Below are 144,179 nucleotides of genomic sequence, written 5' to 3'. Positions count from 1 at the left end.
AAAGATGCCTCTTCTGACTGATATATTATTATTTGAGATTATTAGATGATTAAAACTGATGCGCAAATGTGTTAGCAGCATTGTATTGTTTTAGCTGGTCATGGTGGAGCTAGTTTTAACTACTTTAAGTAAAGTTCAGTGCAGTGGGTTCCCACCCAGGGGTCTGACCCACTTCAGCTGCTCACAACATATATCTGAGAGATCATAAGAAGATTAATAGGGTAAACCAGAGGAAGAAAAAAACGTTCTGCTGCATACATGTGTTTTAATCTTTTGGACCTCTCTCTGATCTTTGCTGTTTTGTGAAATATCAGATAATTTAACTCTTCAGGCCTCAAACTGTTATTTAAATGAAACCATCTGAGAAGGAAGTGCAAACAACTCAGACATCTGAAACATGATAAGGGGGCCCAACACAATGCTGCATTTTTGAAAATGGGGTCACAAGCCAAAAGGTTGTATCTGCTACAAAATAATGTACAAATGTAAGGTATCTGTGGTTTGCAAAACAAAACACAAATTTTTCATTTATTTTTTGGGGTTGCAAAAACACTAATCTGGAAAGTAGCAGTTAACGATCAAATAACTACAGTGGGGTAAAAAGTTAAATACTTCCCAGCTGAAGTTTAGCAGAGCGGAAGTCAGCCCGGTCTCACTCTGAAGTCTTCGAAATTCGGTGCTTGGGCAGTGGCTTGCAGCGTCAGACACCAACAATAAAAGCTGTCCTTCAACATCGGCGTGATTTGCAGCCAGTCACTGTTATAGTTTAACAGCGCCAGCAAACACCGACTTTCACCCAGCAGAGCTGTGTTTGCGACCCGTTAGATTATAAAGCCAATCCCTGTTCTTTTTTCCTAAACCCAAGCACATGCGTTTGTTGTTGAAGGGAAAAAAATATTGGTGTTGTACTGATGTAGTACATTTATTTTGAAAGAGACTGTATGTAAATGTTACATGTCCTGTGAAAATGGAAGCGTATTTTGAAAGAAGACAATGCATGTAACAGGCAGAACTTGAGACGGTGTTGCAGAACATCAGCAACCAACACGCCCACGGTACCTCTCACGTCGTTGTCTGTAGAAGTATAAAGTAACACAACAGGTAAAGTGCAAACATCTCAACATTATGCTTAATGTGCATACTTTAGTAAACGTGCGCCGGTCCACCTGAACCTGGACTTCAATACTGTCTTTTAAATTCTTTACTTACATGTGAGCTCATAGATAGATAGATAGATAGATAGATAGATAGATAGATAGACTCTAAATGATGCAGTTATTAATGGTGCATTTTGGGGCCAAGCTACATTTTGTGTCTAATGAGGTAGACGAGTGACCCTGGCTCTAGAGAAGCTGTGCCACAGAGAGTCACCTTGCCTGTTTTTTTTAATGTTTTTGGAAAAGCTCAAGTGTAATCTGGGTGCAGAGCAGCTCACAGCTGAAGGTAACCCGTTGTTTACAGATTAAGCCCTGTTCCTTCGACGGAACAGGCTGACCCAAATCGTTAAGGTCAGGAGGGAAAAAACTAAAACAAAAACTACATCACACTGAATTGTTACAGTTGTGTTTGTGTGTATTGTGCATGTGAACAATGCACACCTGGTTTGTGCGTAAGGGAAAATGTTCCCGCTAAGACCCTCGCTGCAGTGTCTGCGCCAGTGTCATGTGTGAGTGTTTGAGGATCCTGTGGAGAGAGTAGAGTATTGTGTTTCTATTTTATTTATTAGCCTCTTATGTAAGCAGCAGCAGGGGGAAGGGACATACTGAGACAGGGCTAAAGGGCAGCGAGCTATGAAATACAGCCAGGGTACACAGAGTAACGCTGTTAGATTTGAAGTAGGTGGACAAAAGATTTTGACTAAGTCTGTGAAATTAAACCAGAAACTCAAGAAACAACATTGTAAGTTTAGTACAAAGGGTTGTTTCCAGCAGCAGGAAAATAAACTTAATAACTGCACTGTTTGTTTCTCTTTTATTAATTTTATGGTTGCAAATATGTTCATCAACCCTTTGTCCATCTGAACAATAACTCTGCACTCATGAGTCACTTTCAGTTAACCATTTACTCTCATATGAAGCTCTGCAGAGATTTAAACTTACAACATTTTTATTGTTCTTTGAACAAGTACAACACAGAAAACACAGCCCTGTAAGTGAGAAAATACAAAATATTAAAATGTAATATACAACAAACATTGTACACAAGAAACGGAAGAAGAAAAATAATTTTTTGACGTGGATAAATCCTAAAAAACAAATTTCATGTAGAGGCAGGAGCGTAAATATAGACAGTGCAGGCAGTGCAGTTTCACTGGGGCCCATGGGGTTGGGGGGCCTGTAGAGAGAGTGGTTGGAGGGCCCGCACTCCTGTAGGAAGGGAGAAAACATGAGGCAGCCTTTATAGCCTGGAAGGCCCAGGTGAGCTTAATCAAGGTAACAACCCTTCCATGTCAGCCAACTGTCTGATGAGGTTGGAACATCTTCCAAGACAGTGGGAAGGGCGTCACAGCAGGAATCTCTCCCCTCCAGCATTGAACTTTGACTATAGAGCAATGTTACAGACACTGCCGTAAGGTAGTTACAATGGGTCCCTGTGCATGCTATTATGACAGGCCCTCGTGCGCCCTAGTTAATTATGAAGCACACACATATACACAGAGTTATAGGCGTATATATATATTTTACCAACAGCGTGTCTCACTGCCACTTTTATGTTACACTTGCTCGCAGATGTGCCCAGCTTGTAGGTCTTGAGAGATTTTGTTCCTAAACTAGCTGCTGTAAATCATATCGTCTCATCACATGACTACACAGAGACTTGATACTGGACAACATCAACATACATATTACCCAAAAATCACCATTACACATCTGTATATGACAAAAACTACAAAATAAATATGATGCTATTGATACTATTTCACAAAAACAGAAAACCATGATGGAGATTGATACGTCTTTTTGAGGGTTTATATAGAAAATCGCACCATTTTTGATTGAGCATAAGTTCTTCTTTGAACACAGGTGTATTTCCAGGTTGCAATCAGGCCCCTCCACCCCATTAGCCCCAGCACTGCTTGCACTGTATGTACTTATGCCCCTGGCTACAGATATGATGAATCCTGGAACAAACCAGGGTAAGAGTCAAGGACCCAGAATATTTCCTCAGCATCCAATCAAAGCAGGTATAGACTGAATCACAATATTTGTTTATAATAATTTCTAGGTAGAAAACCTTGTGTTATGTCCACACAATTTAACAGCCCTTAGCAAACAGGGTGAGGAGCAGCTGAGATATCAAGAGGAAATGGATAAGTCTTGCTGGGTAACAGAGAGTGGAGAGAGGGTCTGGTTTTGCAGATTCCCATCTGTGAAGAGCAAACACACTCCAAGACAGCTCTGGACTCAACATATGGTGGCAACATGTTGAATGTTTTTTCCCACAATTTTTTCATCTCATTAATCTAAAATGCATGTTTGATGTTTTCATATCTCATTCATAACAACACTTAACCTACATTAGCTTGCAACTTAATTGACCTTTTGGGCCACTGACTAAAGAAAATGACAGCTTGAGTTTACTCAAAGAGAGCAGTTACTGTTAGTCCCACTGGCAGTGAGGTGTTGTTGCTGAGTGACTGTAGATTTGGTTTCTTAAAGATGCTGGCAAAGCAACACAGTACATAAGATAAGCACAGCAAAACCGTCACATAGGTCAGACCTCTGGTGTTTGACTATATATCTTTAAACTTTATAGTTATGGCTGAAAATAACAACGGAAATAAATAGTAAATCAGAAAGTCTTCTTATCTCACATACAGTAAACTCACTGAGGGCAACAGGCCTATATTTGGGATATGCCTTTAATTCCTTTCACACAAAACTGTTGCTCAGCAAAGATCAGGAAATACAATCAAAGCGTACATACCAATTATGAATCATTCATTTAATCTAGCTCTAACAGACAGCACATCAGATATGGAGAGAGTTACAGCACTCGAGGATTACGGCATCCTGCACACCGACACAACACCACTTTATCCTGTTAAAACAATTCTCACAACTGGGATTCATTTGTATAAAAAAACCCTTTTGATTATTTTGATCTGAGGAGCCTTACGGACTAAACGACTATGAAGAACTTACAGGTTAATCAAGGAATGGACACATAATTTGAGGTAGTTAACAACCTGGTTTTAAACATCTGAAGAACTTCTATTAAAAAAATGAGCTGTTTGGCAACCAGACCAGGCATCTCATTGAAACAGGCGTTTATTTGTCAAACTGTAGCCACACCAAACTAGCAAAAGGGACAGGGCATTTCATCGGGTCTTGGCTTTTAATTGAAGGTTTATGATACGTATCTACGCAATGCAAACGAGTTGCCAGTTGTCAATACGTAACCCAATTTCCAGAATAAATGTTTGCATGTTCTCCCAGTGTCAGTGTGGGTTTTCTCTGAGTACTCCAGCTTCCTCCCACAGTCCAAAGACATGCAGGTTAATTGGTGACTCTAAATTGTCCGTAGGTGTGAATGTGAGTGTGAATGGTTGTGTGTCTCCATGTGTCAGCCCTGTGATAGTCTGGTGACCTGTCAAGGGTGTACCCTGCCTCTTGCCCAATGTCAGCTGGGATAGGCTCCAGCCCCCCCGGGACCTCTAACAGGATAAGCAGTTACGACCAAGGAATTAACGTGATTCACGTGTGGTTAGGTTTAGACACAAAAAACATTTGGTTAGGGTTAGAAAAAGGTCATGTTTTGGTTAAAATATCTGTTTTGGTCACTGCAAATGCAGCTTGAAATGTTCCGACCTGTCTTTAAAAAAATACCTGCTTTTGTGTGCTGGTTTTTGAGTCTTCAACAGTTGTCTGCTGCGGTCTGCTGTTAGGCAGTCATCTCGCCTTGGTGTCACGCCATTCACCATCTTTCCTCCTCATGATGATAAACTCATACACATGTAATCTGAACCACATCATACATACAAAAGATATCACTGTAACATCTCTGTGGTTTGCAGAAATGTACAATGCCAACATTTTACTCTGGAGACGGGGCTGGAATACACTTATAGTGTCTGGATACACATGCTCACTGAGGACAAACAGGGCATCACTTGAGCCAAACAAAGAGGAGGCTGAGACTAATGAAAACACATCTCTGTTTACTTCAGGCAGTACCTGGCCTAATACTGACCTAATACTGGCAGAACGATGGCCAAGTTTCCCCTGAATGACACCAGGGTTTATCCAAGTGGCTCAGCCGTTTTTTGGCGTGCATGCCTGCAAGGCTTTAGGAATAGAAACCATACCCTGTGTGCTTTCTTTACAGAAAATGTGACGTTATGGAGTCCAGGTTCAGGCCGGACGGTGGGAAAATGGGGTGGCTGGGAGAAAGAGGTGATACAGAGAGAAAGACGAGATGAAGGGGAAGGAGGAAACAAAAAAGGGTGAAATGCTGCAGCCCTCCCCTCTGCCTCATCCCCCTCAGTCAGTGCTGACTGTGTATAGCAGTGCCTCCCCCTCTCCTCCTGTCCCCTCCCTTCCCCGCTCCTTACTGTGTGGAATTGGGTTTACATAACCCACTGCAGTCTGAGATAACGCAGCACACCACTCCTGACGACACCTTCTCTTTCAAGGCAGCAAAGACACACAACATTTGCATGAAGCGGCATTAAACATTCACCGCATGCACTATATATAGCTTAGCATGTGCTTCGCTGGGGAGGTCTCTACTCACTGCTGTATACATGCATGTACAAGCATGCGCACACAGATGCAGGCCCGTCCTGAGTGTTGGAAAAGCTGAAGGGTACAAACTCACCCTCAGCAATTTAGTCACACAATAACCTCATTCCAAACAAGCAGCTTCGTTATGACTTTCCGGGGATTTGGTCTGTGATTCCAGACACTCGGAAAACACCACAGGCAGTTTTAAACACTGCTGTCCTCAAAGAACCTCTCTCAAACACAACCCTGCACCGTGTGAATATTACTCAGGAGGTCTTTGATACTTCTGTGGCCACATAAGCATGTGTGTGTGTGTGTGTGAATGTGTGTGTGGCACAGACAGGCCGTTGTCAAGAGAGAGAATGCAGCCAATTTATGCAGCTCTTACTTAATCACTTAGTTAGTGTTTTACCAGTTTTGTATCCTGGGTAGCTACAGCCAGTTCTGTCTGGACAGAGCTGGGGGGAGGGAGCAGATTCGAGGGTTGTTATCTATCTCTGGGAACCCAGCAATGTTCCCATGTGTGTGTGTCTGAGGGAGTGTGTGAGGGAGTGTGTGACACTGTGCGTCATTCTGGCTGATGAACTTGAATCCGTAACTGGGACTGTTGTTCTCTACATTCCCCTCTCACTCTGTGGCTCTTAAGGGATCAAGACACAATACCTCACCAAACTGCTCTTGTTTTCTAACAACTGGAGCACTGACGCACCAAACCGGACTGAAATGCTGTTTGAGTGTACTCCCATTTCTATTTTTAAATTACTCACAATTAAATCACATGGTGTGTTTTGCATCATACTACTGGCTTTTGGATTTGGCTGAATTACACAGAGGCCACGATAATAACACTGACATTTAAAACAACGGTTCCCAACTTGTGGGTCGTGGATCCATTCTGAATGGAATCGCAAGTGACTCGCAAACATGTTAAGTTTGTGAAAAACACACTTTATTTTTAAGTACAATAAATTTCTGGCACAAAGCTTTCACTTTGAAGTGCCGTTTCCTGCTGTAGAGTGAGTGAACAACAATCAGCTACTCGACAGAGACAGCAAACTAACTTGACGACAAACGCAAGTATGACGCTGAATATATTACACTGTGTGGACCTTGAACAATAACTAAGGAAAAATCTGAACCCCCCTGGCTGGACCAGTTGGGAACCAGGCTCAAATATCTCATTAGAAATACTGTATTACCAGGCAATTTTTGACTTAAATTTCTTCATTTGTGAGGTGCTAATTAGCTCATGTTGGCATGCTTCCACATTAAACCAAGACATTGAACATGTTAAGCATTATACCTGCTTAAAAGTTCCTTATACAACATTCAGATCATAAATATAGTAACAGACATCTATCTGCTATGTATAGATATAGTGGTGTAATGGCATCCCAAGCAGTGAATGAAGTCACACAACCTCTGTGTTGTGTAATCTGAGCTTCTCTGTTCTTTGTTTTTGTAGCCATGTCAGTTGTGCGTCGCTCTGAGTACCTTCCTTCATGTCCCACTGGTCTGGGGTCTTATTTATAAAACAGTACATACTAAAAATGTACGTACGGACAAAAGCTAAAAATGGCGTGCGCCAAAAAATATTCGACCATTTCTATAATAAGACTTCCAGCTCAATATCTGCATTGTCAGTTTCGCGTCTCCCAAATGTTCGTAAGCATGGGTCAAAGTTTCTCCCATCAAGTCACAAGTTTTTATAGATCACAACTTTTCCGTGGGAAGAAGCGTACACCTGTTTCAGGCCTCATTTTGTGCGTACGCAATGTTTATAAATGAGACCTCAGGTAACTGCTGCTGCGCTTCACTGTGCCCATACGGCAGTTGTCGCTGTTAACGCCATCCTGACCGCCATTTCGGCTCAGCCACCTCCATGTTTGCTTGTTACATCTGAGGTGAGAGCTGTGTGCAGGCAATCCTGGCCCTGACTGAATGATCTTATATAGCACCTTTAACTTCAACTTGGTTTCTTAAAAAAAGATAGTTATGACAGTCAGTAGGCCCCGGTCAGAAGACGTAAGAGACCTACTGGCTGTCCCGCGCTCTAGACTGAAAACAAAAAGGTTATTGTGCCTTTGAAGTAGTGCCTCTGACATTATGAAACTCTCCTCCACTACGCAAAGTGTCCGCAGTCTCTGAGAAGTCTTTATAAAGCAACTGGGGTCGAGTGCACAAAACACCTGAAATTAAGATTTTGTTTGAAGTCCCAGCTAAGGTTTCCTCCTAATAAAATCGGTTGCACAAAACACCCTTAGGTCCTCTCCTTAAGGTTTCCTTATAATGTTCACTTATGCATTTATGGTTTTCTCCTCTTGGTGTTATACTTAAGGAATCCCTAGACAGTTGCACAAAAGACTTTGGCATCCAAAGCAAGGTCAAAAAATATTAAGGTACCTTAGACTCTATGTTAACTGCAACATGATTGTTTATGGTGATGAATGAAAAAAACTAACACACCCGTGAAGAGTGTTCTTGATATGCTCTTGATGTTACACTATAGATTTGACTGAATTAATTTTCGTTGAAATTTCCTCCTACAATCATTTTCTGTTTTCTGATATTTGGAGATCAAATCTACTTCATGGTTTAGGCTTTCTATGACTGTATTCCTCCAGAACTATAATCTTTTCCTCCTCTGACCAGTATGGCTTTTTTTTTTGTCTTCTTTTCTTCTGCTATTTATTCACTAACTATTAGCCAACTTTATGAGACGATAACAGGCATCACAAGCACGAGTCCAAGCAAATAAACAATCTCCATGGAAACTTTTACCGCTGTAAAATCCCTTTCAACACAGTAAATGAAACATCTTGCCTTTACTAAGAGAGCCTTTGCAACTGTTTACGTCCCTCAACTAAGGAAAAATGGAGCCTTAAGTGTCATACTTATGGAGAAAACGTATGGTGTTTTTTGAAACCAGTCCCTCAAGACTCATATTTTCAAAATGGACTTTGTCCAACCCTATGAAGTCTTGTGCTTGTTCCTTTCTGTTGGGGTCCTTGATTGCCTGTGTCCGTTTTTGTTCTATGTTTTATGTTCTTTTACTTTTATCTTGTGGCTTATGTTGTTATTATTGAATGCTTTTCTTATTGCCTTTGTTTTTATGGTCTTGTTTTGTCAAGCACTTGTGAATTTTACTTAAGTGGAGGGTGCTTTACCAAACAAATATATATATTCAATATATATATTAGTGCTGGATAGATTTGCCAATGATATCAGTACCGGCAACAACTAAAATGCAATTAAATATGTTTAAGATAAAAACACAGTAAAGGCTATTTGGTTATTTCCACTGTGGACCTTTGTTGGATATGTGTTGGACAGTTGACCAATAGATCATAGCAGTGTCTTCAAGTGGTGTATGTTTGGCAGGGGCGATATAATAGTGAGGGGATGAGTGTGGGTACCAGTGTCAACATGTTTCTGTAAGACTCATAATTCCTAGTGAGGCCTCTACTCCGTGCCTTTCCTGCCTGGGCTGGCAGGCAGGTTGAGGAGGATCTTCTCTCACAGTACTACAGCAATTCCTAAATCCCCTGTTGCCTCTCCTGTCGGGAGGGTTTGGCTGGTTCTTTCAGCACCAGTTAAGATTTATCCCCTAACTCTCCTCTCCAGTTTCTACCTCATGACTGGTGAAACTAGTAAAAACTGGTCAATGATGTGTTTTGTTCTGCGAGTGAGCAGCAGGCAGGCGTAGGTGTTTTGCTAATTACTTGATTTAATCTAAAACCAACCTGCAGCACTCATCTCATTAACCTCCTTTCTGTTTGGAAACTGGACTAATGTTTCATAAAGTATCAACAATATGATTCATGCATATGAATCATAACAGTGAAAAAAAAGATAAAGGGTTCTTGGGAAACGCTGGTTACATAAGACATCCATGTATTTATTTCTCACCTCTGCTGTACACAACATAAACAAGCAAACACACAATCACACACACACACATACAAACGCACTCACCCACACACAGGTCCTAAGAAAATATACAAAACAAAATATGGCTGTTTACATGCCATGTGGGCTGAGCACTGATAATACAGTGGAATGATAGATTTTAAAAAAAAGTGAGTTATTCATCATCCTCTTCCTCTTCCTCCTCCTCCTCCTCCTCCTCCTCCTCCTCCTCCTCTTCGTCGCTGATGACATACTTCTTGGCCTTCTTGGTGGCCGTTTCCTCGTCGTCCTCTGCCTTTCTCTTGCCCGATCCCTCGCCCTCCTGTTCAAAACAAGAGCAGGAGAGGTGACGCTGCGATGCTGACAGCAGCAGACATTCTGTACTCAGTACGCACAGTTTGTTGTGCTACAGCTGCATTTTGTTTTCTGGCAGTACCACAACTTTAGTTTTTGCAGAAACAGTCAGAGCAGAATTAAGTGCATGTTCTTCAGAAGAACCAGTAGTTCTTGTCTTGTTCAGTTCACATGAGGGTGACAAGTTTTAAGCTCCACAGTTCACACTGCCCCCTGTCTGTCCAGCAGGATACTACACCTACCTCATCACTGTCTAGCTTCTTGGCCTTCATCAGCCTCTGGGCCTTGTCATCATCGGAGCCCTCATCGCTGTCTGACGAGTAAATCCTCGCTCGCTCCTCTGGGTTGGGTCAAGAGGGGGGAAAGAGAAAGGAGGATGTTCATTAGACCTCTGTGACTTTATGAAAATCTGGTGAGAAATAATGAGAAAGAAAATGTGACTGTATTCGTCCTCACCTCTCAAGCCTCCTCCTCCCTTGTATTTGCTCTTGATGGCTGCCAGGCTGATGGCTTCCTCGCCCTCCTCCTCGTCATCGTAGCGGTCGGGCTCCAGGTAACTGCTGCTCAGGCCTCTCTGGTGCTGCTTCTCCCTCATCCTCCTCTGCTGGGACTCTCGGCGGATAGAAGCTCGCAGCCGCTCCTCCTCTTTCTGCCAGGAGAGACACCGGTGGGAATTACTGTAAGCACTGGCTTTAAAGTTTGACAGTTTGTTTCTAGGTGGTAATTTAAAAGCCTTTTTTGAAACACTGGGGGTGCATAATTTGTGTAATAATAAATTCACTGTGTGGTACTTCTGTGATGTGTGTAGGTAAGAGGGGGTATAGTGGATTAGAGTCATTTCTCTTAACATAAGCTGTAAGGTGGTCTGTTTTTACACATAAAACACCAGGGTTGTCAGTTATTTCTTTATTTAAATGCATATTTCTTTTTCAGATGGCTCATGACTTTATGTTTAGGCTGCTACCATTTTGCGAGTGCCATTTTGATTTGGGGTGTTCAATATTAACCATATACTATCTGCACAATCACTGCGCAGTATATATTCAGACTGTATTTAAAATCTGAGTATGACCCAAGCTTTTCAGTTTCTTGTCTCAGAGTCTGGAACATTACTTATGGTTTTTACTGTACATTGTTTCACATGTAGCTCCTTAAGTGCCTGCATCCTGCTTATTGTTTTGTGATTGATGCAACGTGGCTGCTGTAACAAAGCCACTTCCTACTGGGATTAATAAAGGACTCCATCTTACATGGACAGCTCAAGGCGGAGAAAGAAAAGGAAGAGTGGGGTTAAAGGTCTGAGGCTACAGGCAAACTAAACATGTTGAAAGCATGTGAGGAGCATCGAACTCTAAAAATACACTATACATGTAGTAGAATTTAGCTGCAAGTGTAACTAAACGGCTGCCATGTTCATCACTTTGACATGCGACAATGGGAGCACTAAACCAAAGAGTTCTGTGTCTAAATAAAGGATGTAAGTATGGAGTGTCTGATGATACCGAGTCCCGATCCGATACTTCCATTTTTGTTGATAATACAGCTGCATGGTGCACACTTAAAGTACTCAAAATTAATCTAATGTATACACATGACAGCTGAATAACTCTGCAATACATTAAGAAAATAAAATCCCTCATCCAAGCTGTTCCTTCATTTGTTTTAAACAAAAATATAAAATAACAAACCCTCTCTTTAATCTTGTTCGCTTTGTTGGTGCCTCAGGGGAATTTCTTTCTCCCTTTAAAAGAGTATTACCTAATTTAACTGTATTCACTTGAGTGCTTGACTTTATCATCAGTACTTCTTTATCGTGATTACATTTTTAAAAAATGACTCATATTGGTTTTTTGCTGGCCGGGCTTTTGTCGCAGTTGCAATGGTGTGCTTGATGTGGTTGTAGGTGTCTCTCTTCTAAGCAAAGGCTGAGCTCCACCTGCAGTGAAACATCATGTATTATAGGTAACGGCAAAACGCAAGACTCTCACACTGAACTGAAATGAAACGAGCACTCACAACTTAGGCAAGTAACAGCCTCATACTGATTTTTTTCTGTCTTTCATGATGTGTGATGTTTCATAACGGGTGGGACTCAGACAGGAGCCCAGGGGAGTGGAGGAGAGACAGACAGCGGAGAGCTGGAGAGCTGACAATGGCTGCACTCTCTGTGGATGACAGCTTTGCGACTATAAACACCTCTGTGACAGCTGACGTTTAAGGATTGGCTCTATATAGCTAAATATAGCCAATCCCATCCTATCCATATGCTTATCTGGGGCCGGGTCGTGGGGGCAGCAGGCCAAGCAAAGCACCCAAGACGTCCCTCTAACCAGCGACGCTTTCCAGCTCCTCCTGGGGGACCCCAAGGTGTTTCCAGGCCAGATGAGATATGTAATCCCTCCAGCATGTTCTGGGTCTGCCCCGGGGCCTCCTACCAGTGGGATGTGCCTGGAACACCTCTAACGGGAGGTGGTCCAGGAGGCATCCTGATCAGATGCCTGGACCACCTCAACTGACACCTTTCGACATGAAGGAGCAGTGGCTCTATTCCAAGCTCCCTCCGAAGGTCTGTGCCTTGATCTCTGAGATCGGATCGGGACATATCTCGTTAGAAGCACTAACTGTAACTCTGTTCTGACAGATCTGGTCAGTCATATATTGTCAGAGTATACAGAGGCAGGTGCACTTACTGCATCAACGTTTTCTTCCTCCACCAGTCAACACTGGCTGCCAATCAGCTTGTGCTATTTTGCCAAAACTCCTTTCAAGTCACCCCCACCTGAATAAGCTCTACTTTTCAAGAAAGGAAAAAAGCTGATTTGTTGGCTCTTTTCAATTGTTGTTAAGAAGTTTATTGAAATAAACAAACAAAAAACAATGAATAATTCAACCCTCTTTAGCAGTTCAGTGCCAGTGCAAATGAAACTGGCAAGTAAAATGGCAAATGATGAGGAAATCACGTGTTATTATGTGAGAACACTTGGTATCAGAGTTGTTTCTAAGTTCAACAACCACAGTAGCCCAACACTTGTACAGTCAGACCGCCTGAGATAAGCACTGAGCACAGTGAAACTATAAACTATAACCAGTCCCCCCTCCAGACTTGCTGACACTATTTCCATTTCGCTGACCACTGTGTGACCTCGTTATGTAAGCGCGTCAGGTTATGTCTTTATGTAACCGGGGATGATGCTCGACAACAACTGGCCTCCTGCCACATTTTCTGGTGCCTGTGGTAACACAAGCATTTTCAAACAGGGCTGAGGAAAGACAAGCAGAACAGCACAGAGGTGGTGTTCTCTGGCAGATGGACAGAGGTGGTAGTGAGAGTGCGTTACCTTGATCATCTCATTGCGATGCGACTCGGGATCTCTTCCAGCCATGGGAAGGATTCGGATCTTCTGCGTCTTGGAGCAGCGGTCAGCCAGAGACAGTGTCATCTTCCTGTGGGTGGCGCTGTCTGTGGAGTGGGGCCTGGAAATACAGATGAAACAACACCAGTGTCAGATTCAAAGCATTCCTTCAATCAATAAGTGGGCAGTCTTCACCCTATTCTTTCTCTTTTTTGGTAATTTTGCAAGAAAAGCTTCACAAACCATGAAAACAATACACTTGCATTCCAAACTGGCAAAAAACACGAATCTGTACTGCCAAACCTGTAGTGCTGACTGTGGAAGGATGTTTTTAAGAGTGGACCCTTGCTGTGTTTCTGTCCTGTGCATGTGGGGCCATGTCATGCATATTCCTGCCAATGGTTTCATGTTTTGTTTTGGAAATGAATGTGGTCAAAACAGAAGAACTTATTACACAAACAAAACCAAATGGAAACAGCTGTAGCCTCCCTGTCACACTCAATAACCATCATGTAGAAAAAGTAGCAAACATTTGACTTTTGATGAAAGCTCAGAGAGCATTTTTGCACTATGGTATCTTGTATATCTGTACACTTTTAATTGTGTATTGTGTTGTGTGTTTGGCTTCTCTCATACAAAGCAAAGCTACATACAAAGACAAATGTCTAGGGCTGCCCCCTCATAGTTGACCAAACTTTAGTCGACCAGTCGACTCTATTAGGAGCTGCTCCTTGTCAAGATAAACCAAAACCCTACAGTATATGACTGGACCGTGTGGGAATTTAATTTGAAAGGACAGACACAGGAAGTGGCCATGCTCAGCAGTCAGACAGGAGTCAGGTTAATTTCCAGGGCTGGTATCTGCGGTTATTCCACAGGCTAGTTAATAACATGTTGGGCAGGAAATCCAAAGTGTGGGATCATTTTGAGAAGGTGAAGGACGAACCCAAGGTGATATGTAAACTCATCTTCATTGGTCGACTACAAACATGACGTATCATCTGAAACATGGAAGCAGCTACATGCCCATTAGCCCACAGCGACATTAACAGGCGGCTCGCTCAGTGTGTGACGTGCACTTGTAGATAAAATATAGGCCTATATTAATGAAGGTTCATTAGTACGGTTTTGTATTTTTCTGTAATGTAGCACAGTATTAACAATGTTACTGATACTATTCTTTCTCACACCTTCAACTCAAACCATTGTGTTGCCCCGCCAAAAATATATCATTTAATTATTATATCAACATTTGTGTTTTTGTTCCATTAATTTGTGAAGTTGCCCTTTTCAAAAAGAAAAACATTTTGTCCCTACCCGTTTGATTCCTGAGCAGCTTCAGCTCTAATCCTAATCAAAACTGCGCTCTGATGAGAATACTCAATCAGAACAAATGCTAATGTCCTGTCTGGCATCGTGGAGAGTTGTTGGGCTTTAAAGCAGCTTTGGCCAGTGTCCTACTAGACCCATGTGGTGTAAGGAAACAGAAAATCCAGGTGGACTTGGGGGCCGTTAAGAGGCTTACACACTTCTTATTGGGAGAAACCTGGGCATCTTGCACAAGGTGATCCAGGACTTAGAGCATAGAGTACATTTCTGAATGAAGGCTTCTATTGTTGTGTTTGGAATTAGAGGCAGCGTGGGGCTTATTTAGAGCGTGTACGGCTGTCATGGAGCCAGACAGAGGAGGAGTATCCCTAGCAACACTGTGTTAGGTCTCAAGTGAAGACATGCATCTCTGTATGAGACTCTTAATAGCAGCCTGTCACCAATAACGACAATGGCTGTGTTACCTGAAAGTGAGCTTGGTTTTGAACACAGCCTGTCCCTGCAGTCCAGTACCCTGTCGGATGAACAGGTGGTTATGGTCACCCTGGAGTGGAGCTTTGTAAACATCAAACACTTCGTTCCCCAGGTGGAGGGACATGCTGTGGCAAGAAAAAGACATTTAGAAACATAGAAAGTACAGTGCACTTCCTGTACTGAGTGCAGTAACCCCGCCCCCCACGTCTGGCTTTACATAATACACACCTGCCATCAGACCATTTGACAATGCGTGCGTTGCTCTCTCGTGCTTCATTTCCCTCTTCGTCTCTCTTGACTCTCCATCGAATTGTATTCTCCACCTGTGAAGGAGAAAAAATGAGCTCTTCATATACAAGATTTTTTTAGAAGCTGACACTGCTTTTAATTTGTTTCCACTTCAGTCCACACAGACACTACAAACACATCCACACATTAGGTGGCCTACATACCTTCAGCTTCAGCCTGGTCCGTCCCTCTTCATCCAGCATTTCTTCATCCTCAAATTCATCCTCATAGTACTGAGGATCAAAGGGCCTATGAAGGAGGATTCAGCGACAATCAAAAATAGTAAACCTTTAATGCTACAGCTGGTAACTACAGAGGTACGTGAGGTAGACTAATGGCATTTGCACGAATCAACCATGGTTGAAGGGAATTTGTTGTTCGGTGGCAGGGAAACAAACTCTCTAACTTTACAGCTAAACAGTTCACTAAAATGTGTTTCTGAAAACATTTGAGGCGAGAAATATGTGATGCAGTAACAGAATTTTGATGCATCTTTGATCAGCGCTACCTAGTTTGACAGTTTGACCGCAGTTCAAGAACAGTGATTGAAAGCTGCGTTACAGACTCCTCTGCTCTGATTGGTTGTTTTCCTTCAGCTGTGGTGGATTCTTGTAAATGCCATTAGACGCACTATGAGGAGGAGGAGGAACCAAGTTTTTCTAACAGATTATCAGTCTCACGTACTCCTGTGTGCCTGTTAGGGGTGTGCCAGATCATCTCATTCACGATAATACGGGTGTAATTTTTAATATATGAAAAATTTAGAATGTAAGCGAAATTATTACCGACTTCACGGTGGTTCCAAAAAGAGGAGCAGCTTCAGTAGTGTGGAATAAACTGTGGCGTTCTGAATATTTTATGAACAACCCTGCACTTCTCAGACTCTTAGCGACTTACCACTCAGAGGGAACTCATTCAGCGGCTCCTCTGGCAGCAGCACAGAGTTTCTCCCTCTCCTCTCTGCTGTGCGCACACGTGAGTCAGTGTCATTTTGTCATAAACCTCTGGTAATGCAAACCTACGTGACGCTCATGGCTCAACAAAAAAGGCCACATATGTGATTGTGTAATAGTTGTGGTATCATAACAGCCGGTCACAGGTTACAGCGTTATGAAAGAGAAGGAAATCACCAGTTGATTTATATAAATAGATCCAAGGAAATATGTGTTGTCTTCGAGAGCTATTTAAATGTGTAATTTATGGTAGATTTTATTTTGTTTAACTATTAATGTTGTAACAGAATCTGAATCTCACCCTGAGTTACTATTGTTGTTTACAAACTAAAGAAATGAGAGTAATTTTTGCTTAGTTTTTACTGAATATTTGAAGGTAAACTGTAAAACTATATCTCTTATTTTGTTGCAATTCTGTTTTCTTAAATTAATAAACAAATTCTTTTTTACTAATTTGTCATGTCGTCGAGAATATTGTTATCGCAAAAATACTCTGTAATATCATGATATTATTTTAGGGCCATATCGCCCACCCCTCGTGGCTGTAGTGACAGTTCCTGCAAATATGACCAAAAGTTATTTTCATAAATTACCAACAACAGCTTTAAGTTACACAGACGCTTTGATGCTCATCAAGACCCAACACATTTACCTGAACACTTTAAAGTATAGGCTCTTACAATTCTCCTCCTCACCAGCAGCAGAGCAAATGATCAGAGGCAGAAACTGAAAGTGGCTGAAAATATGCTCTCTTTATCCCTTTTCCTTCTTTTTAATTTTTCTTTAATGTCTTCCCTACACTTTAAAGGGAGGCAAGAGCTCATCAAGTATAATATGTGTTTATATTTTCAGTGCCAAGGCTCTGACCTGGGCTCCACAGACAGGAAGTTGGGCAGCTTGACAAAATAAAGGTCAGATCCCAGGTCGGTGCTGACTTTGGGGATCTCTACTTCGATACGAGTTTCAGGCGCGGGCTCCTCTTCAGCCTGCTCCCCCTCCATCCCATCCTCTGTATCCTGGACACACAAAACACACACACACAGAAAGAGAGGGAGCGGAAGAGAATGTTTCAAAAACACTGTATTATTCAATGACCCATGATAATAGGGATCAGCTCAAAGAGGCTTAGCGAGAGGCTCTGAGAAAAAGAGATTTGGGAACTCTTATAAAAAAAAAAAAGGCTGGGCACAATTAAAGAGGCTTGATGACTGGTGGAGGGAAGAGACAGGGAGCGACAGGACAGACGCGTACCAGGGGCTGTCCCGGGGTCGGAGGCTTCTCGGCATCGCTGTCCGAGGAGATGTCGTCAGCCTCTCCAAACAGGTCGTCTGCTGCCGTCTTCTTCACTGTGGAACAGTATGGAACATGTGTTAGAGCAAAAACAAAGCCAACTTCAGCAGCTAATACAATTAAAAGTCAGATTTTAATTTACTCTGACGGTTTCTCACCTTTCTTGGTTCCGACATCGCTGTCTGAATCTGAATCAGAGGTGGCTTTTGCTTTGGTTTTCTGTCTGAGGAAATCATCTTCACTGTCACTGCCCTTTGCAGACTCTGAAAGATAAAACCAAAACAGGTGATGAAACAGAATAATTTCCACATGACAGTACGGTAACAACGGAAGGCACAGGACACATGAACACATCTTACAGTAAATGTAAAAAGGATCATTATCACATGCAAAAATTAATCTCAGAGTCTGAGATTAATCTCAAAGCTCAGGATAAAATTTTCACATATGGCCCTAATCCTCTTCCACAAAATCCAACGTGTCGAGATTAACACAGACGACTGGCTCATGATCCAGTTTAATAATTCCTCCATCTTTAACACCAGATCCTGGGAGTACCTGACTTCCTGTTCCTCGGGCCCTCATCGTCAGAGTTCTCTCTTTCTTCATCAGAGTAACGGCGTTTCTCCTCCTCGTCCTCCGACTGGTCGCTCTTAGCCCCTCCTCCCCACTTCTCATCATCTGACTGGTTCTCCCTGCCGGAAGCTTCTCCATCAGAGTGAGGGGTGCCCGGCCCTGACTGCGGAGTCCCAGGATCGCTGTGCAAACTGGTTCAACACAAACACATATTCAAAGCAATGACAATCTGGTTCTAAAACTTGTCTCATAATAAAATTATGTTAATAAAGTTAGGTTGTTACTTCTTAAGTCTTCAAAGATGAAAAACACAAGTTGAGCACTGCAGTTTTACATAACGTGAGTAAAGTGTGTATTTGTCAAGGCCCCTCTGGCATCATCTCATGTTTACTGTATTAAACACGAGGCACCTTAGTGTGTGCTGGTGTACCTTCTGTCTGAACGGACACTGCCCCTCTCAGAGCGAGGGCTCCCTGCTCCAGACATGCCGCTGCCAGCTGGGCTTCCTCCATCCGACCTGTGGCCCCGGTCCTCCTCATCTTCATCCTCATCTTGATGGCCGCGCTCCGAGCCGCTGTGCTGCTCTGCATCAGAGTGATCGTTCTCCCCCTGGTCGGAGTGCATGCTGGCATCCGACTGGTTCCCTGACCGTTCAGACTGGTTGTCGCTTCCACTGTGTTGGCTGTGTTGACTGTGTTGCTCATCCTCGCTGTCGTCTCCAAACAGCTCCTGTTAGGGAGGAATGATGAGTAAGTTTATGAGAGATGCGTAAATAATGCAAATAACTCAGTGTCTACAGTGTTACACTTGAAAACGGAGAGAGAGTTGTGTATAAGATGAGTATGGCATTTCTCTGTTTGTGCTGGGTGTCAGTCAAATGCAGGCACTCACCTTGTTAATACTGGGTTTTCCTGCCTCCTGGCCTTCCTCTTCATCATCATCATCCCGTTCCCTCTCACTGTCACTGCCACTGCCTGAGGCATTGCTCGCAGATCTGGGCCTCTCCGGCTCTGAGTCTGAACCGGAGCCAGAGCCAGACTCTGAAACAAATTAAAGCAGACTGTTTATCCTCTGGCACATAATACAGCTTACAGCGGGTGAATGTTGTGGTGGCTTAGTGACACATTTCAGCACATTACAGATTTTCTTTATTTCTCTCACACAGCTCTTGACTGCCAGTCATTGTTCTTTACACACTGCATGACACTGATAGCTCATTTTCTCACCACAGTGTTGCTGGATGTCACTCCTTTCACACAGAGTAAGCCTCAGCGATCAGAAGAGATTACATTGCTTTTCTAGTGAACTACATTTCTCCCAGACTCAGTTATTAATATATGTATTGTGTACATCCTCATATTCAAAATACTACAGTCACTCACGCTAAAATATTTTCACCAGAGTGTTTTGCTATATCTGCGTCTATAAAAATAGATTGTAAAAATATGTCTTTACTGTGCAATGCCAGGTTGGCACCGTGGTAAGTTGTCGCCTCACAGCAAGAGGGGTGGGGATGCCCCTGTGTGCTGAGTTTGTATGTTCTCCCTGTGTCAGTGTGGGTTTTCCCTGGGTCCCACAGTCCAGAGACACGTGGGTTAAGTTAACTGGTGGCTCTGTATTGCCAGTAGCTGTGATTTTGAGCATGAATGGTTGTCTGTCTCTACGTGTCAGCCCTGTGATAGTCTGGCAACGTATCTAGAGTGTACCCCACCTCTCCTGCGACCCCCAATAGGATAAGCGGTTACGGAAAATGAATGAGTAAACAAATAAATGTGCAATGCCAGAGAAGCTTCTGTTCTGTGTTTTGCATTTTCTGTTTTACATTATCGTTACTGACACTTTATACTCATATTAGGGGTGGGCAACACAAAACTGAGCCCATATCCAATTGTCTACAGATGTTACCATACCAGTTAGAGCCTGGTACCTTTCCTTTTAACATCTCTGTCTTAATATATCAGGTCACGTGGGCAATATTGTAAGTCATGGGCTATATGTTTATTATTGAGGGTGTCATTTGCAGTAGTGACTGCATGCAATAAACAAAACCATGGCAAAGTATTACCTCAATAATAAACATACAACATTAGTTAAATTATAACTCTCTGACAGTGCTGATCAAAACTAAACATTATTATCTTTGCAAAATACAGAATTTATGTCAATAGATTTGACAGGTATACATGTGGATGATGCAGGACAACCACTGCTCCACCTAGTTTAGTCTTGGCAAGGTGCTGGAAACATCAGTAGAAACTGCATACATATTGATGTAGAAACTTAATGTATATTAATATCTACAATCACAGACACTGTGATAAAGGATTTTGGTTAGAAAACTCTGAACAAAAAATGTACATTTGAAGCGAGAGATTTGGTTGATATTTTTAGTTGGCTGCAGGGAAAATGTGACTTAATTATTAGATTATTGTCTGTACTGTTATAGTTCAGTGAATCTCTCACACTGACAAGATGCCATTTAGCTTTTTAAAAATGCTTAAGTGATTTTCATGGCTTGGTGGTGTCACATTACGTTATAAATTAAATCTTATTAAATGTTAATAGCCTAAATCTTCAGCATATGAGCGTTAATTTAATTCAAAACGGACAGTTTACACGTTAAATTAATAAAAGCGCAGAGTTGTGCTGCACATTTAGCTGATGAGAGCATGTGCTTGAGAAACACTGATATTGTTGTAGCAGTTGATTGGAGCCTCTTCCAGCTCGGCTAACTACGCTAGCTAGTTTAAACACAGACAAAGCTAGCTCATTAACTAGCTGAAGGACAAAACAAACTTCTACCCATTTCTAATAAAGCTAGCTTTTGGAATTATCGATGCATAACGTTGACTTTGAAGATAAATGAGTGTAACGTAACGTCCAGATTCTCTTCCTCGCGATCACTGTTTAGGCAAAGCTAATTTCCGCTTAGCATCGGGAAACCTCGACACCGCTAATAAGCTAACTTCATCAACAGCTAACACTCTTAACGGCTGAGAGACATTGTTACCTCGCTGCTCATTGTCGCTGTCCCCATCACTCCCGAACAATTCATCCATGTCCGCCATTTCTTCTAAACTGTAGTAAAAATGTGACCTACAGGAAGTGATCGCCGGTGTTTGAGGAAAGGTTTTATTTCCGGTTCAAGCTGCGGTGGACATGTTAGTGTAGTGAGCGGTAACGGCCACAGGGAGGCGATGTACACCACGGTAAAGGCAGGGCCTGAGGCTCTGGTTCAGAAACACAGTAACATAAAATAGTCAAATAAAAAAAACAAAACAATTTCCTGTTTGACTTTTTTCTTGTTTTATATTTTCTTTTTTGTCAAATACATAAATTTGTGTTAGGCCTATTTTGTCCTGCATTTTTCCAGCATATGTTTTTGGAGGGCCTACAAAAATCAGAGAGTAGAGAAAAAGAAAACAAAACTTCTCTTCGGTTTCTCACGCTTTCCTCACACTTTTCTCTCTTTTTACAACTATTTTGAGAATATATTAAGAAAAGATAAGGCTTGTCAACAACACTGAGATGTAAAAAAATTAGAATATATGAATATATAAATATATAAATAAGAGCCAATTTACCTCTAACAAGGAAAGTATACCATGACATTTTTTAATATAAAATAAACAATATACAAAAATTACATAAAATAAAGTAAAAATGTAGAAAATCTATTTATTATTATCATTATTATTATTATTATTAGTTATTTATTTTATTTTAGTTTATTTATTTTTATTAAGACAAATAACATGCACAACCTATAGCAACTCACAGCACAGTACATGTATACATATCTGGGCGTCACACAGTCATGGCTAAGCCTCCCTCTGGCCACCAATTTAGACTTGTCATTAGCATGTTAACTTCTTCCCCCAAACAAATACCATAACATATACACATATACAATACATACACACACCGACGCACATGTCCAGAAATGATGTAATACATAAAACAGGCAAACACATGCCGACACACACACACAAACTCCATGCAGACAAATAAATAGACAAATAATAATGGAAAACGTTTTCCTTTTAATACAAAATAACTTAGATGCCTACAATCCACGTAGCTACTCAGTTTAGGAAGATAAAATTTGATAAAAGCAAGTAGCTCATGGCATTGTATACTACATCTTGCATCATATTTCACACACAGTTTCACATTTTTTATTAAAAGTGTTTACTTACAGGTTGTCTAGATTTGAGCATGTTATTTAAAGTAACATTTATAACCTACAAAACGTTAAGCAAAAACCTAGAGAGCAAACTAATCTAATGCTAACTACTAAATGGTCCCAAGACACTTATTCCATCAGTCTAAACATTGGTGTCATAGGTAATATAACATAAATAGAGACACATGGCAAGTGGAAATAACAGTACAGTGTAAATGGATATGAGTGTAACTGGCCATGATGCAGGCCAAAATAAAAACGAACCAACTATTTAACATTTTTGATTGGTTATTTGTTTTAGCAAAAATCTGAATGACTCTTTCTATGCTTGTAACTGATTATGTGCTGGCACACATATGACGTGCCTTTCAGTAGCAGGATTTTTATGCCAGGCTCTGACTCACAGCAGGGATATTAAAGCAATCATATTGTTGTGTTAGGCTGCGGCTCACAAGAGGACTATTATATCAATATTATTGTGAAGCTATAAAGGAAAACAGAGTGTATGAATGAGTGTCAAAAGGCAGACTTGCAGCTTCCATTGGGTATATTGCATGAAAACTGGGGCTACTGAGACTTTTAACACACATTTTGGCAACAGTAGATTTATTGGATCTGTCGTCTTCTCTTTCCTTGGTAAGGCTATATTCTTACAGTAATTATTTTCATTAGTGGGGCCAATCCCAGCTGACACTATCTGACACAGATTGCCACCCTAGATGAGAGGCAGAGGCAGTATATGAAAAGTTAAAGCCTATCAGATCATTTCTGACACCACAGAAGATAAACCATGCTGACTGCCAAGTGCTCGCTCACCCTGCAGTAAACTCTGTCTTTACCTTCAGCTAATATGTACTGATGTGCTGGTTTTAAATGGCAGTAACTTAGTTTTCCTCCCAGTACATTTCAACCCCTTTAGCTGATTACTATCCTTGATCTCATGTCAGCACCCACATCTCTTCCCAAAGTTTCTGTGTTACATGCAAAGCATCTTGTTACAGTGCACATATTGTGTGAACCCAGAGAGTGCATGAAATTCTATCTCCATTATTGTGTAACACAGTGTAGTTAAAAGGGGGATGAGCTCACCTTGATCTTTGCAATCAAGGGTAAGGCTTTTAGAGTACACACTGTGTGTTTTGTGTGAGAGAGGGAGGGTAGGAAAGACTGACAGAAAGAGTGAGAGAAGGATTTTAGTTTCACATGTGAGTATGAAGTCTGTCTTTACAAGTCTACGCGATATTTTGTTGTCCACTGCTTGGCAGCACCTGGAAGCTGCTTGACATCTATGATCCACAGATTTCACACCAAACACTATTTCATTTTGTCTGAGCCACCCACACTTATTACACTTAACATTTACTCAGTATACCAGCTGTTTAATTACATAATTACCAATTACTATTATTCTATATGTTTTTGTTTCTCATGCTGTAATTCACTGCCACATCTGTGTAGGCTACTCTGTATCTACGTCACCTGTGCATCCTGAAAGAGAGATCCCTGCCCAGGGGGGGTCTCTCTTTTAATCCCTGTCTTAAAGAGATTGTTGTTGTTGTTGTTGTGTAGATGATGTCATGTGTTGTGCAGACTGAAACAAAAATGTGATTTGGGGCTATACACTATTAATCACATTGACTTGCCTTGTCTTATGCCTCAATTTAAGTGTGTTCTGTGGCAGTCTTTTGATCATATAAACAATATATAAGAGTGCTATTTAGGTCACATCCATTGCAGCTTATGAAGGTATAGCAGTGAGTATTGTGGCTAAAACAAATTATTAACTCAAAGTGAACTTACTAGCTTTTTGATGAGCTTTTAACTGCTTCTCATGGTCTCCAACAGCAGTTGGAGTTTGCACAGTAATCTTGGAGATGTGATAAATAGTTAACATATTGATATCTAAATAGCTGGCTGTTATAAGTGCAGTGATAAAATAGTTTTTGTGGGCAATATATTTTTCAGTCCTGGTTAATGGGGTGTAATTAGGATGAGCTATTGCCCAGTATTTTTATTTTATTTTATTTTATTTTATTTTATTATTTCATTCTATTTTATTTTCCTTCTCTATCTCTCCTGTGGTTGGTCCTTCCAGGTAGAAAGAGGCGGGCTGACTCACGCCATTGGTCCACGCCCGGCAGACTCCCTGTTCATTGGTTCAATCTGACGTCACTCAGAGAATGCGCTGGCTCTCCCTTCCTGTGTTACCGCCCTTGGGCTGAGAGTGAGAAATCAGGCAGTGAAGACATCGCATTCATTGGGAAGACAGACGTTATTTGGACATTCCTTAGTTAGGTCCCATTGACGTCAGGTAAGAAAATGAACAGCTCGGGGGTTTGGGAATTAGCATATTAATTCAGTGAACTTGCTAGCCGTACAGTTTAACACACTATCACTTCTAAATGTGCTGCTTTAGCTAAACGGCTAGCAACTTGACTCAACTGTTAGCCTGTTAGCTACTACATGTCATCGGGTTATTTCGCATGGTGGGACTGCATCCGATAAATGTAGCCAAGTTACCAAAGTAAGAGTATCATATACCGCTTTGTCTGGCTTTAACTACTCATAGCAAATGTGTGGTATCTTTTAGTAGGCGACGATAATCATTATCAACGTGTTAACTGTCAGCGTGACAATCATAAACATGTCAAGAGCGAGTTAGCTAACGCCGCTCCGTAGGCACAGGAGATGGATGAAACTATTTCATTGAAGATACCAATCAAAGGGGCACAACTGTTAAAGTACTGCTGTATATAATATCGATAGTGCGATATGGTATGTCACTTTATGGCAGTAGAAAGTGTTTTCTAATGACTCTGGCATCTGGTCATAGTTCTTGTTTTATTGTGTATGGCTGCTGCTAATTGTATTCACAATGTAGGACTAATTTAATCTTAGTTGTCCATCCCTGTCAGCCTGACAATGCATTTTACAGACAGGGCATCAGTACCCCCAGTGTCTGGCTAAGACAAGGATTTCAGTGTTTTTTAGGACATAGTTTCGGTGGGGTGACTCACATCAGTGTGCAGGGTGAGGGCAAGGCTGTGGCTTTAACAGCAGTTTTACTAGTTTGATAGGTGCAAGGTCATTGTGCCTGTGTCACTGAGTGTAATGACACATGCCTTGCTAAAGAGCTCATGTATGGGTTCATGATTGTGTGTTCACAAAAGTCTTTTGACCAGCAGGGCTCAATGGGGAATGAAGGGTGTGGTCCAAGTCTTAAGAGGACGTCTGCTTAGAGAAGTATAGCTTCCCCCTTAAAGCCTGAGGGCAGGTGACCCTTTTGAAGGTGTGGAGCAGGTAACCGAGTGGAATGTCAGGGCGACTGCTGACATGGCATTTTTCGTGCCTACCGAGTACCACCCTCTGCACTGCAGCATTACAGATAAACAGGCTCCTCAGATAGGATTTGTTTAACTTGCATACCTTTCACTGGAGAGTGAAACCTGGCCGTGAGAGCCTAGTTTCACCCCAGGTGTAATGCAGCCACAGTAGCAAAGCGTGACTGTCATTAGTTGTTTTTTACAAAGGCATGAAAAGGCAGCCTTTCTTGGACCTGCATCATTCATGCAAGTCCTTGCTGAGTTGAAAGGCAGGGCACTCCTTGAAATCTGCTCTCATTATATAATAATGGTGTGTGTGTCTGGAGTGTGCTGCTAAAACAGAGGAGTATACAAATCATGTGTGTTTGTTTGAGAAACACCCCACTTCCTGTCTGGCCTTTGCCAGGTCTGTGCAAGAGTTGGGAGGGACAGAACATGCTTGAGTGAATGAACAACATAAGTATTGGTTCTTTTTCCTACACATAGTTTTTGACTGTTAAACTAGAAGAGATAATAATACGCTTTTACTCTCCTGACATCTATATCTTCTCATTCTTTTCACTTTTTCATGTATTGCAGTTAAGTTACCTTAGTGACAGCATGGTCAGACCTGCTGTTGCTATCTCTGTCTCCTTCCATGTTTTCTCTCATTTCTGACACTTCAGGCACCTCAGGAGGTGGATGATAAAAGGGATAAAAGAGAAGTGAGTAACAACAGGGAGTAGAGACATAAGAGTAGAGAATAAAACTGTAGAGGAGTAGGTGGTAGGAGGAAGTGCAGACTCTTGTCCCCTGGGTAGCAGAGCTGGGTCATTCTAACTATAGTCTTTTTGTGTTGTTGGGGCGGTGCTCTATAATAATGTAATAACCAGTCAGTGTTTCCTGTTCAGCTCCAAACCGCAAGTTACTATTCCTCCAGGTTTTGTCTCTGAGATTTAAAATAGTGCAGGCAACCTGGATATTGATTGCAAGAGTTATAAACGTAGTAGGTTTTTTTTTTAGCTGATAAGGGTTATATTGTATTAGCCAGAGACATCTGGGTTGGCGGATATCACATTGCATACTTAATGATCCAAATAATCTTAGAATTGTTGAAAGATGATGAAGCCTCGCCATTTGACCTGAAACTGGTTCAGACATATCATTTAAATACACGGGTAACCATTGTTGGAGGAAGTGATGAAAGACGTAGAAACCATATTTTACATTCTACTTCCCTGTTTTCTATTACTTGATTTTTCAAAGATCATGGTTGGTATGTTGGCCCTGAACAAAACAGAAAGAAAGAAACATAGTACAATGTAACTTTGGTTAATGGGCATAGATGTTATGCATATTTACAACAATAAAATAGCTGTTTGTTTTGTCTTTTACATACACATTCAGTAGATGAATTTTTCTACTAGGGCTCGATTTAACTTTGTGCAGGGTTTCTGTGGGTCCTTAAAAAGTCTTAAGAGGCATTGAATTAATTAATCTAAAAATAAGGCATTAAAAGGTATTAAATCATCGGGGCATCGGTGGCTTAGTGGTAGAGCAGGCGCCCCATGTACAAGACTGTTGCCGCAGCGGCCCGGGTTCGAGTCCAGCCTGTGGCCCTTTGCTGCATGTCATCCCCTCTCTCTCTCTCCCCCTTTCACACTTAACTGTCCTGTCCATTAAAGGCAAAAAAAATGCCCAAAAAATATCTTTAAAAAAAAAAAAGGTATTAAATCAATCTTTCAAAGTCATTAAAAATGCTCAGCTGTTGGAAATAGGATTTTTATGACTCTTTCTTCTTCTGACGTTGCATTGTAAAGTCTCAAAATAATCAGCAATGTTCATTTTTTAAAAATAATTTACTGAATTCATCTTGCATTAAGTTCACTTAGATCCAGATAGCAGAATCAACAACACTCATATTTTGTTTCTGTCTGGGATGCTCAGAACAGAGGATCCACTGTCTGCTAGCTAGCTGTTACTGTACCCTGAATGACACGTGGAAGCACAACGAAAATTGGTTATTTAACTGAGGTTTAGCAGCATGGCTGAAACCGCTACAAGGCACTGCATATGAAGCTTGGTTGCAGACAAACTCCAGATTTTACCCATTTCTCTACTATCTTCATCTCCGCCATATATTATTATGCTACAATAAACATTTGGGCAAAATTGTCCCTAAACCCTAAGTAATTGATGTTGGTTCTTGTTTTGTTTTCTTTGGTTTTTGTTGCTGTAAAATTGGTCTTAAATCCCAAGTGGCATTAAAAGAAAGTCTTAAAAAATCTTAAATCAAACTTGTCTTAAGCTATAGGAACCCTGTTTGTAAACTTTAGCCTTGCCTAAATCAGCCAGGTTTTACCACTTGAACTTTACCCCTAAACCTCCAGCCTGTCAGGTGAACTTAAATTGTGATATTTATGGCTTTGTCCTTGTGCAGTCCTCAATAATATGCTTATGTGGCCCAACAGTAGCCCGAGTGCACAGGTCAGTGTAGGAAAGTGTAAGGTGAGCATAGAGTGCAGACAGGTTGGCAGTATTATTGGCTCGGAGCCATCTGTTGTTGTCTTCAAGGATTAGCAGAGGGGAGAGGGAGAAAGGAATCAGTCAGATTGGACTAATGGATCAGTGTCTCCACTTCGGGCCTGAGCCCACCCATTGCCATCATTATCCCTGTCTGCACGCCCCATTACTTTTCTGTCTGCAGGCTCAAAGCTACTGCACCTTAATGGTAAGGGTGGCTGTTGTTTTTGAATGTGTTGAGTTATACGTCAGTGAAGCGGAAAGTGTTTTTGAGAAAGTAGGATGATATGTTAAATGGTGTTAAATTTGAGCTGCTTGTCATAAGAGCATTATGTGTGTGTTCTGTGTGACATAACACTGGTCCCAGACTGGTGTCTCTGCTTTTCCCAGGTCTTGGTCAGAATTGTTGTCTCATCATCGCCTTTTGCATGTTGTTAGAATTAGTCTGGGTTATTTCAGCAAAATTAGGACCAAGCAAGTCATAAATCAAACTTCATATGATGTAAGATCAATATTTTCATAGGTTGCCTGACTGATGTGGAAGGAAAATGAAAAGAGTTAGGCTGAGATGTGAGGGCCTTTTGGCAGAATGCATCAAAGTCTTCATTCTCACATAATCCCAGTAAAGCTTCCATGTGTTATTGTGTCCCTGGACATCCCAGTGTTGATTATGAAATATGAACAAAACTCCCCTTTCAAAAAAACACGCAAGCAAAGGCTTGTGATGACGTCATGAGAAACAAACCCTGGCGCTGTTCCACGATCGCAGCACAGAGGACTGCTGTTGCGGACACAACAGGCAAAATGATTTTCATATGATTTGGATTCAATGGATATTTTTAATCTGTGAGATGGATGTGTGTTGGTTTTCCTGTGTATGTCATTTTTAGGATTTTCTTCTGTAAGCCTGTCGAAATGAAAGTTTTATTCACATTATTTCACAGCTTGACATTTCAATTTGGGCCACATATTTAAGTCCATTTCTATTGTTTCACCACCTTGCTTGTCTAGCACCATTAGCTTAGCTTCACCTGAGTGGCTGATCTCCTTCTTCCTAGTTAGCTGAGATAATATCCTGCAGTAGTCATTACTCTACTGACACTGTTTTCCAGGAACGGATTAAACTACTCTACGGTGTAACATTAATAGGCTGACATTATTATTGTAGCTCATTATATTCACCCGCTTTGATTAAAGCCATCAGTTCTGACATTTGGGCTCAGCTTTATTTGCTGGCTCTGAGGCTTGCAAATGCCCCTGATATGACTCTCGTAATCGTATCACAAAATAAATGTGTGTAGTTGTAGAGGTCTAATGGAGGAGGTGAGGAGAAGAATTAGTCCAGGACAGAGCTTGGATTGTGGAGAAGTAAACAGTCAGAGAAACACAGGCGGTGTCAGACTCTGAGGGAATGCCTCTGAACTTGAGAAATCACTCAGGCAGCTCCGGGGAAATGGCACTTAATGTTTAAAGAATCTTTGGCGAAAGCAGGGTTGAAGCACAGCCAGGTTATTTTTTTCTGCTTGATGCTGTATTTTACAATTGACATGAATCAGTGAGACTGATGCGATATCCCTGCAAGTGAGTACTTGTTATGCCTAGTTAGTATTTACAGAAACACACACAGCTGTTTTTTTTTTTAACAATAGCATGAGCAAGCAGTTTATGTATCTGTGCAGTTAAGTGTGTGCGAGTGTATGGGACTAAGAGCATCTGTGGAGTCCTGCAGGGAATCTGAAAATCATGAGGTCATTTAGTGTTGGGACTGTGGCGTGGGAGAGGGAACTGAAGGCTGAAGCCTCCTCATTCTGTTTGACAGGGTACACACTCACTCCTTCACACTCACTCATTCATTTATCTGAGCTTTATTTAATCTCAACGTTGGTGTTTTATTCCTATAGGCTACTTCTACGTAGAATTTCCACCAGTGTTTCCTGCCACTGCTACAGATTACTTCATTTTCAGGCCCCTTAGTCGTTAAAAGAAAATTATACACATGGATTTTCATATCCTGTAGGATAAGCTTCTTTTGCTTCGTCTTTTTAGCTGTAAATGTGTTTTTAAGTAGCACAGAGTTGGTGTTCTGATAAAGATGTCCTCGTGGGAGTGGTCAGATGATTTGCCTCAGCCTGAGAAAGTTCTTCCTTTGTTCCAGCTGTGTGTATGTGTTACATCACCGCAAGACCTCGTTATCCAGCCCAGCTGTGATCAACTATTGTTTCACAGGGATGAGATGTTTATTTCAGTTAGGATATATTTACATTACATGGTTTTAATGGGGTAAATTAAGATACATGTAATGCGCCATCATCGTGAATGTTTATTTGTGTGTGTTTGTCTTCAGGTAGCCTCCCCCTGGTCTGAAGCAGTGAGCCTGAGAGGGAACATTGTGGCTGTGGTCTGCTGTTCAGTATTGCGTAGCGAGCTATAGCCGGCACCATGGCTGTGTCGTTCAAGAAGGACATGGACAAGTACAAGGATCTCGACGAAGATGAAATCCTCAACAAGCTGTCGGCGGAGGAGCTGAAACAGCTGGAGACGGCCCTCGAGGAGATGGACCCTGAGGTCAGGACTCAGTGAGGGTTGGAGGGGCTCCAGGGCTCTTTAGTGGGAGGGAGTTGGGTGGCAGAGGGGTTTGTTGGGAAGTTGCCAGTTAAAAAATAAAGAAGTCTTTATGCACTCATAAAAGCAAAAAAATCTTTGCAGCCATTGTTTTTATTTTCAAATAAGGGAAACGACTAAAATCTTAGCCATGCCCCAGTTTTCAGAAGAATATACCTAGTACCAACAAGTTAATGCCTCTTTGTTGGACTTGGTTGAGGCAGAATAAGGTCGAGGGAATCCACAAAAAATATAGTATACCATTATCATAGGTTACTTCCTGGGATGCACTGAATGTCACAAAGTCAAATCCAAGGGTGGATTTTTCCTTCTGCACCTCCTAACTACACCTCCCAGTCCCCAGCGTCCCTGGTTGGGAAAATCATTTGAAGGGAAGTCTCAGCTGCAGCAGCTCTCTCTGCAGGCTGCCAAGTGTTTGTGTGTTTATTTGTGAGTGGAGCTAGAGAGTATAATGAAATCCCTCCAAGCGACTGGGCGTTTTATTTAAATTCCATCTAAACCGAGTGAGATAAATCACCCCACATGGTGAGCATTGAAGGCCCACAGGAAGCAGTCAGCAACAGTGGGAAAATATTAATTTCTGGATCGCATGGCATCAAATAGACAAAGTGGTACTTGGCATGTTCACAAAGAGAAGCACTGCTAGTTTTACTAAACGCAGGCTGGCTAGACAAAGTTCTCTGAATGTTCACACATCCTCTGTCACCTCCTCCAAGTTTTTACTCACCTACAACAAATGGTCCTCAGTTGGTTGCATTTTTACATTGGGTGTTTTTAGCCAAGAAGTTTCAGTTCACATGCATCAAGTTCAACAAGTTCATGGTATGTTTACTTCCTGTTGGAACTTGTAATTCATGTTTCTTTCCCATGTGACTCTCCTACATCTGGCATTGATGCCAGCTACCACAGAGAACACAGATGTAAGGAATATACTGGCTTTTACTGTCAGCGCTGCATCGGACAGAACTTTGAGAACGTACTTAAGTCTGGAGTAGACAGGCAGATGTTAGATGATGGGGGCTTGGGGCTAGATTGGACAGCACAACAGCCATACAATGAAACTATATAAGAATAACAAATGTGGTCCAAAAAAACTGGTCCAAAACACATAATAGTAAATCACGATAGATACAATAAGTAGCACAACATGCTAAGTATAGACAACAATAACCAACATGATTACAGTGTGAAAGGTGTTTACACATTTAGCAAAGATTTAACTTTAGGTATGAAAGATTTTTAGTGTTCAAGGTTTCTGACGCAGCTCTACACAATCTTCCCAAGGGTAATTGTATGAATTCTTTGAAAAGAGGATGAACAGGATTGGCCACAATTTGTGGGGCTTTTTGTTTCACCTGCGTTTTATATACACATCCCTGTAGTTTCTGCTCTTTGCCAGTAATTTTGCTGATCATGTTTGTAACTCTGGACAGTCTGTTCTTATCCCCCAGGTGCCCGTACCATGTACACGTGTTAAAAGTTAAAACACTTTCAACAAAACTTCTGTAAACAGTGTTTAAAAGACTCTTGCTTATGTCATATATAGCTAATGTCCTGATTAGATACAGGCACGGCACTGCTTTTTTAAAAATGTATTTTGTGTTAGCTGTGCAACTTATAGTGCGATCAGAAAAAGGTTCCTAAATATTTGAACTTCACTACTGTTTCACCAGGCTGGTCATTAATCAGAGCAAGTGGAAAACAATGACAGACATTGTGTTGACTCACAATACCCGGCTTCTTAAGGCCAAAATACATGAGACAGGGATGCAGCGCCACACGTCTGCCGCAGCGTCACAGAGCGCCTCCATTTTTTAATCAACTGAAGCTGCTACACTGACCACAGAAGCTGTGTTTGCCAGCATGGACATCTTTGAGCTTCTTTCTATTTTTACGTAGCTGGTTTTGCGCACGGCTCAGTGTCCCTCCAACAGTTAAAAACTATACTGAACTGTGTAAGAAACAAGTACAGTCTGTTTAGAAATAATTGAAATTAAAAACTATTCTATACGCTGCTGGACTTGGGTAACGAATTTCGTTCTTTAACACGTTTGAATGACAAAAAAAAATGAACCTTGAACCTTGAACCTCATTGTATCAGAGGCAATGCTAAGCAGTAGAGCAATTTCAAGGGTGTTTTTACATTTCACGTTAAAATAAATCATTGCATTCTGTTGTTAAAGTGATCCAGGTTATTGATTCATTACCAGTTATTATAGTCTAGACTCTACATGCTTCCAAACCCTGCAAAACCAACTGCATCATCACTTTGCGAAACACTTTCTGTGTAGCAGGGAAAAAACCTGCTCCGCCCTGCCTACGTGATGTGCCTTATCTGTGCTGTGCCCCATGCATTTTGGCATTTAGTCTTTCTTTTGTATTTTGTTTAGAGATACATTTACAGCCTAAAAGCCACAATTTACTGTAGTGTTTACCCTGTACCCAAGTCTGTAATGAATGTTTTGAAGTCTTCATCAGTTGACAAGTCTAATGAGTCTCATTGCCTTCTCTCCTCAGAATGCTCTCCTCCCAGCTGGCTTACGTCAGAAGGACCAGACGTCCAAGAAAGCAACAGGATCATTCAACAGGGACAGCCTTCTGAAATACCTGGAGAAGGAAGCCATGGAGTACAAGGACAGAGAGGATGTAGTGCCCTTCACAGGGGAGAAAAAAGGTGTGTGTGTTTGTTTACAGAGAGTCACTCCAACATGAATATTTACTATTTTAAAACCTGCACATCAGAATCTTTATGTTTAGTTTTTAAGTGCTTACTGGTGTGTCCTACATGTTACATGTTAAGGGCTTTCCAATAGACTGTCTTGAAATGACGACAACAAAACAGACGCCGGTAGGGATATTATACAGTGTCATATAGTGTACCTCGCCTGACTCTCATCAGTAACATCATTAGTGTGTTGCTATCACATGTTAGTAATGTATTTCTCAGGGGGATGGAGAACCAAGGTGTGTTTGTGTGTGTTTGTGTCTGTATCAGCAGTACAGACATACAGCAGTAATTACTGCTCTGCTGTCTTAGGCAGGTATTATTAATGGATGTCTGCTCTTATGCAACATACAGCAGTGTGGGGGAGGTGTGTTTGCACGAGGGGATAGCAGGTAGGGAGTGTCAAAGGAGGAGGCAGGGTTAGGATGAAATGTCTCGAATCCATCTGTTTGCTGACGTTAGTTCAGCTTTGTTTGTGTTATGTCTGTATACAGTATATTTACCTGAACATATTAGCATATTCAATTGTGTTTATTGTTTATTTAAAATCAGAAAATGAAAATTAGCTGTTATTAAGGTGTACAAGGATAAACAAACAAAACAGAAAAAGGTTGTAGGCACCCATGGAAAAAGAAAGGACAGGAGCACACTGATTGATTTGCAGCGTTTAAATCTGCGCACTAACGTTTCAACACTACCATCTCCTTATCAGTGTCTCTGTCTGTTTCAAAGGTTTCATGCATTTTAAAGGTGCATGTGGATCTACTGTTGTGCATACTCTCTGATGTGGGAAGGGTTGTTTACATTGACGAGGCAATTGTCGAGGAGTCAGCAAACAAGACTGAATAGCTTCATGCATGAGAGTTTATTCTCTATAGAGAGGCTCATAGTTTGTGCCCAGAACAGTGAATACAGGACATCTTTATACCAACACTCAGACGACAAGATGATGAGAAATCAACTGTAGCTTTCTTGAGCTTTCCTGATTTAATTGTTCTCTTGATTACATCAGAGGAGCATACCTGTTGCAGTCTAGTATATAACATGTTAGGTAATCGGCTGTATCTGTTAGACAGTCAATGGGCTGTCTTTGAAGGCGAGATTATAGTGAATGTAAATCACCTTACCATGAAAGTAATGACAGATGTTTACAAAAAGGGAAGAAGACAAAATTTCCACCACAACATGTAAACCAGAGATGAGCGAGCCAGGTCGGTGATCACACATATATGATATTGGGACAGTGCAGTACCACAGTGAGTGTGCTATGAGACAGTGATGGATACCTGTCTTTCACAAGCAGCCGAAGGCGGTGCGTTAAGCTGTTAGCTTAGTAGTGTTGAGTGTAATTTGAATTTTGTTACCAGGCTGGGTTTCAGTTGTCACAACATTTTTTGAGCTTCGTTAACTGTGTCAGATCTTCCATACTCAGTTATTATTTTTCTGGCTGCTGAGCTCTTGGAAAACTCCCAAACTAGAAAGCGTGTTGTGTTACTATGACAACGGACAACTGTGATGTCATTAGCTGGAGCGTAACTGCACGTTAAACTGCGTTTTTAATTATGTGATTTTGATATTGCTTTATCCTCTGTTTCCATGTGTTTGAAAATGTAACATAAGGGCCCTGACACACCAAGTCGATGGTCAGCCGTTAGTCAGTGTCGGGCTGTCGGTGAGTGTCTCTCGCCCTAGTTTTTGAGGCGTGTCCTGCACCATTGGCGCTAGTCAGCCCCCTTTATTTAGCAATAGTGCACTGTAAATATAATGAGTGTATAATGTGTTCTTCCAACATCGGGTTTTGTTGCCCACTGGCATATTAAGTCTTGAATCTGTCCGGTTGGTCTTCCGGTTTCCATTTTTAAATAACAAATATAGACAGTAGCCACCAGATGGTACAGAGTTATTTCCTCTCACGCAGGTACAGAACGTGTATGGTAATGGTAAATGGACTGCACTTGTATAGCACCTTTCTAGTCTTCAGACCACCGCGCTTTTACACTGTGAGTCACATTGTAAAGTGACACCTGCTATTCAGTAACCACACGCACTCACACATGGATGGAACAGCCACCGGGAACAATTATGAGTTGAGTATGTTGCCTAGGGATACTTCGACATGCGCTGATCTTCCGACTAAGACGACCTGCTCTGCCTCTGAGCCACAGCCTCCCCTGTATGCTTGTTGGCCATTGGCTGTAGACTTTGCGGTGTTTTCAAGTGCAACTTCTTGGCTGAGACACAGACGATATGAGGCAACACAACAGTTGGCCTTCATTGTCACTAATTCTTTGATGTCGGTTTGGTGTGTCAGGGCCTTAAAGTGTAGTTAGAGTAAATGCTGCAGACTTTTTGATGTGGTAAAAGGGTAATAAAAACCCTTGAATAAATGAACAATGATAGGATAAATCTTTCGGCACCCTTGGCCCGTCGTCAAAGAACCCTAGAGTGTCTTGTCATCCACTTTCCAACCACCATTGATAGTTATTAGTAAACCATAACTTGATGTGCTCAAGACTGAGGCTCAGGCTGAGGTATTCCTCAGACAAAACTATGCAAATCTGAGCCTAAAACCTTATTTGAATATGAGTGATTTCTCTAGTTGACCTAGATTATTTTTGTTTGATTATTTGTTTGCTCATTGATTGACATGTCAATCAACAAATATCTTGGGGGCTCACTGGTTAAAGGTGTTTTGAGTCCAGCTGTGGAGTTAGTCTCATATCAGAACTATACAATGAAGTCCAACTGCCATAAAAAATATTTTACAGCCTTTGAGTGTGATTGTATGTGATACTCACACAGTTATATAATCAGGCCTATAGTATTGGCATTGAGAGAGTGAAAAGACACAAGGCCTTGAATGTGGGATGCATCATCATTACAACAGTATGCGATACCACAGAGTTGTTTACCCAGAGGGGAATAAAATTGTCGGAGGATTTCTGGAGTTTTGTCAGATGTTTGTGACAGATTTTTTTTCCCTCACAGACATAAACACACACTGCTGATCCAGAATTAATGTTGCTGTAAAAACTGAAATAACCTGATCTCCTAGAGGAAGAAACCAGTTCTGTCCAAACAGGTTTTAAGACATACTTGTGTTAATCCATGACACTTTAGAAGAGGGAAAAAGAAGATGCTTTATGTGACAGCAAACAAAGTGAGCAGAGCAGAAACATTACTGGGTGGAAATTCTTGTGAAGAGGAGTTCCTTTTGTTGGGATCTCCAGAGACCTGAACACTACTCCCTCACTGGAGAGTAAATATGGAGCTGACATCTTCCCCCTAACCCAACCCTGGCCTGTTAGAAATTATACTCCCGCTGTGTGAATGTGTGTGTGTGCATGAGTGTGTGGAGTCCCTGTGACAACATGGAAAACTGAAATCACTGTGGTGGTTCTGTGGAATGTTGCTGATTCTCTTCCCCTTGTTAAACCCACCCCCTGCTGATAAATAATGTGGTCATGAGTTTGTGTTCGTCTCCTTTCAATAATGCACATAATTTCAGAGAAAAACAGCCTGCTTAAATGCCATGGCAACCATTGTAGCCTTTTAACCACTTAAATGATATTATATTGGGTCAGTTCTTCATATTGCTTTTCTAAAAAAAAAACCCCATTGTTTTTAACTTTTGTTTTCCTCTGGGTTTGGAAGCACTTAACGTGAAGAAGTTTGGGCTAGATAGTGGTTTAGATTGTTAAAGGAAGATGTTTAGTATGATTGTATTTTTCAGTTGAGGTTTAAAATGGCCACAGCTGACGTAAACATCATCATGTGTCAGTGCAATGGAATACTTATTCCTTCTTACACTAATTGAAGCATTAAAGGCACGCTTCTTTGCAAGTATGATAAACATCATGTTCGTTGAGGTCACACTGGAGGGTGTGGCTGTTCAACCAATGACAACACACAAACACACAGGAGCTCTATACCACACGCCTCCAGTGTTCACTTTGTTATGAATTGCTGTCATAGTTGAAGCATTTGCCATTAAAGGAGACCTGTCCATATTTTGTGTCTTATATATAATCTTACAATAAGGGATGTTGATATTAAAGTTGGCCAGAGTTACAAATAATGAGGTAACTCTACGTACAAGTAATCTATGTAAGCAAAAACCTCAGGCTTCACATTGTTCTGAACACTCTGTTTGCATCGTTTTTCTACTCTCATCTACAGTATGACATCTTAGTCTGCCAGATTTCTTTATGGTAATCTGCTCCAGGTGGTTTACATTATATAGCATGCACTGCTATATGTCGCTACATGCTAACGACAGGGAACCATGTGATTTTGGATGCCGATGTTGATCATTTCCCCCTGATTTCTAATCATATTTCTGCTGGAACATGTCTGGTTGTGTTTAGACGCTTTATAAAGTGAATTTTCACGGGAGAAAATGCTGCTATTCCTCATTACAGTCATTCCCCAGCTGCAGTGACGGTGCAGAGATGCTGAGATATGGAAGGCCCAGAAATATCGACCAATCAGAGCTGACCAGGTTTTTGGCTAGGCGAATTTGCATTTCTGAGGATAGCAAAGGCATGGCCTGCCCTACCCTAACCTGCCTCACTCATCTTGCCTAAACCTAACCAACCCCTCCAATGAAGGCAACAAGTACTGGCCAGTCAGAGGGAGAGTAGGGGGAGTCATAACCTTTAAATACAAGTATGAACCTGAAAATGAGCGTAATAGGTCCTCTTTAAGCAGCCATGTGTAACAGAGAACTGGTACAGCAAAAGCATTAAATCTGTTACTGCTAAATTGACTGCTCAAGTTGTAATAAAAGTTCAGTTTATTAGGGATTACTCTCGTTGGTTACATCATATTTTTATCGTTTTGGGCTCATATCTATGTGGTCAACAAACCAATAGGTTAGCCAGACTTAATTTGAGAATACCAAAGCGAACAGTTTGTGTAAACATCAGTTTACAGAGAAATTTCTGAGGTCAAGTGATCTGGCTAAACTGTTTGTGTGTTCATGTCTGATTTTCTTGATAGTTTCAATTACTTCAAGACTGTTTACAGAGATGTCACTGTGTTACCAGACCTTAGCAGTTACTTTGTCAGGTAAAATATTATCATAACCTATAGAAATATTTTCCCAAACTACAAAAGTAAGACCCAAATCAGAAGTTTTGTACTGTTCATGTTAATCTGTTTAAGAATCAACTTTACAGCATCTCTATCACCATGCACAACACCAAGATGATGTATTATGTGTTGCGTCACATGAAAGGGAGTGATGAATGACTCGTCACATCGAATTAAAGAACGCTTTAGGCATTACTTGCTTGACTGACAAAATCTGTTGCTCTGACTGGAAAGAATCTGAGTCTCCAGTTACAGACAGACACGTTATTATTGACGTGCCTATTTTTCCATTTGCACAATGTTGTACCATGATGTGCTTTCCTCATTCAGTCTGTGATATATGCTCCCGTTGGATCATACACATGACAAAGCTTTGGGACTGTCAGTCTCTTGGCAATGTCTACTTGTTGCCTCTGAGTGGCTAAATGTCGCTCCAGAGGGACTGGCACAGGATGCTGCCTGATGACTGTATTTTACTGTTTACTGGCTTTCAGGAAGTGCCAGAGCCCCCACTTGGGACTAGTTTGAACAATTTGACTGGCTTGACTGACTTAGAGGGAGGGAAAGAGGGAGGGCCTGTTGTCGGGGTGTTTTTGTTTAAGGAGACAGGCATATAGAAGCAAATGGCGCCCGCTGGATGGTCTCTCCATCCAGTGCAAGTGTTGCCCCAGCAGTGCAGTTTTAGATTAGACTCCAGTCATTGTTCCATGACTTCCTGCGCTCTTTCCGTTTCTTCCTTCAGATAGGTTACCGTGGCAATACCATAGCTGTCATGTCATGGCTGGATGGAGTTCAGCTGGTCTGAACCACTGACAGTTGGGGAATGTTGTGTAAAACAGCAGGGGGCCCAGACTTATTTACATAGCACATTTCTGTTGTTCAGACTTCACCTCCTTGTCAGAAGTACAACCATTATTATAACTGTCCAAAACAAGAATTTTAATCAGTTATTAGTTAATATTTTCAGCAACATTCACTCAGTGGCTGTAATTAGGCTTTTGTAAAACTTACTAACAGACTCAAATGTCAAAGTGAAAGTAAGTATGCCTATGAGCAACTTGATCTTTGCCACTTCCCTGTGCATTGCAAGAAAGCAATGTACAAGGAAGTAATATTTAATTACTTCAGAATGAGTCGTTTATATCCATATGTGAAGCTGGAGCAAGAGGGTTCCTGATTCAAACCCATGATGAACCCATTTAACACCCTCACAAAGTTATTCTGAGTATGATTGTCTTGACCAAGGACAACTGCAGTGGGCTACTCCACGAATGAATTCACCATGTAACGTCTGCTGCAACAGTTGTATGGGTAGTCCACTCTATATTACATTAGCTAAAGTTACTTGCGGTTATTTCATCAGAATGAAGTAACAAAGTTTGAATAAGGTGAATAAACATAATGTGAATAAAATCATAAGAGACATGATTTCTGCAGAAGTCACGTCAAATAGATTTTCATCAGCAATGGTGGTTCTTTAACTCCCATGACCCAATGCTTACACCAAAGTCCATCTTGTGTTACAGCTTTGATTAAGAGATCCCTAGAGGCAGAAATTAAATACTGTACGTTTAAGTAAACGGGCCAAGAAACACACGGTGTAGAAATAAAGCTAAAGAGCGAAAGAGAGAGATTACCATTTCAAGGTCCGGCTGTCTGATGTGTGCTGTTCGATGTCAAAGGAAAAAAAGTACAATGTGCGGAGATTCATTGAAGAGCTGATTAGTGTCGGTGTCGATTCCTATGCGTGTATATTAATTATACAGTTGCTTTATCTGGGAATTATCTTGCTCATGGGCACACACATTCGCACACACAGCACCTGGCAGTCATGCAGTCTTATGATTGTGGCACAAGGTAAGAGGATAGGAATGGCTGGAGGAGAATGACGAGTCACATTAACCGCCAGTTAACAGTTGAACATTTTTTATAGAGATTGGAGGTTGTGCAATGTCTCATAAAACCCTCACCTGGCCTGCATGTACCCATTTCTTCTGTTTGGGTTGACGATGTTTAAGTAATTTACTGCCTGCTCATTTTTAATGAGGGCTGAATCATCTCCTTTGAGTCAAGAATCTGTACGATATTCTCCTTTCCTCACTGTCCGTACCTTCTTTCTTTTCAGGTAAAGTATTTGTCCCCAAGCAGAAACCCATAGACACACGCAAAGAGGAAGTAACAACCCTGGATCCAGAATTAGAGGAGGCCCTGTCCAGCGCCACAGATACAGAGCTGTGTGATCTAGCAGGTAAGAATAAACAAATACCTTTGAGAAAGTCATTGTTTAAAAAGCTTTGAAAAGATCACTCTGTTGGGGGTGTCTTTAAAATGGAGGCTGTTGTGGTTGTGAGAAACTTTCAGTGTGCCTGAGCCCAGTCTGCTGGGACTGTAAAACACAAGCTCCTTTCACTCTTACTGTCTCTCCCAGGGCTCCGTCCTTAACTGTGTGTGTTGATGGGGGAATAAAAAAGGGCTTACTGAGCAAAGTAACACCACTTGTCTGCCATGGCCTCTAGATTTGGTTACCTTTTATTCACTTACTGGTGCATTTTTGAACCCTGGAGAACACATGTGAACACAGTGATTCCTCTCCACAGCTGCTGAGTCTATGGTTTGCTTTTGTTTTGCAGCGATCCTTGGTGTTCACACACTGGTCACCAGTAGTCAGACATATGATGGGACTTCATCTAAAGAGGGTTACAACAGTAAGTACAACCACAGAATTTACTTGTGTTAATTCAGTCATGCCTAAAGGATCAATATCTTGACTGCTGCCTGTGTCTCTTTAGATGTAATTAAGGGGGAGAAGATGAACCCAGTGTTTGATGAGCCTCCCAATCCCACTAATGTAGAAGACACTCTGCAGAGGATAAAAAGCAATGACAGCTCCTTAACAGAGGTCAACCTCAACAACATTAAGGTACACAAAAACACAAGCTTTCAGAGTGTCACAGTGTGTACATGCTTGTCTATCCCTGGACTGATGGCAGTGTGTCTTTGTTTGGTGTTCCAGAACATCCCAATTCCCACGCTGAAGGACTTTGCCAAAGCCATGGAGAAGAACACGCAAGTCAAGAAGTTCAGCCTGGCAGCGACACGGAGTAACGACCCAATTGCTGTGGTGAGAGGGAGTGGCTTATATGGGCTTTTAATGGCTTTGTTGACACTTGACAATTCTGCATTTTCATCTTTGCCTTATCTCCTCCCCCCAGGCGTTCAGCGACATGCTGCGAGAGAACAAGACGTTGCGAAGTTTGAACTTGGAGTCCAACTTCATCACTGGGGCAGGGGTGCAGGCTTTGGTTGATGCATTGCGAGACAACGACACACTCACAGAGATCAAGATAGACAACCAGGTACCAGATGCTTTGTGACACACACATACATGCATCAGCACACCAGGAGTTAAAATGATAAGAGGCTTCTTAGATAAGCGGCAACCTCTGGGGCGGAAAAATTAAGTCAACATGCCTGGAATAGCCACTTGAGGTTGGCTCCAGAAGCCAGTCAATCCCCATAGACGCCCAACTTTACAGCAGAAATAAACATTTTTACAGCCTCGTACGAAAACTGTTTGGGTCTGTTTTATGACAACTGTACAGAGGGTTATTTTTTGTATAACTTCATTGTTTAAATGTTGTCAGGTTTAAAGTTATGCATAATTAAGGGCATTGGTGCTTTGTGTGAAGGACTGTCTGTGACGCGTCACGACAGTCTATAGCCCCTTTTACACTGCCTCTTAAAGGCAGGAATGTTGTTTTATTATTCTGCCTCTCCATTCTTTATAAACGACACAGTCACAGAATGGGGGGATGGAGTTGTCTCGCCTTTACGCCTTTAAGGTAGCGGAGGTAGTAAAGCCGCCAAATCAACTTCTGCGTAAAAGGGACAGCCAGTAGGACGGGAACATGGACAAGACAGGTGTGACGTTGTGACAATGTGTTAATATGTGCAACCCACTGCTGGGAGATTTAAAAAGCAGCTGATAGCAGTTAGCAGCTAGCTCAGAGAGGAAAAACAGCAGCCTAAAATGTCCACAGACTGGGGGAGACGAGGTCCTGGAGCACTTTACCCTCCAAGCAGAGGACGAGATTAGCCGCCATATAACAGGGATGGTAAATGATTGTTATTGCCATGTTATGCCATTATAATCGCCCAGAAAGTGCTGTCAACCCATATGTTACATGTCACATCAGAGGCTTACACTGTTGAGTTATATGCCAGCATGCTATCTAAAATCACACGCGGGGGTGGCATGATGCCACTGTTGTTTGGTTCTGTGTTAAAAGCAAAGGCAGCTTAATTAAGGGACTTCGTAGCAGCTCCATTGCACAACCTCTATGTTAAAAGGGCTTTTGACTCAGATGCCCATGTTGCTCATCCACAGCTCAGCTTTCTTGTCTAAGTATGGTCACTTCTGGCTCCAAATATTCAAGATGGTAACGACCAAAAAACCAAAATGTAGGCTTCAAAAGTCAACAAAAGAGTCAACAAAAGGGTGACGTCACAGTGGCTACGTCCAATTATTTTTATACAGTCTGTGTTTATAGATCATAAAACTCTTTATAAGGTTAAAAAACTCCTGTTGCTTTTTTCTATATTTCATTCTTTTATTGCTGTCATCATTCAGGGTGGCTGTAGGTGATTACAGGGAACTTGTGACTAATGTCTTTGCGCTTTTTTAAATAAAGTGGTTTCACGCAGCCGAAAGTAGTGGAGAATGTTTGTGTTAAGCAGCGTGCAGTCGAAGAAAATGCCAACCAACACAAACCACTGCCTGAATAAAACACCAGATGAGAGTCTCCAGTAGTGGAAACGAAGTCAAACCATATCCCTTATAGTAATTTCAGCTATAAACCAAAGTGAAGTCTCAACTGTGATGTTCAGATCTTGACCACTGTATATTTTCTGTGTGTTTCAGAGGCAGCAGCTGGGCACTTCAGTAGAGATGGAGATAGCTAAAATGTTGGAAGAGAACAACAGCATAGTGAAGTTTGGCTACCACTTCACCCAGCAAGGACCTCGCTCCAGAGCTGCTGCAGCTATCACCAAGAACAACGATCTTGGTATGACACACACACACACACACACACACACACACACACACACACATATACGCACACAAGAATTTGAGATTTGTTTAAACTTGCAAAACCTGGATGAGTTATAGCCCATTACGTTATCTCTCCACCTGGTTTCTCTCTCCTTAATACGTCAAAACAATTTCAACATCTCTGCAGTTCATCTGCTTTTACAGTGTTTTTTCTTCTTCTGTAAGACGTCAGTCCTTAGTGACGACCTCTGCTCTCTTTTAGCTCCTCCTCCTGTCAGAGTCGTGGTAGCGCAGGTCTGATGCATGGGTGTGACTCAGAGTGTATCAGTGCATCAAAGTGTTTGAATGAATTAACAGTATGGACATTGACACAGTGTGATCACACAGCTTTGAGAGTGATGACATCTCACTTCCTGTTTTCTGCACACACTGTTGAAATGGGTTTAAAACTTTGATCGCTGAGCTCATGATGACTTGCTTAGAGATGAACTAACAGGCCTGTGTAGGTTGAAGATCGTGTAGCATGTTTGCAGCTGTTCACTATCATATATTTTTAACTTGACTTTGGGAAAAAGTCATGTCTGTGGCTCTTTCTCACCCTACTTTTCATGTTTAGTCCGCAGGAAGCGAGTGGAAGGGGACCTGTAGGGACGGAGCCCACGCTGTCTCCCAGCCAATCCTGTCGTTTCATCTCACCATGTGGAATAATTTCAGCCAATGCCCTGGTCTCATCTCACTGTGTGGAAACTTTAGTCTTGTGCCAAACTGTGGGGCAAGGCGCGCTAAACCAGAACATACATCTGAGAAGAAGGGAAATAACTGGAATTGCCCCCTCCCCATTTACATGTTCATACTTATGTTTATTATTATGTTGTTATTGAAGGTGTAAATCTGATTAGTTTTTAGTCATTTCATTTCAGCTGCTCCTTTTTTTCGCCTTTATATGATCTGTTCAGACTTTTTACTTGCTTTTTCTCCCTTTTATATTACACTATAATCACGTGAAATAAACATGAATATTACCAAGTAACAGAAACAACAATAACAGCTTGTAAAACAGTAACTAACATTGAGAAAGCCCTGTATCCAAGATAGTTTATAGCCTAAGCTCCCAGTCAAAATCCTGTAATGAACCAGGAGAATTTGTCCCTAGAATGGTAGGGATAGCTCTGAAGTTGATGCTTGCGTCTATCAAGTGTTGCAGTCAAGACTGAGACCAGAGTGTATCAAGACAGAGTAGAGACCAAGCGTGAGTCCTTCACTGCAGGAATCATGATAAACTGTGGAGTACGCAAACAATCCACATTCCCATAAAAACATCCTCCGAAAACAAATGAAGATTTCACTTCATTCACCTCTTTTATTGCCAGACTGTACCATTAGAAATGTCTTGATGAAATAATCTAAAGGCATTGCAGAGGTGAATTTAATGTGAGCAAATTTTCTTTGTTTTCTATTAGCAAGCAAATACTAAGGAGCTGAAATAAACTTAGCCAACACTCCTTTATTGCTCTGGCAGTTCAGTGATATCCAAGCAGTTGTGGTCTTGACTGGTCTTGAAATAAAATCCTAAGTCTTTGGTTAACACCAAGAAGAGACTGAGTAAAAATGCAGTTGAGTTTGAGACGAGTCCTTCAAAAAGCGGTCTTGAGACTAGAGTGATTTTGAGCACTACAACACTGTGTCTGTCTAGACTTAAGCATTCAATAGTGACATAACATAAAGTCAGACCAGTCTGTTAGAACCAGTAGTAGATTTCAGGGGTGACGCAATATTTGGAACATGTAAAATGTAAATTTGACAAAATTAAAGACATTTCTACCATAAATTGATGCAGAAAAGGGACAAATCGGTGCTTAAAAATTCACCAAAAAGCAGGAAATAAGTGTTTAATTAAAGATTTCTGGCGGGGGACACCCCTCATGTTTCATATGTGTCGCCCCCGATGTTGAAACGAAACCTTCACGCTTGGTTAGAACCGTATCTTACTGGCTGAATGGTCATAGCTTAGCCATAACCACTGCAAACCTTGTCTGACTGTACAGCTGTAAGATAACACAAGTTAACATAAGGTAACGCAAGATCTCTGTTTTACATTACATCTGCATGGTGGTGTGCAGGTGTTCATTTGGAGTTGCCTTGTAAAGCCAGCTCGACTGTCTGGCTGGAGTGTGTAACAGTTAAGTTTGTGCCGGCCTCAGAGTAGATGCTGAATTTAACACTGTACGTATCAATGCATAATGTTTAATAATACATGACTGTTCTATTCTAACTGAAGACCTTGTTTTCGTACGGTTCACATTCTGATGTTGGTTTTTCTGATCGCTCATATCCCTCAACAGGAAATTATAACTCGGATATTTTGAATCATGTAAAAGTGGGATTGTACTGTAAAAGAAACAGGATATGAACTCCAGTCTAGACTGAAGAGGCTTTGGCCTGCGCTTACAGACGATGCTGTAAATGTCTGCTCAACACACTGGGTTTCTCCGATGCTTAATCATGCCAAAGACTAACACATGCAGTGCTTAAACTATCAGTGCGTAACATAACGGTTATTGGTTCAGGTTTTGGCTTTGCATCTACAGTCACTTCCTTGCAGTACACGTTTGGGGAAAAGAGTCTGCGGTTAAATAATAATGATTTAGATCACATCATGCCATTATATTTTATTTTTTGGGCCATTTATAGTTCAGCAAGTAGTTCCCTGAGATGTGAGGAGGAGTTGGCAAACACTTTCACTTCTCAGGTTATAGCTAGCAAAATGTTTCTATGAGCAACATCTCCCAGATAGAAAGTCTTGTACAGATCTTAAATTTCACTTTTCCTGCCTCCTCTTTCACACGTTCACTCAGCTCTCCGCAGCATCTCAGCAGTAGCATGTCATTCATTGTGTAACCGATAACAACATGCTACTGTATGTGTGCCTCACACTGAACTTCCTGAGGCACACAGACGTGCTCGAGATGGGTCTAACAGGACTAATTCAGGATTACTTGAAACTTGTACATACTGTTAATGTGTAATAGGAACAATATGCTGGCATGAACATTACTCGTGAACATCATGTTTCTATTGACCAAAAATGTTCTTTCATCCTAACCGCCTCACATTCCTTGGACACGAGTTGTATGGCTGAGTTCAGTACTTTGGGTTTTATATCTGTGTACTTCTTCCGCAGTCATATCTGATAGTATTTCTTCTTGGACCTCTTTTTTTTTTTTTTTTTTTTTTTTAACATTACTGTGCTTTGCTGGTGGACGGTTAGCTTCAGTGGAAAATTGCTTCTTTGCCTGGGCTTGTGATTCATTGTATGTATATTAATTGTAAAATGCCATCTCAAATTAAAACTGCACACACGCTCACACACACAGACTTTAATGTGTGTACCACATAAATCCACACAACTCGTTGCTGAGATTTTTTTGTACTCTAAATCAAAACCCAGGTGTAGATTCAATGTAAGGAATATGTACTATTGTAAAACCACAAGACTGGTAAAACGCACTGCTGAATATAAGACATCCTCAACAATAAATGTTTTTACATACACTGCCAGTTTTCTTGCATTTTTTTAATCTTTAAATGTATTTATATGTCACATTATCAGCCCAGTTTGCAGTTGCATAAGCAGTAGAAACATGAAATAATATTCCAGATTGATTTGACGAATTCATTCTCAGCACAAGCTCCACTCCACTCCACAAATATCCCAAGCTTTTAGCTTCATCCATTTGGTTTCGTCAGCAGATTGAGTTTCCTCAGTTGTCATGGAGATGCTCAGTTGTTGACAAAGGAGCAAACTCCATTCACAGCAAATGTGGCTGAAAGCTACACAGAATCTCATGTAAGTTTCAAGTTTTAGATAAGGTCAGTAATGAAACTTTAATTTCAACTACATTGTAGATATCTTGTGCATATTCATGGATAGAGATAGGTGGAGGTGGTGTTGCTATGGATGCATGCTAACATTTTCTGTTCAGTACTAAACACAACGTACAAAGTCAAGACTGATGAGAATGTCAAAAGTTTAGAAAGCAGTTTTTTGGTCATAAACCAAAGAATTGGACATAGAGCTTCAACTAACAACCGTTTTCATTATTGATCTGCTAATTGTGTTCTCGATTAATCATTTTGTCATAATGTCAAATAGTATGCTTTATCAAACACTCAAAAAATCCCAAACTTTATTATTGTGTATGACAAAGAAGAGTATGAAATTCTTAGATTTTCAAGGTGAGGGCAGATGGTGACAGGGCAGCACCCCGGTGGTGCAGTGGTTAGCATTTTTGCCTCACAGCAAGAGGGTTCCTGGCTCGAACCAGGGGTGGAGGGGCCTTCTGTGCAGAGTTTACATGTTCGGGTTTTCTCTGGGTACTCCGGCTTCCTCCCACAGTCCAAAGACATGCAGGTTAATTAGTGAATCTAAATTGTCTGTAGGTGTGAATGTGAGTGTGAATGGTTGTCTGTCTCTATGTGTCAGCCCTGTGATAGTCTGGTGACCTGTCCAGGGTGTACCCGCCTCTCGCCCAATGTCAGCTGGGATAGGCTCCCGAAAGGATAAGTGATTACAGAAAATGTGTGAATAAATGTTTTCGTTACCTTAGAATGACAACAATGTACCTTGATGGCAGTGGCCCCCCAAGTAGAGCAATGTACCATGCCTCACTGCAAAAACTGGTCAGGAGTGGCCCGAAGAATGTGACTGAAAGCTCAATGCAATGCTCCCATCTGATTAAGTATTCGTGGGACGTGCCAATACCCCAGAGGTACCCACAGTGGGGCCTTTTTAAGTCGGACTTGGCTCTGACATGTCAAGGCATGGACACAGGACCTCTGGGGGGGGTTGCTTTAGAGTCTGGCACTGGGGCGTTGGCAGTGGATCCTTTGAGACCTGTGGACTGTGAGGTGGGGTACTAGCACGTCCCACGGATGCTCCATCAGATTGGGATCTGGGAAATTTGGCGTCCAGGTTGATGCCTTGCACTCTTTGTCATGTTCCTCGGGCAATTTCTGAGCACTGTTTGTGGTGAAAGGTCAAATGATCGCCAGTCGGCAGGTCTCATCCTCTGGGGACCATGAATATCTGTACCACACACACTGGGATATTTCGTTCTGGATCAAAGTGTTCCACAGACCAACAAACAGCCTGAGCCATGCTGCTAGCATGAGTGAAAAACTGCCTGTGTGTGTAACTGCTGAAGTGCAGCATTAAAGCTGGTTGTGGCCAAATCTCAAATACAAACAGCATTGTTCATGCTTGATAAACTTTTGCTTTGGGAGGTATTCTAGGAGGTGAACGTATGCAACCTTTAATCAGATCCAGTTTTTGAGATTTTTTGCACATGCCTGAGAAATGATGTAATGCATATGACTCCATCCCTCTCTGGGTTTCCTGTGCCAGAGCGCTGCGGTGAGCTGCTGTCAGAGGAAACTCTGCACTGCTGGCAGTCAACTGTGCGGCAGGAGGGGGAAAGTGAATGACTCAAGAATTTCCACTCTGTGAGAATAGAGAGAGAGAGAGAACAGCAGGCTTGTGTCATATCTGTTAATAACACCAAGAAGCATCATTTCAAAGGAACAATCCAAACCCAGAATCTGACAGAGAGATATACAGTTGTGTGCTTATGTAAGTACAGTACAACTGTTCCCTCGGGCTATTAATATCACTGCTCCTCCGCATGTGGAAAAAATAGACAGTTTCTAGTCCATGTCTTTATTTGAGGTTGATGTCCAGAGAGCGCTGTCATAAAAGGGATGCTATACTTAGTTTCATGTAAAAGGGGGAGTCTCTGGCAATGCATGAAGGTGAAGCCTTAAAGGTCCAGTGTGTAGGACTTAGGGGGATATACTGACATACATGGAATATGGTATAATAATAAGCCATTTACATCTACATAGGGAGCAGGTCCTCATCCACGGAGATCGCTGTGTTTCTATCATAGCCCAGAACGGACAAACCAAACACTGGCCACTCTAGATAGAGTCATTTGTGTTTTCACGTCAGCCACCGTAGTTAGAAGCCCCTGATTAGCAGCTTAAATTCTTAAACATGAAACTCCTTTTTTCAGTGTTCTTACTGGTTTAAATCATCATAAATCATTTATTTATCCATCCATACTAAAATTGTACGTATGGACAAAAGCCAAACATCCCTTTGTCCAAAATGTTTGTAAACATGGGTCAGAGTTTCTCCCATCAAGTCTGTTTTCATAGATGACAACTTCTGCGTAAGAAGTGGCGTACACCTCTTTCAGGCCTCATTTCCTGTGTACGCAATGTTTATAAAAGAGACCCCAGGTCCATTTGCATTGGAGAGAAAAGACCTCCGTGGATAATTCAGCACTCGCTTAAATCTTCCTGAAAAAATGTGGAAACACGTTACCTGGTGCTAGGCTAACGGCCTGTTTTTGACGTGCCAAACACTGCTGCAGAAACACTGATTTGTAACGTAAAACTGCCTTATTGTGTGTTTTTACTGGCTTAAATCACAGTGCCTGTTTGTTTCAGAGAGGAGGAAACCTCTGCGGATAATTCTGGTAAAAATCACATGAGCGTGTGGATCAAAAAAAAAGTGAGCAAACATAGTAGCCCATCTGTGACATGCCAAACAGCGTAGAAAAAACATAAATTTGTAATGTAAAACTGCTCTATTCAGTGTTTATACTGGTTGTAATCACCTGGTCCATTTGTTTTGGAGAGGAGGAAACCTATGTGGATAATTTGGCTCCTGGTAAAAACCTCCTGAACAATGAACACTGAAGGAAATTTAAACAGGAGAAGTTTCAGCTGGCTGCCACCTGCAGTCTTCACCACTAGACGCCACAAAAACTCCATAAATCTTACACATTGTTTCTTTAAAGAAGATACATGGGTCATCCAAAACCAAGCTTGCATGCTGATTGTACAGCCCACATTATTAAAAATGAAATAGAAATTGAGACTAGTTAACATCAAACAGTAAGGCATCAGCTGATAATAAAAAAGAACCTACAAGAATCGGTAGCTGAACATGAAATTGATGCGATTCTCCTTGGCTTGGTCAGTCTAATTAGATGTGATATTAATGCAGCTGTTGGTCATGAGGTTGGATCAGGTGTAGCCCAGGCTTGGATGCTGACAAGGATTAAAAATCACTGGACTGGACCGACTCCAACACACACACAACACCAGGGTTGCTCCCACATGAACTTGAGTGATGCAGACAGACAGCAGATGTTGTGCATTGACAGATATGAACTTGTGTGTTCTCATCCTCTCCCAAAATGTTTGTGCTGAAATCTTTATGTGAGGACACTTCAAGTCACCATCAGTTATTTAAAAATGCTGCCTCTCGGCCCTCCCCCTCCTCCTCCTCCTTCTGCCAGCTCTCACACAGGGGCTTTGTTCTGAAACAGGTATGTTCACCTGCAGTGGATTTTCCATTAGAACGAGTGCTGTAGTGAGTCAGTCCTAAACAAAGCCCTCAGCATTCCCTCTCTATCATGACCTCATGTGCTTGGTAAACAAAGGCCCGCAGATTACAAGGGACAGGAGAGAATGGGAAGGGCGCTCGTATTGTACTCTGTTCACAAATAGCACAAAGCATAAAAGGTGTGAGTGAGTCACTCATTGAATAAAGTACTGTAGCACTGGTAAAGTGTTTGTATTAGAGGAAATAACTCTCATTTTAGGTTGGAAAGGATTAAGAAATAACCAGCAAAAATTCTGCTGAACTCACTGTGCTCCTATCTGGTTTCATTGCTGACGCCCCTCGAGGTGCGAGCTGACATGTTATCAAGACAAAAGAGCAACAACGGTGTCATCCAAACACTGCATCATGCGAGCAGCATCTGGGAGTGTGTGTTTTATCTAACCCTTCTGAACCTGAACCTATGCAGCTGTTTGGCTGAGTGTGCAGTTGGTCTATTATGAAAAACAGACAGGCTGTTTATATGAGAAGTGACGGTGGATTTGAAGATGTATTATGAGCCATGAATAGCCCTAATAATAAAAAGTGCATCCTGCCCTAAACGTCAGCAGTGATTCTCATTACAAGGCAGCCAAAGCAAAGCTGTAGTTTTATATTTCCTTTCCTTTTTGGTTAAAAATAGTAAGTTAACTCAGCCTCATAATGTCAGACACATTCTTTGAAGAGAAACTTCCGGTGCAGTCCCTGTTTGGAGTGGGAAAATAATAAACATCAGTGATGGAAAACTTGAAATCTTCTCTGTGTGCTTGAATTTAATAAAAAAAAGTTTATAATTTTAAGAATTAATTGGACGACTATACCATTCCTTTTATATGAAGGAGTTAATCCCTCTTGCATTTTATTGCTTATCCAGATAAAAAAAGTACTTTACTATGATGACAGGATCTATGGTTTTCAGCCTTTTATAATAGCTCAAGCCATTCGTTATTTTTGGATAAACAACCCTCCAAAAACAGAGTTTATATGTAACCAAAACAAGGCTGTAGCCATGGAGTCAACACTGAGGGGACCAAATCTGCCTGGGGGTCCCACACAGAAAAGAATAAAACTCAGCTCATTTCCTATTATATTATTTATTATGCTATTTATCATACGCTTCCGCTTCTGCTGAGCATATTTGAATATAGACAGAGATATGTCCCAAATAACTGCTGCCTTAAACCAAAGCAAGAACCAGAGCAGAACCAAATCAAGTCAAACAGGTCCCTTCAACATAGATACAGTGTGTGTGGACACTCCTAAAGGTAGAAATATTACAATGTAGATCAATAAATGAATGAACGAATGAATTTATGAATGAATATTTTTTATTTTGGTTACATACATTTAGAAAAAACAAACATTATTTAAAAAAATTATAAAAAAAAAAAAAAAAATACCAAAGACAAGAAGTAAAGAAATGAATAATTAAATACATTATACTCTAAACTATAATCCATAATTCTTCTTCTTAGATATTTAAGTATGAATACTAGATACTTTTACAGCATTACAATGAATGACAGCCACATTTCACTTGAACAAGTTGCAGGAATGACTGATGATTGAATGGCGCCATCTGGTGGTTATAAACTTCAGGGATTTAGCATAGAAGCAATACCAACAAATGTCCAGTAGGGGTCAGAAATATACAAGGAATTTGACTCCAGTCTTTTGTTGCTGGTTGCACATACACATAATAGACACATAGTTTTAATCAAGGATAACAAGCTGAGCAGAGTAAACACCAACACTTGACTACTATAAACATTTGACTATACATGTACATATAAATACATACATAAAGAACACCAAGACCTTGAAGTTTGTAACCAGTTGGACAATAGTGCAACAGAGTGTAAATGGTGCTGGAATAAATATACTGTGTTTCTTATAGGTAGCTTCTTTAAATATATTGTATACTAGTTCATTTTTGCTGGACTAAAATGACCTGTGACAGATTAATAAAGTTAAATGAGAGATGATCTAGTCTTCACGCTCACGTTAGTCCATTAGTATTGCAACATTTTGGATAACACTGATGCTGACAGCAGACAGGGGGATATACATTTCGGATTTCCTTCTTGCATAATAGAAGGAGCACAAATATATTTATGTGTTGTTTTAGGGCTAAACTTTTTGTGTCTAGGGGCTCCTGAGAGTGGATGTGAACCACAACACACTGTCAACAGCACGGCTGAGCATGCTTCTCAACTTCACTGGTTTGGTGTTGCATTCAATAAAACACTCAGACATCTAAAGTGACACTATATATTGTGAAATGTATTGTAACTTCAGTGATGTTGAGTTAAAGTGAAGCTTTTCAAGCAGTGAATCGATTGCAGGTGTCATTGTGGCCAAATTGCTACAACAGCTTTGCCACCAGGAGTCTCTTTCAGCAAGCTGAGTCAGCTGGATTACTTTGTAGAACCTGGAACAGATCTTCAGTATACAGGTTAAAGGATATATATATATATATATATATATATATATATATCCTAAAGCTCTGAGAAACCATCAAAGATCAGAGAAGTAAGAAGATAACAATCTTGCTCATATATCCCAGTCTGTCCCGTGAAATTTGAAGTAAAAAGAAGTAGACCGATGTAATTTTGAATGTAGCTGTTACCACTATTACACTTAAAGTGTGTAGGATTCAGTGGCATCTTACGAACTGAAACTTTTCTCATTCGTGTCTTGGCCTTTTGGCTAAAATCAAATGTAGTATCTGTCCTTATCAGTTTAATATTTAATATGTCCTCTGTAAGGGGATGATATTTTGCAAATGTCCCCGCTGTGGGGCGAATAAAGGACTATCTTATCTCTCTTACTTTATGTGCCTCATGCAAAAACACGAAAATGGAGTTGACCCGAGTTTGAGCCAGAGTTTGATTTGTCCATTCAGGGCCACTGTTTAAACAACATGGAGGACTCCGTGGAAGAGGATGTATGTAGATATAGACAGCTCATTCTTTTTTTAAAGATTATTTTTATTGTTTTTTTTGCCAGGACAGAAGGTGAAATGGGGAGACAGAGAGAGTGGGCACTGACATGCAGCAAAGGGCCACAAGCCGGATTCGAACCCGCGGCAGCTGCAGCCAGGCAATGCCTCTTTACATGGGGCTCTGACACTATCCACTACGCTACCGACGCCCCGACAGCTCATTCTAAGGTAAAGAAAAAGCAACAATTATTATTTTCAGTGGTTATGAACTTAGATGCCACATAGTTATAAATATTATATACAATTTCTACCAATAGATGCACCTAAATCCTACACACTGGACCTTTAAGGTTACCTTGGAGATGCAACAAAATGTCATCAAGAGCTGTGCTGTTGTTCATAATTGATTGATTGACTGATAGTCATTGTGGCTTCCATCACCTGTCAGTGAGAATCTGTCATTTGTTTGCGGCTCAGTCAATGTGATGAACCTTCCGCTGCACAGGATTGTGGGTCAGGACAGCCAGAAAAGCATGCTGGCTTGCACACTGCACATTGTGACCAGATGCAGTAAGACATCCTGGTATTTTTTGACATACCATATATTGGGACATTTTTTTGTCTGCCATTCTAAATAGTTTGGTAGTATGGGTGTTGGAACATATCAATAGTCCCAGTGGTCCACAGGAAGGGGAGGGACATGTAGCTCACTGCCTCCTCAAAGATGGTGAACTGATGGTGAGAGTCATATTGCACTGATTGCAATATCTTCTCTTCCAAGACCTGTGGGTGCAGTTGTATAGGGAGGCGGCTGGAGAGATTGCTGTCATGGTAACATTGTGACATATGATTCACAGCGTTGTTGCTTCTCCTTCCTCTTTTCATCCTTCCTTTGCTACTTTTATTTTAGAGACAGAGAGAGGTCAGTCTGCTAGTGTACTCTCCTGTTGTTGCCTTGACCCCTAATAAATCCTAGTAGTTCACCGTAGATAGACATTTTAAAAAATAATGAACTTCACTAGGAAAAAAAATGGATCACTTTAATTTTTTATGCCTTTATTTTCACAAAAAGCAGTGAGCTCTGCTTCTCCTCCAACAAATACACCATGAATAATAGACTGATTTGCAGTTCAATCTAAAAAGTGACATCTCACATTGAGAACATCATGTATAATTAATGCATCAAGCTCTCTCTGTTAGATCTGTCTTTGTACTCTTACATAAGTTTAATGACCTGATTTCCATTAGAAAATGCCAGACAGTGAGATCATCTATAACCTTGAGAGTCTCATTGAATAAATTAATCATTCAGATTTTATGAATGCACTTGTTGCTTCGCAGTGTGTGTTTGAAAGCGAGTTAGATTTCATGGCGGTACATCCTGTGCGTCCCCAAGCAGCACCTGCAGTCTTTGTGCTCCTGCTAAATTACATATTACTACCTTTCACCAGCACTACATTAAAATTACTTTGGCCTATTCGTACAATTATGGATTTCCACTGCCAGCACTTTGCTTTTACATGTGTGAGTAACTAATAACACAGCTTTAACTCCCTAGCACAGTGATTCACAATGGAGGAAACAAACTCAGGTAATTCAGCACCATTCAGGGATCTGAATAATCAGGAGCCATACCGACTGCACAGACGACAGGGACAAGGGGCAGTGAAAATTTCCACCAGCTGCTGTCCGGGACTGATATTTGGAGGAATACTGTCCGAGTTCATACATAGGCTGTTAGGTTACTAGGTTACTAGATTTAGCTAGGCTGTATCCTGTTGTTCCTTTATGGCCTTTCATTTTCCATACAACAATCAATGATTAACTAACCTGGCTGTCACAGGCTGCAGGTTGATATCTCATAATGATAAAAGATATTCTGGTTTTAACCTAACTTTGAATATGGACTTTAAATAACAGACTGTGATTACAAATTTACACTGGAATTAACTCAATACCTTCACTCAATATACTGCAGATGGAGTGTGAGAGTTTTACAATATATATTTTCTACAGAATTTATGAGGTTCTTACTGTAACTGTATCACCTCCTGTCTGTTCTAAAAATAAAAGGGTTTTGTTGTGTGACTGGTGTCAATATGATTGCAAGGAATACGGGAAAATTCTGTTTAGTGTATAAACAGTTAGATCCTCATTTGGCAGACTTTATGACACAGATATCCCATCTTGGGAAAATCCCTTGTAATCTTTTTAATAGCTTTTCCATGTGGTAATAATATAAAAAAAACACCCTATTTTTATGCATGGTTGGTCATGGGACTGCTAAGCAGGTTCCTCTCATGGACGCCATCCTGCAAATAACAGCATTGGCTCCAGATGTCACATGCAGTAGTTAGTGGTCACAGAGACCTGCTAAATGTTTCCACCCAATGTGAAAGGATCTCTCTCGTCCTACTTCTTTATGTGTTACACAAGAAGAGTGAGGTGACCAGCTCAGTCTTGAATCTAAGGATCTTTGATTGTAGCAATCTAACAAGGGACTATTTTTACTGCTGTTTACAAGGTCAATTTACAGCAGGTAGCTATTTGATAAAAGGGACAACCAGAAAAACTGAGTCCACACTCTTGAGCCAGTTTTGTATTAGTTTGTAGAACTATTTGGTTTGTGCTAACTCAATTACTCACAACTCTGCTTGTTAAAATACACCATGTAAGCACATTACATAGTATACTGAGACAAAAGGCCCTTAAAACTAGATTTGAACTAAAGGCCTGTCTACAACATGGGGCCTCAAGATTAGGTGTTGGCAGATGTTGCCTTCAAGTGGAACTGCCCATTTTCAGTCCAAAAATATTAGTAAATATCAATCCAAATCCAAAAACAAGAGTGCTAAAACCATAGACTGTAAAAATAATGGACGTAGTAACCGTGACGTCACCCATTAGTTCATGGACTTGGGGGTCCAGGTGTCACCATATTTGGGTGAGAGGCTGATGCTGTGGAGGATGGATCTAACTGAGAAGCCAAGGACACTATCCAAGGACACCTGCCACTCAAAGCAGTTGCCCTCAATTATGCATAACTTTAAGCCCTGATAAAATGTAAACGGTTGAGTTCTATAAAATTCATCCCCCGTATCGTTTTTGTAACAGGCTATAAACATGTTTATTTCTGCTGTACAGTTGGGCATTTTGTGTCTATGGGGATTGACTGGCTTCCGGAGCCAGCCTCAAGTGGCCAGGCACTTCCATGTTCATACTTCATTTTCCAGTCCTGGAGGTTACAATTTGACTAAAACCCAAATTTGTGATGTCATAGGGTATGAAGTCTGGAACTGCTCCATTGACAATGACTTTGGGAAAGATCTTATAGATGATGCTGACTGCATCCACAGCAATATTCTAAATATATGGGTACATTTTCAGTTTCAAAACTGAGAACACTATAATAGAACAAAGCTCATTTGGGTATAAAATGAAAATAAAAGAAAACAAACATTTTGTGGGTCCAAGAAATCAGGCATCCATTAATTGTCAACAGAGCAGCTCCAGACCTTATATCCTATATCCTATAGGCCTATAGTTTTGAGAGACAGTAGCTCATGTTCACAGAAATTGATTGAACTTTCCTCAGTCATGGAAATAATCTACTGGAATTTTTTATTGTAGGTGGTGTTCCCCTTTAAGGTCCCATGTTAGTGTACATGGTCATTATGAAAAAATGCAGTTAGTTAAATAGACAGTATCTTCATTTCCTCTGTACATGATTGCACTTTGTCATACCTTTAGTGTAATGAACAGACAGATATATTTTAGTTTAACTTTTAAGAGAATATGTTGCTTTTTGGATTAGTTGCACCTACACCTGAGAAGGTGCCAATTCTTAAACCTCTATTTCCTTGTGATTGTTAACACCTAAGTTTGTTGCCAGTCACAGGTTTTTATTTTATTTTATTGAGAATGAATCATTTACAAAACATATAGACATACAAACCACAATGAACACCTCTCAACCTACAAGGCACATTTAACATAAAGTAAATAACATAAATGATAGTGAAAATAAAATAATTAAAATAAATAGGCTAAAGCTAATTAATAGTTCTGCACAATTTCTCTAGGGTCCTCAAATATTTTCAGTTTTTCATATGCTTTGAGGAGAGACTTTGTATGTTTTTTTTCCCATTAGTCTCAAAGCACTAAGGTGATTGTCCATACGAGTCTTTTTAAAAACAGAGAAAAGGGGCTTTGTGTTGTAGCAGCAACTTAGGGCTGGAGCCTTATACAGTCTATGGCTGGAGCCAGCTAATCTTGGGAACGTAAACTTAAAATGCAGCTAATTTATTATCACAACAAATCATCATACAGTTTAGCTTATGTGCATTTTCCATTTTATGTCCCAGTAATTAAGTCATTACTGTTCTGTTGCAGATGCTAACAGGAAGCTAAGCTACCGGAAGTTAGCAACTGTGCTGGGAAACTGAATGACTGGCATTAGCTCTGTTTTGTCTTCAGCTGAAGCATTTCTTTTTTTGTTGTTGTTTATCCTAGTTTACTTCAAATACTTGCACTCCATAGCTAGTTTGTGATTCAAAACATTTCAATCAAGGTTCGTAATTATCATTTTAGTCGATGGTGTTGTTAATTATTTTGAAAGTCTAACCGGAAACAGTATTATTGTTGTTCCTCCTGGACGTTCTGGACGTTTTTACGTCAACGTAATGGATCTATGACAAAGCTACCCGTGAGGTAGTGGCCCCCGAAACATGTCTCTTATCCCCTGGGTTGACATACCGAGTATGACCGGGGATGGGAACCTCCCTGCCGCCTAAAGCAACCGTTTACTTCACTGCAGCGAGTCAACGGGAGCGTTAAAACAAACAGAGGTAACCGCGCTGTTTATTCAAGAGAAGATGGCGGAGTTTTCGCCTGTCCTGCCGATGCGGGATGGAGGAGGACGATTTGGTCAGCCCATCTTCCCTCGGTCCAGATCCGGCTCCGAGTCAGAGAGCGAACTGTCCCAGAGTCTGGCCCGGACCAAGATCCGCTCGTACGGAAGCACAGCCAGCGTCACGGCCTCTCTGGGGGAGAAATACATAGAGCATCGGGTTACAGACAGTGATACCCTCCAAGGGATTGCTCTCAAATACGGTGTTACGGTAAGGTTGCCACACAACCACTGCAATGTTAGCTCGTGCTTTGATGTTCACCTTGACAAGAGGATCTGATGGAATATGAAATCAGTGTTAATGCATTTGATCAGTCCTCTCTGACAGATGAGGGAAGCCAAACACAACATCATCTGTTTTCTCTATCATGTGGGCATCACGTTCACTCCTGAATTCATTGATCTGTCACGACACTGATGTTTGATTTCACTTTAAAGTTAAATCTGACCCCAAAATATCACAGTAACGCCTTTGAGCACTCAGGGTTATATTGATGCTTTTCAGAAATGTTGCTGCAGCATCCTTTAGGCCTAGTGAAGGAGGATGTGACCTAACACTTGAAAGGGGAACTCTTCATGAATTAAGCATCCCAGTACTTCCCAATGTACTCATACACCCAGAACATTCCCCTGGATGCCCCTTATGTCATCAGACATCTTTCCCAATTAATTGTCCTTGGAGCAGTTTCAGACTGTGTACTTTATGATATCAAAAATTTGAGTTTTAGCCGTCTAGTTTTTGGATTTGGGAGAGATTTGTTCATGTTTACTGATATAATTGGACAGTCTTAGACCATAGGAATGACATGTGTGAAATGTGAAAGTGGGTGTAGTCCTCATCTAAAACTATTTCTGTATTTCACTTCACCTTGTGGGAATAGTGCTCACTTCCTGATTCTACTCTCATTTTCACAAAGTGTCAACATCACTGAGGTGAAAGGCGTGACAGTTCTAAGAGCACACAATAAATATAGTAGGAGTATGATAGGTGGAGAATGGGGGCAGACAGTATTCATTACAGCTAATTGAAAGTGAAAGTATTGTCAAGTTTGTATGCATACTTCAGCCAAGGCTGGACTGCCCCAGAGCCCAAGTCACCCTGACTCATTGGCCCAAAAGCCCAAGGTTCACTGGGTGTTATTAGTTGTCTAGAATTTAATTAAAAGAGCAGTGTGTAAGACTTAGGGGGATTAATAGGCATCTAGCAGTGAGGACTGCATACTGCAACCATCTGAAACTTCAACAGGTTAGAATTCAGTTTTCACTTGTACAGGGAGTTTTACTGGGAGCCGAATTATTCAGAGGTCTCTTCCTCTCCAAAACAAATGGACCTGGTGATTTACACAGGTAAAAACACCAATTTACCAATGCTCTCATCGTGGAGTGTCTGCCAACTGCGATGACCGGCACAAAAACGAGAATGGGATTGGGGGGGGGGGATCTATACAGCATAGCAGTGTGATATTTTTGTGTGGCATCACATAGTGCAAAGTATCGATTGTTTAATGATATAAATTATTAATGTGACAAATACAAATTAAACTCTTGGTAGCCTACTAGAATAATATAATCAATAGCTTTTTTAGTCTACCAGATACATTTTGCATTTGCAAAAACTGGCTGAATGAACAGACTGAAAACTTAATCTTGTTAGATAAAACAGATGGTGACAAAGTTTTGGTTTAGGGACATAATTTACAGTTGGAAAAAGGGAATAAATCTCAGCATATCGCAACATATTTAAAGTCGCAGCAATATTGTGTTACGACTTAAGTATCGTGATAATATCGTATCGTGGATCCTCTGGTGATTCACACCTCTACGATCTAGTGCCCGTGTCTGGTTTGCCCATTCAGGGCTACTGTAGAAACATGCGGCACAAAGGGCGATCTCTGTAGATGAAGACCTGCTCCCTATAGTATATAACAGCTCATTCTAAGGTAATGAAGGCACAACTTATTATATTCAGTTTCTGCCAATATATCCCTTGAGATCTACACACTGGACCTTTAAATGCACACTTTTATTTGCAACAGTATTTGTTGAAATTGGTCCTACATTACATTCCAAAACATCAGAAGATTGCCCCAGGGACCGCTAACTCATTAATCAAGCCATCTTCGGATACTGTCTAGGAATCGATTTCATTTTAGAAAATCGTCTAAATTCTACTTTATTCTTATTTTGAAAGAAGTATTGCATATCCACCTGCCCTGAGCCATCAGCTGCTGATTTGAGGGGAGAGTCGACCCTGAACACAACATCTTGTGAAATGTTATTTTCTTTTTACTGTTTTTTTAAAATGTAATATTAATTAGTGTTGATCAGAAGCTAAATTTAAAGACAGATTTGCATAGTATTCCAAGTTCATTGAATTTTGCGTGCTCAAACAGCTGCTAACTAACTTAATCTCTAACTCTAATCCCAGAGTAGAGAGTTTTAATGCAGAGTTTGTGTCCTAAGAGGGTTTCAGTGCTGTGTAGACAATTTCTCTGTAGTTAAAAATGCACGTATGATCTCATCCTTTTGGCTCACTTGCAAGGAAAAAGATTTTAAGACTGACTGTTGTGGACAAATAAGCAAGTTCATATGTTTATATCAGTGACACCGCATATTTATAGAAGGTGTTATAAGATGATTCGGTCTGCAGGTCTCAGCTTAAGTGCAAAGGATCAAAACAGGGAGGGTGGTAGCTTAGTCATGGACATGATACTATTTTAACACTGTCATTTATTTCTGTCAACCTGATATGCCAGATGGAGCAGATCAAGAGAGCCAACAAGCTGTTCAGCAACGACTGCATTTTTCTGAAGAACAGCCTCAACATCCCCGTGGTGTCGGAGAAGCGCTACATATTTAACGGACTGTCTCTGGAGTCTCCCGACGGGGACGGCGACGCAGCCTGCCAGGAGTCAGATACACCTTGTGTTATGTTGCAGGATATCGAGGGACCCTCGCCGCCCCCTTCCCCGCCCCCCGAGGACTCCAAACCCCCCCAGCCAGAGGAGCTGTCAGCCAAAGACTTCTTACACAGACTGGACTTGCAAATTAAACAATCAAAGCAGGCAGCACGCAGGCTGAAAGAGGAGGAAGTCAGGTGAGGTGGCAGAAAACCCACAACCAAACTGCTGCTGCTTTTATTTCCTGTTGATGAGTACAAACTTTCAGACCAGGCTGTGAATGCTCATCGTTTTTTTTGTTTGACAAAGCCAACATCCACACTAATATGTTTTTGTTGAAAGCGCATAACTTTTGCTACGTTTATGCCTAGCTCCCACACTACGCTCACGTTTCCGACCCCTTAAAGAGACCTTTGGAAATGTTGCTGACACCGTTTTAGTTTGAAAACTCTATGATTGTGTTTTCTGGACAGGCGGTAACAGAGACTTTTGAAAGTGATGATATAAACACCCATCTTTGTTTTCTGATTGGGTCTTATCAGTCACAATGTGTCAAGCTAAAACATTACAGCTAAGCCTATATACCTTTCGTGATTTCATCCTTTTTGTGTGGGTAACATTATCCTTCCTCCAGGGATGGATAATGTTCCTGATTTAGCTCTAATACTGTACGTTTACATACTAGCTGTGCACCAACTACCAATCTATGTTTTCTGCCCTCTTACTGCCTCATGTGTTGCTTTCAGTAATAGTTTCACTCTTTCGCCAGTCCAAGCAAAAAAATCCCTGTTTTTACTTTTCGCCATTGCCGTTCTTCCTCCATACTATTTTCTGTAGCTGAGCAACCAGCCGCAGAGTATACAACCTGCTTCCTGTTTACACCGGCAAGCGCAGGCCCATTGTCTGTGCATGGTCATGTGAAATGCCTTTTCAGGAGTGTTAGCAAGTGGGCAGGAAAGTAACAAGGATGGAGGTTATTTCGGAAATGGTGCTAAAATGCTTGTGTGTATGGAGGTTGGAGATGTTTTAGAATGAAAATGTATTAGTACGGATGTAGCCTAAATTAAAGTAACAGTCAGTTTTATAAATATTAGGCTTTAACAGTCATTAAATAGTCTTAAGTTTGAATATGTGAGGTCAAAAATGCAGTCAACATTTTGTCTAATGTCATCTATCCATCTTTAACTTTCTTTTTGTCAAAATTAATCAAGCTCTTTTGTGTGAAAGTCAACATTTATGGCATTACAAATCTTTGAATGCACCACTTAACTTAATACTTAATACCTGCACTTACCTGTTGGCAAACGGTCGATGAACCTAACTCACTCTAATAATCATAAAACCTACCCCTGCACAGGACCACATATATGTAATACTTACCTCTATACTTAGATTTAATGATTTAATAAGAAAAAGGTAATTTGTCCAAAAATCAGTCTTAAATTTCTTCTCAAAAAAGGTCTTAAAAAGCATTAAATGTAAGTGTCTGGCATCTGCAGACACCTTGAATAAGTCCCCCGGACCAGTCATTCCCTAAGGGTCCACTCAGGCCTGTGTTTGCTCAACATGTCAACCAATCAGATGGTGTGTTTTGTAGGTTTTAGATCTGCCTGTTGCCCTTTACAAATGATGGATACCTGCAAAAGGTGCTTCTTTTTCTTGGTTAAGATAATGTTAAGATAAAAGCTGAGTAATTTCTGGGTTTAATAGAAAGGACATTGTCGGACGTCCCAGTCAGCAGGAACAGAGACAGGGAAGTGCAAATTTTCCCACAGAAGGAGGATCGAAGATAGGAATCAGGGCTTCACAGACCTGCTGTACTAGTCAGATGCCACATTATGCAACAGTCAAGTATTTAGCGGCCAATTTGGCTCGCTGAATCAGGCCTGAGCATGTCTTCCTGACACTGCATGTTGAGGACACAGAAAATTGGTACATCTGCTCAGTAGTGAGGTAGTAATGGACGCCTGGCATGCTCCCATTCGTAGACAAACAGCCGTTGTTGGTACTATCAGTTTAGTCAGGACTGAGTCACACTGCAGCAGTTTCCTCTACAGACAAGAGCATAAATTGTTTTTCCACTTCAGGCTCTCGAAACATGTTTTGCTCATGCTACAGTGGAAACAGGTGCTACTGCAGCAGCCATTATGTTAATTTACTTCCCGTTGACCTCGGGATGACATTACCTGACTGACTTGGCAGCTGCTCTGACATCAGCTGTCCTTTGTCTCTGATTTCTGTCATACACTGGTGGTCTGAAACCAGGTTATAGCTCTCTAATTACTCCTGAAAGAATACAACTAAATGGTTCATACCATATTAGATCAATATAAGGCAACCACAGAAGAATATGTTTCTTACATCCTGTTGATTTGATTTTGATTTGGTATTATATTATGATCTAGTATTTGACATCAAAGTGCCAGAAAGAAACTCACAAGGCAATGCATTGTGCTGTCTTATTTATGAATAAAAAAAATCATGACAGAATTAAAACTATTTTAACATCATGTGATAAACAGTTAATACTTGCTTGGTGTTTAAATTATAAATGCTGTCTGTCAGATAATACTGTTGCAAGTATTTCATTATTATATGACCCTCCGATTGCACCGCATTTCCTGTTCATTTTCTCATGATGTGCCAGTAAATCCAGACCTGCGTTTTGTTTTCACAAAGGCGCACGAGCCTTGAGTACATGCGTGAGACGAAGTTTTTAATTTCTCAATAAATGTTTACCTACCAGCTGAGGTAAAGCCCAGCTTTGTGTTAGGCTCCGACTCCAAGCCACGTCAAAGGTTGGCCCGTGGAGCTGCTATGTGTTCAGACAAACAGAGGCTCACTCCGTTGTTTCCACACGGTCTCAGAGCAAACACAGACTGCATGCCTGTTTGGCCTCATCCCTTAAATGGAACAAACCACAAACCTCATACACCAAACTATAGGGGAAAGTGGACTGGTCGATATATTACCTTAAGCAGACCATAGAGTATATCTATATATCCCGTATATCTGATATCACTTTATGGATTTATGTTATGAAGGTTTTAGCCTGAAAACTTGATCAGATTATTCCACAAACTCAGTCAGTACTGCACAATCTGCTAATTGTTGTCACTTACATTTTTCAAAGCAAAAGTAAAAAAAAGATTATAAAGGATGATAAAAGGAAAAGATTATATGGATAATAAGGTTAAAAAAAAGAAGAAACAGCTCCTTACTCCTTGTAATCTTTGTTATGCCGAATTATATGCAGGAAAGAAGTTAAGATTTTTGAGTTGGATCAAGAACCAAAAAGTCTTAATGTAACAGAGGATAGACAGATTATGGAAAATCCTTCTGTTTCCACAAGTAATCTAAAACAAAAGAGTTTGCCAGCTTCAACTCATCAAGCAGGTCACTCCAAAATCTGGAGGCCCTCGAAGGAAACACTCAGTTACTTCTGACTCTGTAAACAAACCCTTATTCAGCTGCTAAAGAAGATTTAATGACAGAATTTCCAGACCCAAATCACCAGCAAAAATCAACCGGTTGCTCCTTAAACCTTGCTCTCTACCAAACATCATGTAAATTTTGATGTAGATAGAGAGAGAAATATCCCATTGAGAGACAGACCAACTTAAAGAAGGAGTTAGGGTGAATTATTTTCTTAAAGATGGCTATAAACAGCAGAAATATGAGGGATTACACAAGTTTGCACTAGATCCATGCAAGAAATGAGTGAATTTGCAGTCTGTTGGAACAACTCCCAGTTTCCATAAATGGTCTCTTGAAGAGCAAACAGCATCGAGCACTTAATAGCTGATTCTTCTTAGTTTAAAAGATTGATCCGGTCATCCCTCTGGATGTTCTCTAGTCAAAGAAAACCTATAGCTCTGTAGCAACATTAGTTTAGCCTCCTAACTTTACTGTTCTCTCTTCAATTTTTCCTGCAGACTCATGGTTTAAAACTTTCCTCTCTGTCTTCTATTGATTTTGATCTTTTGATAAATCTCCTCCTGCTTAATTGTAATCCTTTGCAGCTGGACTGTTCTCTCAACCCTGGTGAAAAGTTTGAACAGTAGCGCTAAAGAAAAAGCTTTTGTAAAAGAGTGGCCACTTAACAGCAAAAGTTAAACTTCATGGTTAAGCTCAAGACAGTGTATTGTACTGAGAGGCCAGATGAGCCTTCAGTTGTGACGGAGAAGAATACGGCTGTTTGGTTAGCCTCATCCATTATTCACACACACTGCGCTTACCTAGACGCTGCGGTGGAGGGTAAACGAGTTAAGCGTGTGTGTGTTTGCTATCATATGAAACTGTTTTTCCACTGTGGAAAATTCCATGAAACTAAAGGTTGTTTATCTTTTTCTCATTTGCAGAAACAAAGAGGAGGACTACACGGCCCCCACATCGTCATATCAGGAGATCTAAAGGACTAGTCCGTTTACAACACACACACACACACACACACACACACACACACGCTCAAGCACTACCACAACCCCATGTCTTTTGTTTTCTCTTTACCTTTTTGCTTTCACCAAACCTCGTTGAACAAAAGCGTCATGTTTGCCTTTTATTTATTGATATGCAATTATTACGATGTATATGATTGTCATTGTTGCGTACAGTTCTACTCGGAGACTTAATGGTGCGGGGGAGCATCTGATGTAAATAGCATCCGAGCACATGTGCCCGTCCACTCGTCATACGCTTCTGAAGCTGCTGTACAGAACCCACCTGCTGCATATGTTCACACACATACTCTCTCACACACACAGCGCTCAGCAATTCCAGAGGGATTAGCCTGTTAGACTCGCTAACCGCTTCGGATGTACTAAATCCCCTCCTAGAATAGTATCATTGGAAAGTATATTCAGGCCTTCCTCATCAGTGTTTACCCTGTATGAGCACACTCCACACAGAAGCGGTGGATGGACTCAAGCCTTTGAACATTTGCCTCATAGAAGCTGTTTTCTTTGGGAAAAAGAAGGGACTGCTCTATTTTTGAAGTGTGAATGCATTATTTATGTGTGGAGAACTGTCTGTAACAGCTGTTTTATTGTGCTTTTAAATTCTGTGGGTTTTATTTGGGGAGAATAAATATGTAATTAAAACAGATGTGAAGTGTTTTGATGGCAGTGCGGGTTCTTGTGGCAGAGGTGGATGAAGTACTCAGATCTTTTAGTTGAGTAAAAGTAATACTACAGTGTAAAAAATACTCTGATACAATTTAAAGTCCTGGAAAGTAGTAGCATAAAAATATACTTAAAGCACCAACAGTAAAAGTACTCATCATGTACAATGGCCAATTTCAGACTCATATATTCTATAACTGAATTATACAAAATACTCAAAAATGAAGTGACTAGTGACTAAAGCCTTAAATAAATGGAGTAGAAGTTGATTGTAGCATAAAATGGAAATACTCATTAAAAGTACCGGTACATCCAAACTGCACTTAAGTACATTAATTAAGTCAATGTACTTAGTTACACTCCCCCACCGGGCAGAGGCAGGACCAAGTCATTGTTTTGCAAGTCACAAATAAGTCTCTCCATTCAAGTCACAAGTCAAGTCCCAAAATCAAGACAGATCTCCACTCAAGTCATGTCATACAGTGGAAATGGTATATATGATATATGTTTTCAGTAGAAATGGTAAATTTTACATTTCATTTTTACTGAAAAAAATGTTTTAAAGATAATGATGATGATGTAAAGCATGTTCCCTTCCATCTGGAATATGATGGGGCATCTCTGTAACACCACAGTGCTTCACTTAAAAAAAGTTTGTTATGACACATTTCACCAAAAACTGCAGCTCCTGCAATTTGATACTGCACTTGGCCATACTGCAATTGTGCAGCCCCAGCCACGAGTCATTGGTGTTGAAAGTCGAGTTGGAATTCTTTTTGGATTTTGTTGAGTTGAGTCTAAAGCAGGAGTGTCAAACTCGTTTTAGTTCATGGGCCACGTACAGCCCAATTTGATCTCAAGAGGGCCGGACCAGTAAAACCACTGCATAATAACCTATAAACAACAATCTGTTAAGATCTTTCAGTTTATAGTGTAAAAACGTCCATTGTGAAAACGTTCATCCATTTAAAAAACAAATGATGAACAGCCTGAGATATCCTCAGAAAAATATTCAGGGTTCCACGCATATAATTTTAAGATCTAAGTCTGATACAGATTATTTTGTACTGAAGCTGCTACTTTACAATATGTTGCACAATGTTCAATATCTGCAAACATGACCACAGTAAGTATGCATTGTTTTATTCAGAGAACTGTATTCTGGTCAGTGTGGAAAAGCCTCTGAGGCAGCATTTTAGATTTAGTATCTGCTCACTGTTTAAATTGCTCATTAAACCTGGCACATTTTAGCCTTCACAAGTGCATCAATATTGTGTGTGCAAAGTCATCTAGTGGGCCAGATTGGACCCTTTGGCGGACCAGTTCTGCCCCCCTGGCCATATGTTTGACATCCCTGGTCTAAAGTCATCAAACTCATGACTTGACTTGATTCCACAGCTCTGGCCTGTGGATGTCTGTTAGAGGTGTTTTTTTTCTCCCAGTGCTGCATCATCGTCACATTTCAGTACACAGATAAAGAAAAGGCAATGTTTTAATTGCTTTTAAACTTTAGGAAAAAATCACAAATATTTACATTTAAAAATACTTATCCGGAGTCTCTACAGAGATGGAAATGTTGAACTCACAGAGACATGCAGAGAGAGTTGATGATACAAACACGGCCCCCTAGTGGGCCCCCAGAAGAATTACAACAGAACATAGCAGGAGTACGGAGGGCACTGACATGATGCACGACAAATATATTTTTGGTAAAATAAAAAGCAAGAATACATTAAGATCTCACATATACACTGGAAAATAAAGAAATATAATAGGCTATGACAGGTTACACAGAATGAGTACAACTTGATATATGTGCATTTTGTTGCAAAAAAAAAAAAAGTTGGAACCAGTTGATGACAAAGCTACAGCATCATACTCTCATAACATTCATTTCCCACAGGAGTCAGGTTGGAGTAAATGCTAGCATGTAGTTGGACGTGTGAGTTGGTTACATAAAATACTTTGATTTCTCTCTCAATAATATTCTAGTGATTATTACTCTGCGATCTTGGCGTGCAAATATAATCAGTTAGGTAGCTGTAAAGAATCATTTGACTGTTTTGTTGGTAGTATTATTAAATCCCTTCTCTTGATACGTTTTGGGAATGTCTAAGAGGGTAAACAAGATCCCCTAAGCAGGTAGTTTTGAATACACAGTATATATTTTACCATGCCATGGGAAGTAACTGTAAATAGTCGGGGTTTTGATTGAGATGTTAATGTCAGATTCAGTCCTGTGTTTTAGGCCAGAGGTCGGTTGGAGGATGGGTGACAGCGTTACAGGCTGCTGTAGATCCTCTTGATGGTGTCGCCCTCGTCCTTGGCGATGATGCCCTTCTCGATGTAGGAGTCAACCTGCTGATCCATGAAGTCCTTCAGTTTGGACAGATCATAATCTGAAAGGAGAAAACAAAAGAGGGTTTTTTTTAATCTGAGATTCAAAGAGAAAAGATCGTGAAGCCATGGTGGCTGGCAGGAAAGATCAGACATTAAACGTCTTAAGGCGGCACACCCAAACAAGCCATAATCTGGTGCGGTAGTTCATTATCAAGGAGGATTAAGGTCAGAGTTAACATGTTTGTCTGAGGTTAAGAGCACACCACATATGTAATAAGAAGGCCAGAACATCAGAGTGATACATCTTTTCAAAATTATACTTCTTACAATGAAATGATTCTTAGAATTCAGTCGGCTGTTGGTGAGCACCTGTCACTCTAGTTGTTGCAGTATGTTGTTTTGGCAGGTTCCACATGTTGAACAGCGTCAGAAACGTTGGAGCCCATTGGTTAATTAAATCACTCTGATTGGCAGTTCAGCTAAGCGCACCAGAAGAGAAACCAAGGACAGGAAAGCAAACAAGCGGCTAAAGTCAAGAGGGCATAAGATGGAATCAAACTTGAAAAAATCCCCTGCAGCCCAAAACGCGTTTTCTCCACAGGCCTCCATTGTCAAAGAGATGTCTGTGAAACTGTTGACAGGACACCTCTAACTGCAGACAAGCTCAATGATGACTCTTGCTATTATGATTTTTTTTTTATCCATGGAAGTTTTATATTTGTAAAACTTTCCTTAAGCCCAGAAAAGTGATGTTAAAATCCTTGATGTCATCACATTATAAAGTCTGTAAGATGAGCAGGAATTTGAGGGCAGGCTAGGGAGAAACACTACTGCGCATATTCAGTGGGCCGGATACCATGGAAATAAACCCAGAAACTAGAAACTCTTTTTGGTGTATGTGCCAGGCGAGCAATTCCATTGGACTGGATCCAGTCATTATCATACATGTGGGGAGCATATCTATGTTTCCCGGGTTCTATGTTCCCCACTCAACCCTGCAAAAAAGGTTTCTATGTTCCCCACTCAACCAAGTGGAAACACCCTTTTTGTGTAAGCGGGGAACATAGCACCTTTTTTGCAGGGTTAAGTGGGGAACATAGAACCCGGGAAACACAGAACCTGGGAAACATAGGGATGACCCCCATGTATGGCGCTAACCGGCTAACTAGCATCTTAAATCTGTCCTGTCATTCTTCCGGTTTCACTTTTTCAATGATGAATACTGCTGGGTTATTTCCTCTCGCGCAGATGCCGAATGTACATGCTAGTTGGTTGTTGGTTGTTGTTTTTGCGGTGTGTCCAAGTACAACTTCTGGCAAGGCACAGATGACGCAACAGGCCGTCTATGTCAGCACTAGTTCTTTAAAGTTGGTTTGATGTGTCTAGGCTTGCTAAGGGAGTTATGTCAAACAAACCAGGTTCTCTCAAATACTAAAAGAGCCTGATGCACCTTTAATTTTTTTTTGTTTTTTACCCTTTTTTTGGAGAACCATTTGTATTATTCACCTTGCTCCAGACAGCTCATTGTCACTTAACAAAGCACCATAAGGCAGCAGCAGGATGTGGCTATATTTAGAGATGACCACAGCCTAACTCTGTATTATCCATCATGGTAACAAATGAGTTTCATAGAGCAGGCAAACAGCTGCTGCTGCTGCTGCACCACTCCTCCCTGCTCTATCTGACTCTGACTGACTCTGAGTAAAGAGAGAAAAATAAGGACAGAGAGGACGGCCAAAAAGTCACAAAAAAAAACTTCTTGAAGACGTTTCTAACAGCAGTCATTTATTATTGCATCGCCTCAGGATACTGTTGCTTTGCAAGATGACACACATGACGTGTGTGAGGGATTAACTGAATGTGATTAGAGACAGCAGCACTGCTTCCCTCAATCTTGGCTGTGAGGAGCCAGGCGAGACGAAACCAGGATGTCGCTTCACGTCCATCTGCTCCTCAAGCTAATCTGTGTAGTGTGTAGGCGTACACACACATGTATGCACACATTTAAACGCACACAGAGCGTCCACTGAGATTGTCCTAATGTGTGCTTCTGGTAAACACAATATATGGCCCGTCGCCCACTCTGTTACTATGACACTGCTTTTTGGTTGAAAAGGCTTTTGTTCTCCTCCAGCTGTACTTTTCTCCGAGGAGAGGGAAGGAAATATAGTGAAAACAGGGATGAGGTTTAATGTGGTACAAAGTGTGTTAGAGAATTGGTGCAACACTGTCGCCACCGAGAGTGCCACTATGGGAAAATTGGGTGATTTTGGGAGCACATTTTGACTCTGTGTGTGCATTCAGTCTGAGCCTGTCTGCTCTGACACCATTATCTGTCTGTCTCCTCTGCCCAGATCACTGACAGGCAGGCGGGGAGGCCCCTGTTGTCCCAGACAACCACTCCACGCACCAGAATGCTAATGAAGTGTCCTATATAGAGCCAGGTTGGAGATGAGCACCAAACAAAACTTCCCTGCTGATTCGTGGCCCCTCTGCTCCGCACTCAGCAGCACTTTAAGCTCAGTGTGTCGGCCCTTAATTTTCTCCCGTGTTTAAGATGCACATGAGAAACTAGGTCAAACTTTGTTTTTAAGTGTCATTTATATTGTCTTTCAAGAGTGACTCTGACTCACCAGCGGCTGAATCAGCCATTGATCGACTCAGATTAGCTCAGCCCACTGAACATGAGCAGGAAATATAAATCTCACTGAGCTAGAAGTTTTTGTGTTTTTTGTCTGACATGTCCTGCTGTGATGATCAACAGTTGACGCAGACCAGTGGCCTGAATAGTGAGAACTCATTAACATTTCATTCTCTGCTGCTTAATGAAGCACCACTGGGCATTGATTTTACACTGTGGAGAGCCCGACAGCAGGCTTCTCCTGTTAGACGGGTGGACTGTTTTCACAGCTCTGCAGACTGGTGCAGTTTCTGGGTCACATGCTGCTTCTTTATGAATGCTGACAGTTACACTATGCATAAGGCAGTCCATATAAGTGCACACTTACCGCCACTATAGGTCCAGAGACATGATAACAAAGATGTGATGGTCTTTTCATGGCTTTTTTGTGTTGTTGTGTGAGAAGTGCTAATTATGAACCAGGTCCGACATCACTGACTACATGTCCTTTTCACTCACACTCAATTGCACACATGTACACCATAAATGCTGAGGAACAGGTAGGAGGGATTAAATGAATAGACCTTTGTCTCCAAACAAGGAAGCTGTATCACAAATAATTAGGATGGACTTGTCAAGAATTATCCATATTCATGAGATCTGGAGTGAAGCATCTATCCCGGTATCCCACACTCATTTTAATTGCAAATCAAGGCAAACAAAAGATGCTTCAAATTTTCTGTCCTTCAGTGCGTCGCCTTGGACCTGTCTGTGACCCACCACTGTTTAGCGAGGAGACAACAACTTGCAAATGAGGATGTTTTCTTGGTCTGGCTTTTAAAGCTCAGCAAAGATTGGAGCAGTGAGAGCAGTTTAGACTGACTGGTTCAACCAGAAATATTTGATCAAGCGAGTGTGTCTCACCATCTTTGCCTTCTTCTTTGCTGTGTTTCTTCAACCACTCGATGTTCTTCCTGATGGCCTCCAGGAAAGTCTCTGACTTGCCAGGCTGATCTGGTAAGAAGAGGAGAAAAAGAAATGTTAAAATCTGCCTCTTGATTGATTCAGAAAATAAAAAATAAGTGTTCTTCTTTTGCCTTTACTACTTCTGTGGTACTTCTGTGGTACTTCCACTCAGCAAGCCTTGAACTTATCAATTATTTATACCACAAAATTGTCCTAAAGCAAGATTTTATGCTTTAACTTTGAAATTTCTGTAGCAATGGGAGCACGCTGACAGCAAGGATATTTCTTTCATATTGACTTCGCAGCACAATAAAACACTATTTTCTGGCCGTGGTTTAAAAAGACCCACTCAGTGTGGAAAAGTAGGGGCTACAGTTAGTGTATAAAATCTCCAGGTTTGAGATTTAAGTTGATATTAACCACCAATTAAAATCAGACTATCATTTAACCACAGATTAAATCTAGATTAAAACACATGCCCCTGATTTTTTTGATAAATATCATATTATGCAACTCATTGCAGCCTGTTTATGTACAGATTACTGAGAGTTTAATTGCCATTGCTCAGGATTTACGTCATTTCTAACTGAAATGACTGCCTGGTGGTAATCCTGCTCTGTGTTTCGTTTTGTTTTTCCTTTTTGTATGCGTGCCTGTCTGTGTGTTTGTGTGGATTAGATTGATGAGCGGAGAGAAAATAATGACAGCTGTGACAAGCTTTCCTGTGAGGGTTATTGGACTGGCCTAGTTCAGGCACAAGCAGGGACTTAACTATGATTGGCCCTGGACTACACGGTGTTGTTCCTGTCAGCCCCGCTGAGCGAAAACAAAAGGTCGGAAATGGTCACGGCCATTACATTCAGGCTCATTTTGAAAACCTTTTACTGAGGTGGAGTGAAGAGCATTTTTTGCTTCATTGAGCTGATGTGGTGGGAATCTGAGATATGTGAGAATTCTGTGTTTATTTGGGACGTTTGACACAAAACAAAACAAAACAAAACAATGAAATCATAATGCAAAAAACAAACTAAAACAAAAAAACGAGTCATGCAATTTACACGGCACAGAGAATCAAATTGTATCAAATTATTTGGTCAAATTATCAAATCACTACACAAAAAGCTATTCATGTTTCCTCTGGTCATCAGGATTGGGGAGTGGACTGACTGGTCTCAGTTGATGGCTGCTCCTCCTTGGTTGAGTCTTTCAGGTTCTCATACTCCTTCTGCATCTTGGCGGCCTCAGCCTTCGTGTTGTCGTCCTCATCCAAGATTTTTCCTACAGCAAAGAAAAAACACATGGAGCATTAAAAATCGCTGCTACTTATAGCGGCAGTTCAACATTTTGGGAAATATGCTTACTCAGTTTCTGGCAGAGAGTAATTCACACGTTGAATTCTGTTTGTTTTATCTGTACAAAGTGTAAAAATGACAATCTGCTGTTTTATGGAGGGCTGTGAGCGGCGACTTCCTGGAGACTCTATATTTATGCTTTATAAGGATTAAACAAACAAGATAATATGTTTTTTTTGTTGAGCTTTAGAGGTGCTGGTAGGCTGATTTCATTTTCTTCTGACAGAGCCAGGGTAGCTGTTTCCCCTTCTCTTCAGTCATTATGCTAAGACAAGCTAACTGGCTGTAGCCTTATGTTTAACAGACAGATCTGATAGTGGTGTTGATGTTCTCATCTAACTATCCACCAGATTGAGTATGCCTCAATACATAGTCAGTCAAATGCAGTATGCCAAAAATACCAGGATGTTCTACAACATCCTGTCTGATTTTGCTGTATGAAAGCCAGCATGCTTTTCTGGCTATTCTGACCCACAATCCTCCACACAGCGGAAGATATGTCACATCAACCGAGCCACAAACCGATGAAAGCTTGACAGCCGATTGACAGTTCCCAGAAGTCTCAGTGATGGATGACAGCACATTCAAGTAACTGAAGATCATTCCAATAGTAATAATAGGAATATTGATTGTTTAAGTGAATAAGAGAGAGAACAGAGAACTGTAGATGTGATTTCACTGTCACAAATATAATGTTAGAATCTACAATCTGCGTAGTAATTACTTTAAAGTTTAACAGCAAAGAGGTTGATCTTTGTCTCTGGTGAGCTCAATAAGTGGCGTTTGTTTATCTCCAAGGTAACAGATATAAAAGCAAGAGGGTCAAAGTTCAGGGATTGTGTGCTTTACTGTGTATTTTTTAAGGACAGCTGCAGTACCTGCTAAAAGTATAAAGAAAAAATATGCAATTCGGAACGCACCCAATATGTTTTTGTCCTAGTCAGTGATGAAGGAAGAATTCAGATCCTTTACTGAGGTAAAAGTACTCATGCCAACCTGTAAAAGTACTCAGTTACAAGTAAAAGTCCTGCATTGAAAATGTTATTTAAGCTAATAGTTTTAGCTGCACTTGTACATTTTCATATGTTTTCTGTGCAAAAACCTTTGTAAAGTTAAGATAATTGTAGTGGAGAAAAAGGCACAATAAATCCCTCTGAAGTGTAGTGGGGTAGAAGTAGAGAGTTGCATGGGATTAAAATACTCAACTCAAGTACTCAAGTGTCTCAAATTTGTACTTCAGTACAATTCTTGAGTAAGTTGGTTTGTATATCCGAAAAGGTTTTAAAACACTTAAAGGTATGCTGTTGGTTACCAAGTGGTTTTGTCAATTAAATTATTCCCATAGGTAATAACATGATCAAACCATATTTTAAACCATATTTAACAAACCTTTTTATTCCTATACTTGCGTTACGCCCATGTATCTCCACAAAGCCTAATATACTTAATACATATGGTCACACAGAATTAAATTATATGCTGTTATAGATGTTGGCTAACTCGTGAGGCTGTTTACCGTTGGGTCCAATGAAGTCCGGAGGCCCCAGAGACTTTCCCAGCTTGTTCTTGGTCTGCATGGCTATCATAGCATCCAGGTTCTCTGCATGGGGGCGAAACAAGCCAAACATTTACTTCAGATTTGATCAGCATTATGACGTCAGTTCACTCTGCAGACAATGAATGAAAACCTCTTATCTGTTTGAAAGCCCCAGGCTGTGCCTGTGTGACTCAGTGGGTGATTATCATTAGAAAAGGGTTCCATCTAATTAATGGGAGGGAGATTCAAGAGTATGACGACAGCAAAAAACAAAATCTCTTGCACTATAATTTTCAATAATTCATGAATGCATTGTGGACTGAATATTGGGAAAGAAAATCTCTCTATTACAGAGCAGCAGTAATAGAGATAATTTATCAGCAACTACATTTATTACAGTGGGCTACGCTTTCACAACGAGATTAGAGAACATAAAAGACCCTAAATCAGCTGAGTGACACAAACAGATCATATAGTTCTCAGAGACTCAAGTCAAATGACAACTGATCCTCTCTGGATTAACAAAGGGGTAAACATTATGTCCAGAAATAGAGAGAGCAGATGTTCTGAAGATACACACACATCCCAGATAGCAGCTGAAATTTCATCCCGTATATCAAGTTACAGTTACACTTTACTTTAAGTCCCTGTGTTTAGCATGTGCAAGCCCTATTTGAACATTCAATGCATGGTTTCTAACACACTATGATGTAGTTGTGGGCAGCTATCATCACTGTTTCTCCTATAAATACATATTTTATATATACAACTGTGTTTTACTAACACTATCTGTGTCTGTTTTCACAAAGAGCTTTAGACAGCAGCTAAAGCTAATATATTGGAGCTTGAATACCATAAACAGCTAGTCACTTCTTATCTCGTTACTCCTACATCCATTTAAAGTGTACTGTTCGTTCCACTTGCCATATGTCCGTATTTATTGTACTTTACCTATTTAACCAATGTTTAGACTGATGGAATAAATGTCTTGGGACCATTTAGTAGTTAGGGTGAGGGTAGTTTAGCTTTTAGGTTCTTGGTCAGTCTTTGGTTCCTGCTTGATACATGCACGTCTTTATCTTAAATCTAGACAACGTTTTAGTAAACACAATTTAGATACTATCTGCTCAGTGTCTTAGCCCCTATTCTCAAGGTCTAGATAGTTAACCAGGGTGTCCCCTTTCACATCTCCACCATGTCTTATAAATTATACTTTTAGTGTTAGTTAGTTTTTAATGTTGCTGCTGGTAAAGGTGGAGCTCATTTAAATTGCTCTGCTGAGTGGCTCAACCTATATTATCATCTTGGGCTCAGATTGAAGCTCATGAACTTGGGGAATTTTCTATATACAAGTGAGGAAGTGACATTTAGCATAAAGTGCTGTCATTTTTAATGAGAATGTGTCAGTCAAGCTTACAGTATTTTTTTTTGTTGCCTTTTTTGGGGTGTCGCAGGCAGTATTTTAAAGTAGAATGGCAGGGTTTTTGGCCCCTTGATACCAAAAGGTCTGGAGTTGGGGATGTTCGTTTTCAACTTGTGATGGCTCAAGGTTTAGGTTGACAGGAAATAATAGTGAAAAAAAGGTATTAGAAAACATCCTGACAGCTGGTCCTGGCTCCTAGACTATATATTATAACCTATTTGCAAATGTAGATTATTGATACAAAACATAAATAAACAAAGTCACTAGTAACTGAAGCTTTAACATAAATGTGGCGAAGTAAAACTAGAAAGATTAGCATAAAATGGAAATAGCCTACTCAAGTGTAGAACAAGTACCCTTTAGAATTGTACTTCAGTGCAGTGTGTAAATGTACTTAGTTACATCCACCACTGCAGGAAGCTTATTTCAGTATAAACGTGGGCCTGTAATACTGAATAGGGGGACTAAAAGTAAAGTGCGACCCAAGCTCTTAAGAAGCACCTCTCCAATATTTAGAGTTAGAGACATTCTGGTCATTTACTTTGAGTACACCACCGTGCAAAGAGAAGAAAATATGTCTACAGGTTAGAGCAGCTGAATCAGGTCCAGATCTTTCGGGACTCTTGCACGGTGACAGGATATTAGATATCTGGATGTTAGGACACAAAGAAAACAAAGCGATAAGACGAACAGAAATGTTTGATTTCAGCGCTGTGACCGAACATCAAGGATCCAAAATGATTTCCCCTCTCATTTGCCTTCACTCGCTTTCATTTCTTATTATCTAAGCATCTCACTTGCACTTTCTGTGTATCTAAGCTGCCTCCTCCCACCTGTAGCGCTGTGGAAGCCCATTATTTCACTCTGCCCACACACACACATCAACACCATCTTTCTTCCTCCCCCATTCTCTTCCTCTACATCTCCATCTATCTTGGGGCCTGTATCACCCGATTAGCGTTGACTGACAGCCCTGTGTATTCAGTTGTGTACCTGGGTGAGTCACTGGAGCCTCACAGCCTAGGTGGGGGGAGTGAAGGTGGGGAGTGGGGGGCATTAGCTTGTTGCTAGGCGATGGCGGGATTCCGTCCTGTTATCTCCTCACAACCTATACTACATAATGCCAGGGGGGTTGCCTAGGAAACCCTAGGCTTTTGTAATGGTATACGCCTGTTTTGTTCTGGTGTGATCATTTGTTCCGCTGTAAGAGACAACACGCTGCTGGAGGTCATTTCAAAGAGCACTAATTAATCCTTCTGCAGCCTACGTAAGGTCAGCCTTAGTTTTAATACTTGATCACAGCTTTTATAGTGGCATTTACACTTTGTAAATGTGTTCCAATTGGCCAGAAATTGTATTTCTGATCCGATTAGCTGATGAATTGATTACTCAATAGACAGAGAATTTTTGATTTATCAGTTTAATTAAACGCCAAACTTTTTTTGTTGTTGTTCTAAGCTTCTCTAATTTGAAGACTGGCTGCTTATCTATGTGTTACATGACTGTAAACTGAATATCTTTCCATGTTGGATTGCTGGATAGAGAAAACAAGCAAATTGAAGACATCGCACTCGGCTCTGGAAATTTATGATGCCCATTTTTTACAGTTTAAACATTAAGTTATCGGAAAATAATCGACATATTTAGCTATAATGAACATGATTTCGCTGCCCCATGTTTTAAAGCACAACTATGTTATAAAAGAGCACATCATTTCTATTTTCTTCATGCTGGGACTGATTTGAGCAGAGAGAGAGTGAGTGCTGTTGTCTTGGGTTTCCTGAGGCTCACACAGAGAGATGACAGCTGTCCCTTACAGGTGGCTGACCTTTCCACTGGCCACTGATGTGATGGCCAGCCATAAAAACTAGCCTGGTTATACAGGGTGCCCCTGACACTAATCTGTCCGTGCAGGCTTTACACTCCACTGCACCAGCTGATAGGGAACATTAGCTCGGCTGAACACACAGAGAACACGAGGAAAAAGCACATACATAAAACACAGAGGCAGAGAAGTGCGTGTGCGCTGGCGGCTAATGCAGTGGACGGATTCAGACTTAGATTTGAAACCTTTTATCCACACATATACCACACATACTGTTCAACATGGTTGGAACCAATATCACATTACTATGAATATGTCAGCCATGTTTAACTGTAATGCTTTAAATCAGCGATACTCTCAGTAAATGTAAAACAAAACCTCCTTTTTGTTAGTTTAGGTAACATTAGTTGGGAATTATTACTTTAGACAACATCATTTTGTTGATATGATCATATGATCATGATTCCACAGAGAGCAGATATATAATAGTTTGACAAAATAATCTCAGTAGCCCAGAACGGACAAACACTGGGTCTAGATAGGGCCGTTTGTGTTTTCATTACAGGACCTGTAGTTTGCAGCCTCTTCGCAACAAGCTAACCAGCGTCGGGAAAAAAAGCACAGCGTACGTAACCAGGTCCATTTGTTTTGGAGAGGTTGAGGCCCTTGCAGATAATTTGGCTCCTGTTAAAAACCTCCTGAATGTCTGGATCTTAAGTTATCAAAGAAAAAAGTTAAGCACACATCAGCAGGCACTGGGCTAGCAGCTGTCTCCAACATGTTGAGCAGTGTCAGAGAGACACTGATTTGTAATGCGAAGCTGCTTTATTCAGTGTTTTTCACTGGTTTAAATGACCTGGTCCAGTTGTTTCTGAGAGGAAGTGACCTCTGAGGATAATTCGGCTCCCAATAAAAATCTCCTGAACAATTAACACTTAAAGAATAAAGAATTCTAACCAGGAGTTCACGTTTGACACAGGGGAGAAGTTTCAGCTGGTTGGAAGTTGCAATCCTAACAGCTAGATGCCACTAAATCCTGCGTACTGCTCCTTTAAATCAAGGTCTACAGTACTAGCTTTTATGGGAGATTTTATTGGACTCTTTCCTGGACTTTTCAACCACATCATGAGCGTTATATTTGGGTTGAAAGGTTCAGAGGAAGCTAATAAATGGAACTATTTCCAGGGTCAAGAATGAACTGTTACATGAAAAATACACAATATCATTAAGTCAGCACCCTGCCCTATGTATACTGTGCATTAAGTTATTTACCACGAATGCAGCAAGGTCTTCGATGACTGTGGCATGTGTCATACAATTCTATGCTTGCTGCTCTGGCACTGAATGTACCAGACTACAGATAAACAGTGCTGTTATTGTGTTATGTCTTACCCAGATAGGACACTCCCTCCTCTGGCGTGATGGTGCCGTACTTCACCATCATCCTCACAAAGTCTATCAGTGTCTTCATGATGGTGATCAATGTCTCTCTTTCTTGAGTGTCTTGATCTGCAGCGGCAAACCAGGGAGCAAATCCAGCATTAATGCTCAGCTAATGGTAATTGGCTACCGTGGCGTTAATGTTACCACATGGTGTTTGACTGTGGGGGTCATGATGAAGGGATTATAAATAATTAGTGATGTGTGTGTGTGTGTTTTATCCACACTTCCTAGGAAGATGCGTCAGGGAAACAAAGGCGGACAAAACAAGCACTGACTCATCCTTGAGAACAATATTGCCATGACAACAACGGCTCTCTAGCCCTGTTCTTGATCTGGAGAACTTCTATCTTTGGATGAAGGATGCTGTGAAGCGATGATGTTTGTGTCTTTGATCTAAACTGTCAAACGAACCTCGGGGTGTGTGTGTGTGTGTTTTTACCTGAGTCGAGGCTCCTGAGCAGACGGTAGAAGTTGGGGAAGTACTGCAGGTCCTTGAGCCCGTCTTCGGGACTCACCTCGTTGCCCTCTTCTTTGTCCCAGTTGTTGTCGGCTGTGTCACCTCCCTCTTCTTCTGCATCCCTGTCCACCTCGTCCTCAGTGTCGTCATCATTTTCTTCCTCATCCTCTTCGTCTTCATTGTAGCGGCGTCTGGGTGGCCCCCACGAATCCTGGAGAAGCCAGAGTTTTTTGTTGTATTATTGTCATCCTTATTGTTATCATCATTATCACTTCTTTGCAGGTTTTTACCCTGTTCGCGTCCGAACCCTGGTCGTCCTGCTGTCCTCTGGTTTCTTGGTTGTTGCTTTCAACATCTTCAATCTCATTGTTCTTGGCGTTTTCGGTGATGAGATCCTGGAGTGCCTCAGCCACCTGGTACTCCAGAGTATCCGCCTGGCTGTCTGTGATCTACAGAAAGACAAAAAGACTGAGAACAATTGTTTGTAATAACAAATGTGCTGTCAGACGTGTTAGAACAGAACAGCGTGCACTGACTATAAACCTCTTTGTATCACATATCGATCACTGTCACTGAGAGAACCATCTCAGGGAGCAATTTGGACTCCGCCAAACTACTTATTGAGTGTCAAAAAAAAGTAATTTACAGCGGAAATCATGGAACAAAGTACAATTCACACATCTCTTCCTCTGCTGGTGAGGAGACAGGGAGTGCAATGAGAGAGACAGTTCCTGTTGAGTAAATGTAACGCTACACGCTGTGTCGAATCGAGCGGCACACAAGCTAACAACCTACCAGCCCCAGTTTGAGCAGTTTTGAGACGATCCTGTCGAACACCCCTCTGTCGTCCTCCTCGTAAATCTTGTTTGCGATCTTCTGGACAATGTCCTCTGCTGTCAGCGGAGTGCCGTCGACCTGGCGGAAGCTTTCTGGGTCATCTGAAAGGAAACAACACATATGTCATCATTTGTAACTTCCTAAACATGCTTATTAGCCACAGAAAGCAGGTGTTTGTGCTTTAATGCTTAATCTGTTTGACTGTTTATTCTCTCCTCCTTCCTCTTCTCTCTATTGTTGAAAAAAATGTGTTAAACCTGGAACTAAAAATGAAGTCTCTCTCTCACTATGTGGCAAAGATAATTTTGTCTTCTCCTCCTCATATTCAACATATCTTTATCCACATGACTGAGTAAGAAATGTGCAATTGTTACAGCTTGACTCTTACATAACAGTCCCTGCTGCTCCTCAAGGTCCACGCACAATAAAAATAAGCAGTGCTGGAATACTTTTGCCCATATTGGCAGGTTGACTCATCGGTGATGTACTTTACCTTCAAACAACGGGCCTATTTCTGTGTCACTAAAGGAAATAAGAAATGAAATCCAGACTGCGCTTGCCAAATTTAGATGTAGCGTAACCTGACGAGCTGCTTGTCATTGCCGGGCCGACCGCATGAATCGATGAAGTGTAGCACTCAGCGCTTTGTGCCTGAGTCACCTCACCTCAGAGACTCTGCTTTATGCTGATGACTGGACTGGATATCAAATTACATGCGTGTACAGTGAAATGTGTGCTGAGCTGATGAAATCTATTGAGACTCAAAATCTGTGTCAGCATGATTGGATTTTGAGTGAACTATGAAATATGGATTCAACATTAATGGTCCCTGTCTTTCAGAAAAAATCCCAGCCATGCATTAAAGAGTCTCCTGTGAAGACAGCGAGCTGGTACCGCAGCATAAGCTTTCACAACAGTGTCTGTGAGGAAGAGGATAATCTCTCCCTCTTGCATTCACGTGTCCTGTCTTTGACTCTTTCTATCTGTCTCTGCTTATCCCCATCACACACACGTGTTTCCTCTGCCTATTCTGTCTCAAAATGTCTGCCTGGTGGCCTGCCAGCGACAGTCAGAAGCATCTTGCATGAGGCCTGCCCTTGGCATTGGGGGGCAAAGGTCACACAAGCAGAAGGAGTCAGACCCAAACAGTGGCCTATATGGGCAAGATGCATGGTGACAGGTGTGCGTACCCTGGTACTTGCCGTAGTCCATCCCATTCTTGGTGGAGTCGTAGTCCTCAGCCAGGCGCCGGCTCTTGGTGGAGTCTGACTCATCTGGGACGTACTGGTCCTCCTTCTTGAGCGGCACCTCAGTGGTTTCCTTTGATTTCTGGCCATCAGCCAGTGACTTCAGCACGGTGAAGTCATCAAGGTCCTGCTCTGACTCTGCGTCCTTGGAGGCAGAGGGACGCTTGCTCTCTGAAAAGGCAGCAGACACGACATGATCAAACTGGAAAAATACAACTGCAGATGAACACATTAATATGCTTCTAATAGTTTTTTTTTCTCGATACAGACGATGCCTGTTTTACTGGAAGTGCTGCAACATGAACCCATCCAGCAGGCGGAAATAAAGTCATTAATTGATTGGCAGTAAGGTTTCCTCTTACCAGCTGACTGCACCGCAGCCTTCACGCTGTCTGCCTCAGCAATCTGGAGGAAATGATGAACATTAAAGAAATAATTTCCACTCAGGATATAAGATCTGATTAATAATGTTTGCTGGGCTAATACCAAGGTTGTTTGACAAGTGACCATAAAGCTCATTTGACTGGATATTGGATGAGGAAATTAGCTTTGGGGCATGGAGGAAGAGAGCTTACCTGCTCTTGTAGGGGCCTCTCTTCTGTCAGCTGTCTGTTGTACACAGTTTTATCTGCAACATAAAAAAACATGTACTTACTAAACTGGTGGCTGAAAGCAGACTCGGGTTTTACATGTTACAAATGTGAACTGCACATAAATAAAAACGTTTTAACAAATCCATGATGAGATCATTTACTTCCATTAAAAGTGTCACAATTTTTAAAACCGTGAATTATGTGTTTCTTGTCATTTGAATACATTTGTATCTGTCAGATGTGTGTGTCCATTTCTGCTCTCCTAGCTCACCATGCACCACAGAGGCAGAGCTTAACCGGATTATCAAACAAAAGATTAAACTGCGTCGAAAATAGACCACAAGCGGCCATAACATGCGAGCAGGAGTCATTAAAAACCCCGCCAGTCACTGCTGAGCTGGAGCTGAACTTTAAAGGCACTGCTTTGTGCTCTATTTTTTCTTAATCAACAGGTTTATGGATGAATAAAATAATGTAGCTCCCAAACAGTACAGGCAACAAAACATTATAAAACCTATGTACAAGGATAAACAGTAACTGCTCAGTAATTTCCAATAAACATCCCTTTAACTGCTCATATGACCTGAACAAGATGTACAAGTGTGATGGTAACATTTTGTGTCTCTGCAGATATTTTAATGCTTTTAAAGGATTAGATTATCAATATTTTTTTATGATACACTTTAGGTATTTTGAATATAGGGAGCCATGTGTGCTGAACAAAGAGTGCTGTGACCTTATTGCACTTTGTGGTGCTTTTAAAATCTCCTGCGTAATCTCCTGCCTCCAGCAGCAGTTCTCAATACTATTTTTACATTAATAAACATAGTATTCCACAAACAAATGCTTTACATTACATGACTATAATCTCATGGTTAGAGGCGATGGCCAACTCACCATCCGTTGAGGCTGTAGGTGTGGGGAAGGCAGATATCTGGCTCACTACATTCAGTGCTAGAAGCTGGAAAAGGACGAAAAGGCCAAAGTATTTTGACGCCATCCTGAAATCAGCTGTCTCGGAGTGTCCAGGAGGAAGATATATCCCGGCTGCCTTACTGTCCGTGGTCCGGTTCCCTCCTCCAAAGTGCTGAATGTGTGGACAGCTCCGCTCTGCTCCGGCCGGCCGCTGGTGCTGAAACTGCCGTGGAGGCTGCGCCTTGGAGTACCCGCTCTGTGAGACGCACCGGGCGGGGAGGGGCTGGCCAAATCTCCGGCGTGCACTGGAGCTGTTGACGAGGCGCGGTGCTGAAACCAGGTCACCTCTCTATTATTATAACCAGATAAGCAGGGAGGCTCTTCAAGCCCCGTGTGAGCTCCTGCATCACCTGCCAAGGCAGTAATAGAGCCCACTACAACAGGACCTGCCCCCTCTGTCCTTACAGAGGAGGAGGAGGAGGAGGAGAGGGAGGAGGAAGAGGAGGTGAACACTGCAAAAAGTGTCCATCCTGCCAAGACATTTCAGCTAGTGTTTAGTCCTGAAAATAATTTTTGTTCATTGTTTATCAGGGGGAATAATATATAAAAGCAATTGGATGATGATGATCTGACACATTTCTGGTGCCAAAAAAAAATCAGAATTAATTAAGATTTATTTTGAAATAACTAGTGAAGAAAATCTTTTTTTGCAGAAACATCCTAAGAAAGTGAGGCTGCTCTGAAGTAAGCACCATCATTGTCTGATTAATGTTTGACCCAGAGTAGGAACAAAACGCTGAGTTGATTATTTTTCGCAGCGTTTGAGGAGAAAATCCGCCCATCCCGTGCGTCACACACAACCTGCGTCATGGTTGTAGATCTTCCACTGGCCGGTCAATAGCAACCGTTATTAAAAAGGCAAACAATTAGACACGTAAACAAAAGGAGGGGAGATATATTAGTCCAGTTTTATGGTCGCCTTGCTTTCACAGGATCAGAGTATCGCTAATTAGATGCAGGCTGACGTCTCTCATGGATGATTCAAGTGTTATTGGGTTCAGTTTCCAGCGGCCTATTCAGTTCCCAAAAGTGAAGCTTCCAACAAAACCAAGTGGTTTAATTTCCCACTTCTTTTATTAGACTTTAGCAGGAGGAGAGCAGAAGAATAATTTGCTCCCAACTCACGACACTGCACTTATTATAATAGCAATAGAGATGACTTCAAATAGGAGTTCCTTGAAATCTGTAATGTGAAAAGAAAGCATCAGATATGAGGTAAAATCATGAAAAAGCTTGTCATACAGAACATTAACAACTCATTTCATTTGTCAGGATGAAAGGAAGTGTGGGACTCTCACAGCAGGCTGCATGGATGCAACGTGGAAGTCATTAGTAGCATCAGGACATATGATTTGGATGATGTGGTGTGTCACTGTTAATCCTCTGGTTTATGAAAGCCTCATGTCTGAGAATAAAATGCATTTGTGACAGGATATTCCGCTCTCAGAGGAGTCATTTCGCTTCACAGCATACATTTGCCAGTCATAATGACAAGTAAACTGAGATGAACTTATGTTACTTTCCTTACTTCCTTACTTATGTTACTACCTTACTACATATCAAGGGGAAACACTGGACCTTTAACTCACTTTTTGACACTTATAGTTACTGTTTATGTTTTAAAAAGTTACCATAAAACTTCAATTAATAGCCCAGACTATTATTCGCTTAAATCACTGAAATCAGCAGGCCTATATTTGGGACAGGCCTTTGATTCCTTTCACACAAAAACTGTTAATCAGCAAAGGTGGGAAATATAATTAAATTGTTTATTTAAACCATCCATCCATCCATTTTTGTAACCGCTTGTCCTCTTGAGGGTCGCGGGGGAGCTGGAGCCTATCCCAGCTGACATTGGGTGAGAGGCAGGGTACACCCTGGACAGGTCACCAGACTATCACAGGGCTGACACATAGAGACAGACAACCATTCACACTCACTTTCACACCTACAGACAATTTAGAGTCACCAATTAACCTGTATGTCTTTGGACTGTGGGAGGAAGCTGGAGTACCTGTAGAAAACCCACGCTGACACAGAGAGAACATACAAACTCTGCACAGAAGGGCTCCCACCTGGGATCAAACCAGGAACCCTCTTGCTGTGAGGCAACAATGCCACCCTCCACACCACCGTGCTGCCCTAATTTAAACCAGTATTGACCAATATTTAAATGAAGTAGCACCCATGATTAAATGAATCGGCCTAATGAACAAAAAACAACTGTTCACTCCTGGAATTATTTTATGATTTCATACCTTGCAGTAATTTCCTCAATGAATGTTTCATTTTACTTTTTTATAATCATTCATTGGAGGGCATTTTTTCAGCCAAGGACACACAAGTGACTACCTCTGCTTTTCAAAATAAGAAAACAAGGTCTTAACAGTAGATACAAGTACAAGTAGATACAAAATACATGTGGAAATATGATTCATTGGATTATATATTGCAGGATGTATAAAAATAGGTGTGGATAGTGGCCCACTTTTGAAAATGTTGTCCCCTGAATGTAAACTAACGGCTGGCCTGTTCATCAGTTTTCTGTTTTATCAGTGTCCCTTGATTTGTTTGTGTTTGTACAGTATGAGCCATATGGTCGCTGCTCAAATCAGCAGTGGATCCGGCTGATATCCTGGCTATGATACCCGTCAAATGGTGTGCAGACTCCACCTAGTTGGTGCACCGCAGGTGTATGCCACCCTGGTGCAAAACAACTGTCTTAGAGTCCTTGTCTCTGATTGGATGTTTTCGTACAGGGGTAGTTGATTCTTGCAAATGCCATTAGCAACACAGGAGCAGCCATATGAACATGATTTTTTCACAGACTATCTGTCTCATGAAGAACTGTCAGGATATATTGACAGTTAAAAAGTAAAAGTTACCTCCTGTAGCTTCAAGTAACATTTTGAATTCATGACTTTTACTTGTAAGGACGTATGTTTAAACTATGCTTTTCTACTGTTGCTGAAGTGAAGGATCTGAGTTCTTTGTCCACCACTGAGCAGAGTAAATGTAGCTGTGATTTAATGCTGTTTACTGTCAGTTGTTCTTTTCCCTACACAGAATGTAGGAGGTTTGTTAGCTTTGACCCTGTTAAGATTTAGTACCACTGTTGGCTGGCTGTGTGCCATTAGTGGCTTAAGTGTGTGTGTGTATTTGTGTGTATCTTTGTTTGTGTATGTGTCCTATCTGTTACTGCTCCTTGCTTCTATAGACTATAATACAACAGGATGATGCCAAGAGCAGACATATTGTCCTGTCATAGTAGGGAAAGCACAAGTGTTACTAACAACCTCTATTCAAAGCAGCATCCACAGCACCAGGACCCTGACATTTCATTCACATCTGTGCATCTGTGTTCCCACCATAGAAGGTCTACACAACACAAAAGGCCCCATGTCTTGCAGGTGTTTTCAATCACTCTGCCTGATTAGACCTTCAGTCAGGTTGAAGCTGCGAGAGGTGCAGCAGCACTAACAGGACAGTGAGGAAGAAGTCGATTAAGCTCAGTTTGTTCACGCCCACACAGTGCTGAGAAGAGGTCTAATCAAGCAACATAAGTGAATACAGCTGTGCAGATACCTCCACCACACAGAAAAGAGTACACAGTATTGATGAAAACGTATTGATGCCATTTTTTAAAACATAGAATTGGGAAGGATTGTGATTGCTGTGTAATGTTGCTGTTGTTCAAAGGAAGGTTTCAGTGAATGAAGTACAGTGCTTTATTCACTACAGGTATAATAATAACAGAATACACAATGAAATTCAACACATGAAATGAAACATGTTCAACAGTGGACAACATGCAGAGCAGTTGTGATGTGATATGGTGTAGCTTAACTGATCACATTAGTCACAATGAGCTGCTGTGACCGTGAGCAGTATGTGTTACTGGGACTCACACACAAGGGTTTCTGGGTAATGTAGTATGTGCGAAAATAAGCTAAGAGAAACAAAACCGAGAAGCTGCATGCTGGTCAGTTTATGTTAGACTGTGATCATGTTCAATAAATGGTTGAGTTCAAGAGCATGAGTCAGTGAACTTCATGATAACAGTAATTAAAGGCTTATACGGGGGTGGACAAAATAACAGGAACACCTAAAATTAAAGGAGATGTATGCAACATTCATACACACCACAATTTGGTATGTTAACATATTGTGGAGTAATGGCGTCCTGAGAAGAGAATTAAGTCTATCTCTGTGTGTGGTGTAATCTGAGCTTCTCTGCTCTTTGTTGTGATAGACAGTGGGTGCGGTTACATGATGGCTTCTCATTCAGAATGAAATAAATCTGAATGAAATCATTCGGAATTAAAGTTTTTCCAGGTAGTTTACATGGGAAATATTCATTCCGAATGAGGGTTTACACGGGAGATCAGTTTAATTGCCTTTTAATCACCTGTCCGCGCAAGGTTTGGGGCAGGGAAGGTTTCTGATTGGATAGGGGGCGGGGCGGATGTTACGTGTTTACGTTTACCGAAAGAAAACACTGTAGTCCTCGTTCAGGACAACAAGATGCTTGAAGACGCTGTTCTTAGTGCCTTTTTCAGGCTTGTTTTGCTTATATTCTTGAAGCAGCAGTACAACAACAACCTTGTTCTACTAATACTTCGTCTGTTGAGGAGGAGAAGGGAGGAAGAAGATCAAAGAAGGGAGACAGATGACCGTGCTTTGGCGAATGGAAACCGGTTAGTGCAATGAGTCTGACGGCTCTATCTCAGCCCGTTGCTATGCGCGCTGTATACGTCATCGCGGCAGAAGGGCAAGGAAACGAGCATGCACAGAAAGACCGGAATTAACTTCAGTCGCATTGGTCATGTTCATTCCGAATTAGGTGTTTACAAGATCACTTTTAATAGGAATGAACTTTCATTCTGAATGAAAAAGGAATTAAACTGTCCATGTAAACCCACTCAGTATGGTGCATGCTAGTGCATGTGTGTGTGTGTATCCCACAGGCTATAGCAAACTCTGCACTGTGCTCAGTTGCCTCTAACATAGTCCAGACCCACCCTCCAATTCCCTCCTGTTACCACCGTTAGCTCTTTCAACACTGTTGTCACTGTTAGCACTGTTAGCTGCTCAGCCGCCTCCATGTTGAGAGCCGTGTGCAGGCAATCTAGGCTAGAGGTGTAGTGCTATTTGTTTAAGCACCACAGTGCACCTATGACATGCGCACAAGCACATGGTTAAATTGTGGTTTGTTTCAAAGGTTGTGTAACTATGGTTTCACATATGCTAGCCTACATTAATCAACTACAAAATGAAAGGATGTTTTCCTGCTTTTTCAGCTTTACTTGTAACAGTTAGGGAGATATAGACTGAGACAAAATAATGTAGCTCACTGTGCTGCTCAACTGCTCTACCACCACCAGCTACTTTTAAGCAAGCAAGCAACTTTTAAGGCAGAGGGTTTTCTTGCATGTTACTCAGTGCATGAGTAAACACTGTGAATCAATCAGCACACCTTAAATGCCAATTATGACAACTTTGACCACTCCATTTGTTTTTATCGTCTCTCATGACCTACGCTTCAGTGATGACTCAGTGCAGATCAGATCTTAGAATTAATTCTGCCCTATCATGGTGCCCTGTGCAGCACAGGGTGGGATGTTTGCCACCTCCTGTGGGATGACTGTACTTCCTGTCCTCTGCCTGGCTCAGCAGTCTCAGAACGGGAGTATTGCCAAGAGGAAGGCCAGTCAGATACTTAGTACAGTAAGAACACCAAAAACACCTACGAGGTAATCATCCAAAGCAATGACAATCATTCTGGAAAATGGGACAGCTTGTTGATTCAGCTTTACATTGTTTCTCTAAATTTACCAATCCACCATAAATGATCTTTTCTGTCACTCAGTTTGTCACCATGTGCAAAATGCACTACTCTACTGACATCTTGTGTGTGGTTGCTGTCATTACACCCACTCTTCTGTTGCTTGTTTTCCTCAGAAGCACCTTGACAAAATGCCAACGTGTAAACAAACCCCCCACCCCACCCCCAAAACAAACACTACTTATCTGTCAGCCTCCACCCTGAGAGAGAGAACATTCACAGGGACTTCCTGACCTCCGATTCCAAAAAAACTCCATCTCTTGTAAACTACTGGTCGCCTCTAATTGCACTTGGCTTATTCACATACTTTTTTTCCCTTATAAACGCTGCACCATTTCACTCCATTCCTTCCTTTATTATTTTTTTTTACCCCTTGTTGTTCTGAACTGTTTTTCTGAGTAATTTATTTATTTTTCTGTTTTTCGTGGTAATATTTTCTGTTTATCTGAGTAATTTTTCCCTGTTTTTCTGAGTAATATTTTCTATATTTCTGAGTATTTTTTTCCCCTGTTTTTCGTGGCAATTTTTTTCTGTTTTTTTGTGGCAATTTTTTTTTGGATCAATAAAGGTAAGGCACGTAATTAGTTACACACAGGGTATGATAATCTAGCTATGATTTTGACTGCATCCTTCTAGTGTAGGCCTATCACACAATGTACAGTACAGGCCAAAAGTTTGGACACACCTTCTCATTCAATGCGTTTTCTTTATTTTCATGACTATTTACATTGTAGATTCTCACTGAAGGCATCAAAACTATGAATGAACACATGTGGAGTTATGTACTTAACAAAAAAAGGTGAAATAACTGAAAACATGTTTTATATTCTAGTTTCTTCAAAATAGCCACCCTTTGCTCTGATTACTGCTTTGCACACTCTTGGCATTCTCTCCATGAGCTTCAAGAGGTAGTCACCTGAAATGGTTTCCACTTCACAGGTGTGCCTTATCAGGGTTAATTAGTGGAATTTCTTGCTTTATCAATGGGGTTGGGACCATCAGTTGTGTTGTGCAGAAGTCAGGTTAATACACAGCCGACAGCCCTATTGGACAACTGTTAAAATTCATATTATGGCAAGAACCAATCAGCTAACTAAAGAAAAACCAGTGGCCATCATTACTTTAAGAAATGAAGGTCAGTCAGTCCGGAAAATTGCAAAAACTTTAAATGTGTCCCCAAGTGGAGTCGCAAAAACCATCAAGCGCTTCAACGAAACTGGCATACATGAGGACCGACCCAGGAAAGGAAGACCAAGAGTCACCTCTGCTTCTGAGGATAAGTTCATCTGAGTCACCAGACCCCGGAAATGGCAAGTTAACAGCAGCTCAGATCAGAGACCAGATGAATGCCACACAGAGTTCTAGCAGCAGACCCATCTCTAGAACAACTGTTAAGAGGAGACTGCGCCAATCAGGCCTTCATGGTCAAATAGCTGCTAGGAAACCACTGCTAAGGAGAGGCAACAAGCAGAAGAGATTTGTTTGGGCCAAGAAACACAAGGAATGGACATTAGACCAGTGGAAATCTGTGCTTTGGTCTGATGAGTCCAAATTTGAGATCTTTGGTTCCAACCGCCGTGTCTTTGTGAGACGCAGAAAAGGTGAACGGATGGATTCCACATGCCTGGTTCCCACTGTGAAGCATGGAGGAGGAGGTGTGATGGTGTGGGGGTGTTTTGCTGGTGACACTGTTGGGGATTTATTCAAAATTGAAGGCACACTGAACCAGCATGGCTACCACAGCATCCTGCAGCGACATGCCATCCCATGCGGTTTGCGTTTAGTTGGACGATCATTTATTTTTCAACAGGACAATGACCCCAAACACACCTCCAGGCTGTGTAAGGGCTATTTGACCAAGAAGGAGAGTGATGGAGTGCTGCGGCAGATGACCTGGCCTCCACAGTCACCGGACCTGAACCCAATCGAGATGGTTTGGGGTGAGCTGGACCGCAGAGTGAAGGCAAAGGGGCCAACAAGTGCTAAACACCTCTGGGAACTCCTTCAAGACTGTTGGAAAACCATTTCAGGTGACTACCTCTTGAAGCTCATCAAGAGAATGCCAAGAGTGTGCAAAGCAGTAATCAGAGCAAAGGGTGGCTATTTTGAAGAAACTAGAATATAAAACATGTTTTCAGTTATTTCACCTTTTTTTGTTAAGTACATAACTCCACATGTGTTCATTCATAGTTTTGATGCCTTCAGTGAGAATCTACAATGTAAATAGTCATGAAAATAAAGAAAACGCATTGAATGAGAAGGTGTGTCCAAACTTTTGGCCTGTACTGTAACAGGTTGTAAAATCATGCCCATACACGTTTGTCAGCTAACGTTGTTACAACCTGTTACTAACCTAACCTGTTACACTGAGCGATAGGCCTACACTAGAAGAATGCAGTCGAAAACATAGCTAGATTATCATACCCTGTGTGTAACTAATTACGTGCCTTATTGATCCCGTAGTTGAAATTGTCTAGGAGCAGGAGCACAGATGCAAAATACATCCATGAGGAGGAGTCACCATGGACGCAGGGGTCACTTGCAGGTGCCAGGTCCCTAGTGTGCCCCCCCCCCCCCCCCCCCAGTTAATTTTTATTCTTGCCCTCATTCCTTCTGTATCCTATCCAGTCCAAATGCTGTATGGAATTATGGCAATTGTCTGTAAAGGCCACGGGTAGGCAACCTGTGGCTCTGGAGCTAAGTGTGGCTCCAGAGCTGTCTGTCTGTAACTTTGATTAATAAATATATGAAATGAATAATGGTTGTTTTTTAACATTAATTTCATTTTATCAATGTCGTAGGCCTAAAGAATTTTTTACATTCTGCAGCTGTAAAAATGTCAGGTCTATATACTGAATAAAAACAATGTGTTAACATTTCAACAACTGAAACTGGCACCTGGTCCTTGAAATGTTGTCCAACCTCGATAGCAGTGGCTTGTCTTGGTATAAAATAGAGACTTTAGTAGTTTGTGGACAGATTTGTTTGCTTTCACTGCCAGCCCTGCAAAGCTGAAGATCCAAATAATCATAAATAGTGCCCTGCACAGTAGCCACCCTGTGGTAAAACATGCTCATTTAGACTATTAGTACAGGCTAATTTAGACTTAATAGGCTTTAGTACCTTCATTCTAAGGCTCAAATATGTTTTGCAGCTCCACACAGATTTTTTTTTTTTTAGTCAGAAATGACTCTTTTGATAGTAAAGGTTTCTGACCCCTGGAGATTATTACCAGATCAAGTGTGTGTTTATAGTGGATATACTGCCATCATGTGTTCACTGAATCTACCACAGTCTGCCTGTTAAAACTGTAATAGGTAATGAAGTACTTCAATTACTACATCAAAGCCATGTAACGCATTGCATTTGATTACGTTTTGATGAGTTTTCTAACAAATGATTTAAACTGGGCAATAAAACTTAAAATCTGGTAACAGGTTGTGCCAAAGGAAGGCGTTCCTGCATAGTGGCAAGATGCAAAGCAACAGAATGAAAGTTATATTTTAGATATAAACTATTAACTGAAAAGAACAAGTCCAGATGTAACATGTTTTCAATCACAAACATCTTGATAAGTAACTGTAATTTAACCACATCATTTCTCACTAACTGTAACTGAATACGATTATATTTTGTAATGCACATGTAACTAGCTCTTCCCCAACACTAATACTGCTGTTAAATTAGGGTACAAAATAAATTTCCATAAATGTCAAGGTACATACTAGAGGAACAACATGAACCAATATGACCACCTATGTCCAAACATTTGTCATACAACTGACTATCCATGATAAATATACAACCTTCCTCAGTGTAGCCTCACTAGAGTTAACCAGTAAAGAAACAATTGAACAAAAATAACCAACTATAACTAAAAAGAGCTTTGAAGGCATAGGCGAGTGCAACAAGCAATATTAGGCTATAGAAATCAGCAGCTGAATAAAACATCACCAAGGCAGACAATACAGAGATGCATAAACAATATAAAGTCTACAGCTGCACAGTTTTACACACTGCTTACTGCACACTGTGTCATTGTACTCACCTGTCTGAGTGTCATTCTATGAGTCTCCTGAACCATGAGTTCTCCTTAATTTGCTCTTGGTACAACTTCTTTGCTCATTCATTATTAAAGCTGATATAACCAGTCTGAGTCTCTCTGTCCCACTGCACTGCTCAGAGTTTGCAAACACTTTGAGCTGAATGAGGCTCTGCAGACACATCTGGGATTAACAGTCACAAACAGCAGAAATACCTCCAACTCCCCAGTGAAGGTAGAAGGTCTCGAGTGAATGCCAAACTCATGGCTGGAGGATCCACTGTGAGCATGTTAGCATTTAGCATGTTAGCTCCACTATAGTGCACCTGTTCGTGATGCAAAATTGTGGTGTTCGATTTGAGTCACCTGCTGTGCTGGCCCAGTGTTGCATTAAATCAGTGATGAATTAAGGTTTTTTTTTTTGTTTTTGTTTTTTTTTTTTTAAACTATGGTGAGGTACAACAACAATGCTTTTGTCTAACCGTACCTCACAAGGACCTGATCTGTAATTGAATTATGTTGTGTACTGTCCACCAAATGTTAGCCCTGAGAGGCTACCTCACTTTTGTCCAACTCCACAACTTCATCCTTAAATTTGTTGCCATAAGTCTTTACCCCCGACAGACGCTGACTCAAGTGACATCTCTTAAGGCAATTTATCAAAATGTTTTATACAACTTTTTTGTCACATATAGTCTTTTGCCCCAAGACTTGCAAACAGAATCTAATGTTTCAAATCAGTATATCATTTAAGGCCTCTCTGTGGATGATTGAGGTTTCTCAATATTTGTGACAACCACCTGATCTGACTGGAGTTAGTCAAAATATGAGAATCACAGAGTGTGTGTTTGGGAGGAGATGTAATATTGTGCACTGCTGACATGGTATTTATTTGACTTCTTCTGTTGTTTGTAAAAGCCCTTTGACTCAGTTTTGGGAAGGTCTAAACAAAGGCTGTCTCCAGAGAACGAGTCAGATAATAAGGACAAGAATTCCCTCTTCATATCAGACCCGGGGCAAACTGTAGGAGTTCAAAGACTGAAAGTGGTGATTTATGGAGCGAGGAAGCTTTGATATGTCGTCTATTTCCAGCCTTTTTTCAAACACTACGCAGAGTACATTTTATTTGCTCAGTGATTTCCAAGAAATCCTGTGGGTATTTGGGACAAACGACCCTTTGTTTAGACACATCGATTCATTTTCTTCAATTCAGATTGCTATCTGTGGTCACCAGGTCTGTATAAATAGGTTGCATTTGAAGCATGGTCTTTGTTCCATTTGAGCAGTAGAAAAAGCCCCGGCTGTAACACAATAAAATCACTTTTATGAGGTTTGAGATGATATTTTTGATTAGTTACACTGGTTTTTTGTGACTGAATGTCAGCTTGAGTGCATCAGTCTCACTGAAGATAGTGATCTGTGTGAGGAGTCACTTCACCACTAGAGGTCTATGCTTTCCTCTTAAACACAGAATGAAGACACTCAAAATCAGAAAAGAGGAATGAGGTTAAAGAATGTATAAAACAGACAAAAAAGCGCAAAAATCTTAACCACCCTTTTATTTGTTTTCATGCACATCGGTTTTTATGCAACTTAATTGTGGGTGAAATGCCACAGCACACCTGTCACACTGCCAGATCCTGGTTTGTAATTACCTTTTCTTTTTCAGTTTTAGAAGCTGTGCTATTTTTACCAGCTTCAGGCAGATTACAGTGAAAGAGGCAGTATGTTCTCTGTGCTCCTCAAGGACATTTTCAAAAGGTCACATGTCCAGCAGCGGGGATCAAACATGTGACCTCCCAGCACTGTTATCAACAGTTGTGCCTCTCTTTCAGCAGCTGTGTGTGTTGTGTGTGTGGTCTCGTTAAAACTGCACGTCTGAGAACTCTTTTGAGTTTAACACCTTCTAGTGAAGGAAATATTTAATATGTTTTGTTCATATTTAAAGGAGAATTCTACAGTTTTTACTCTGACTAGGTCATTTTGTGAGTAACGAGCACAATTCAGCCTGTGAAAACAGTTGTATAATGTCATCATTAAGGGGTCATTTTCTCAGACTTGATGTCTTGGGAGTTATTTTTACTTGGGCTTGGGGACTGTATTTCAAACTTGGTGCATGGACAGTGAAAAATGTGCGTTGATGGCAGGCAGTTAAAAGAAAAGATGCTATGGATGCATTATGGGAATTGCAGTATTCAGTGTTTTTAGAGCTTCACCCACACTAGGGACGAAAAGTTAGCATATCTTGGGCCATGCTGCTTTAATCTCTTTTTTTATCAGTCTCTTGTGCAATACTAATGTGGTGAAATACCCTTTTAAGATTGTGATTAGGTTCAGGGTGTGGTGATATTAGGGTTAAATGAAAAAAAAATCCACTTTGGAAAATATGCATAGTCACTGTTTTGCAGAGAGGATTGGTACATCTCTGTGATCTAATATACAAATAGAATTACTCACTGACCAAAACTACATGCGACTAGCTGCTACTTAATTCACTAATGCTTCTGAATGTGTATGTGCTGTATCAAATTACTACAGTGTTGAGTTTCCCTGCAGAATTTTGGAGGTTAGATAACAAAAAAGGCAAAAAAAATCCCAGTCAAATCCAGGACCACATTAAAAGATATGTGTGTGTGCATGTGTGGTCTCCTCCTGCTGTTACAGTTCTCTTATCAGAGTTTATCTACATTATAAATTATGTGTGTGACACACTTATGGCTGGAGATCTTATCCAAAAAAAGAACGAAGGGCAATAAAAGTAAATGAGGGGCATGGTTATTGACACAAATGCCCTCTTACTGTTAATGTGCAATCACATTTAATAGACTACGACTTCATAGCTTGATACATACGCGTCTGGCTGACAGCGAGTACGTGAGTGCAAACAGAGGATCATCGGGTGGGTGGTCTGTTTTGTGTTTCTACAAAGAGACAGAGGCATAAAACTGGACTTCTTCTCAACTGGCTGCCAAAATAATTCAGCTGGAGTCACACCAAGCCACCAGTAATATGTTTTCCTGGACTGCAGAGCGGAGTAGACCAGAGGGCATCTAATGAACCAGAAATGACAAATCACTGATTTTCCTGCTCATTTCAAAATGAGTGTTGGCAAATTTATGCCTGGCGTGCATGTGGGTGAAATGGACGGGAAAGTAGTAGCTTAATGCACCATTTGTGGCTTAGTTTCCAGATCTGATCCACCCATGCATTTTCTGTCATGGTAGCTGTTTCCCCTCAAAAATAGGCAGCAAAAAGTTTAGTTATTTTAGTAAATATGAGGCAATATTCTGAGAGGAACTGGTTAGCAGGCAAGCAAATCATTGTTTTCCTTCACACGTTCTCTAAGAAATGAGTCATAGGAAGAAATTGTCAATGTAACTGCCAACTCGAAGGAACAAACCCATCTTCCCTGAAACTTTTTTACCAGCTTAACATCGAGGTATTGTGTCAGAAGAACTGCAAAAATAATGTTTACAAGAAATCTTTAATAAAAGACAAGTGTTACACCCTTGTAGAGAAGATTGACACAGATACATAATACACACACCATGTCATAGTTGGTCTTATGTACAAACACATTATTCAAGCGAATCCCATACAAACACATGTGCACACACACACACACGCACACACATACGCACAAAGAGAGAAAGAGACCGATTACTACTACTGATTATCTTCCATATCCAACTATACCTAATGTATATTTTTTGGCCATTGGTACAGTACACTTTTGCACACAGAGAGGATGACTGGGACTGCTATAATGCATACAACGTGATACAGGCTGTCCCATGGTGCAGCAATGATCCACTGAGCGGAAAAACAGTCTGAAAAAGTTCCCTCAATGAACCACAGCAGCGGGATGTTACAGCTAGCTTCGTGGAAATGGGTGAAGAAGAAGAAACGGGAAGACAAGAGCAAAAAGGAGGAAGAGAAAGTGAGCGGTCAGGGGTGAGCGATTGGAAAGGAAATAGAAGGAGGCAGGAGAGACCAGCAAGAGAAGGAGCAAGAGGGGAAGAGCTAGAGGTGAGAGAGGTCAGGTGTGTGAGGTTAAAGCGTTCCTTCGTCCAGCAGTTTGTTGATGCCATTGCAGATCTTCCTCAGGGAGAGTCTGTACTCCTCTCTGTCCCCGTACAGCTCGGCCAGGAACTCCCCGTGGGCAAAATGGTTGAAAACGTGATCGATGCGTGCGTGTGAGCGCGCCGTCAGGTGCTGCTCGACCAGGGTGTGAAGCAGGTCCCTGCACTCCAGCAGGAGCTCCGACAGAATATTCCTGTCAAAGGTGTACTCCACCTCGTAGAACGACACCGCTGTCATGGCCGCCTGGTTCATCTTCTTCTTGAAGCGCTCTACTGTATCCAGCTCGTCTGGGCTGAACTGGTGGTTGCGGTACAAGATGCCGATCTTCAGGGCGATCTTGATGACGTCCTTGATGATCTTGTGGGCCTCCTTTTTGCTCTTGGTGTACTCCCGGCTCGTCTTGTAGAGCTCGTCCAGGATCTCGCTGCTGGTGTCATCCGTCAGCATGTTGGCTACCACCATGGTTGCCATCTTGCTGAGGATCTTTTTCTGGGCCTGCAGGGCCAGAGAGCGAGAGTTGAAGCTCTCCTGTCCTGAGGGGAAAGAAAAAGAAAGACAAGTGGTTTGGGGTTAGATCAAGGGGTCAGAAATCCTCATCACCATAAATATTTAAAGGAGCAGTGGAGAGACAGAACAAACAAAACAGAAAAATGATCCCACTGAAGTAGCTTGCCATGTTCTCATACTTTAAAGCAATATTAATAAATTGTTTTGGCCACTTGGGAGCAGCAGAGCAAGCTGGAAACACGGCACTGACCTATTACCACGTATCCTCGTTCAGTATTATACAAATTTGCGCCCCTACAGGTTTGGTTAGGATTAAGAGAAGAATCATGATTGGGCATTGTCATGTTACACACTTAATGTAATGTAATGTGACATGACATTACATACGTGGGTACATAACTAAAAATACCTCAGTGCTGACTCTTCATTTCAGATGGGACACAAACAGTGGTCTCCTGAGTCACAGTCCTGTGTTTGTTTGACCCATCCATCATTACAACCTAAGCAGATTTTGTTGCTCTTTATATTACATCAACTGACTACTTTCTTTGCTCCCAACAACCTGCAGTGCATAGGTCACATGATCATAGCCTCCTGGCTCAAGATTACAGGGGTTATATATATGAATTGTAGTGCATTAGTTTTCATAGGTACAAGTACGAACAGCAAATAAGAACAACCTGGTGACCTTATAGAATTGATATGGCTTATGTGACAGCAGACTTTTTGCCTATTGACAGATTCAGCAGACACAGAATAACATTAGCCTTACTTTGGAGTCTTGTTTGTGTCCAGCTGATGAATGAAAGCTCAATATTCATTCTCCTTTTAGCTCTATTTTGATTTCAACCAACTGCCTAGGGACACTTCACCCCCAAATCAAAAATACATGACTTTCTTCTTATCTTTCAGTGTAGATTGCTTTGGTGTAAGTTGCAGAGTTTTTGAGATATTGACCGTAGAGATGTCCACCTTCTCTCTAATGTAATGGAGCTAGATGTCACTCAGCTCAAAGCACCAAAAATACATTTGAAAAAGTCAGCAGAAATGTCTCTTTCCAGAGGTCATGGCATGATAATCCACAGACCTTGCTGTGAGCAGCTTCATGTAGGAACTATTTTCTTTCTACAGGCTTACACCTGCCAACTGTATCACCGCGCAGACGGAAGCATGCATCTACTCATGGACGAGAGACTTGTGCCAGGTGAGTTAGCAGTAGATGCACGCTTCCCTCTGTGCAGTGATGTGATTGGTGGGTGTAGTCTGGTAGAAAGAAAATAGTTCCTACATGAACCTGCACATAACAAGGTCTGTGAATCATCTTGAGTAACTGAGTCATTATTTCTGGAAAGAGACATGGCTGTTAGGTTTTTCCAAATGTTTTTGTTTTGGGCGCTTTGAGCATCACAAACCGAGTGCCATCTAGTTCCATCTCTACAGCTAATATCTCCAACACTCTGCAACTCACACCAAAACAAACTAGACTGATAAGAAGCACCACAGGTAAGATAAAAAATGATGTATTTTTTATTTGAGGATGAACTGTCCCTTTAACAGCCAAATATTCCACTATGTTCTCAATAGATTTTGAAAAAATAAATGGTGTTGAGAACATTGCACTGATTGAGAAAGCTAATCTAAATCTGGCCGAAAGCAAATATGTAATTAGGACATTAGGTTAATTAACAGATTAACACAGTCTGCTGTGCCTTTAAGAGACCGATATTAGATGGATAAACTCAAGTATTACTTTATAAATACAGAAGACTGAACACTGGAAGAAGATAGAGCACTGACTACAGTACATTTTGGTGCATGTTGTTATTATAGTCTTTAACCACCGCCCTTAAATTTCAGTGTGTTTACACGTAACAGCTGACTTCCATCTGGACAAACAGGCTTTTGCAACTGTGTTCACCCATTGTAATACAAATACGGGTCCTTCCTTTCCACTGTTTTCACTGACATTACTTTGTCCTTGCTTAAAGAACTCTGTGTGCTAAAAAAAAAAAGTTGGATTTTAAGTACAGATTTTTTAGTTATTCAGAGAAAGACTTTTTTCTATCTTTGTTACACAATTTGCGGTTGTATAACAAGCTAATTGGTAGCAGTATTTTAATGTGATCTCACTATGAAGGCACAGCACTGATGCAAACTGCTCTTGGATGATTCAGTTTATTTTGGCATGAACAAAAGTCTCATCCTCCAGTCCACTCCAAACTTGGATATACAAAACTGTTGTCGACTAAAAGTTTATTTTACAAAAAACAAAACTGTACTTTGATTTAGAAAAAAAGTTAACAGAAGTAACTCCGCACAGAACACAGCCTAAGAAGAGAGGGCTGAGGAGTAGATGAAACGCACTGCGGCCACATTCAACACAGGGCGGCGTCCTTCCTGGAGCTGCCTGTGGTGTGGTTGGCTGACTATGGGAGGAATGATTATCTGCTCTGGATAACATCAAACAGCTGTGCACCGATAAGAACCTCTTTGCACACGGTCTCTACTCAGACCGATCATGGTTTTATGCCGTGTCCCAATGCAGTCGCAATTTATCATAGAGGAGAACATCAAAAGGCTGACTGTGTCATCATACACCGATTCCAGCAACTTAACATGTGTCTGTGTAAATGTGAGGAGTGGGAGGATGGCGAGGGGTTTTATTTAGGTGCCACCCAGCTACAAATTACACACCAGATAACTCCTATTATGATTAAAGCCAGGAAAGAGGCCTCACTTTTTTCCTCCTGTTCCCTGGGCACATTGTCAGCCTCGTCCTCCTCCACATGTATGTCCAGAGAGAGAGAGACAGAGACAACGAGAAAGAGAGTGTGGACGGGGGCGTCATTGCCCAGCAAGCTCAGCACAGAACAACAGATGAGCCAAAATTCAAAGACACCTGCTTTTTTGTAATTATGATTTTTTATCAAAACAGACAGCTATGCAGAATTCATCACCACATAATCTGCGTGTGTGTCTTTACACAGTATGTGTGTCACTTAAACACATGCATACACAAGAGGTCGAATGCTGCACAACAATTGTTGGAAATCTGATCCGTGGCATTTCGTGTGAATGTACAGAAGTGACATTTCACGTGTTGGTCTGAAGCTAAATGGCATTTCATGTACATATAATTAGCCCGCTGTGACATTTACAGCTAATAAGGCAGATGTCCTTGTCTACAGTCATTTCCCAAAACAAGAGATCTGAAGTACTGCTTCTTTGTGCAGCTTCATGAGAGTGGGGTGAGACCTATTGTATGTTAGACAAAAGTGGAGTGGGTGAGTATGAAGATGTCAAACCTGCAGAAAGAAGTTTTATTAAAACCTTTGTTGTGAGGTTAAAAAGGAAACTGAAGGTAAAAAGACTAAAAGATTATTTCTACTTCTTCAGATTTGTATTTGATTTTTGTTTTTATGGGCCACTTGGGGGCAGCAGAACAAACTGGAAACATGTTATCACCGACATATTAGCAAACATTTACCAATTCACACATTGCAGACATTATTTTATTGTTTTATACTCTTCTTCTAGCTCTGTTTTGGTCTCCACCATCTTCTGAAGAAAATATCCGGCTCTTTAGTTGCCAAATGATTCATTTTCTTGTCCACCTGCCCTTTAGTGCTGGGAAAGTAGCTAAAAGTGGGTTTATCCAACCCAGCCTCCAGGAAAATGTTCTCAGTGTACATTTCTGCAAACCACAGATACCACAGATAATGTACATTTAGACATTATTTTGTAGTGATATGTTAAAACTTTACATTTCCCAACAATGCTGTGGTGAAGGTGTCTTTAGGTTTAGGCACAAAAACCATTTGATTATGGTCAGTCCGTTCTCATTCCCAACTCATCTAATGCTAATGCTTTGTCTGTGATTTTGGCAGCAGACATCGAGGCATAAAGGCATTTTTGCGACGATGTGATATGCTGCTAGGCGCCGTCGATTTCTAACAACACAGGACGGCGTCAGTTTGAAACGCCGCTGGTAACAACATAATATAAGGAGCTGGAAGAATTCCTAGAGAGTGGGTGGGTCCGGGAGGCCACTGTTCACGTCGCATGTGAATGTTGAGTCAAACCAAGATGTTTTTTTCTAAACCTAACCATGTGCTTTTCTTGCACAAGGAAATAAACGTAAATACGGGATGTTTTACAGACATTGTAAGTTCATTTGAAAAAGACTGTATGCATCAAATGAGCAGAAACTGTACATTATTTTATACACACAAGTGTATTTTGAAAAGACAGAATGCATGTAACAAGCGTGAATTGACACGCCAATCTGGAACATCAACAACAGATGCAAGAGGATACCTAGTGCTTCATATGTAGACGTGAAGTCAACTTACACAAAACGGAAAAATTTGACATGTTGGGATGAGAACGTGTTGTCATGAAAAGAAAAAAATCATGTTTTGACTTAAAACAACCACTCTGACACAAACGCAACTGGAAAAACAGGGATGGATAGGTAAAAGGCAACCATGCTCGGTTGCTCAAACACAGCTGAAAAATGCTGTGATGTGTCAGCGAAATATGCCCAGGTCTGGTGGCTCAAATGCTGCTGGGAAACACAATGATGTGCCGCTATAAACACCCAGGTTCGGTGCCACTAACACCAGTGGAAACACCTCAAATGATTGCAAAAAAAAAACCCCACTTTGTTGGTCTCACAGTGGTATGCACCTTGGCACTCACCTCAACTAGGTGTCACACCATCCACCATCCCCTCCAATGTACCTGTATTTTGCAGAAATGTTCAAAGCCAGTATTTTCTAATGGTGATTGGGCTGGTTTATAAAAGCTTTTCCACTGCAGCACATGACAACAACATTAAGTGGCGAGACTGAACCAAAACTTTTTAAATTGTGGGCCACAAAACCAAAACAATAAGCTGAAAGATGCTAAAACTCAGTATAGAGCTGATAAAAATATTGATAAGTGCAGCTTTATGTGAACTGGAATCACTGATTGAAGATAGTAATCAAAAAGTTAATGTGCAATAAAAAACAAGCAGATTAGTGGACAGTTTATAAATAAGTGTTATGTGCTGTTTGGTGTGTGAAAGGATCCATTTATGATGGCTGTTATGATACACTGTGACCACAAAATACAGTACTAGGAACCAACTTCAATGACTCTAAACAAATTCTTGACGTTCTACAGTAAACATCAGTCTGTTGCAAATGAGATAGTGTCTGTTTCCTGCAGGCTGCTGTTCACAGACTTCTCTGAAATGTAAACTATATGGCCTGAGGTGATGCATCGATGCATAAAAACACTACAACGGCAACACGGTAGTTTCCATGATATTTGTATAGCAACACCAAGACATATAACTACGGCTCTCATTAGGCAGATCTGTGGCTCTCATCAACAGGCTCTCTTTGTCACTGTTATTTCCTGTTTCTCTGAAGCAGCTCTTTGTTCCAGTGTCCCTCTGATATTCAGAAACCCAACTGGATAGATTTCTGAAACCCTGGCACACTGATAAAGGTGACAGCTTGCGCCATATAAAGACGGCCTTGTCAGACCAATGGTCGTGCAGGCGATTTGGATTTGGATCCTACCAGTATGTGTGACCAGTGGCTTTCTAAGTGAATTTCTTTTCTGTGCAAGAGACGATCTGTGACTCGCAAGGCAAAGATCAGTTTCATATAACTTAAGACAGTGCTGCATGAAAAGGAAGTGTTCGGATCTTTTCTGTTTTTAGCGGCGAGCTAAAAGTGGACTAATTATTCTCCTGCCACCCCCCACCACACAGCCTGAAGCCTGTTTCTAAGGACCAGCAGGTGGCTATCGACTCACTTGCCATGACCCCTGTCTCAAGTCTGTTTGCACATCCCAGAGTGGCGAAGAATGTAAGCAAAAATGAAGGAGTGTGGGGGAAAAAACACAGTGAAGAATGGACACGAGGCTGCTTGAGGTGTGAGTCAGAGTGCTGGGGAAGGAGGTGGGTGATTCAGAGTCTGGCTGGAGATTTTAGCACATACAGTTAGTGAGCGTAGATGATTATAAGCATGCACATGGAGACACTGAGAAGTCCGCTCTCTCATGCACTCACATACAGCCTGTCACCCAGAGGCTGCGATGAGTGACATGCATGAGCCAGAGTGTCAGAAAGAGTTAGAGAGGAGTACAAGCTGTCAGCAGAGAGATGGCCAGAAAACTGTCTCTCCTGCTACTTATCTCTCTCCTGCTTTCACACTTTACCTCCTGCCTGCTCATTATTTTCGCACTCGTCCCCAAGTGTAAAGTTTTCACAACATAAAGTGAGTATTCTGCATAGCATGTGGGAATACGTTACTGAAAACAAACCAGAAGCAGAGTCCTCCACCAATGCCGGGCCAGTCGTAGGAGCCATCGGCCCATCAAAGTGGTTACATAAGAGTGTTTTGGGAGTTGGTGGAGTTTACTTTTAACATCAGATTAGTAAGGTGCTTGCTGCTCTCTGGCCACGGCTGTTGACTAGACAGTCTCTCTTTGTTCCGCCTGATGTTTTTAGAGTGCTGAGTCAACAGTTTCTGCTGCGCTGCATCAGAACATACAGTGTGGAACATGGAGAGCAGCCAAACCTGCCCCGCTAAAAGGTGGTACCCTGCAAAAAATGTCATCTGGATTCATTTATTTTCATTTCAGTCCGAGACACGTACATCAATGAAGTGGCCATTTATGGCAAATACAGCAGAGCTATCCAAAAGCATCACTCCTCTCCCTTTGAAGTAATCATTTGAGATTATGGTAAATATCTTATTTGTTTCCTAGTGGAGAGTTATGGCGTATTCACACAATCACAAACTGTGCATGCACCTTGCCATTACTGAGGAGTGAGCATAGGAGAGTTCAAGTTGGTGAACATTGACCAGAGCTGCACTGACTTTATAGGTGCAGCCAATCGCTGTGTTGCACTAAAGATGAATGAAAAAACAATTAATTAAGTTGCTGAATTTTCAAAACGGTACAAAACCAAACTGGCTTTACATCAAGACCAGACAGGAAGAGATATTTTTCATCATTTTTTAAATCAACTACTTCAGTCAGCACACCATGGACATTTACAAGCGCTGTCAGCAGAGACTTTCGGCCATCTGTAAATCAAATCACCTGCCAGTACAACCCCATCTTTGTCTTCTTCTGTCCGTCTGTTTTTTCCATATGCTCTCAGTCACCAGTTAAAATAAACTCTTAAAGATAACTCCTTTAGCCAGCAAACTTTTCTAACTTTTCTATTCCTACTCCGAGCCTATCTGATTGTGTCACCTCATCTGTGGTACGCAAAACGCTCACAATCACTCAAGATCATCCAGTCCATCAGTACTTTATCTCGCTGTCTTCTGGATGCAGGTATACTCATGTACAGAGGGGCCTGTTTCAGTAAGAGTTTCATTCCCACAGCCATATGAACTCTAAATAAATAACCATCCTTTTGATTTGATTCAGTCTGTGGTGTGTCAAATGCCTTTGTCTCTTTTGTGCCTTACGTGTCTGTGATATGCATTCTGTGTGTCTTGTAGCTATGCACTTGCTGTAGAAAAGTGCTGCCATCTGTTTGTTACAAAGACACTGTTTGAGTCTTAGGATTGTGGCTAAGGTGGTGGCATTTAGTTATGTTAAAGCACCACTTTATACACCTTCAGAGGAGAAGATTTATACAGATATTTTAAGTGTACAGTGAGGCTACACCCAGCATCCTTTTAGCTCAGCTTAGATTAGCACAGAGGCTAGAAACAAGTGGAAGCTAGTCTAGCACTGTCCAAAGGTAACAAAATCCAAAGCTAAAAAAATAAGTAATCTGTCTTTAAAGGTTAAGTGAGCTGATCCTGGCCCCTTAGCACATTTATTATCTGTGTAAAGCGATATAACTCTAAATGAAATGATTGCTAATCTGGACACTTTGTGCAGCGTGCTGCAGCTGGGCTGTGAGACGTGGTCCTGAGGCTTGTGTTGGTCTCGTTCCAGAGTAACCAGAGGAATGAGCCATTAGCAGGACCAGCAGCTAACACTGATGAGGGCCGACTGGCCTTTACCGAGTCAACGCTGGAGGCACTTGTGTACTTATCAGCTGGACCGCTGCAGAACACACACGTCTGAATGAGGCTACTGAGTAAGTGTGTATGAATGTCTGTGTGTCTGTCAGCGGCTGCTTTTCGTGTGTCGGTTTTCACGTCTTGACCGCAGAAAAGCAACTTCAGGTAAATAGAGCACAGTCAGCCATCATCACAGTTTATAAGAAGGACTACTTATTTAGTGCTGATCAAAGATATTAATAGCAATTACTCAGCTGGTCTGTGTTCAGCCACTAACCAGTCAAGTTAATTATCAAAACAAAGACAAAAGCCGAGAAAATTTAAAAGAAAAATCCTATAAAATAAAGTCAGTGATGTTCACAAGTAAAAATATACCCACGTCACTTATACATGTGTAAATGGGCACGTATTTATGTGTATACATGTGAAGATAAAGTAGTGAACAACATAAGTGTTGCACTATTAAATGGTACCAAAACCTGAACATTATTCATCAGACATATGTACCAGGTCTGTGGAAACTTACTCACCCATTGGTTTGTGGACTCCAGTTTTAAAAGCATGGAGTTTGGCATTGGTCGTCATCATCTTGGTTTTTTGGAGCCAGAAGTGACTATATTTGGTGCTGCGGAGGAGTGAGGGGTGAAAAGCCGAGGACACTATCGCACACAGCCTGTCACTTACAGTGGCCTGCCCTTAGTTATGTGTAAGCCTTAATAAAATGTGAACAGGGGAGTTATATGAAGATTCACCCATGTACAGCTGTCATGATAGGAGTAAATAAGCTTTAGACACCAAAATCGTTTTGTACCAAGTTGTTAACATGTTTATTTCTGCTGTAAAGTTGGGAATTTTAACACGGGGGTCTATGGGGGTGAAGTGGCTGTTCGAGGAGCTGCTGTTTTTGGCACCTCCGTGTTGGCTTCATTTTCAGCCCCGGAGGTTGTCGCTAGGTTGAGTTTCAACAATTCGTTCTGCTTTGTTTGTAAGTGTTATATGTGACAATTCGTGTACATATCTACATATCCTTCAAATCACTCAGCCGAACTTAAACTATTAACTCCACCTATACTGCATAGATTGTGTAAATCTGTCAAGCATCAAGTGAAACAGTCGAATTGTTGAAACTAATATGCTCTTGAAATGTTACAAATCTCTCTCTCAAAGCAGACTCTAACTGTCCCTGCTTGACATTTTACTGATTCTTCCTGTTCCGAACTGTGAGTCCTTTACTTCTGCAGCCACTAATGACACAATGTTTGTGCTTTGAACCATTCAGAGCTCCTGCAGTGCTCAAGATCCTGACAGTATCAGGTATCTGACACACACACACACACACACACACACACACACACACATGCATAAGGAAACACAATGCCCGATCAGTGCTTCCCTGTTTGGGGTTGCTAATGACAACATGCTCATGTTTTGTATTCACTCACTGTACAGGTGCATGGCATGTTTTTTTTTCTTTTTCTTTTTCAGACAGGCACAGATACGTCTGTTCACCACCTGCTTGTATGCGCTCCCACAACAGAAAAAGGCGTCCTCACACAATCATCTTGTTAGGGTTGGATATTAGCACAGGATGAACATGTCGCATGTGACATCGTTTTATCACTCTTCGCACCGGACACTCCCTCCTCTAAACATTATTAGTTCAAACATTAAAGGTTGCTGACAGACAACATGGCTCAGAGATGCAGAAAGGTAAGAGAGGTTAGGAGTGTTTTCGGTGAGTGACGAACAAAAACGCCATTAAGCTCTGCAAAACCTCCGTCCAGTTGTAGACTGTCACCAAAATCCCCTGGTGTGCATTTTATTTCCATGCGACACCTATTTTCCATTCATGGGCAGTCATGTATTTGTACGTGAATAGCCAACACATCCCTCTCTGAAATAAAATGGCTGCCAGGTCATTCTTTGCACCCTTTAAGTGCTAAAACAGCAATAATTTTCCAGACATGTTCCTTTTCAGATATTTTCTTTTATAAGGGAAACAGCAGTGCTGTGCCAGTACGCTTTTGCCTCATCTGTACTGGACCTCTGTAGTAGTTGCACACATTCATATTTCATATACAAGAGACAGACTTTAAAGTCTGTCAGCTTGTGTGCTCATGCTGTGGCAACAAGTCTAGGAAAAGCCCTCAGTAATAAAATGTGTCATCCATCAGCAGCCATTTCACAGAGGAACGCAACATTAACAACATATCAATACCAAGGAAATGTCACGGAAAAAGAGAAGTAAGAGACATAAGCATGTGTGACAGCTTGACTTCCTCTTCTTTTGCCTTGGCCTTTTTGTCTCCTTTTGGTGTCCAATGAGAGAGTCGCAGCAGACTCTCTGGCTGCGTTTACAAGGCTTGAGGAAAACAATGGAGCAGGTCATTCAGCAGCAGTAAAGAGGTTTTAATAGCCTGCAGGGTTGGTGTTAAGCAAGCTTGAGAGGCCAATGGACTGGAGTGGGGAGGTGAGGGATGGTGAGCTGTGCCAGCTGGTACCAGAGCTCCACTAGCAGTGGTGGAAGAAATGTTTAGACACTTAACTAAAGTAAAAGCAGCAAAATCACACTGTAAAAATATTGTCTTTAAGAATACTTCACCTGCAAATTACTCACTGCATGCTGTGTTAAGTTTGTGAAGAAAACTTTTTTTTCTTGCATGCCTCCATGGTAAACGAAGAATCCAAAAAAGGCAATCATTCTACATTAACTGAAGTAGATTGGGACCACATTTAAGAGCAGCAAAACTATATTAAAATATTAATTTACAAACTTTCACACAACTCAAGCAGTCTAATCTAAGTCTCATTTATCCAGTTGTTTGCTCAGTACTTCCTAAACACATGCAATTTCTCTAAAACATTGGGATTTAAAACACTTCCATGTAGGAGTAGCGTGCCCTTAGCATGCATGTGTGTATAAGCTCTGCTCGAGTAGAATTCTAACACACACACATGCCCATTGTTCCCACTCAGCCATAAGTGAGACTGTTTGTACTTATGTGTTTTAAATCAAAATGTTTTAGCAATAATGCATGTGTTTGGGAGGTACTGGATCAAGCAGCAACCTCCAGGGCTGAAAAATGAAGCCAACACTTAAGTGCCAAAAACTGCAGTGCTTTGAGTGACCACTTGAGGCAGGCTCCTGAAACCAGTCAATCTCCAAAGACACCTGAGTTACAGTGCCCAACTTCAAAGTGGAGTTGAAATATGTTTACAGCCTGGGGCAACACACTGTTTTGGTCTCTATGGCTAATTTATGACAACTGTACAGATGTGAATCTTTTTATATCTCACCTGTTTACATTTTATTACGGCTTAAAGTTACGCATAATTAAGGGCTGGAGGCTTTGAGTGATAAGTGTCCTTGGCTTCTCAGTTAGATCCACCCCTCGCTCCTCCACAGCAGCAGCCTCTCGCCCAAATATGGGGACATCTGGCTCCACAAAACCAAACTGGCGACCACAGAAATGTCGAACTTGATGCCTCACAACTGGAGTCCACAAACCAAAGGGTGACGTCACCATAGCTACATCCATTATTTTTACAGTCTATGGACTGGATAAATTAAACTTGGATAATACTGCACAGGTTGTGTGTCAGTCTGTCAAGTGATGTTTTGATATAGTTTAGCTGTTGTTAAACATGGTCCCCGTTTATTCAAATTCATGAAGAATGCTTACCTTTTTTGTATTCTCGGTTCACAGTGGAGACATGAGAGACAAAGTTTTCTCCACAAGTTCAATGTAACACGCAGTGAATAATTGATATACAAATAGTCTTTTTGTGGGTAAAGTATTGAGTTACAAATAAAAGTCCTGCATTAAAAAATGTATCTAATGTATGTAAAAGTGTAAAAGCTTTAGCAATTAAAAGTATTGAAAGTATCAAAAGTAAAAGTATCCATGCTTTATACACATTAGTATTTGGTTGATGAATCCTAATGTATCATTTTTAAAACCAATTATAAGTTTTCTGAAAAAACTAGTAGCTAAAGATGTCAGGTAAGTGTGAAGTAGTAAAAAGCAAAATATTCTCCTGTGACTTGTTGTGGACTACAAGTATAAAGTATATACTCAAGTACAAGGACATTCAATTGTATTTATGTACAGTGCTTGAGTAAATGTACTTAGTTACTTTCCACCACTGTCTATAAATGGAGCTGGAGATGAGATGCATATATTTTCCAGTGTCCCTCTCTGCAGGCTTTGTGTTTATCAGTTCACCTCCACATGCACACAGCCATATATTAAATTTTAGTATTAAATACAGTGTGTAAAGATACATCACAATGCAGGCCTTCGTACACAGGAGTGAGCTACAGAGGCATACAGGCAGTGGAGCAAATTGAGGCTTTTTTGTCTTTTCATGTCTCTCTTCCGTTTACTCCTGACCAGCAAAGGCTCCGTTCTGGTGTATTTTTGACTCCCACAGTGCTCCAATCAGAAGATGACTCAAACACACCACCCCTGCTCACTCTCTGTCTGCTGCAAATGCATGTGTGTGTGTGTGTGTGTGTGTGTGTGTGTGTGTGTGTGCTTCCACTAAGAGAAAGAGAGCCAGACTCAGTACGGTGTCGTGCATTGATGTGCATTATTCATGACATGTAAAATCTGAGTCTGAGCCAGTTTCCAAAGGGCACTCTGGCGCTGAACGAGGTCATTCACAGTGCCATTATCAGCTGCTCAGGATGTAGAGGGGCATTCGCACCTTTAGGGTTAATAAATAACTCCCTTTTAATACCTTAATGACACTCATTTTGTGTGAAGTGGGGTTACAGAGTTTAAAGTTCAGTTCCTTATGTGGATGTGGGTCATTTAGTGTCTCTGGTTGAAACTGGAATGCACAGGTTACAGCCAGCTTGTGTTTTACTGGAAGAAAGTGCAATAGCAGGAAACACAGATTTATCTCCCTCATAGATCCCCGAGGCTCGTAAAAAGGCACACTGCCAACTTTGTGTAAAACACATGACAAACTCATGCAAGAATATTTGTCTGATAATGGCTTGTGCAGGTGTAATCTGTCTCTGCTGGAACCAATCGTATTCGTCCCGAATGGGGAACATGAATAAGGTGAGACACAAAAGGTGCATCACACTTGAGAAACACAAATATAGATGGAATAAATACAGGTTGAGGCATCATAAAAGTCAGCAGGTAAACAAATGGCTGTCAGTAAAAATCATGTTGATAAAGTGCTGCATTCACCTCGCTGTTGGCCTGATACTGTGAGTCGCATTTTATGATCTTTATGTTTGAGGTTGGTGTGAATTTTATCCTGATAAGAGGAGAATAAACAGCAACTGAGCTGCAGTGGTTTCCTTTGATAGCCTCGCCACCAGCGCAGAAATCCAACACAACTTTGTACTTGACTTGATAAATCTGTTGTGCTGAAATATCAGCCAATGTAAGCTCTTTTTGGATACGTTTGTATCGTGATATTATTGAAATTTACCAGAGCTCAGTATAGGAAAATATGAGAAGATACAGTACATTTGAGGTAGGTTAGAAACAGAGACGCCTTTATATAGCTTATGTTGTTTGTGTGTCATCTGTTAAACGTCCCACTCAGTGCATATGTTGGTGAAAATGTTTGAATTAGCAAAATTATTGGATTTTAATTTATGTTTTTATGCTATAAATGTTCAGATCTATTAAAAGCTTTCACACACTGATGTCGGTATTTGTTCTAATAATGCACTATCAGTCAGGCTCTATTTATAAGAGCTGCTTATACACATGTTAATTGTTCATCTCAATTATTATGTTGTTTGTGTGTTGTGATGACATTACATAACATGATGGCTGTGTATATTTGATCTGCTCATTATAAGTGAATTATGCTATAACAACGATTATTATGCTTTTCCGTGTGCTAAAAAAACAAGCCCATAATATTTTATATACTGAGGTCAGGTGCACAGATTATATATAGAGATTCAGCTGATGTTTGCATGTTTAAATCTGTAAGAAGACAACTTACCTAAAACAAGCAGAGTGCTTGGATGATTAAACAGCATGTCTCACACCCCCTTAAAGAAGTATTTCACTGCTGGAAAGATGGCCTTTTAATAAAACTAGGATGTCTATGCAGTAGAAGGATGCAAATACTTTTGAAACTGGTGCTACAGAACCAGAGAAAACACAGAAAAAGGACGCTTTTGCTCAAGAGGGAGAAAACCTAAACTACCAGAATGTAGTGCGCTGCGCCAGACCAATAAATCTTATTTTAGAGTTAAACTGTGAGATAAAATTTGAGTCAGAAAATATTGGAGGCCAAAAATAGGCAACTCAGTGACAGACTCTTGGTTTATATTTGGTCAGCGCTATCTACTTCGACCTCAGTTTTTTCAGCCTCCATTTTCACTGTGCAGGAAACAGTATGGCACCCACTTCCTGTTCACAACTCTCGCTATTACAGCTAAACACAGCATGAAAATATGTTTCTTAAAACATTGTTGGTGAGAAATAGGCAATACAGTAACACAATCTTGATATGTATTCGATCAGTACTGCCTAGGTTTATTGTTTGATCCAATTTCTGTGCAAGTTTAAGAGAATGACAGAGGGATGGGTTTGTCTCTTTATCTGCTTCTATACTCTTTGTGTCTGCATTGGCAGCATGGGTGGTGGGCAATTCGAAAATTCAGAAGTGCAGCCTGTAGTTCAGGCAACAGCCTGAAAGTCAGCAAAACTCTGCTGGATGACAAAAGTTTCGCCAGAGTTTTGCCGGGGGATGAGGAGGAATATCTCGGCACTAGTTAGATGGAGGGAAATTTACCACAGTTCATTCATACAGACTACCGACATTGTTTTGAAAGCTGGTTGAAGTATCACTTTAAGCCTCAGTTATGGTAAATGAACTTGCACTTATCTTCTGACCACTCAAAAATTCACACGCACTCACACACTGAGGGTGGGGTTCAGTCACTTGCCTAAGGATACCTAGTCATGCGGACTGGAGGAGCTGGGGACCAAATCACTGATCCTTCAATTAGTGGACAACCCAGTCTAATTCCTGAGCCCCATTGTGTTTGCCAGAAAGATGGTCACATGGAGCTGAGCTGACTCTGAATCCTGAAGAGGAAATGTTTGGAGTGTATAGAAAACTCACGTCTAAAGCATGTTTCTTCAAATTTATCTGCCCATCTGCATCTGCGTAGTGGGAAAATGTGGGATGTGCATGGACAGAGGGGAACCCTGCGGCACAGGAACCCCGCAAAGGGATGGGTCTGATGGTTGTCACTTTGGCTGTGCAGATGCGTCAAACCTAAGTCAAGCATTATCCCACAACTTTCCATTGTTAGAATTGTGGTGTCTGTGGTTACCAACTTCAGAAATGGACCATTTGACATTTGCCTCTCAAGTATGATTTGAACTTCCATCTCTATTCACATGATCTCTGACTGTGGCTGTTTGGAACAACCACATTTTGCTTTCAGGTGCTTTTGGATGACATGTTGTACTTGTTGCTTCAAGTATACTGAATCCTTCAGAGATAGTCAAAACAAAGACATAACAAGCAGAAATGAAGATGGTCCACTTCAGGATCCTCTCCATGTATTAATCAGAATACATGCCAATGGGCAGCAGAGCAATGTTTGATTCAGCATTACTGGCAAAAGCATAATGGATGCAAATTACAGCAACCTGTTGGGAGTATTTCTCAATAAAAGCAAATTGATGTATATTAATGTAGCCGTGATGAAGAGGTCTTATACACAGACCGAGACAGTGTTTGAACCTACAAGTGTGTTTATGCTGGGACTGGTCTAAGTGTCTCTACTGTGACTAACAGTCCAGGGAAAAGCACTTAGGAGCCTCTCTGAGTCAGGAGGGACACAAGAACAGATTGCCTTTGGCCGCGGCACAGCCTTATTTAATGCTCCATCCCTCATCTCTTTCTTTGCCTCTCTCTGTCTCTTAGTTTTAATGGCCATGTCCCTGTAGAGCTGAACCAGAGAGATGAGGCGAAATGAGGCAGTGGCAGGAGACGTCTGATTGATTAATGCGTCGCTAGCTTGATCGCCTGTCACAGGGAACGGGAGAAGGGGAAAGGGCGAGGGAGAGGGAGATATCAGCGATTTGACCCCCACCTTTAGCGCTGGCCTTGGCTTTCATCACAGTCACTCCTCGTTATAAGGTCCAGAGAGGCAGCTGGTCCACAGAGACTGAGAAGTGGTATCCAGGACATCCTGTTAGGACATAGCGTGGACTGCAAGGGCCCTGTGAGATCTCTACCCTTTGACCTCTCCTCTGCTGTAAAGCTAATGTCTTCACCAGCTGTGGTTCGCTCATGTCTGCCATTGTTTAGCTAGTAAAAACACCAGGCCACAGTTAGCTGGTTAGCCGGGCATGGGAACTGGCTGCAGGCTGTCTCCCCTCTCTGCTTCCCTCCTCTGGGAGCCTCTCTGGAAAAGTACTCTGCCACGATCATCAGCTGTCAGGTGGGCGGTGGTTGAAATACTGAACATTTCCACATGAATAAATAAATGTCTACTGGTGATTTATACAAAACAACAATAATTCAGACTGTAGCTAGATTTTGCTTCAAACAACCGCTGTTAGGTGAGTCTCTGAAACTGTCTTGACTCACAGGAAGTGATGCTTTTTACATTTTTGCCAGTGACTAAAGTGGTTAAGTATGTTTGGAAGACAGTAACGACAAAGTGGGCAGATAACCACAGTAACTGGACAAACACAGACAAGAGCTGCAGCTACAGTCAAACTTCACTGTTTGTGGTGCAGGGACATTTAATGAGCGATTGTTTTCTGTTAGCATGCTAATCATATCTTCATGTTTTCCAAATGAGACTACAAGAAAAGATGACCTATATAATATGGTTCATACATTATAATGAAATTCATGCATGGTAAAAAATATTGTTTTTCCTGGGAACTCTTCCTTTTAATACACATGTAATCTGTGTATGGAAACATACAAATGTGAATGTGTAGTATTATGTAAATACTTGCCCACTGCCCACTTAACGTACACGTACAGTTATGTAGGTGAGGTTTAGGAAAAAAATCATGGCTGGGCGTCGTTACGTTCTTGTGAAATGTAAAGTTATATTATGTACTCAACATAAGGTTGCATAGATTAGGTTTAGGAAAAGAATCATGGTTGGGTATTGTCACGTGAAGTACTTACTGTAAAGTGACGTGAGCTTGGTTTAGGAAAGTAAAGTTAATTAGGAAAAGAATCATTGTTGGGTATCGTCATGTGATGTATTTATTGTAAAGTTATGTACTCAACGTTAAGTTATGTAGATTAGGCTTAGGTTAAGAATCACGGATGGGTGTTGTCATGTTACATACTTAATGCAAAAGTAAAGTTACGTAGGTTAGGTTTAGAAAAGTAAAGTAAATTAGGAAATGTATCATGGTTGGGCATCGTCATGTGATGTATTTATAAATAAAGTTATGTAGGTTACGTTTAGGAAAAGAATCATGGTTCGGCATTGTCACGTGACATAATTTTTGTAAAGTTATGTAGGCTAGGTAAACAGAACTCCCTCTGCACAGCCAGGCTCAAGGATCAGGTGCTGGTCGGCTGCAGGAACATCTCAGATAAAATCATCAACATAAACCACTGCACACTGAACTGAATTACCGTGATTTTATTAAGAGCAAACAACGTGTTTTGTTTCGCTTCTTCTAGACTCACAAGTCAGTCTTTAGACACTTTGCTTAACTAAAGACTGATGTCTTTCTCCCTGATTTTGTGTTTAGATGGGCCGATACAATTTCAGAGTTTAAAAAAACTCCCTACGTTGCAGAACCAATAGCAGAGATGGAACTTGTTTTTTAATTTATTTGCTAACATTAACCCCAGAAAACGTGAGCGAACATTCTTACCGGTTCACCACAAGACCGACTGTACGTTTTATGAATGAGCAACACAGGGTTAAATGAGCTAAATGGGTGATTTTGGCCGCTGCCTTGGTTAGTGTGTGTGTGTGTGTGTGTGTGTGTGTGTGTGCGCGCGCATGGGGGTCGTCCCTGCAAAGTAAACATTGCAGCGATGAAGTCAATGTTTACTGACAGTTACTTATATCTTGTCTTTTCACTTCATTAAGATCAGATTCTGCAGGTAAAATTACAATAATAAGGTGACTTGACTTGACCTATTACAGGACTTGACTTGACTTGACTTGACATAACCTGTGACTTGACTTGACTTGCCCAAGAAAAAATGACTTGGGACTTACTTGAGACTTGAAGGTTAAGACTTGAGACTTACTTGAGACTTGCACATGTGTGACTTGGTCCCATCTCTGACCAATAGTAAATCCACAGGGTGGTCCTTCGGTGGCTCGCTGAACTCTTGTGCTCGTAAATATAGTCCGACTGCCTTAAAAGTTTTAAACAAAGTCGCTGTAAGTCCTTCATTTCCACAATCTTGTGGACTGAGCACATGTTTGATAAAACAGAGTTAAATCTCTCGGCATCCATTTTCAAGCTCTCTGTGTGTTTGTTTCCTTGCGGACGAGAAAAGGGGGAGCGCACGCTTCCGGGAGGGCGTGTCCTTTTAAAAAATGCAAGAGGCATTGCTTTGTTGGCAGCCGTTTTCTCCGGTGTGTTAAACACACTTTAGAAAGGAGTGTCCCCAGGCTATCAGAAGGAGAAGATCTCTGATTGTCTGGTGGCGAGACTAGGCTTCTTCAGGTTTGCATGACTAACTATCACAGTTATTTCACTTTTCTTTTCCAATATTTTTCTTTCACATTCTTCAAAAATGTACACAAAACTACATAGATAAAAAAAAGCAAGATTCATAAAGAGCACAAGAGTTACAAGAACAATATGTGATTTAACCTCATCCCATTACATACTTTTGTGGACTTTAATTCTTCATACTACTTCCTAGGTTAGGTTTAGGAAAGTAAAGTTAAGTAGTTTAGGTTCAGGAAAAGTATCATGATTGGGCGTTGTCATGTTTTGTACTTAATTTAAATTTATGTAGGTTAGGTAAATAGGTAAGGTTTATGAAAATGAACATAGTGATGACATGCTTTAGAATAATTCCAAGTTCAAAAGCACCAGTGTTAAAGTTTTGTTCACTGAGGAGAAAAGAAAGGTGGTACACTAATAACTTTGTTCACATCAGAAATGGAGGGGAAGCGAGAGGGGTCAATTTGTTTTAGTTCATTTTGACGTGTAAATATCAGGTCCTGAACACTAGTCTCCTGTGTTTATTTGACCATCTATGACCTGAACCTTACACAGATACTAATTCGTCCTTACACCTGTCAACAAACTCGTCACATGCATGAATTACCGGAAATTGTGGTGCATTACTTTACTTTACTGTGCATGAGAACAGTGGAAAGTGAATATGACTGAAAATACAAGGAAATGTCAGACAGCACAGTTAGATTGATACGATCACTGGGAAATGCAGCTGAGCAGGAAAAACTCCTGCAGATAACCATTTAAAGAAAATATTTGACTCATAGAACAGTGGCGCTCTATTTATAGGAGGTTGGGTAGAAATGTGTGGGTGTGCGTGTTTGTGTGTGAACCATAATGATAGACTGTGTGAGTGACGCCTAATAAAAGACAGAGGAGGGTAAAATATTGGGGCTTTCCTGACTTTGTCTGAGCTGGAACACAGGCAGAAAGTTCCTTTAACTTTTTCCATCTGACACAAAGAAGCTAAGCTATTTCCAGAGAAAGGAAGAGGGCGAGGAGAGGCAGGGGGTGGCAGGAGCTGGCAATATGTACATTTTCATTTCACACCATTCAGTCAACATTAATAGAAGTGAGCATGAGAGAGGAGGAAAAAAATGAGATGGAGGAGGACATGTTTGCTGGAAAAATGCTCTGAATTAGCACAGAAGAAGAAAATATAAATAAATACATAATCACAGCTATTCTGAAGGCCTGCAGATGTGTCACTTCATTTAAAAGGAGCATGGAGGAGTGATGGGAAGGATGGAGGAGGTGGGGGTGGTAGGAAAGAGAGGTTAAATCATATGGCCATATTTTGATTGTTCTGCTCCTGTCAAAGTGCCTTTATGTCAGACACAGACCCACACAGCATCATAAACCTCCTCACCCTCCTTCCCTTCTACATCATCTGCAGCTGTATCAGGAGTGGATATATCATGTGTCTTTGTCTCACGTTCACGAAGCTCCCGTCTCATTTTGTTTATCTCTTCCTCTCTGTTCATTTCGCACCAGATCTACACTGAGATGAGCGTGAGTGGCAAGGAAGTAAGTGTTTTCCGGCCCGGGGTGAGTCGCTCCTCTCATAGACCTCAGCCAAGTCTCAGCATGCCGTGGCATCGTTTACAAAGAGACACACACACGCGCACGCACACACACACAAATACTCGCGTGCACAATCATCCAGGCCTTGCCAGCTTTCCCCATAACTTTGGCCTCCTGGTTTGTTTACTAGTTCACCCACTATAACTGAGTTTACATAAAAGTGAGGCAATAGGAAGCTTCAAATCACTCGAGGCCCAGTCTGTTAGTCCCCTTATAGAGCTGAAGCCCCGCCCCCTGCCCTCGATACCCTCTCTACCACTAGCATCCTTAACTGGATGGTAAGACGAGAAGACCCCTCCACTTTATAGGTAGGTATATTATCATTTAGAGCTGGTGCCTTAACTTTTGCGATCTGTTGATAAGTTTCATACTTTTGTATTTTAACATCGTTGAACATGGTGCAACTAATGTGTATTACACTGACATGTGGTAGAATATGTAGTGGCTGTTGTCATTTGTTTCGATGACATTTTGGTGAGGCCTTCAAAATTGTTTCTTTGCTCAGTCTAATGCAATGGCATGATTATCTAACCACTGTCAGCTATGTGACTGTGATTTGCTCAATCTACTGGTGCAGCATGATCACCTAATCATCATCAGCTGTGTGACAAAGGTGTGGTCCATATAACAGATCAGTGTGCCTGTGTCTCAGTAAGCTTGTTGATCCTGAAGAAGGCCCAAAGGCCGACACGCCATCAAAATAAAAGAAATGCATATGGAGCCAGAGGGTGCGACACTTGTTTTCTACAATCTAGCCCCTCGTCAATAACACCACTCAGGGGTTTATAAAAAAGTAGTGATCAGGTGCCCGACTGAAGGCAAAAACAAATTTAGCAAAGTGAAATGTCAAGCAGACAAAGCTCATTACGAAATGAGAGTGAATCTGGGGTTGGCTTTTACTATCACTTTTGCTGCCAAGCACTGAAGTACAGGATGGGGATGAAGAGTGACGCAGAGCTGGCCTGTTTCTTTAGGAAAAACTTTTTTTTTAATCACATAATGTAGTTACTGGCAGACATCACGTGACACATGACGTAGTCGTCAAGTGTCATACTCATTAAGTTACTTGAAAAATGTAATCATTTTAAACCAAACAATGATAATTTTTCTAAACTATCATGGTTTGGTGCCTAAACCTAAAGTAGTTTGATGGCAAAACCAAAGTTTATTTTAGCATATAATGAGTGGAATTTAACACAAAAACCGACACATCCAAAGCTGCCGCTAGAGGGATACCTAGAGCATCATAAGCCCTTTTTAGATAGGAGTAGTGCAAATTTGCAGGAAAGCCCAATCAGTCTTTTTTCAGCATTGGCAGTATAAAAACAAAATCGGGGAGCGCAGCAAAATGCCGCCTACCTACTTTTGTTCATACAGAATATGCCTTTTTCTGGGCAATGGGGGGCGTGAGCAAGTAACAAAACGTGTAGCTCAGCGTATGACGTAAACATTGACGTGGGAGGGAAGCCGTGGCTGGTCAGTCCTTCGGTGATTCTCTCATAAGTCTGCCCATCCTTCACCGCTCCTATCTTCTGACGGTTAATGGCCTCTTCGTTTGCGAGGGCAAGGAGGGCACACAATTCCTTGTCTCCCCAGTTGCTCATCTTTACAGTGTCTGTCAGGTTTGTGTTTCCCTCTTGCTACTAGCTGCTCGCTAATTCCTGCTATCAGCTGTTTCCTGTTAATCCACCGCCAGTGGGTCATACATGCAGCGTCATCAACAGCTCCTCACACAAGTCTTCAACAGCCCCTCCCGTGGCGGAAGGCCGCCTCGGTCTGTTTAAACTAAAAGGGTTCCGCCAATATGACTACCCTCCGAGGCGGAAAATTGGGCACCTCGGATCAACTCACCAATCCGGCTCTGTGTGTCCAAACGCTCGCAGCTTTCCGGCAAAACAGCCCAACATTTTCCGAAAATCTGGCAGTGTAAAAGGGGCTATAGTTTGAAGCATGGGGCCACTGACCAAACTGCCAGATTAAACGAGTTGGGAGTGAAAACGTGTTGATAGTATACCTTTAAGAAAGATAAATTAATGACTTTGTTAGCACATCACAACTACGGTTCACATTTGACAGATTGCCAGTGGCTAATGAAATGTTCAGGGACTTACAGGGACATTTGTAACGAGCAGTATCAACTAATGTAACACTAAATACCCTGTTACAAGTAAAAATCCAGCATTCAAATGTTTAATAAAGTAAAAGTATGTAAGTATTAGCAACAAACAGACATGGCTGTAACAACAGGAGGGAGCTGGACAGTGTTTTTTTAGACAGCTGAGATTAAATTACAATTTAAATGTTGGTAAATTAAGAAAAGAGCATTACTGAATGTCTGGAAGGAAGAAACCAAGTTGTCATGACGTATAAGTTACCCAGTTTAGTAGTATGTTTTTGTGTGCTAACAAATTATAATTGATGTCATCTTTTTTAAGATAGTTTAAATAGTGACTTCAGCTCTTTGGCTGCACAACCTTGTGTTACATTTAGCATTTGACAACTGCAGCTCCCATGAGTGAGGCGAATACGGTGCCCTGGTGGCATCTGTTGTTGTTTTATTTTTAAATGATGAGGTGTTAGAATTCGACTAGCCACTACAGCTGAGGATGTCACAGCTTTTCAAGAAGACAGATGACATAAACCCTCAATGAGAAAATAACACGGTGTTATAAATGTTAGAGGAGCAAAGGTTAGCCAGGAGAAGGGGCGGGGCTTCAGATGTCTATCCCGCTTCAATTAAAAGGTTGCTCTCCGTTTGACTGGAGTGATAAAATCAGATATATTTTGGGCTTTGGAGGCCCTAACTGTGCATGACACGCTTTAGTGTAAAGCCAAAGTGCTGCTGTGCTTTTGGCTGCCAACCCACCACTAACTAATGACCAGGAAATAACTGTGGTTCACACACACTCACATAAACACACACACATTTGTAGATTTGTTTCTGACTTCTAGTGAATACATTCCTTCTTTCAGCTTAACCCTCTCCGCTACCAGCCGGAACCAAATCCTTCTATGAGTTAATTCAAATCCAAGTTAAAGGATGACAGTGTGGAATCTGAGTTTCTCTTTGTTGCCCATAAAATGTCTGAACGCACAAATGTAATGGCCACATTTGCTTCTTCTGTCTGTTCTGCTGCCGTCTACCTCCCACAGGCAAATTCTAAATGTACACTAAAAGCAGCTTAATGTGACATACTGCCACACACTAGCTGTTGTGATATACTATGCTGAACATAGGTGCTGTACTTTTTCCTCTTATAAAACTATAATCAGCACAGTTAGTTCAGTTGTGCCAGAGTTAAGTGTGAAAAGCTTTGTGTGTAATTGCCTCCCACTCTGCCTCGTTTTCTGTTGCCTTAATCGGTAAGTGGGAGAGAAAAACTTTCCATTTAACTCAGTATAATCTGCATACCAAGGTTATATTAGGGGATGGTAGGTAAGACAAACCCAGACTGAAGTGGCTTTTACTGAACCATAACGTCTAATGCTGTCTCAAATCAGATACTTCCGTTAGCACACTCACATGTAGCACACAGTGTACATTATGTACTTACTTGTGTAGTGCGCAGATTTTGACAGGGTAATGTTGTCTCAAATCAAACACAGCTGTTGCACACTTTAGGCTCATTTATACACCCTTTGTGTATGAGAATAGATACGTTGCAAATGTCACTGCCCTAATACGTCAATGTGTCCTTTATGTTGAAACAGATAAAGCCAATAGATGGCACGAGAGGGCAGCGTCAAAGGTTATAGACAACAACAAATGAGGCAAAGGTGCAGGAGACTGGAATAATGTATCTGTTAACGGAGGCAGTGTTGTAGATGATGGTGGACTGCGAGGTCATAAATACATTGTGACGTGTGGATGGAGAATTCTTTGCACTGCATTACCAATTGGTCTCCTTCCGACATTTTTTAAATGTCATCCTCGTGTCCTAGGGTCATATCTTGCTTGAATTACGCTACACTGCCCCCATGATCTCCAGTGGTACTGCATCATTTCGTCCTTATCCATAAGCTTTAAGCAAACTAGCACAAATGCAAACAAAATGAACAAAGAGTACGGATGGAAGGCTCCATATGTGTCTGTAAATATGTCTAACATTAAGCACAAATATGCCCATACGGGAAATGACAGTCTCAAGAGTTGACAGCTTTTCTTCTTCTGCTCTGCAAATGGCAAGCAGGCAGAGCATTATCTCCAACATTTGAGAACAACTGGCATGCTTGCTATATCTGCTTGTTTGCTCACTTGTCTCTTTCTGTTTTATTTATTTATTGGATTAAAAAAAACATGCTTACATGGCACATTATGAATGTCCGTGGCTGATACTGGCGGGCTTTATCACAAGCAGATTTACGAAGTTAATGATAGCTGCCACATTCTGCAAATATTTACAACTTGTCAAGCATCTGTTCATGAATTTAACTGAAATCTTTTACAGAGGAGTCGACAATATAACATGCACAAACACGTAATGTAACTAATGTAACCCCTAGATTGTATAGCTTATGCCACAACACATAACATTTACCTGATGATAAATTTTGCTGCTGTAAGGTAGCTAGAAAGCTAACGTTAGCATTCGTATTATTGCTTGCAGTACTTAAAAACTTAAATCTAACAACAATATAATGGTAGTGGAATGTTTTGGTGTTTACCGGGTGTTTAGCTGACATTTTACATTTGTGTAAACAGCATGGTGATCATTGAGGGTGAGAAGTGTCCAACGTTTGACGCTCAACTTTTTGACTGTTATGAGTGCACCATTTGAGTACTTATAGTGTTCATGCTAGACTTTTTTTGACGGCCAATATGACCTATTATATCCCAGAATTCCAGCCCCAAAGAACAACTACCAGACACATGTTTTAAATAGCCATATAAACACCTACAATTTAACAGCAATAAAACACCTCAAATTAAATTACTTGAAAATAAGCTAAATGAATAAGCGGCCTTTTGTCTCTGCCGCTAATGACAAGTTTAGCGGCAGAGGCAAAGGAGGAAAAGAACTTGGTGCAGCATGTGTCACCGTAAAGTCCTCCATGGACACATCCAGGAAATCGCGAAGCCCTGCTATCCACTGTCTGGCTTGCTGTGGTGGAGCAAAGCATATCTCTGGTATGTTAGAACACCCACCGTGTGTTAAAAGCCTTCCTGAAGAGCTCGATCGAACAACGACAATGCCAAAAGGAAGATTGTGACTGCCATGGATGTGGCGTATACTGGATAAACAGATCTGTCCATAATTAAAATCCTAAAAACTGGTCTGCATAATTTATATTTAAGCTGTCTTGGCAACATATCTTATAGATCACATAATTTAGGCTATTTATCATAATATTAATGTATTTATTTATTCATTTGGCAAATTTTCCACAAGACATCTTGGCCATTGATATTTTCATCCGCCAGACACGTGATACCAGCAAAAAGCCAGCATATGCCGGCTAACATAAACCCTGCTCATAGTGCACTGCATTTTGCCATACTTCTCAGTGTGAACACTCATAATAGAGAGTAAAAGTACAGAAGTATCCGATTGGAGACAAGTTGAAACCAGAAACTGTACCTCAAAAAAACAAACTGTTTCCTAAAATTCTCTATCAGTGACGGTGACTTAAGCCAACACAAGTGAAGAAATAAAAAAACACAGATACTGGTTCCTGCATCACAGCTCTAGATACCTGTACAGGCTCAATGGTCCACTGACGCAAATCCAGCCTCCCCTTAATACACACTGCCCTCCCTCAAATAGCTCGCCTCTCACACCAGGCGCCACCAGTGACTGTTTGCTTTGCTCCGACTGGCCCTCCAGCGAAACCACAGCCTTCTCCTCCTCCTGAGTGTGTGTCTATGAGGCCTTGTCAAAATGCCTCTGCGGTCTAATTTCATGTTTCAGTAATGGCTCAGCCGTGGGGGGAACAATTCTCCTTCCAAATGTCCCGCAAACACTATGAAACGCCACAGTTTTATTATTGTGTCAACGCATGCATGCGTATACAGGGGAAAATGCACTCACACACCGGGGTCAGGGACCTGGGAGCTTTAGGGTTTGTCTTTCGCTGCTGCTAGAGGAAAAAAAACTTTCTCCTGAGTCGTCTTTTCCACTTACGACTTCACTCCTGTTTTTTTTTTTTCTCAGTTCATGTTACAATTTTCCAGAACCAGCTCCTGGTGTCTCAAGTGTGTGTGTGTGTGTGTATGTGTGTGTGTGTGTGTTTGTGTAGAGGGCTGGGGTGTAGTAAGCACTCTCCATCTGTGGGCCAGATTAAAGGCATGGGGGAAAAAATCCGGGATGCATGTGTTAGGAGACCAGGGGAATGAGCAAGAAGAGTGCGGGCATTTTTTCAGCGTGTGTGTGTGGATGGGAGTGTTACAGTGTATGCCGGGCTGGCCCACTCTGCCTGTCTCTCATGTGTAAAGCATGTGGCCAGTCTGCCAACATAGCAATCATGAGGCAGAAGCTCTCCTCTGATTGCTGGGTGCTCCTGGCTTGCTCTAATGCAGCAGCGGCGGTGTTTTATTTTTTTTCTAAGATCTTTGAAGTGTTTGTGGAAGTGTGGATTAGTGGCAATTAACGTGGGCAATAGAGCTGTAGAGTTTGTTAGTATGTGAAAGTGTGAATACTTGAAACGATCACCTGGCCGAAGACTAAATTTCAGTTTTGTCATCAAACATCTGCAGCTCTTTTTTGCTTATAATAGAACCACAGCAACAGCCCTCATGCCCTTATGCATCCCACAGCTGTTATTACAACAGCCAAACAGCTTCTCTTTTCAACAAGTCTGCTTTCCATAGAAAATTTGAAGTAAATACAAATGGCTGGAAATAGCTGTGAGGACGATAGATTGGGTTATGGTGTTATAGTGAGTCGCATCATCGCCATGATGAATCAGCCAAAAGTAGACCGTGGGCGGATTATTCACCATCATGATAATGTAACAACTAAAACATTATTCAAAGCAGAACGCAGAAGGATCATTGTCTAGTGAAATGCAAATGTCTCCTTTGTGCAGCTATTGTAAGACGGACAACGGTCCTCCAGTGGAGCAGGTGTGTTGACAGCCAGCGCCGCTTTGACTCATAGTAAGGTGTGGTCATCTCATCTCCACTCTACCACAGGAAGGAAGGACAGGACTGCTGGATGAATCAGTTTGTGGGTATTGGGATGGTCAGTGGCATGCTTATTGCATGACTGGATGATTATGGGAAAAAATGTGAGCCTTTGTGTGTGTATTTGTGTGTGTGTGTGTGTGTGCATGTGTGTTTTTGTAAGGTCTAAAGGGTATTTTTTTCGCAGTAGTTACAGCTGAGCTCAGTGTGTAATGTCTGATCTTTGTGCTTCAATAAAAGGTACAGAGAACGGTAGAGCCGACACAGAAAAACACAATGAAGAAAAGAAATGATTGCTCTTTCTGTTGAGCCTCACTCCAGAGTCCAAATCGTGACTCTCACATGCTAGCTGTTGTAAACCATTTATTTTGTCCAGTAATCTACATACCACCTGATAGAAATCCACCAGGAAGAGGAAATGAAATATTTTCCAATAACAGAACCTGTTTAACATCAGCTGCCTTTTTTTCTGGAACACACTTGGTGTTATTGTTTTATCTAGTTTAAAGTTCATTGAGGTAACTTGAAAAAGTCAAATTTATATTTGTTGTTTGTTGCGAATCACACAAAATCACTTACCATTATTTCCTGTTTTAATGTGCATGCATGGTCGACCAAAGCAGTTTCCCCCTAAGGTGTTTAAAGGGACAGTTCAACTTGAGATTAAAAATACATATTTTTCCTCTTACCTGTAGTGCTACTTATCAGTCTAGATTGTTTTGGTGTGAGTTGCAGAGTGTTGGAGATATCGGCCATATAGATGTCAGCCTTCTCTCGAATATGATAGCACGAGATGGCACTGGGTATGTGGTGCTCAAAGAAATATTATTTTTACATAGATCGCTTTAGTATTCACATATTCACATACTAACAACAATATATATTCTTAAAAAACCTCAACAGCAGTGTCTCTCTCCTGAAATTATGTCTCAAGATATAAGATAATCTTCAGACCTTGTTGTGAGCAGTTTTATGTAGGAACTATTTTGTCTCCACATCTTGCACTGTTACAAGCATTAAGATTCTTGACCATGTGTAGATGCACACTTCCTTCTGTGTGGTGATACGATTAGTTCAGCAGAAAGAAAATAGTTCCTACATAAAACAGTTCACAACAAGGTCTGTGGATTATCTTGAATAACCGGGTCATGATTTCCAGGAAGAGACATTGCTGTTGAGTGCCATCTAGTTCCATTGTATTCAAGAGACGGTAGAAATCTCTACGGCCGATATCTCCAACACAACTCACACCTGAACAATCTAAAGTGATACGAAGCATGACAAGTAAGAGGAAACATATGTACTTTTTGATTCTGGAGTGAACTGTCCCTTTAAAGAAGAATCTGTCTATTTCAGTTACTTGCAGCAATGTTCTCAAGACTTAAACCACTCTGATGGCAACCATAATGTGTTTTTTTGACTTCCCATGTTGAAAACACAACCTCACAAGTTTCACTTGGAGGCAGCATAAGCTGCGGCTAAATGAACCAAGGTCAGGGAACTTCTCTGGGGCATTGTGGGAAATGTAGAGCTGAAGAAAAATACAAGATAGGTTGAGGGAAAGTTGGCTCAACCGCAAGTGTTGCCCAGGAATGTACCAAACATCACTAATTGCTAATAGAGACAGTATCCGAGGGTAAATTTAAGGGAATAGAGGACTTTAAGAAGTCAATTGTTCTCTGTAACAACAGCCACCAACAGCTCAAGGGCAGAGGAGAAGGCTGGAGGGTCAAAGCTACCTGAAACTAAACACATCAATATTTACACTGCTTAGGTTTAGTCCCAGAATACATATTAAAAGCACAGATCAATCAAGCATCCCTCATCCACACATGCAGGAGGGTCATGTTTGTGTACAGCAATGCTTTCAACATACGCCTGTTTTCAAAATACATTTGCTCAGGTTTTGTTGGGACATTTGACCTTATAAAACGAGCCGCACCAGGTTTTTTTTCCACTAACAGTAGACTGAAGAGTAGAAACTGCAGCACAGCCACAAAGCATGATGCATTTTGAGTATGACTCAGGCACTCACTTTCTCTCAACTGGGAGAAATGTCATTCTGCTTCTGCTCTCAACCCTCCTTTTCAACATGTGTAACATTGTTTTAATGCCAAAGGAGACAAGAGTAAATCTTATAAAATCTATTCTACTGTACATTGCTGGAAGCTTTGACAGATCACAGCATCTCTAGACAAATGAAAAATGTTTCCATGATTTACCTCTGGCTCAGTCTGTGGAGAACAGTGTACATCACTTCACATGAAAGTGAAATGTCAAAAGCCTTCATCTCATACGAGAGTCCTGGCTGATGTTTTAACCTTGAACAGTCGGCTTAAAATCAGCAGATGATACAGATATGTCATCACCTATTGATGATGTAGCGAAAACTTTCTGGCTCTCATATTAAAGGAATACTTCACCTACAAATGATCATTTGCATATTAATGACTCACCCCATGTTACGTTGAATTCGTAAAGAAAACAAGGTGAACGAATAATCCAAAAGCGGAGAAAGTTCTTGATGAATTTGTAGTAAATGGGGGCCGTGTTCAAAAACAGCAAGGTATATCAAACTCTCACACAACTCGCGCAGTACAATCAAAGTCTCATTTATCCAGTCGTAAGCTCAGTACCTCTCAAACACATGTATTTACACTGAAACCTTATCATCTGAAACCCTTCTGAATAAACAGTGTCACACATGGATGAGTAGCGCACCAAGGCGAGTGCTTGTGTTTAACTCTGCTCAATGAAATACACAATCAGAGTTCAAACACATGCGCTTGCTCATGTGCGCTACTCATAAATACCAAGGTTTTAGCAAAAATGCATGTTTGGCAAGTACCGAGCATAACACTAGATAAGTGAGGCATGGATTATACTGCACAAGTTGTGTGAAAGCTTGTAAACGGATGTTTTGACACGGTTTTGGTGTCGTTAAACTCGGACCCCTATGACTCCAATAAATCAAGAATTTTCTCAGTTTTTGGATTCTTCGTTCACGGTGGAGGCATGCCAGACAAACAAAATTTTCTTCACCAATTAAACTATCATGGTGAGTGATTAATATGCAAATGATCATTTTTTGGGTGATGTATTTATTGAGGTTCCTCTGTGTCTTTGTAAATGGACCAGCAGACAGACAGACAATGAGCCAGATGGACAGACAGATGGTCAGAGTTCAACAGAGCATCATTAACATATAAAGCTCTACACCGTTAAATGAAGAGGCAAACAGCTACACCATCATCAACACTGCACTGATACAGTACATTTTTCATTCCCCAGGCCATAATTTGGACATTTACGCTTTAAAACCAAAACTGTAATTACAGACATAGTTTAACATATTCTTATATTTTTTTCAGATGCCATTTTATTTTAATTTCATATCATGCTTTTTGCATGCTTTTTGTGATGAGCTACATCACCAAGTCCTTGTCTTTGCAAACCTACTTATCAATAAGCAGTTTCTGATTCTGATTATTACACTGCCACTAAGAGGAGCAACATACTTCATAGCTTATATGCCCATTATTTGATGCCTGTAGCAGACCTGCTAATATTACCCTGGTACAGTCCATACATATGTCTCATGGAAAATAATTTTAGGGGAACCCACAGCTCTCTAACAGAACATTAAGTCGTTTTAAGCATCAATCTGCAGCTTTACAGGGAATATGTAAAACAGCCAAGAGGAAAAGGTACTTGACTGTTCCAGTATGCTGCGCCACGTTATAAAAACCTCCTGGAGACACATTTGATTCACGATCTTTGAACTCCAACTTATCTCCCAGAAGGCTGTTTCATCTCCTGGCTTGAATTCTCTGCTGGATCACAGTTCAATAAATCGCCCACTCGCCTGGAATGCTGGGTAATATCCAATGACAGACACTAAACTTCACGGATAAATAAATCTTTGCTTTGCTTCCCTGTACTCTGACAACATAAAACAACTTCTAGTACATCTTAACTTTTTCATTCTCCTTGAGTGTTACATGGACCAGAGAAGAAGAGGAGGTGTTTGGGGAGGCTGTGCTCTGTGCATAGCTGGATGTGTTGATGAACAAACTGGCTGCACGTGTTGGAGCTTGCCTGTTCCTGGTGGTGACTGAGCCGGCTTTCATCCGCACACTCAATGAGGCTCTGCCAGTCACCAGCATCAGAGCGTACATGCATCACAGCAGCTCGCCTTTGATATATCTCACCAATGAGCTACAGATACTGGACAAAATGACTCTTTAAAGTTGTGTCCGTCTTGATTTTGGGGGTCATTAAAGAAGTATTTAGATGTGTAAGCAATCTGCTGATCAGTGAGAGGGTGGCTGCACTGTGATGAAGGTACAGCCCTGGTGACAAAATGTGTGTATGTTAAGGGTCCAGTACCTGGTAAAAGCTCTGAAAAACAGGCAAGGATGAACTCACTGACCCTCGTTATGAACTAAAATACTGAATGTGTGTACTTAGAGTTACCACAACATGTCAGTAACTGTTGCTGTAGCTGCTGTAATGATCATAATGAGGCTTACCTGGAGACAGGTCTCCGTCACTCTGCTCTCCAGAGTCTGAATCCATCTTCCCCTGCAGGACACTCGGAGGCTGCAGAAGCTCTCTGATTCCTCTTTTTTCTTGTTCCCTTTCCTCTCCAGGGAGTCTTCTGATTTCTTCAGCCAGAGGAAAAGAAACTAAAAATGCAATTTCTTGTATTTTGTTTTCTCTTCTCCTTGTGAGCTAAACTTCCCCTCCCAAGCTGGATCACTGCAGCTGTGAGAGGAATGCTACTGGGCTGATTTGCTGAGCTGTCCTCCTTTTTCTTTTTTGCTCTCTTTTTCCCTTTGCTCTCCTCTCTTCTTCTGACTCCCTCAGTTTCCCTCTTCCCTTCTCTCTCTCATCTACTTTCCCTGTGTCTGATGCTCCCTCCCCTCGCTCACTCCCAGTCCGTCCCCCTCTCGGTTTCTCCCTCCCTTGTCCCCGCCACTTGGTCCCTCCTCCTCCTCCTCCTCCTCCTCCTCCTCTCATTCGGTGCTGTCACACTCAGCCTCTTCACGCTTTCTCCACTCAAACTCTTTCTCTACCTCTTTCTGTATGCTGTAAGTGCCGTCTCTTCCTCTCTCTCTCTTCCTCTCTCCCTCCCTCTCTCTGTCTCTGGGTAAGAGTGCTGCCTGTGTTTTAGCAGAGCAATGGGAGAGACTCATTCATGGCGACTTGAAATTCATCTCCAGCAGTAAAAATCCCATGACCCCTTGTTACTGGCTGTTATAAAATCAGTCACTTATTATTTGTGGCGGTCACATGAAGTCAGGCCAGGTCACTGTTTCACTTTCTACAGTAATCACTGGATGGATCCGAAATGTTTTGGGTCGTAGGAAAACAGTTGTTGAGTTTTATTGGATGTGATTAAGAAGAAACATCCACCCTTACTCATATTACCTCACCATCACCAATGAATCCAAAGTATACTCTATATTAAGATCGGTAATTTAACATCAGTTTGTTGTTGATCTTCCGATCACTAAGCTCATGAATGCCAGCTCAGTGTCCTTGGGTGCCCCACTAAAGAGAGTTTTCAAAACACTTGCTGCTGCAATATAGTCTACACCATGAATAATTATATGAGACTGGTAACTTATCTGTCACCTGGAAGATTTAAGTCTTGAGAATGGAAGACAACTGTCAGACAATGTGATTTCATCCCCACTCGTCATATTATCATGCTTGGGCAGAAGCCCCCAGTGTGATTATAATGACACCAGGAGCAGCTGTTTGCACTGTAGCTTGACGCAGAGGGGGTCAGCTGTAAGCCTCATGAGTCGATCCCATGTTTAGGCAGCAAAATGAGCCTGGTCTCATTCTGAAGTTGTTGAAATCCAGCGCTTGGGCAGCGACTTGCCGCGTCAGAAACCATTGAGAAAAGGCGTCAACATGATAAGCGGCCAGTTGCCGTTATAATTTAATGGTTCATTGGGAAATGCAACGGTACAAGTAGCGGGTGCGGGAGGGGTGGTGGATGGGTCCAACAAACAGCTTTCACCTGGGAGAGCGATGTTTGCATCCCATAAGATTCGGCCATTTGTCCAAACAGCCCATTGCCCCAAACCATCGCTCCAAAGTCCCCTGCCTTAGAAAATACACACTGCCTGCACTTAATTTCAGCTTCCAAGCGGCAACTGAGCCACCAACCCTAGGTACTTTTACCAACTCTTTGCTGTGTTTCCCAGCCGTGTTTTAGGCTCGGAACCCAGAGGTTTCCACCGACCTGTCCCTGCTTTTCCAGCTTTCCAGCTCCAGACTTTTATGGCACTAGCCTAAATGTGCATGTTTTAAGCCAAAATTTGATCTTTTCCCATACATAACCACATGCTTTTTGTGCCTAAACTTATTCTGACAAATGTAATGCAATGCAATGCAAATGTTTTTTTTTCTGGCGATCAATTGTCTACCCACAGGGAGTGTGTATTTTCAGAGAAACAGGACTTCAGAGCATTGAGTTTGTTTTTGGAATAACAGATCATCGTTGAATGAGCTTTCAATCAAACAAATTTTGGTCGTGAACAATGGGCAGTCTCCAAAGCCTGGTGCGTCACATACAGATGCTAAAAGGTGCCCCAAGTGTCATTATAGTGACCTGGTGACACTGCCCAAGCAACATATTTTGACTCCCTGAAAATGAGAACAGGCTGTGTTGCAGCCCAATCATGAAACGTTGGTGAACTTTAATAAAAGTTATATAAAATAGATAACATTAGTTTAGATAGATAACAGTTTTAAAAGAAAAATCTCTGATAAACCCAGACTATGCTAACTGGATGCACCAAGCAGCAGACAGGGAAAGTATGAGACTAGCTGTGGAGCATTTAGCAGCTGAAGAATCAGATATTTCTCTCAGGGGTTGGCGGAGACTAACTAAAATGACAGGAAATATTGGACTAACATTAATAGGTTGGCCAGAAACACTACTCCACAGGAAGAAAACAAACATACAATAAAGAGCACATGCAGTGTCTTTAGGTATTTCCAGCACAGCTGCGTTTGATTTTTAGTAATCAATGTCAGGTTTTGGCGTGAGAATCAAACAACAATAGATTCTCTGTTGACTCACCATTCTACACATTCAACAACCACGCAGAGAGACGTTTATTGTAGAAGAAGATACAATAGTTTCTCCATCCTATTAAAGCAGCAAGGCATTGTTTAGTAAAGGTTATAACTTTCACTGTAACTCTCACGGCAGAAACTCTCTCCCACGGCTGAAAACAGAAACAAATAGAGGCACTCTGACAAATACTGTATAATGCAGGTGTATGAAATAAATCAGCGTCTGTCTGCAATCTGTGAGGCAACATAAAGCTCAGATTCAGAAGTGTGGGGGCAGGTGGGTGTGCAGTCGGTGGTCCGACAACAGTTGCAGGCGACACCATCTCCCAGGTGTGGAGCTGACTGTTGCTCAGCATGAACACTGGGCACCAGATGGCTTTAGCATGTCTGCCCACTGCCCAAGGCTCTCTTATCTTTGTCACTGTGCGCATTTGCGTGTATGCGCATGTGTGTTCTCCTCTGCAATATTGCAGTGACAAAAAAGATGTGCCAGTAATCTCAACAAGCTGAGCTACACAGATCCTAGTGTTAGTGCTGTGTCCCTGAAACAGAGAGGCATAAAAGTGAGTTACAGTATCTCGGTTTGTGTGGAGGAGTACTTATATTTTCTTTTAATCAAAAGTTACAAGAACTCAAATATGAAATTGAGTCAGAATATTATTCTTGAGCACAGTTCAGTCCCTCTGGACATGCATATGAACTCTTGGGTTTTGGCCGAGCCGCAGTAATTCAGTTTCTGACATAATAACCAGCATCAGCATCTCATAAATGTGCCCTTGTGATGTGCGGCCAGTTAGTTTGCAAGTTCTTTTGCTTGTGTAACTACAAGCCACTGTCAAACCTACTGTGCCTCTGCGTGATAGGACAAACAAACCACACTACACTAATATGAGACAATGACCACTGGTAAAAGCAGATATCCTGTTCTACAATGCTGAAATACTAAGTGGAAGTTGTGCATGATACTTCCTGCATACTTTAAGTATAGGCACATGAGTATTATCAAATCAAAAGTAGTAATTATGCAGAATAGCCCATTTCAGAGTGTTGTAATGTGATCTATACAACTGATTACTTGATTGTTGCATTTTAATGTAGCTGGTCATGGTGTATTAATCCATCCATCTTTTTCAGGGCAAGAGGCAGGAGCCTATCCCAGCTTAAACTGGGCTGGAGGCTGGGTGCACACTGTCACAGGGCTGATACTTATATCCTGTACAAACGACCACTCAAACTTACAATCACATCACAAATTACAATTTAGAGGCACCAGTAGCAGCACCTGTAGAGAGAGTGGTTGAAGGGCCCACTCCCAACCACGCAGAGAACAAGCCCTTGCAAGAGATTTAACTTGCAACCTCAGAATACACCTGTGTTCAAAGAGCACATGTGTTTTTTCTTATTTTATTTAGTATATTTGTCACATACAAGCTTCTCAACCCACCCTCCTTTTCCCTTCTCTTCATCCATTATCTTCCCAACCAACATTCCTTCATTCTCGCTTCCCTTCATCCCTCACCTCTTCTTATTCAATCTGGTGCATACCTCTCCCACAATCAGCTCAGGCGGAAAAACGCCTGAGACGGAAGCCCCGCACTGAATCTCCCTCTGCCCAATCTCCCGTACATCCTGCCGGATCAGCCTAACAGAAGACATCACTCTTCCACCTTAAGCCACACCCACCTTATATTTAACCCCCACCTATTCTGAGTACGAATACAAATACAATACAATACAATACAATTAAGTTAGTTATAGATATAATTTAGTGGTAGAAAATGTAAATACAGTACAAGTGCCTTCAAATCAAACTTGTACTTAGTTACTTTCCACTGCTGATAATGAGCTGGGTGAAGGGTTTTGTAATGGACATTATGGGAATGTTTCTGATTCCATAACTTTCCCAGTCAAACCCAAACCGCCAGGCGCTGACAGACAAATGGATGGGCAGAAACAGAAGACAAACAACAGCATGGATGTAAAGACTAGCAGCTGCACCAAACATTGCAGCCTCAAACCCAAACCTCCCGGCTGGCTTATGTTGAAAGTGGGCAGAAAAGGAAGGCTAAAAGAAGAAGAAGAAGAAGCAGAGGAGCTTCCTCTAATGATGAGCGCCACCGCTCTCCTCTGATGTTCAATGAAAAACAAATGAGCTGACTTTGCAAAGCGGGCTGCATGAAAAGGCCATGAAGTGAGAGTTTCCCTGTGATCTAGTGCCTTTACTGGCAGAGAGCTCCTCGGTCTGGGCTTCTTCAGACGGCCCGGCCTAATGAGAGAGATTCACCACTGTTTCAATTATTATGATTCAATTGGTATTATTATGATTGTTGCTGTAGAAGCAGTGATGCAGTTCACATAAGCACACTTTCTGAGGAATATTTAAACAAGCAAATGTCACACAGCATGGAAAACAGTAACTGTAGGAGGTACGATTCGCAATGACAATGTGCCGACAATGTAGAAAGATGAGTACATTGCCAGTTTACCCTTTCTGGTAGATGTTTCCATGGCAACCAAGGCTCTCTTTTAATGAAGCAGTAATCCAGCAGGGGACTAAAACAGAGAGACAATATGGCCACTGGCATTTGAGAATTTTAGCACACATAATGTGTGACTGTGTGTTGCAGGCGGTAAACAGCACATAATCAATCAGATTGTCAATCAGAGCACGAGGCAGGACAGTCTAAACTTTTTGCTGCGAGGCTCTTACGTCTGAGTTATTTTAAAAGCTGTCTGGCATCCTGCCTCTATAAATCTGTCATGGAGCAATAGAAATAAATGGAACGAGACGGAAAGTATACATCACGTGATGAGTAAAAACCACAAATGAAGAACCGTGGACTTCCTTAAGAGGAAGAACAGACTGAATATTTAAAAGAAGTGCCTCAGATTCTGCAAGGCAAGCTGTTATGATACCCTGAAAGTAATGCCCCCTCGCTGGTCTGAGTAATTCAGCTCTCTCTCTAGATTTCGGTTATTCATGTTGCATGTGCATCTTTAAGGTGCCCTACCTTAAAATAGCATTAAGTGTTTCCAAGTGTGAAAACTCTCACTTTAAAAGACATGATGAAACTGCAATTGCTGTGACAGACAAACGGACGATCTTTCTGCCAGAAGCAGGCAAGGCTGACACAGTTTGAAACCACAAGTATTATTCAATTCCCTTTTTAAAATATTTCCTAAACTCACTCTCTCTCACACACACACACACACACACACGCACACATTTGTACACACTCAGACAGTCCCCCCAGTAGTAGACGTTAAGTGAAAGCTACCACAGATCTATTTAGCAGATGCCTGGTATCCCACAGTTTGGAGCCTGAGGAATCACATTAGCTCAGTAGGCTATGTACTCTGTATACTGGAGCTCTCCACAGTTTCTCCACTATGTTGCTGAAACTGCTTGAATTTTGACAGCCAAAAAGTTATGATTGAATAAATCTACTGTAAAGAAATGTTTGGACTTCAGTGAAATGTCTCAACAACTATTGGATGTTTTCCAATGTGACACAGCATAAAATCCAGTAGTAATGCCTGAAGCAAACGACATGGCTGCTCTAAGGATTGATTGTAATAACTGTGGTTGAGTTTTCATCGGGAACTGCCCATTGGTCTGACACCCCATTGGTCCAACATCCCATTGTTCGACCATATTAAACCCATTGTTCCGAAGCCCATTCAGAAATCATCATGATCCCCTGTGGTTAAGGTCTGGTTAGGTTTAGGCACAAAAACCACTTGGTTAGGGTCAGGAAAAGATCATGGTGTGGGTTAAAATGAAAAAGAAAGTGACAAACACATAAGCCGTGAGCCTGCTTCGCCTCAAGCCTTTCCCAGCTGACCCAGAGCCGGTCGCGGTGCACCATCAAGGTAGAAATACGCCTGCTGGGAGCCGTTCAGCACCACGGACAGTCGGAATAATGGGATGTCGGACCAATGGGCTGACAGACCAATGACATGGACCCCTTTTCATCAGGGAAATGTTATATTTTGTCCAGAAGCACGTTTATGACCTACAAAACTAATGACATTCTCTCCAAACTCAACTTTTGTGTTAAGTGCTTATTATTAGTCAATGTTGGCATGCTAACACGCTCAACTAGGATAGTGAACATGGTAAACAGTGTACCTGGTAATCATCAGCATGTTAGCATTGTCATTAGGAACATGTTAGCATGCTGAAATTAGCATTTAGCTTAGAGCAATAGCATGGCTGTAGACTCTTTAAGCAGGGTGTATACTTGTGCGGCAGACCCTTCGCCGTAGCCTACGCACACGTCACGTATGTCGTTGTGAGCATTCATATTTGTGCATTGGTGTGTCTGTGTCACTCTGCAGTTACACCTCCAAACCACTAGTCGGGGGCGGGGTTTCTGTTAAGTGCTGTAAAGTTTAATTGATTCAAAACACACATTAAACACACATTAAACATGGCTTAATAGAGACAATTTTAAACACAAGTACACAAATTGACTTCACTATAATAGCATTCACAGACAAAGCACTCTTTATCTGGACACATTTTCCCCACAAATACAACATGCTAATGGTGTTAGCACAAGCCTATGGCATTTTACATTGTATAAATTAGCCTAGCAGCTAGTGAACATGTCGTCTTCTCATATGAATCCAGGAACAACAGCAAAATTTAACAAAGGTAACGTTGTTAAAGCCCGGGTTCGACTCCCCCCCCCTTCACGCTTGTCTGTCCTATACATTAAAGGCTAAAAAGCCCTAAAAAAATATCATTAAAAAAAACAAACAAAGGTAACGTTACAAAATTCAGTGGTAATTATACTTCTGTGTTGAACCGACGCCGTAGCTACACCGTCCACATCGACATAGAGCCTGCGCAATAACCTATGCCAAAGCCTGACGTACACCTCCCCAGAATTGTAACTGCAAGTTCCAGCGCAGACTTCCTGTCTAGTTTTGTAAGCTGAAATCATAGAGTGCCGAAGTCACGCCCCTTCCAGTAGAGCTCATGGGACCTTAGATCGGAAAAAATATGTATGGCAGTGAATGGGTAGAGCAATATTATCTTCTGTTCCTGTTTGAGTTGCGACATGAAATCTAAATATGTTGTTAATGAATTTAAAACATAAATTTTAAGGTCAAGAAAGTCATACTTTGTGGTAAAACTGTTGACATATAAGCTTTTTAATTAGAAAGACTCAAGAGTACACAGGAGGAGGTCGCGTATGTGACATCATAGCTTTTGCTCGCTTCCTGCAGCTTGGCCTCCCCGCTGAAATTCCACTGTTTTATGATTAATTGATTTATGATTGAAGATGTCTGTGTGTTTTGTGCCAGATTGCAGTCACTCCAAGCTGCAGGAAGCGAGCAAAAGCTATGACGTCACATACGTGACCGCCTCCTGTGTAGTTTTTCTAATTATGTTTTTTTTTCAAAAGCTTATATCTCAACAGTTTTACCACAAAGTATGACTTTCTTGACCTTAAAATGTATGTTTTAAATTCATTAACGACATATCTGGATTTCATGTCACAACTCAAACGGGACCAAAAGATAATACTTCTCTCCTCATTCACTGCCATTCATATTTTTTCCGATCTAAGGTCCCATGAGCTTCACCGGAAGGGGCGTGACTTCGGCACTCTATTTCCCACAGTGGAAACAAAGCTTTTTGTTTACTTTTATTTCCCAGATAAGAAACAATAAATTGTGAAAACAATAAAGTCTCCATAGAAATAGCATTTTAAGTCTTGTGTGTAATTTATCCTGGCTTCATATGAGTAGAGGAGCTCTTCGCTAGGCTAATTTATACAATGTAAATTGCCATAGGCTTGAGCTAATAACGTTAGCATGTTATACTCATTTGGAAAACGTGTTTAGTATGACAGTTCTTTTGTCAGTGAATGTTGTGAGTTGTAATGGAGCCAAACTGTGTGCCATTACCTTTTTTATATGTTGCTTTTGTCCCTGGAAATGTTCGCTAGCTGCTAGGCTAATTTATACAAAGTAAAATGCCATAGGCTTGTGCTAATGACGTTAGCATGTTGTATTTGTGGGGAAAAGTGTTTGTCTGTGAATGCTGCGAGTTATAGTGAAGCTGATTTCTGTACTTGTGTTTGAAATTGTCTCTATTAAGCCATATTAATGTGTGTTTAATGTGTGTTTTGAATCAAATGAACTTTACAGCACTTCACAGAAACCTCCAGCACCGACTAGTGTTTTGGGGGTGTAACTGCAGAGTGACACAGAGACACCACTGCACGTAAATGCTCACAACAGCGTAGGCGACATGTGTAGGGTCTGCCGCACAACTATAAATCCCACATCCTTTTTGTCCCAGACTTACAAAGAGTTTTCCATGAGATGAATAAACGTGGCTGTTACCAGCTCCAAGTGGTTCATTAGAGCAGAAGATGTCATGCACAGATCACATACTGACTGTATCAATTTAAGTTTTAAAGTGTCAGTTTTAACATCTGTCACTACAGTGTACTAGCTTCAGGGTGAAAAGATGCCCTAATTATCACTTCCTTGGGTGAGGGCCTAATACTAATACTGTCATTTTCAATCACCATCAGTATCTATCAGGTCTGTCTGTCTGTCTGTCTGTCTATCTTTCTATCTACTTTTACACTGATAAACTGCCCCTGACCCACCTCTTAAGTGACCTCATGTGGACAACCGGATGCGCTATCTGGAGAGACGGCATCATGCTAATGTTAGCTAACAGCAAAACAGACAATGTTTAGCCTACTGGCAGCAAAAATAATAAAAACGAATATGAATTTAATAAAAACATGGCGAACTTAATGACAAACAGCAAACAGATAAAGCCAGCTCAACTTCTCTGTGCTTTTTGGGTAAGTTAACTTTATATTTGTCCACAAACATCAACAAGCTAGTTACCTAATTTAAATCCTCTGTAGCTCCTCTACCCACAATCCCCTGCTGTTCACTTCTTCAAGCAGATACTGAGTTTTGACAGTAGGTGGCACTGTCGCTCCCTCAAACTGAATATAACCAGAATTTAAAGCATCTCAACAGCATCACACAAAAAAATAGAAAGAGGGCACACACTATGGGACTATTATCAAGTTTAGCTGGATTTAACCTGGGCCTTATTAAGTATGTTACAAATACATGTTTTATCAATTAATTTAAACCTTTAATCACCATCTCTGTTGATCCACCTGTTTGCTTAGGAAGGTTCCTGAAGCGTTTATACTCGCATAAGACATCATGGCATCATAGATGGCATGCACAGGCAGCGTACAAACAAAATATTCAGTGAGTAAACAAGAGGTCAAAGAGCACTACAGGAAGAATGTTAACAAATGTCTGACAACAGTAAACAGATGTAATGCTTACCATTGCATTTGTGTACTTTAGATTATTTCTGTTTTTTAACCCCAAATCAAGTCTGTTTTGTTTCCCCCCAAGTCACCACTCTTTCCGTGAGACTGCTTTTTTAGTTTCTACAGCAATCTTTCATGTTTTTCCACACCCTGCGGCAAACAGCCTCTTCTTTCCCCAGTGTGGTGAACTATTTCTTTCCAAGAATTTAAGGCCATTGGACTGTCCCTGTGGTGTCTCAGTAAGGAGGAGTCATAGAGATGTCATGATGGCCATTCTTCCAAGACGTCCATGTTGAACTGAAAAGGGCAGCATGCACCTTGTTACAAGAATTCAGAGGTGTACAACCAAGAGCTGCAACAACTTTTGAAGCCTTTGGTAGCATTTTCTCATGATGTCAAAGCTCACACTGGTGACACTAAGGCAAGCATGAACCCATAAACTAGGTAAAATTGTCACAGTTTTGGATTTCTGATTACCGGCTCTTTTCTGCATACACAGCCACTCAGCCCTCAGTCAGTAATTTTCAACTCATCCCGCCTCTCCGCCATGCCTACCTGCCAATCAATCGCCTATTCCTCCTCATTACCAGTTCGTACCCCAGCTTCTCAGTCACTTGTTTCCAGATTGTTCTGCACCACTCTTGCAACTTTATTCCGTACTGATCTCCCATTGCTGACTCTGCCTCTAACTTGCCTGCTTCATCTGATTCCCAGTAAAGCCTCGGTCTTCTGTCCCTGACCACGAGACCTGCCTCTGCGTCCTTGGTTCCTGTTTGCCTGTCCCTGCTTGGCGTTTTTATCCAACAACAACGCTGCAGTGTGAGTGTCCTGGTCAGCTTACCTGTAGTTTCCTGTAATCCAGAGATTTTCACACTCTACATGCTGAGGAAAGATGCTGCAGTGATGTCTTCCTTATCTCCTTCAGCATAGGATACACTGGACCATTGATTGATAATGCCATTCCACATCTCCTTGCAACAGTAACAGTTAAAATGATGAAGAAACAACATGCCTGTCTTGCATAAATTTAGCAATCATTTCCATGCAGTTTAATTAAGATTCATGTCGTTAAAGCATATTGCTGAACTTCTCTGCCCTTACTCCAACTCCTGACCTCTTAGATCCTCCGAACACTGTCTTTTAACTGTCCCACGTTTGAGGCTGGTGGGTAAGGGAGATAGTGCCTTTGTGGTAGCTGCTCCAAAGTACTGGAATAGCCTTCCACTACCAATCGAATGCTCCCCCTCCATTGACACTTATAAGACAAATATTAAAATGTACATGTTTTCAATGGCATTTGGTTGTCTGTAGTGGTTTTGATATTTTAGTATTTTATAATCTTTTTTTACACATAGAAAGTTCTTTTATTTTGCACAGCACCTTGGTCAACTACGGCTGCTTTTAAATGTTCTACATAATTAAACTTGATTTGATTTTGATTTAATAGATACAGTTGGAGGATGAGCATAATCATTCTCTATACAACAACCATTTGTTTCACTTTCATGACAGATAGGTGTGTTCATTTTTTAAATTTCAATTCCAACCTTGGTAATTAAATAATATTTTCCACTGAATTATCCACGTTTACATATCAGCTGCATAATACAAAACTGTAAGAACGCACTGGGTGAAGTATCTCAGATTTGCTTTTAGTTGTTCATCTTTGGAACATTGTAGTTTCACCATGACAGGCCCACGTCGATAACTACCGCCATCTCATAACTATAGAGCCCAGTATAAGTGCATTCGGATTCTCTTAACACTGCGGTTGTCTTTTCCAAAGTCCTTATGAATTCTCCTTCACATCTTTTTTTTTTTGTACCTCATGACGTTTTCCATCGAGGTCAAGGAAAAGTTTAAAACAGGACACACTTTATTTGTGACTATTAGACCGCAGCCATCCTCTACAGAGTAATGATTCAATTTAATTTGATTAGCCAAAATAGACTGACAGACTAAGTGCCATCATGAGGATTTTTGGGTAATGGAAAGATAAGTTCTTCTATTCACACCCATCTTTTGTAACCTAATTTTAAATTAACTCTCAACAGTTGAATCGAGCTTCACAGAGACTGTTGTGATGATTGTTTTCCTGCTAAATTTACAAGATACATCTCACAAAGCGCAATCAGAGCTACTGCAGTGTACTTGAGATGATTTGTTTCCTGATGGAGGATGAGAATAATACTGAGGTTAATGAGAATATAGTGATTCATTCCCTAAGTCCCAGGACACCTGCAAGAAACAGTCTGTGATACACACAGGTAGAGCAAAAACATAAATATGACCAAGCTTCAGTTTCAGTGCATACTCTATACAGCGCACACACACAGACACACTGTTACAGTTAACACATACATTGGATAAACTTGTTGCTGAGTGATGACATGGTCTGTTGCATATATTGATTAGCCTACCAAGCACTTGTGTGTGTGTTTTTTCTCCTGACATACTCTCCTCATCTCACTGTAATCAGCACACGCAGCTCCCAGGTGGCTGTGCGTCAGTGAAATTGAGATCGAGACTCTTATTTTAGATGTTTCACTCTCTTGCATCACTGGAGAGACAGCTGAGGGGTGCCATCTCTGCAGGAACTGCTGCAAACCTTGTCTACATGTATATTTTCTCTCACTTTTTCTGCCTCAGTGCCTCCATCTCTGTTTCTATTCTCACAATCAAACAAACATGTTTTGAGTAGAGCTCTGCAGGATAATCCGCTGAGTGGTCCTGGTGTTTAGAGAGTGGAAGCAAAACAAATTGAAACATCTGTGTGAAATCTATTGCCTTGTTTGCCCAGGGGCACAGCAATTGAACATAATGAACAGATTGGTTGTTTTATTTAGGCTGTGCTGCAGATAAATCACTGTGTTGTGTGTTGTAGCGCCCTCTCCTGACCAATATTTGCAAATACAAAGATTTTTTCCCCACTCTATCGAATATGTCCACATTATTCCTGCTCCGTCATCTGAGGAGGTGTTCATGGTTGGAATTTATTATTATCATTATTATTATTATTATTATTTAAATCTTTGTGTACAACAACAATTTTATTTATTTTTTTTGTATTTATTTATATTATTTTATTTTAGAATCTTATTTTATAAAAAAAAATTGTGTTATAATAATAACAGTACACATTTT

The 144,179-nt window shown here is 41.2% G+C and overlaps 5 protein-coding genes and 1 pseudogene across 6 annotated transcripts; 3 read left to right on the top strand and 3 right to left on the bottom strand.

Moving 5' to 3' along the window:
• Positions 1–9,603: 9,603 nt before the first annotated feature.
• leo1 (LEO1 homolog, Paf1/RNA polymerase II complex component) lies at positions 9,604–21,362 on the bottom strand. The gene is made up of 14 exons (XM_033639729.2): positions 21,263–21,362; positions 19,144–19,292; positions 18,683–18,981; positions 18,235–18,443; positions 17,835–17,939; positions 17,638–17,732; positions 17,254–17,402; positions 15,598–15,682; positions 15,374–15,468; positions 15,136–15,270; positions 13,328–13,463; positions 10,446–10,638; positions 10,232–10,329; positions 9,604–9,957 (listed from the first exon to the last, which is right to left on the bottom strand). The coding sequence occupies exons 1-14, from the start codon at positions 21,318–21,320 to the stop codon at positions 9,811–9,813; spliced, it is 1,953 nt and encodes a 650-aa protein (XP_033495620.2). The 5' UTR covers positions 21,321–21,362; the 3' UTR covers positions 9,604–9,810.
• Positions 21,363–24,610: 3,248 nt separating this feature from the next.
• Positions 24,611–47,315, top strand: tmod2 (tropomodulin 2). The gene is made up of 10 exons (XM_033627180.2): positions 24,611–24,749; positions 30,608–30,828; positions 33,403–33,559; positions 40,830–40,952; positions 41,335–41,409; positions 41,494–41,624; positions 41,718–41,825; positions 41,917–42,060; positions 43,626–43,770; positions 44,374–47,315. Exons 2-10 carry the CDS (start codon positions 30,703–30,705, stop codon positions 44,403–44,405), a joined length of 1,041 nt encoding a protein of 346 aa, XP_033483071.1. The 5' UTR covers positions 24,611–24,749; positions 30,608–30,702; the 3' UTR covers positions 44,406–47,315.
• A 6,580-nt stretch (positions 47,316–53,895) lies between these two features.
• On the top strand, positions 53,896–54,029 carry LOC117260931 (U2 spliceosomal RNA; annotated as a pseudogene).
• A 4,787-nt stretch (positions 54,030–58,816) lies between these two features.
• On the top strand, positions 58,817–67,059 carry lysmd2 (LysM, putative peptidoglycan-binding, domain containing 2). The gene is made up of 3 exons (XM_033636512.2): positions 58,817–59,271; positions 61,817–62,157; positions 66,322–67,059. The coding sequence occupies exons 1-3, from the start codon at positions 59,026–59,028 to the stop codon at positions 66,371–66,373; spliced, it is 639 nt and encodes a 212-aa protein (XP_033492403.1). The 5' UTR covers positions 58,817–59,025; the 3' UTR covers positions 66,374–67,059.
• Positions 67,060–68,554: 1,495 nt separating this feature from the next.
• scg3 (secretogranin III) lies at positions 68,555–85,055 on the bottom strand. 2 transcript variants are annotated; one of them, XM_033631641.2, is made up of 12 exons: positions 84,618–85,055; positions 83,703–83,755; positions 83,490–83,532; positions 83,071–83,298; positions 81,839–81,981; positions 81,334–81,492; positions 81,026–81,254; positions 80,536–80,652; positions 75,875–75,958; positions 74,174–74,284; positions 72,965–73,054; positions 68,555–69,479 (listed from the first exon to the last, which is right to left on the bottom strand). In XM_033631641.2, exons 1-12 carry the CDS (start codon positions 84,718–84,720, stop codon positions 69,361–69,363), a joined length of 1,479 nt encoding a protein of 492 aa, XP_033487532.1. In that variant the 5' UTR covers positions 84,721–85,055; the 3' UTR covers positions 68,555–69,360. The 2 variants fall into 2 exon arrangements, with proteins under 2 accessions (XP_033487532.1, XP_033487538.1); XM_033631647.2 differs by having other exon boundaries at positions 83,083–83,298; positions 84,618–85,031.
• Positions 85,056–98,048: 12,993 nt separating this feature from the next.
• On the bottom strand, positions 98,049–131,527 carry tnfaip8l3 (tumor necrosis factor, alpha-induced protein 8-like 3). The gene is made up of 2 exons (XM_033617231.2): positions 131,136–131,527; positions 98,049–99,198 (listed from the first exon to the last, which is right to left on the bottom strand). Exons 1-2 carry the CDS (start codon positions 131,179–131,181, stop codon positions 98,636–98,638), a joined length of 609 nt encoding a protein of 202 aa, XP_033473122.1. The 5' UTR covers positions 131,182–131,527; the 3' UTR covers positions 98,049–98,635.
• Positions 131,528–144,179: the final 12,652 nt, after the last annotated feature.

The sequence above is a fragment of the Epinephelus lanceolatus genome, chromosome 2, assembly GCF_041903045.1.
Source record: "Epinephelus lanceolatus isolate andai-2023 chromosome 2, ASM4190304v1, whole genome shotgun sequence".
Taxonomy (NCBI): Eukaryota; Metazoa; Chordata; class Actinopteri; order Perciformes; family Serranidae; genus Epinephelus; species Epinephelus lanceolatus.
Note: the sequence above shows the minus strand (reverse complement) of the source record. Positions and strands in the feature narration are given on the sequence as shown.

What these genes read in the sequence shown, in the direction of transcription:
- leo1 (XM_033639729.2), bottom strand. Translation starts at nt 21,320, where the DNA reads ATGGCGGACATGGATGAATTGTTCGGGAGTGATGGGGACAGCGACAAT. An exon ending in TTCCTGTCTGTGGAGCCCAG is followed by an intron (nt 15,683 to 17,253) that starts GTCAGAGCCTTG and finishes CCTCCTTCATAG; the next exon opens with GCCCTTTGATCCTCAGTACT. An exon ending in AAAACCAAGCTCACTTTCAG is followed by an intron (nt 13,464 to 15,135) that starts GTAACACAGCCA and finishes CTGTATTTCCAG; the next exon opens with GCCCCACTCCACAGACAGCG.
- tmod2 (XM_033627180.2), top strand. Translation starts at nt 30,703, where the DNA reads ATGGCTGTGTCGTTCAAGAAGGACATGGACAAGTACAAGGATCTCGAC. An exon ending in TCGAGGAGATGGACCCTGAG is followed by an intron (nt 30,829 to 33,402) that starts GTCAGGACTCAG and finishes TTCTCTCCTCAG; the next exon opens with AATGCTCTCCTCCCAGCTGG. An exon ending in ATCTAAAGAGGGTTACAACA is followed by an intron (nt 41,410 to 41,493) that starts GTAAGTACAACC and finishes GTGTCTCTTTAG; the next exon opens with ATGTAATTAAGGGGGAGAAG.
- lysmd2 (XM_033636512.2), top strand. Translation starts at nt 59,026, where the DNA reads ATGGCGGAGTTTTCGCCTGTCCTGCCGATGCGGGATGGAGGAGGACGA. An exon ending in CTCTCAAATACGGTGTTACG is followed by an intron (nt 59,272 to 61,816) that starts GTAAGGTTGCCA and finishes CTGATATGCCAG; the next exon opens with ATGGAGCAGATCAAGAGAGC. An exon ending in CTGAAAGAGGAGGAAGTCAG is followed by an intron (nt 62,158 to 66,321) that starts GTGAGGTGGCAG and finishes TCTCATTTGCAG; the next exon opens with AAACAAAGAGGAGGACTACA.
- scg3 (XM_033631641.2), bottom strand. Translation starts at nt 84,720, where the DNA reads ATGGCGTCAAAATACTTTGGCCTTTTCGTCCTTTTCCAGCTTCTAGCA. An exon ending in ACCTACAGCCTCAACGGATG is followed by an intron (nt 83,756 to 84,617) that starts GTGAGTTGGCCA and finishes TTTATGTTGCAG; the next exon opens with ATAAAACTGTGTACAACAGA. An exon ending in GGAGGGAGTGTCCTATCTGG is followed by an intron (nt 75,959 to 80,535) that starts GTAAGACATAAC and finishes GCCCCCATGCAG; the next exon opens with AGAACCTGGATGCTATGATA.
- tnfaip8l3 (XM_033617231.2), bottom strand. Translation starts at nt 131,181, where the DNA reads ATGGATTCAGACTCTGGAGAGCAGAGTGACGGAGACCTGTCTCCAG. An exon ending in TGACGGAGACCTGTCTCCAG is followed by an intron (nt 99,199 to 131,135) that starts GTAAGCCTCATT and finishes CTTTCCCCTCAG; the next exon opens with GACAGGAGAGCTTCAACTCT.